Here is a 109,645-nt window from a genome sequence, read left to right as displayed (position 1 = left end):
CCATTTTAGCTGGTGTCTTTTTATGATAAAAATTCATTCGTACTTTACGTAAATCCGACATGAATTATGATTTAAAAGGGTTAGCAAATAAATTTGAGAAAGTTTAATTTACATTGTAATAGATTTAAAAATTTTGAAATCAAAAGATATCCAGCGTAATCTACATCTCTACTGCATAAGCACACACAATGTAAATATTATAATAACTACGTTTCATCTTCACTAATCTTAGACCTCTAAGGTGAACACAAACACACTTTTAAAGCAATCATAAAACAATAAGTTTTATAAATCTCCTCAAGAAAGGAATGAGTTAAAATTTTTTTCCACGATAACTCTGTAATAAAAAACATGTTCAAATCAGCTAAAATTACCTCTGTCCCATTCGTTCTGTCCCATTGTTTCTGCCGTGAAGTAGTTTTTTTGCATGGCTGTATTTTGGTTTTTGAAGGTCCACCCTTAATTCATTCCTATAATTTTATTATTATATCCCAATATGATAAGTTATGTCCATGGTACTTCTCATAATATAAGCAACAGTTACCACTTTTGCGTCAGGTGGGTCGTCAGCTTCTTTGGCATTGTAAGTTACATAAAAAAAAATCGTAACACACATGCAAACAACATTTTTTTGAAAATACAAATTTTATAATATCTATAGTCATATATTATCATCATATCAGCCTTTAACTGTCCACTGCTGGACATAAACCTCCTCTTGGGAAGTTTTGCCAATAGTTGCCACGCTTGGGAGATGGATTAGCAACCGCAGTTAGACTTTGGAGATGTTTTAGGGACGTATTCTACACCGGGATCACACAGCCTAGAGAATACTGTTATATACTATAATATTTTGGTATATTATATATAATGTACCTTGTGGCTGTCCACGCCAATACAGTTAATATTCTTTTAAGATTTATATCTTAGGGATGAGTAATATCGGTAACGCATCAATATCTATATATCCGGGTTCCTCTGAACTCTGATGGCGGTAAGGTCAAAACCTATTTCAATATCGCCCACACTCGTTGAATATATATATATATTGAATACTCGTTGAATATATTTGGATCAGATTCTTCATTTCAATATGATATGTATTGGATAACCGAGATTTAATATATTCGTTATTAGTCCAATATATAGTTATTGTACCTACAATATATAAACAATATATATACATTAGCCGTTCGAATGTAATTCAATAATAAATATTTCATTGGATAACATTTAATAATTTAATTCCATTTTTATGTTTATCAAACACAAAGCATGCCGTGGTTGCCTTTAAATGTAAGAACAGTTAGACCTAATCCACTAGTGTATTGTATTGAAATACTTTACTTTATCTTATATCAGTGATCCTATAAATAAATAAATAAATAAAAATATTTACAAAAGTTTCATAAAAATAGTTAATATTAATAGGATTATGTTAAGCACTCGAAACACTGTCAAAATAAATTACGCGTGCAAAATTAAATAGCTAGACTAGAGACTTATGCTGTATCAAATCGCAGCTTAAGTCAACTAAGACGCTTAAGCTTAATACTCATCTCCCAATCGCGAACCAAATAATATTGAAAAAAATAGGATTATGTCTTATAAATTACAAAACCCTAAAGACGACCTACGGTCAATATGAAATTACGCGCAACCGCAAATATAAGTTGTATAGTTCCGAAGGGCGCGGTAACACGACCCTCGGCCCGGTGGCACCCGCCGGCGCGGCGGTGTACGGTGACACTCACTTTAAAGCTTCACACCTCGTAATTGTCCGGATTACGTTACAACATTTCTGCGAAAACTGACTTCCTAATAGACGTCCAAGTTTGTAGTTTAACTACATTCCACTTTTTAAGTTTGCTTTGCCATGACCTTATAGCTTTGGCATATTCGATAATGGTCTTGATGATTGATTGACTTTAAAACATTATTATTAATATAATATGACGACGATACGTCTACCAGAGGGAGACTTTGTACAAAATTCGATTGGGTACCTCTGTCCCATTCCTGTTTCAACCGTGAAGCAGTTGTGTTTGCATGGCTATATTGGCTGAAGCGTGGGATATGGCGTGAATTTACATGGTACAGAGAAATAACATCTGAGTTCTCAGGAATGGCAAGGCATGGGGGGTATCATGGGCGAAACAGTATACTCTGTTATATCCATGTTACTGCTCATGTCTATAGACAACAGTTACCACTTTCCATCAGGTTGGTCGTCACCTTGTTTGCCATTCTAAGTTGTATAAAAAAAAAAACGATAATTTAAGATTGTATCCCACAAAAATCGCCGTGTGGTCCCAGCATAGATTAGTCCACCCCTTCTTTACCAGTGGGTATCATAAGAGCCGACTAAGCGAGGGTAAGGGATGGGCAGTAACGTCCCTCTTAAAACGTCTTCAAATCCTAACTGCGATTGCTAATCCGCCTGCCAAGCGTGACAACTACTGGCAAACCCCACCAAGGGGGAGGCTTATGTTCAGCAGTGGACAGTTAAAAGCTAAAATGATGATTCCATAAAAAGAAACCAAACTAAGTAAACCGATTTTGATAACATTTCTGTGGTAAAAAATTTTACAAATGGGTTTACAACTGGCGGAATTAAGATAGGGTAAAAACCCAAAAAATAAATAAAAATATACAACCAAATTAAGGATTTCCATCATTGTAAAGTCGATTGAAAAAGGAAAAAGTTCTTAAGTCGTATGATTTTTAATTTCTTTTTTTTATGTAATTTACTCGAAAATGTGTGGACCAATTCGGAAAAATCTTTTTTTTTAATTTTTAAAGATATACCTTCATAATCGTAACAGCCTTTAATTGTCCACAATCATAAATTATACTTACTTAAAAAAATCTTGTACAGTGTACAAACAATTATGAATTACATAATCAAATAGTTGTTGCTCGACGACAGACCGACAATCTGGACAAGCTAATGGTTGTAGGCAAGATAGAGGGGAAAAGACCACGCGGACGATCGCCTAGTCGATGGTCGGACCAAGTAACCGCCGTTACGGGACTGTCAATTGCAGCTGCCCTGCGAGAAGCTGAAGACCGTGCGAAATGGATAAACATCATAAGAGAGGCAACAGACACCTTTCAAGGACACGACCTTCAGTAATGAAGAGGACGAAGAGAGAGAGAGAGAGGGAATGAAATAGTTTTCTTTTAAATTGTTCCTTAGTCGCTTCACGACGTATTCCCGACAAAAAGGAAGGAAAACACGTTCGCTTTTAGGCAAAATTTTAAATTATATTTATTTATAGTATAGTAGAATTTAAAAAGAATCTGTGACAAACAAACTATAATAGATATTATATATACAAAATTATAATAACGCATATTTTAAGGCATACAGTAAGCGCTGGCGGTAAAATTCAGCGTCGCGTCAACCGGGTCGACTGGATCGCACATTAAAAATATCTGTTCGAGGTATAACGTAAAAAGGCTCAGGGCTGCGCCGTTTAATATAAAATTATAATAAGTGAAAGGGTGCAGACGGTGCGATTACCAAGCAAGGGTGGGTAGGGTTGTCACGCACTGCCTAGTCTATAATTCCTATAAATTTAACCAGAGGGAGACTGAGCTGACGGCCCACCTGATGGAAAGTGGTAACCGTCGCCTATAGACATGAGCAGTAGAGGAATAGCATCTGAGGACTCGGATGTTATTCCTCTGTACCCTGTAAATTCACGCCATATCCCACCTTTCAAACCGAAACACAGCCATGCAAACACAACTGCTTCACGGATTACCAAATGCCCGGACATAAGGTTTACTGTCTATAAAAAAAGAACGGTATTTTTCAAATTATTCATTTCAATCGAGTGTTGTACTATTATTTACTCTGGATAACTAGGATGAAACAATGTTTTATATTTTAGGCGTGTTAGTAAGATGTCCAATTTTTTTTTAATTTGCTAATGAACAGTAATAAAATTCGTGTGTGACAACCCTGAACGCGGATCGATCCCGCGGGAATCCCGCCGAGTGCGGAGGTGTCCGTGCGTTCTCCGGGCCCCGCGTTCACGCCGCCACCAGTACACTGTGCCGCCCCACCGCATACTGCTTCCTCGCACAAAGAGTCACGGGAATTCGACGTACTTTCTTTTTACCATTATATGATTGAAACGGCATAGAATATTTTAGCCGACTTCAAAATGGAAATGTTTATCAATTCATATTGATATTGTTAGAAAAATACTTGTGCTCCTCCATAAAACAGGTGTTATAATAGATGCCTTCAACAACGAAACCGGTCAAGTATCGGCAAAACATGGGGAACAATATCATATGGCGAAGCAGTATACTTGCTGTTATGTCCATGGTACTGGGCTCTCTGTTATGTCCATGGTACTGCTCATGTCTGTAGGCGACGGTTACCACTTTCCATCAGGTGGGCCGTCAGCTTGTTTGCCATTCTAGATTGTATAAAAAAAAATAAAAAAAAAACTCTGATATATGTTTTACCTTCAGACGCCACCTAGTAATAAATATTTCTCTATTTCTAGAATCCACGCGTAAGAAAAAGCGGACAAAAAGCAATCCTGAATAAATTTACAATTATATAACTGTATAGCGTTTTATTCAAGGGGTAACCTTCAGAGGATATTACCCTCAAGTAGATCTAGACAATAAAACTAGAATCGGTACGGAGGCGCCAGACACGCTCCATCGATTTATTGGGGGTTGCTACATTAAGTAATAACACTAAGAAAGTACAGCACTACGGGGTGAATGTACCACATTTTATGTCAGCCTCTAGCTAGCTTATAATAATTCATAACTATACTATTCTAATTGTAAGTGGCAGACAATCAATGCTTAAATCGATTTGACCTTTAAGCCACTTTTTTTATACAACTTAGAATGGCAAACAAGCTGACGGCCCACCTGATGGAAAGTGGTAACCGTCGCCTATAGATGTGAGCAGTACCATGAGCGGTGCTATTCCTGAGGACTCAGGTGTTATTTCTCTGTACTCTAAATTCACGCCCTTCAAACCGAAACACAGCCATGCAAACACAACTGCTTTACGGTTGAAACACGAATGGGACAGAGGTACCCAAGCAATCGACTTTTGTAAAGTCTCCCTCTGGTAAAATATAAGGTAAACAGGCATAACATAGTCCTCTGGAATTATAAAGCATAAAGTATCACACGTTGTGAGATCACAGAATAGACTGTTATACCCATGGTGTTTATCATGTCTATAGGCGATGATTGTTACTTTTTGTCAAGTTTTTTTATACAGCCCATCAGATAATAAATGGACATTTTAGCCTATGAATGCCTATAACGTTAACCTAAAAGAACCTTAATATCTTAATATCATGGGTGTCTTCATTGAAGACACCCATATATATATATATATATATATATATATATATATATATATATATATATATATATATATATATATATATATATATATATATATATATATATATATATATATATAATATATATATTTATATTTATATATATATTTGGTCAACATACGTCCGTCTAGGGCGGCCCCTACCGACATCTCCATTCATTCTTGCCCATCAAATCTCTTTCGTAATTCTTCTTTCATCCATCCTCTCCAAATAGCCAAACCAACGCAACATTCCTTTTCTATTTTTGTCACTACATCGTCTTCCAGTCCACACTTCTCTCTAATCACATTGTTTCTTACTCTATCTTTTAATGTAATACCACACATACTTCTCAAAGCTCTCATCTCTACAGCACTTTATAATTAATTATCTTTAAAAAACTTTAAAAAAAAGAATAGTAGAGCGAAATGTACTCAATTGTATGGACACGTTTTTAATTCCTACGACGACGTCATGCACGTGCATAAAAAGTTGAATCGTGCTGTAAATTATAAGTTACCTTATTATGGAGAAAATCTTTCAGCCATACGCCTTAATACAAAATTTTAATCACTAAATCCTACACATAAATTATTTGTCTTCAAATTCACAATACCAATACTTCATACTATAATCCACTTGTTAGAATATGCCGACAATTTATTTATTTATTTACAAGAAACATGGTAAGTGTATAGATGTTACAATAAGTATAAGGTATTATTATATTATTATATTATGTATTTACCAGAGGGAGACTTTGTACAAAAGTCGATTGCTTGGGCACCTCTGTCCCATTCGTGTTTCAACCGTGAAGCAGTTGTGTTTGCATGACTGTGTTTCGGTTTGAAGGGTGGGATATGGCGTGAATTTACAGGGTACAGAGGAATAACACCTGAGTCCTCAGGAATGGCAACCCATGGGGGGTATCATGGGTGAAACAGTATAGTCTGCTATGTCCATGGTACTGCTCATGTCTATAGGCGACGGTTACCACTTTCCATCAGGTGGGCCGTCAGCTTGTTTGTCATTCTAAGTTGCATAAAAAAAAAAAAAAAAAAAAAAAAAAAAGTCCTTATATTTCGCCATAATTAGGCATGCAAATATTAAAACTTAAAAAGTATAAATGTTAAATAAGTCATTAAAATTCGAAATGTTATATAAAAAAAATACATCAAAAATGTCAGACACTTGTCAACAATAAAAAAGAAAGAAATGTCACTGTCAAATCATGGATTATTGATAACGGCTGCATTGTCACACGATAGGTAATTCAAGTAGGTTGTTTACCTTTTTGTATAAAAAACTCTTGCACACTGTGAAAGGACTCCTCAACAAGCCAATGTTTTAAAGAATCTTTAAATTTTCTAAATGGGAGTTCTCGTATACTTTTTTGGTATTTTATTATAAATTTTAATTGTCATTGAATAACAATTTTTATGGTAAAGTGTGCTTCTACAGGATGGTACCTCCAATTTTGTTGGTTCTCTTGATACTAATTTATCATGATAAGCTAGTTTTGTTGTAAATAATTGCGGCTGTGTCTTTACGAATATTCCATATTCCGTTATATAAATAGAAGCTACTGTCAAAATTTTTAATTTTTTAAAATACAATATTAATGATCTTATGCACAACCACAAATTCATTGGTATAATCAATATGAAGCTGTCATCATTCAGGAGATGCGTGAGCCGTTTGGCATGAACGTGTACGTTTACTAGTATTTGGTGATGTAGTTCATGTTTAGGATGGCTGGGCTGTTTTTCTTATGTGGTGATAGTTTTGTGGTATAAATTTCATTTTATGTAAATTATATACTCAGTATTATTCGTAGAGTTCCATTTTCAAAATTTTAATCTTTTTTTTTATTATATTGCTTTCAAGTAGCCAGTACCAGAGGGAGACTGTACAAAAGTCGATTGCTTGGGTACCTCTGTCTCATTCGTGTTTCAACCGTGAAGCAGCTCTGTTTGCATGGCTGTGTTTCGGTTTGATGGGTGGGATATGGCGTGAATTTACTGGGTACAGAAGAATAACATCTGAGTCCTCAGGAATGGCAACGCATGGGCGGTATCATGGACGAAACAGTATACTCTGTTATGTCCACGGTACTGCTCATGTCTATAGGCGACGGTTACCAGTTTCCATCAGGTGGGCCGTCAGCTTGTTTGCCATTCTAAGTTGTATAAAAAAAATTCTAAAAATTTTCAGTGTAGCCCTCGTACAATATTTACTAATTATTATGTTTTCCACGTGTCGAAATTCAAACGTTATATCAAAATTTTAATCATGCTGTGTACACATGTTTTTTAATTGTAACCTAGTATAATAACCATTATTATCTATATATAAAACTAACATGGTTATAATTTGTTACGTGTGCCTCATTAAAATAAATAAATAAAATAAAATATTCAAATCTGAGGGCAAATTAGTGTAATCTTTCCCTAAATTGACCCCAAAGACAGATGTCGTTTACGCGAAACATCACCCAGCGGAGTCTTTGAGCGGTCGCTTTCATTTCAGGTAATTATACCGGTTGTGATCGCGACTCTGTCCGCGTAACAGGGAGAATTGAGTTCTTTTTTTGAAAAACAATTTGGACATAACCTTGTTTTTAAACGGTTACTGGTATAGTAGCTCAACAGTACAGAGTTCATTATAACATGTATGTGGTCAGCAGAACTGCGACAGTGTAAAACTCTATAAAAACCAGAGGAGACTTTGTACAAAAGTCGATTGCTCGGGTACCTCTGTCCCATTCGTGTTTCTACCGTGAAGCAGTTGTGTTTGCATGACTGTGTTTCGGTTTGAAGGGTGGGATATGGCGTGAATTTACTGGGTACAGAGGAATAACACCTGAGTCCTCAGGAATCATGTCTATAGGCGACGGTTACCACTTTCCATCAGGTGGGCCGTCAGCTTGTTTGCCATTCTAAGTTGTATAAAAAAAAAGGTGCCCAGATAGATACTTCTATGTCACTCGTAAATCTACTGTGAATCAGCCATGTTTGCATGACTATATTTTAGTAGGTTTTTTTTAACGGATGATAATAGAATGGTAACCCCACCCGCGCTATCAGTATACACTGGCGAGGCACCAGTGAGGGATAATAGGTGAAGATAAAGCAGGTCAGTTAGCCTATCGTGACAAATTCACTAATGAATCAATCACGATGGTTTCCAGGGAGATCCGCGAGGAGGTTGACCTGATAGGGTATATTGCTAATAATAGGATTGCTAATCCCCATTATCTTAATAGGTAAATAGATAATTTATTTGCATTAATTTGTGTGCTGTAAGTACTAAATTATCTATCTATCTATCTATTAATGATCTCTTTTCCACCTATATTTTGGTAGGTTAGTATATGAGAGTGACCTTACAGGGTACGGAGACATACCACCTTAGTGCTCAGAAATAGCAACGTATAAAAATTACCATGGAAATGTCAATGTACTCTGTAATATCTATGGTCCTGTTCATGTCTATAGACGACGGTTACCACTTTCCATCAGGTGGGCCGTCAGCTTGTTTGCCATTCCAAGTTTTATAAATTAATTCGCTAGAAATCATAATATTTTTTTGTTTCAAAATTGTCACATTATTGTACACCGCTTTACCCGCTGACATTGATGCTTCTATCCACTTTGGGTGTTGCTGGAAGGGAACTCTTTTAGAGTTAAGCTCGCCTTTGTTCATTTACTTGCCTATGTCATATTTTTATGTAGGTATTATCAGTGTCACTTCACTACATAGTATAAAACAAAGTCGCTGTCGCTGTCTGTCCGTCCCTATGTATGCTTAAATCTTTAAAACTACGCAACGGATTTTGAAGCGGGTTTTTTAATAGATAGAATGATACATGTCCTAATAACATTCAACTATATTTAGAACTAACAAAATTTTTCATCGTGCCTCCTACCAAATTGTTTATAATTACTCCTCTCCATCCAAAGGTTGCCTGGAAGAGATCGCTCTTAGCGATAAGGCCGCCCATTGTTTTCTCATTGTGATTATTTCTTGTAATTGTTTATATCTATAATAAGTTTACTATTGTAATCTTTTAGAGGAAACAATAAAGAATATCTATCTATCTATATCTATCTACACATCGAATACGAATAACTAACAATTATTTTACAACACTTCTATAATACAATACCACAAAACTATTACTGCGAGCAATAAAAATAACATCGGGACTCGGTCAACGTTACTGCCCGGTTAATCACAACAAGCGTTGTAAATCACGAGTGAACTGTGTTCACACCGAGGCCATAATACAATCACTATATACTCAGTAATAAAGCTATAAATTCACTGGGATAAAACTCACCCTGGCCCCGCTTTCCCCAACTACTGCCAACTGTGTACAATGGCAGCGTAACTTAATATTGCAACACGTGAAAGTTTTAAATTAATTTGACGGTATTGTATTGTTGAATATACTATAATATCTTCTTGAGACAACCATTTTTAATTACGACAAATTTTACAGTCAAATATTTGTTCAGAGTCATGAAATATCAGAATAGGTACGCGACACTAAATTTATAAACTTGGATTCAAAGTCTGCTTGTCGAAACATCTCGATGTCTTTACCTCGCCGTCTTTATCAGAGGGAGACTTTGTACAAAAGTCGTTTGCTTGGGCACCTCTGTCCCATTCTACCGTGAAGCAGTTGTTTGTATTGCTCTGTTTCGACTTGAAAGTTGGGATACGGCAGTGAATTTATAGGGTACAGAGGAATAACACCCGAGTCCTCAGGTCCTCAGGTCATGGTAACGCATGAGAGGTATCATGGGAGAAATAGTATACTCTATTATGCCCACGGTACTGCTTATGTCTATAGGCGACGGTTACCACTTTGTGCCATTAGCACGGTGGGCAATTAGCCCATTAGCTTGTTTGCCATTCTAAGTTGCATAAAAAAATGTTATTCGATTTTTTATTCGAAGATAGCAAAAGGTGAATTCATTTTTCATTTCATTCAAATTTCCATTTTCAAGATCAGTTAAATTAGTTAAGTGTACATTCATCGTCTTTCGGCTACTTGGGTTTACATCTATTTTGTTTATAAAAGATTGAATGACCGAAAATAGAATACCAGTGTTTTTTTTTTGATGGGTGAAAATGGTATGATAACCCCGCCTGTGCTAACGAGGTACGCGGGCGGAGCACCAGTGAAGGGCGATAGATGAGAATGAAAACAGGCCAGTTAGCCCATCATGATTAATTCATCAGGAATAAACCATGATAGTTTCCAGGGAGAACCGCGAGGAGGTCGATCTGGTTGGGTATGTTGCTAGTAATGGGATTTTTAGTCTCCATTACTAACAATCCCCCCAATGTTAATAGTTATATTAATAATATAAACACATCGCGGATATAATAGTGTAAAATATGTGAACCGAGGTTGAGATCTTTGAATTGTTCATTTTAAAGGCCCATAGTCTCAATTTCTCGTTAGTCAGTAATCATAGCTCAGGGTTCAAATCAAAGAATGGGGAGGAAAGGGATTGTTAGTAATGTATACTGAGAATCCTATTGCTAGCAATATATACCCAACCAGGTCGACCTCCTCGCGGTTCTCCCTGGAAACTGTCATGGTTTATTCCTGATGAATTCATCATGATGGGCTAACTGGCCTGTTTACATTCTCATCTATCACCCTTCACTGGTGCTCCGTCAGCGTATCCCGTTAGCGCAGGCGGGGTTACCATACCATTTTCATCCATCAAAAAAAATCAAAGAATGGTAACCTGCATGAACTTTTCTGTCTTATATCTCGCAAAGTTTTACATTATATATGTTGCTAATGATGACGAACTAAAGATTGAAAGTATATTTCGAGAAATTCGTTATTTAATTCAACATGACATGCAAACACTGATTTACTTTTTAATATTAGTAATAATACCTCCGTTATAGCATTATCCGGAGTCCTTTAATAAAGTACACAATATTTACCCATAAACCAATTTGAAATCTCTGAAAGCACCCCAAAACAAATTGTTGCAATCAGCCCCTTACAGGGACCGAAGGTTGGCGCACATGGCGACTGCCGCTGTTACCATGGCAACCGGGGTCAACGACCCACGCACTTCCGGTGCACTGCCAGTACCTTTTTCAGACAAAACCTCTAGAATTCTCGTGCAAACATAACGACAAACATATCGTTTTTATCATATTTTTAAACAGTATTAGATATATTTAAATAGTTTACCTTAGATAATCCGGTTTAGTTTATCCAGCGAATGAAAAGTTCAAAACACTTAATAACTACTTTTAACTACGTTAACTACTGTATTCTAACCTACAATTACACTTAAAGTTATGTTTCGAGAAACCTAACTAATTCGTATACAAGCAACAGGCCACTGGTTTAACTTTATCTTCACAACCGACAGAAAAACCTCACATCGAAAAATTACCGGAAGCCATTCACTCCATAAACAAACAATTCAAAAATCGAATCCCACATTACGAAAAAGCTATTATTTTTAAAAAAACTGAAAATGGAACAAAAACGTTCGCGTGCCGGTACATGTCAACGAATGCGGCTGCCGGCGTGTTTCGTACAGAAAGGCTGAAAATTTTACATTGGCAAAGTATTGCATCTAACCTATTTGCAACCTTATGCCTACCTCATAAAAGGCATTCTGATAGTCCCCTAACTGCAAGAACAGCGTGGACGCGATTCACATTCGAATTCCATTTTCGAATTTTGCTGTGGAAAACTGGCTTTTCTACTCTTGATGTAAATGCCAATTTCCTTTTTACAATTACAAAACAATTTATTTTCACTCTTAATACAATCGAGACAAGAGTTCAAAGTCCAACGTACATATGTAGCAGACAATGCGCCACGCAATGACGTTTGCAGAGAATAGTGTAAGGATATACGTTTTTGTAAGTGCAAGGGAGACAGACAATCCCGAGGGAAGTTAATACTAGGGGTGCATACGCGTCTGAACAAAACATCAGGCAATTCTTAAGGAATCGATCTTGAAACTGCAGGCATACATATTTTAATAAAGTACAGAAAAAAATAAACATACTACCAAAAGCTATAATATTTACGCAAAAGATATAGACAATAATTTTAAATAAAAAATAAAATTTATACTCATATCTCTTTTTTATTTTTATGCAACATGGAAACAAACAAACGACCAACCTGGTGGAGAGTAATAACCATCGTCTATAGACTGACGTCTTCTATTTTTAATAACCTAATTACAATCTATGAACAAGGAATTACATAAAAGGAATGATAAAATAAAAACTGTAAATCATATGATTGCCTTCTTTCTTCTTATGCAAATATAATAATTAAAAAGAGGACGAAAGGTACACCATCAGTTACTATTTTTGTCAATTCATAGCAAGCTAGTGTATAAGAAATGTGTATGTAAAATTTTTGTTCATTTAAATTACTAGATTATATATTCGACACAGTTCATGTAGAAACTATGCAAGCAGGTTGTATCTGAATTTGGTAGGGTTATACGGCCGTATAACATTTTCTATACACTAGCCGGCTATGATTTGACAATTTTATGACTCCTATGTAATTCCTTGTTCTTAGATTATAATACCCACGGAAGTAACACTTTATTCGTAAAAATTTAAAGAATCCAGAACTATTGTCTATGGAGCTTACAATGCTTTATTATATGCTGAACAAAATCATATTTTAAGAATTTTAAACGTACCGATATAAACCGATATGACCAATAAGAAATCCCGTAAGAAATATCTATCGTAAACGCATCATCGCCTGGTGAATATTTGTTAATGTATTTGTTAATAAAGTTAATTTATAAATTAAACAAATAAAATGACTATTTTTATTACATCTGGAATCAACAGCTTATATCTAGAATAATTAAAAATATTATATTTACACTGTACATTAGCCAAATATAGATTCCCAATTTGTATACTAAACAATATTATGTTTATTTTTGGAGGGTAGATTACATTAAATAAAAAAGAAATTCTATGGAGATACTTATTTGAAACGTCGCATGACTGGAATTTCAGCAATAATTAGTGTAAAAGTGTGTGTTAGTTGTGTGTAGTGTTGCTTGAATGTAGTGTACAAAGAAAGAGTGTAGACTGCTAAAACTTAAAACAGAAACTACTCTGTAAAATAAGATAATATTTTCACAAAACTATATATAAAAAAAAATACTCTTTAAATTAAAAACACAAAAAAATTAAAACAATATTTTTCATTTCAACGATTGTAGTCTATCATAGACAATTATTGGCCAACTTTCCCGCCATTGGCGTCTCAAAAACCCGTTCCGTTCCAAATTGAAAAGGAGATTTCAACCTTCAAGCATTAAGATTTCTTTTGAGAGGGCCGCATCGGTGGGAGACCGAGGGGGGCGCGGATCAGCAAAGGGAATCCCTGATGAGGCAGCGGCGCAGATCGCTGGGGCACGCCGCCTGTCTGTTTTTCCACTGCAAACTTTCTTTTGCTGAACCTCGAACTTTCGATGCGAATACGTGTTCGTGCCCTTTGAAAATTCAGGTAAACATGTTTTGATCTTGTTACGTTTTATACACGAATGGTTTTCGTCACGATGTTTAGTCATTCGTCTGGACGTTTTTTGAGCAATGTTTGTAGAATTATTCTGTTAAAGATTACGCAATCAACTGAGTATTTTTGTTACGATTTCATTGTAATTGTTCGAATAATTGTTTTTAATTATAAACAACATGAAATTATAATTATTGTCCAATTAATAGACTATAAATTCCATAAATTATTACATAACAGAGAATTATTAATGTAGATCTCATGCATTCACGTTTAAAGAAGATAGGTAAGTACTATAATTTTTCTTTTTCTGTAAGGATCAAAACGCAAGTTCTTATTCCAGAAAAAAGACTCGCTTTATAACCGTGATTTAATTTTCTTTAATTTACCTAATTATTTATTTATTTATACTTTTGCACACATTGGAAAATGTCTACAGGGCGGACTTAATGCCTGATGGCATTCTCTACCAGTCAACCGTTACGATAAACAGAGATTTATCTTACACTTATATAATTAAATTTTGTTAATATTATTCCTTTTTGTTTGTGCACATATTGTTAATCTTTATAACTAGTATAATTTGTAATTTATAAACTCAATAAACGAATATTATATTTATTATTAGTAAATGGCGATGTATAGAATTAAAAAATTGCAAATTAAATAAATTATGTTGGGCCTCTGCACGCCCAGCTGTGAGACATTAATGGACTCTGAAGGTAGTGTTTGTAATATGTGCTGGTTCTTAGTATTTAATTATATTATTTATATTATTTATTATATTAGTTGTAAAAATAAAATCACCGTCTGTTGACTTGAAGTATATTATGTATTTTTTGTCCTGTTTCAATTGTATTATGAATTTTCTTTTTATAAAAAACTATAATTGTCAAAGTATATAAAAAGGTTAATTTTGAACATATTCCACCTAGGAAAAGGTGTAAGAGAATTTAACAAATTATAAAAATACTTAAAATAAATTATTATCTTCTAGTAGAAATAAAAATAAACAATAATATTTGTATATATAAAATTAACTACCATGTGATGATGTCAGGTACATCAGCTTATTGATAGGCTTTAAAAAGGTACTCGTACCTCTAATGGTTTTTTCCCGAGGCTGGAGTAGTCGATAGTTGTGACGTCTTCTTAATATGAGAATGAGGCATCGTATTATGTGCATGAGTATTCTTATCTTTGAGATTTTCGAACGCAACTGATCTGTAGTTTGTCTGCTTAATTCCCATACCTTTCTCAGAGAACTCTCCATCTTGCGAGTAATTAAATATATCAATATTATCTCAATTGTATCAATTTGCATCGCATTCAATGAATCTACAGATTGTTGCAATTTGTTGAGAAAATCCTTGATATTATCTCTCGTAATCGTATTGTAATTTAAAATTTTTTGATAGTGATTGACATTTAACATTTTATTTTCATATCGTTTCTCGAGTGTCATCCAAGCGATTTCAGAATTATCCTCCTTAATTGGTAACGATGAAATTAAGCTCGCAGCTTCTCCCTTTAGATAAAGTTTCAAATAGTAGAATTTCTCTATTTTTGATACAGTCCTACTCTTGTCAATCACGGAGAGGGATACATTTTTGAAATCATTTTGCTCTTTTACCTCACAACTATAACTTGGGATGATTAGTTGTGGCATGGGTACTTGTCTTATTGTATTTATTGAAGGGATGTTGGTGTTCATGTCTGAAGTATTATTTGTCGTGATATTTGAAAATTCTAAATACATGGCTGATGTTTCGTAATATTTTCTTTCAAAATTATCTATTTCTGTTGTATCTGATTCCTCGCCTTGTAAAGTTTCTATGTCTATTTGAACTTCCATATAATCATCTAATAGTTTTTCTAAATTTTTATATCTAGATTTTATTTCATACAGCCTTTGTTGGTTGTTTATATCGCTGATGAATGTATAATGGCGCGTGAGAATGTCTTTTAGTGCTGTGCGTTTATTAAGTAATTTCTTTAAATCGGCCATATTTTTTTTTAATAATTGAGTGTTATCGTATTATAAATATCGTATAGTTGATATTTAGTATAATATAGGTTACTTACGATTGTGGTGATCTGTTGATCAGGGTTTGTTTTATTCTTCTGTTGATATATTTTTTTAATATTATTTATCCAGCTATCGAAGGACCACTTCTTTTGTTTGTAAAATGTGATGATCCTTATTATTATGTTATATATTTATATTATTTGTAAATAAAATCACCGTCTGTTGACTTGAAGTATATTATGTATTTTTTGTCCTATTTCAATTGTATTATAAATTTTCTTTTTATAAAAAACTATAATTGTCAAAGTATATAAAAAGGTTAATTTTGAACAGGTAGAAAGGAAATATATATTGTTTAGTTTGGTCCGCTTTTTAATAATGCGGTACTCGATTTCATGTAAATGAAATGAAATAATCCAATTAAAAAAAAACCATTACACCAAAAATCACCGTCAGGAATCCATCTACGTTTTTTTGAAAAATTATTATTAGTTCCTATTTAAGAATACAAAGAATGTATTATAAGTTTCAACAGGTATATTATAATACCGATACGTCTGAGTTGATATGTCACATTCAGATGGATTCACAAAGATTTGCTTTCACGGCAAAAATCGAAGATGAAAGAATAAAGGAGCCCGATTCATCCCTCTGACTGTTCACTCGGAAAGCTATCTTAGGACAATGCTCTATGAAGATTTGTGTCACTGAACATCACACAATGTGTACCCACACATGTTGTGTGTTCACATCAAAGTTTACCTTCCGTAAGTCGAGGCTCAAGGATGAAAACGTTACTGCGAACGGGCGAAAGTCGAACAAACGTACCGTGAAAATATTATAATCATGCCTTTGTTCCGTAAACTGAGAAATGTTTACCTTATTTTTTTTTTCTAATATTTTCTTTAGCGCGTCCAACCGTTACTTAAGTCCGTTGACGAAGAAATAGTACTTTTTCAAGTACTCTTTTAAACTAATGCTTAATGTAGAAGCAAAGGAAACGGAGGCACAGATAAGGGACAATCTTTGCAGTCTTTGATTACCGCTCAGAACTCTTAGCAGTGTGTAAGCAGAGATAGACAGAAAATTCGATTATTGAACTTGTTCCTTTACAGAGCGTATTCGAATTGAATTAGGACCACTTTTTAAATTATAAATATATGTATATATATTTATTAATACATTGGAAATAATAAAATCGATTCTAAAGCGCCATTCGCTAAATTTAAAATTCAATTTAATACAACACCAAAACATTCTACGGACTCATATGAAATAAATTTCTAATAGATGTACGTTACAATTATTATAAATTTAGTTTATAATAGTTCATAAAACAATAATTTCGCAAAAATATTAAAATAAAATACTTAGTTAAGAAATAGATTTAGAGGTATGACGTCTCGGAATCGACCCGAATTTTGGTCCCATGTCGGTTGCCGTGTGGTCCCGGCATAGAATAGGTCACCCCTTCCTTCCCGTGGGTGTCGTAAGAGCCGACTAATAGAGGGCGAGGGATGGGCAGCAGCGTCCTTCTTAAAACATCTCTAAAGCCTAACTGCGATTTCCAACCCGTCTGCCAAGCGCGGCAGCTACTAGTACTGGCAATACCCCTCAAGATAGAAGCTTATGTTCAGCAGTGGACAGTTAATAATATAATAATGATAATGATAAATTTCAATACGATCACTGTTCTTTACAAAGTTAAATTTACATGTTACATTTTGCACTAGTCCATATACAGGAAAGCTAAAAGTACCATATTGTTACTACCTATCTAAAGTTCTAAACTCCTAAAGTGTCACTTGAGATAATTAGAGTGCCTAGTTAATTAGAGGTCCCGCCGTTCCATACAGCGGTTAAAACCACACATGATTATACGAGCACATTTGTTCGCTTTTCAAATCCTCTCTCTCTCTACAAAGGGAATTCAAAGAGTATAAAGTAGGTCTCCACTAGTCGAGGACTAATTTTCACTTTGCTATACACAGCGACACTAGTTCAAAAGACTGGCATTTATTGATGAATGACAAAAATATTGTACAAGTTGTAATCAAAATCAATAGCGTTGTATTATCAGTAAAACTGGACAGTTTTCACAAAGTAAAGCTTGTTGTACTAAGTTGACAGCTATGCGTACTGTGTTAGTAAATTTTATTATGCAACTTAGAATGGCAAACAAGCTGACGGCCCACCTGATGGAAAGTGGTAACCGTCGTCTATAGACATGAGCAGTACCGTGGATACCATATACCCATGATATCCCCCATGCGTTGCCATTTGTGAAGACTCAGGTGTTATTCCTCTGTTCCCAGTAAATTCACTGCCATATCTCACCCTTCAAACCGAAATACAGCCATGCAAACACAACTGCTTCACGGTAGAAACACGAATGGAACAGAGGTGTCCAAGCAAACGACTTTTTTACAAAGTCTCCCTCTGGTAATTAATAGGATGGTTCCAAATAAGTCCTTTTTCGAAACGAGTTACTTCAGGAACATTGGGATTTGTTCGCCTAGTGCGGGGTTCAATGTACTTGCGTTGTAAATTTTTTGTATTTTTTTTTACAACGCAGGGGGCAAACGAGCATGCGGCTCACCTGATGGTCATTTTCATTTTCATTTAAGAGTTTCCTCTTGTCGGTGCAACCAATCCATGCATCTTCCTCCAGCCAGCTCTATCCCAGGCCATATCCTTTATCTCCCTATACGACATGACGCCTAGTGTTTCCTTTATCTGTCCCATGTAGTTAATCCTCGGTCTTCCTCTTCCTCTTTTACCCTCTATCTTTCCTTCTACTATGCTCTTAAAAAAATCGTCATGTCGTATAAGGTGGCCCAGCATTTTGCCTCTTCTACTCTTTATTATTTCAATCAACGCTCTCCTCTCGTTTACTTTACTCACCTGATGGTAAGTGACTAAAATTATTTAAGTACGTACGTAGTAAGTAAAATTAGTTAAGTGAATAAATTTATTTATTTATTTAATGTAGAAGCAAACATTTATAATTAATTAACAATAATTACATTCTCTTTCTCTCCCGTGAGTGTCATAAGAGGCGACTAAGGGAGCGCGAGGGATGGGCGGCAGCGTCCCTCTTAAAACATCTCCAAAGCCTAACTGCGGTTGCCAATCCGCTTGCCAAGCATATTAAGCAATTACAAATCATATTTAGGGAAGACTGTATTATTAGCAACCTATATATGATTACCTCTGTTCCATTCGTGTTTCTGCTGTGAATCTGTGTTTGCATGGCTGTATTTTAATTTGCATGGCAGTAAAATTACACGGTACAGAGGAATAACACCTGAGTGCTCAGGAATAGCAACGCTTGGGGGGTATCATGGGCGAAACAGTATACTCTGTTATGTCCATGGTACTGCTCATGTCTATAGACAACTTTCCATCTGGTAGGCCGTCAGCTTGTTTGCCATTCTAAGTTGCATAAAAAAAAAAACACAAAATACAGATGAGTTGAGTATCACCTCCTTTCGGTAGTCGCTTAAAAATATGCAAATTAGAAAGTAGGTGTTATATGCACTATACTGCATTATAAGACCATAGGCAATAGCTATAAGTGGGCAGTCGAAACGGTGCAATCAAAGCGCGGCGCAGATCAAAGGCGGGGTAATGGCTTTTTAGTGGGGGTGAGAAGGGGAGGACGATCCAACTTGAAGTAGTTAGGGCGAATTGTTGCGTACACTCGTTTTTGTCTCATAGCTTGTTTTGTTTTGAAAGTCACTTGTCTGCGCTTGGCATATTTCAAGTGGTCCCGATGACGTGGCGCAGTCGTAACGATCACAGTAGTGCAGTGCTGGCCACGTTGCTTTGCGTAAATGGGTTCGATTCCGATTTAGAAAGCAGACATTTTAGAGCAGTGGTGGATTAGGTTGCTTGCTCGAATGCGGTCCCTGGTTCAATTCCCGGACGGGCCAATTAAAAAAGCGGACTTATTGAGAGAAATCGACTTACATTATATACCATAAACGTTATTCATTCATTCATTTCAGCCATTATCTGTCCACTGCTGGACATAAGCCTCCCCCATAAACTGCCATAAAGAACGGTCCTGAGCCACCTGCATCCACTGACTTCCTGCAATGAATTTCAGGTCGTCATACCATTTAGTGGAAGGACGTCCTACACTGCGTTTACCCGTACTCAGTCGCCACTCAAGAACCTTTCTTCCCCATCGGTTATTGGTTCTTCGAGCTATGTGACCAGCCAATTGCCACTTAAGCTTGCTTATCCTTAAATAACCATAAACTTAACTTAATTTTCTACTTTCCTCATTATTGACTGGGTAGAGAACGCTGTTAGGTGTTAAGTCCGCCATATGTACACTTACTTATGTAATTGTGCATTAAAGTTTAAATAAATTAATTAATTAATTAATAAACAATTATTAAATATTTATTATAATATATATAGATCACTCCCGAATGACTGTACATTGTACATATATTATTTTTGTTTATTTATCTTTTTCAGATTTAGCCAGTATGATCCATATAATATATCCATTCCTAATGTTGCATGTATACCAAATTTGTGACAATTAGTTGAGCTTCTACGGCAACGAAGAGAAAAGAGAGGTAATAAACAAATTTATCTCAATTTCACATTTTCAACCGGTTTCGAAAATTGAGATTTCGGTTTTCAATTAGGTTGTATGTTTTTAAAAATGAAATAAAGAATTTTCTAAATCGGTTTATGAATAACTGAGTTCTGAAGTAACAAATATAAAAAAGGGAGGGCGAGGTATGGGCAGCATCCCTATTAAAACATCACCAAAAGCCTAACTGCGGTTGCCAACCCGCCTGCCAAGCGTGGCATCTACTGGCAAAACTCATAGAGAAGGCTTATGTCCAGCAGTGGACAGTTAACGGCTGAAATGGTGATGGTAGTAACATTAGTAAGGATTCCAGACTCCACACCAAATTCAATTAATTATCGACGCAGGTTCTAATTGTTTTTTTTATTGGCATTCCTCTATCGTAGCGAATTCCACCTACCTATATTAGAAGTGTGCAAGGTAAAGCGAGTGTTGCCAGATTGCGTATTTTCCCCCCTATTTTGGGTAAAATTTATTTAATTTTATTCCAATTTATATTTTATTATTTATGTAGTTTTCTTCAATGATTTCTTTGCCTTGATAATACTGCCATAAAAAGATGCTAATGAATTTTATTTCACTCAGTATTTAGACATAAATATAAAGGTAAAGTTGTCGTGTGATGTCGTAAAGGCGATTAAGGGAACTTTATGGTCGAGAGATGGGCAGCAGTGTCCCTTGTAGAACATCACCAAAAACATAATTGCGGTTGCCAACCCGCGTGGTTTTTTTTTAATGGATGATAATGGTATGGTAGCCCCGCCCGCGCTATCGATATACACTGGCGAGGCACCAGTGAGAGGTGATAAATAAAGATGAAGCAGGTCAGTTAGCCCATTGTGACGAATTCAACAAGAATTGTTCACGATGGTTTCCAGGGGGAACCACGTGGAGGTCGACCTGATAGGGTATATTGCTAGTAATGAGACTGTCAAACTCCATTGATAACAATCCCTTTCCAACCGTCAAGCGTGGTTATTACTGGCAAAATCCCCCTTATAAGGGACGCATATATTTAGCAGTGAACATTTTAAAGCCTGATATGATCATGATGATACCGAACTATAGAATATATTTACCACAGGGAGACTTTGTACAAAAGTCGATTGCTTGGGTACCTCTGTCCCATTCGTGTTTCAACCGTGAAGCAGTTGTATTTGCATGGCTGTTTTTCGGTTTGAAGGATGGAATATGGCAGTGAATTTACAGGGTACAGAGGAATAACACCTGAATCCTCAGGAATGGCAACGCATGGGGGTATCATGGGCGAAACAGTATACTCTGTTATGTCCATGGCACTGCTCATGTCTATAGGCGACGGTTACCACTTTCCATCAGGTGGGCCGTCAGCTTGTTTGCCATTCTAAGTTGTTTGTAAAAAAAATCTTATGTTTATTCAATGTAAAATAATTTACTCCAATAATAATCCACAAGTAAATAGAACATCTATTTACTTGTGGAAATGTTTCTGATTTGTATGCTGTTTATATGTATATACTAGATGTAATAAGAAATTATTTGTTGCCCAAATAAAATAAAATAAATATATATATATTACTAAAAATAGTAATATGACGTTAAAGTTTTACCGCAGAGAAGGGTTTGCCTTTTTTATCGCCCACTGATGGGCAAACCACCAGTAACGAACAAAAATATGAAGACGGACAAAATTTTTCGATTGAATAAAAAAAGAAGAGAATTATTATTTGTTTATCTATTTATTTTACACTTTATTGCACCAAGTGAAAAGAGAAATAACAAATACAGTAAATATTAATGAGAAGTGATACAAAAGGCGGCCTTATCGCTAAGCAATCTCTTCCAGACAACCTTTGGGTAGAGGACATTGAGAAAAAGACAACAGGGTAGGTGGCGCACTGTTATATAAATATTATCATATACAATTATGTCAATTGAGAGAAAAAAAAAATTGAAATTTGAGGATAAATAAAAAATTACCGCGGCCAAATATTATTTTTTGCATTTGTGAATTGAGAGAAAAATTAATATTTGAAATTTGGGGAAAAATCAAAAATTACCATGGCCAGCTGCTATTTTTTACTGAACGAAGGCGACGCGACGTACGCTTCACGTATTCGCGTATGCGCCTGTGACCGCAGAAGCTAATTGGCTCTTCTGCTTTCTGAAGCTACTCGATATACGCTCTTTGCATCGATCAAATCGCCAGTCGTCATTCCAATAATATGAAAAAATAAAAGCAAATCATGCATAGTTGGAGTACGTATTTTAATAATTCCTGAACTTCTAACTGTTGGGGGGAAAGGGATTATTAGTAATGGGTCTAACTGACCCATTGCCAGCAATACATCTTAGCAGGTCGACCTCCACGCGGTTCCCCCTGGAAACCATCGTGGTTAATTCTAGTGGAATTCGTCACGATGGGCTAACTGAGCCGCTTTCGTCGTCACCTATCATCGCTCTCTGGTGCCCCGCCAGGGTATAACAATAGCGCCGGCAGGGTTACTATTCCATTATCACCCATTAAAAAAAAACCTCTAACTGCAGTTAAAAGGTTTTCGCATTCATTAAAACCGTAATTTTGTCATTCTTCCCTTCAATTCATTTCAATTCTCTTTATTGTTTCCTCCAAAAGATTACAATAGTAAACTTATTATAAATAATAAAAAATTACAAGAAATAATCACAATGAGAAAACAATGGGCAACCTTATCTCTGTTCTGGTAAATACCGAAATTCTAAACATATGCGAAAAAAATTTTTGTTACAATATAAAAATTCATCATCTCGGCCATTATCAGTCCACTGCTGGACTTAGGCATCCCTATAGACTGCCAAAAGGAAAAGTCCCGAGCCACCTGCATCTACTGACTCCCTGCGATGCATTCGAGGTCGTTACTCCATCTAATGGGGGAGTTGTTCTACACTGCATTTGCCCACTCAAGAACCTTTTTTACCTATCGGTTATTGGTTCTTTTATATATAAAAATTCTTGATAAATTATGAATTAATAAATTTATTTTCAGTTCTTGGAATGACGAATAAGCCTCTCTCTTTTTAACTATTTCATTTAGATAAGTATGTACACTAATGTATGTATTTATTGTATGTATATATTTATGTATTTAATATACTATATGTATGTTTATATTATATGAATTTATCAAGTATTGCTTTGTTTTTCCTCTATTCAAAAATGCACCGCCTACGTATTTTTCGGTTTGCCCAATGGTCGACTGGGAGAGGGCACCGTCCGGTGTTTAGCTCGCCAAATGTACATAGCATTTTACTGTGCATTAAAGTTTAAATAAATAAATAAATATCAGCCGTTAACTATCCACTGGTTAACATAAGCTTTCAGGGGGGAAAGGGATTGTTAGTAATGGAGACTGAGAATCCCATTGCTAGCAATATACCCAACCAGGTCGACCTCCCCACGTTTCCCCCTGGAAAATATCATGGTTAATTCCTGATGAATTCACAATGATGGGCTAACTGGCCTGCTTACATTTTCATCTATCACCCTTCACTGGTGCTCCGCCAGCGTATCCCGTTAGCGCAGGCGGGGTTACCATACCATTTTCACCCATCAATAAAAACATACGCCTTCACCATATGGAAGGTTTTGCCAGTAGTTGCCAGACGGCTTACCTGATAGAAAGAAGTTCTTAACTTTTAAACAATATTATAAACATCACAGAATACACTGCAGCTGTTACAGCACCTTCATACGTTTCTAATCTTGAGAATTAATAGAGGAGTGTTATGTTTCAATTATTGTTAACACACGATGCAACTAAGACACAATTTAAACCGTTTACAAAATATTTGTTGAACATCAATCGCGAGTAAGCAGTGAATGGAAGCACACTAGATTCATATCTCTGGAGGATTGCGATGTCAAACAGAGATACTGTAAATACGCTGAAAGGATGTAGGTCGGGCCCGCGGCGGCCGCCTGCGACTGCCAAGACGGAGCTGTATTCTGGACAAACATTCCAGCATCATAACAGGACAAATATTTTCTCATTATTACAATTTTAGATCGGGTTCGACGTTACTCGCAAAACAGTTCAGCCTAGGCTCGACCTTTTTCAATCCCTTTTTTTAATTACGATCAAGCATATAGTATCCTGATGGAAAACAAGCACCATCACGAATGGAAGATTATAATATTAAAATTTTCTGACCTGCATCCTTCAACTTTGAAACACAAAATCGATTACACCTCTACGCTATTTTCTGTAACTTAATACAGTACAGAAAATAAAATATAAATAATTATATACATGGCTGCATTTTTTATGCAACTTAGAATAGCAAACAAGCTGACAGCCCACCTGATGGAAAATGGTAACCGTCGCCTATAGACATGAGCAGTACTAAGGGTATATAATAGAGTATACTTTTTCGCTCATAATACCCCCATGCGTTGCCATTCCTGAGGACTCAGGTGTTATTCCCCTGTTCACTGTAAATTCACTGTCATATTCCACTCTTTAAACTGAAACATAGTCATGCAAACACAACTGCTTCACGGTAGAAACACGAATGGGTCAGAGGTGCCCAAGCAAACGACTTTTGTACAAAGTCTTTTTCTGCATTAAAAATCTGTAAAAAGTTAATTTACTTAACGCCTATTTCCATTTTTTCATCATAAAGTAGTGAACGTCTTTGGAGCCGTTTGGGTTTAATCTTCTTTGCCTGTATGCATAATTATTAGGAATCCATGTGTACACCTCCATCCTTTTAGACATGCCAATAATTTCATGTGTGCGATGAACACTCAAGCACTTTTTTTATTTCTTACTGTTAAAAATTTTTGTTCTACTTTATCTTCTTCTTCGTCTCCTCTTAGCTGAGAGACGTGATTAAAATGTGCAGTCTATGCCACCGCCCCTTCCAAACCGCACGGTTTTGTACTTTGCAGATAGACTCTCGCAAGGTGGCTCCAGTCGCCTGAGTTGTATCCATCCATCTTCTTGGTGCTCGGCCGCGACTATTTCCCAAGAAAATTATGATGATTTCCATTCGGAATAAAGCTGAATTTCTCCAAAAAATATAGAAGAAAAAACGACAAAACATCTAGTGTTTGGTCACAGCAGATCTTTTGTTAAATATGCTAAATTTATCCACCTTTTTTGCTCATATTTCTTTGCACAAAATAAACAGTTCTTTTACATTTCACTAAAGAAACGCTGGCTTAAAAAATGTTAATAAATTTGATTTCATACAGTATTTAGACGTAAACATAGTTTTGTTTAAGGGATGGGGACAGGGGGAATGCCCCTAAATTGTTTAGCGCCCACCACCCAAGATCAGGAATAAAGCTTTTAACTGTGAGCAGAAACAAGTCTAGAATGTAAACTTTCTACTTTCTTTCTTGTATATAAACGTAATGCCTTGTACAAGTAGGATATTAGAAAACTTCACAGCTCGAGAGGTCACCGCAAAATATTTCAGAATATGTACGCACCGGCTATGAACGCTAAACGACATGCAACGCTAACTCCTGGCCGCAAACAATCCACAGACAGACGCCCTGAACACCACTGTACGGAATCCTAGACATATATATGTACATAGGTAGAGTAAATGAAAACTTTATATAAAGGCTATAAGAAATTTATTAGCGACCTTCGAGCCATGAAGATCCAATGATGTCGTAATGATTTTGCCTCCATCTTCACATTAATAAAATAGGAAAATAGTAACTTTTACTTTAACAAAACCAGGATACATAACGCAGTTTCGTACTGGGGTAATTAATCATCATCCTCATCATATCAGCCTTGCTGTCCACTGCTGAACATAAGCCTTACCTTGGGGGCTAGTAGTTGCCACACTTGGCAAGCGGATTAACAACCGCAGGTAGGCTTTTGGCATATTTTAAGAGAGACGCTGTTGCCCATCCCTCGCTCCTATTTTGTTGCCTCTTATGACACCTACGGGAAAGGAAGGGGTGGCTTATTCTATACCGGTACCACACGGACTGGGGTAATGTGTACGTATAAATCACTAACTTTTACCCATAACTTCGTCTGCATGATCGGTTAGTGGTCAGAAGAAAGCAGCCTATGTCCTTCTTCCATATAGTACGTGTTGGTTTTCATAATAACAGTGTCAAGAAGCAGAACAAACAAACTCACTTTCATATTTGAAATATTAGTACGAATGTATAAGACCCCTTCTACTTTGTTGTTAATTTTTATATATATTAACACTGTAAGACTCTTGCTAAAATTCAAACGTAAAGATTTTTTTATTATAGCAACAATAAATTAGAATTTGCGAATTTAAATCTTAAATAATAATGAAATAAGATTCATGTAAGAAAATTTTTTTCTTTACTATCAAACTCTATCTATAAAATATCTAAAACTTATAGATATTTTAATAGTAAAAAAATCTTTAGAAACTTTAAAAACAATTTAATTAATTAAATATTTCATTGACTTTTTCGTTTGATAGTTATATTTGCTTAGTGTTTTTTTTCCTTTTTTTTTAATACAACTGTGAATGGCAACCAAGCTGACGGCCCACCTGATGGAAAGTGGTAACCGTCGCTTATAAACATGAGCAGTACCATGGACATAACAGAGTATACTGTTTCGCCCATGATACCTCCCATGCGTTGCCTTTCCTGAGGACTCAGGTGTTATTCCTCTGTACCCTGTAAATACACGCCATATCTCACCCTTCAAACCGAAACACAGCCATGCAAACACAACTGCTTCACGGTAGAAACACGAATGGGACAAAAGTACCCAAGCAATCGACTTAATAAATAAATAACTAAATACACACACACACATATATATATATATATATATATATATATATATATATATATATATATATATATATATAACAGGATTCTGTATTAAACTACAGATTAGTCACAAAGTTATTTTATAGTAAAACCACTAAAAACAAAAACCTTGACTGTCACTTGCACAGTACCTTAACGCCCAAAATATAGAATATATTTCTTACACACACATACGACAATTTACAACGGATTCGCCTGTCGATATTCCGCGGGGGCGCAATCGCCCTTATATTGACAGTAGACACAATTTCCGTTCCAAGTAAACAGGGTTCGATTCCGCGCAATTTGCACCTAATTGCCACGTCTCCGCGGAAAATACACGGAATACGGACGCTTCTAGGCAGTTGACATAACTTTTCAAGAAAATAACTGACTAGAGAGAAAAATTTAGTACATAAAATTTTACTTTAATTAAATATTTTCGTGTTCGCGGAATGTTAAATATGTATTTGAAATGTTTTATTGTTTTCGCTAAATAGAATTTTGTACAGAAAAATAATAATTCGATGACGTAATTTTTTAGAAATAATACATTACTGCAGCGGCCAGCAACTGAGGCATTGATGGACGAACGTACAAATGTGGGCCGAGACATAGCCGAGGCACACATACGTGAGGCCATCGATGCCTAGTTATGGCCAAGGCTTGTATAGTACTTTTCTCAAACGATGCGCGGAAATCAAAAACACAATTTTACTTTTTTAGGTTAAAGGACGAATAACGGACAATAATAATTTTTCACGCGCCATAATGTTCCTTTGTTTTTTTTTTTTTTCAATTAATAGCTTTCTATATGCAAGCCAGTTCGAAATTTAAATAAAACTTTTTATTGTAGTTATCTCCTTGGTAGTCATGTTTTGAAGAAAAAGGTCATTCCATTTTTAAATTACAGGACAGATATGAGTTTACATAGTAATTTATCTGGCCGCAAAACACGACAGATATGGATTTTCATACAACTTTTGCCGGCCGCTGCACGCATGTATCTGGCCAGTACGGCAATTTTGATTTATCTTGAAGAAGATTGTCCAAATAATGTTCACATATCCAAGCATGTTTGAGAAAATAATATTTTTATTCGGGAGAAGTGAAAAATACTACGACACGTTGACATTGAGATTCGAAAACTAGTGAGGTGCAACATCTATTTACAAATACCTTTTCTTATAAGCGCCATCTATATTTACGATTATCAATTTCGATATTATACAACAGAAGAAATAAAAACTAATTTTTAATGATTTTTTTCTTACTACATCTAAAAATAAGATAAACGGCTCAAATCCGTCCTATTTTTCAATCAACTAGAAAAAGAAAAAAGGCCTCATAACTCCGTCAGTTCTAAACTATTTTGGATATTTTTTTTTATCTGAAACGATATACTTTCAAATCGACCTCGTGGAAATTTTATCTTAATCGGTTTGTTAGTTCTGAAATTAAAATAACTGGCATTGTCACAATTGAAGTAGAATTTTTTGTGAAACACAGTTTTCAATTATTGTAAATTTCATAAAATTTATCTTTCTCTTATCATTTAAGAGTTTTCTCTCGTCAGTACAACTAATTCATGCATTCTCTTCCAGCCCGCTCTATTCCAGGCCATATCTTTGACCTCCCTATACGACATGGCACCTAGTGTTTCCATTACCTGTGTAACTATTCCTCGGTCTTCCCCTTCTTAAAACGACCTTATATATTATTATTTAAAATAAAAAACAGTCAACAGAAAAAAATAAAATAAAAAAATATTATTTTCTCGACTTGACAATATTATTCATGAAAGATTGCATCCAATGCAACGAAAATTATGACATCATAAAACTATTATTGTATTTACTTATAAAAACGACGTTGGTAGGAGAGGAGGGCAGCGACAGTAATAAAATAATATTAAGAGAGAGGCTTACAAGTATATTTTCCTATAGACAATCACAATACAACAATAATACGTCAATCAAGAAGAAAAACAAAATTAGTATCAAAAGACATAATTAAAAATATAAAAATGTAAATCTAAAAAAGGTAAATAAAAGGGAGTCTGTCGCCAACAACTTATTTTTACAGTTTATTTTAATTTATCCTTATTTATTTTTTAATAATATTAATTGATATTTCATAATTAATTATATTCTAATTTTAAATATAGGTACATTTAGAATTACTATTTATTCCATGGATTAATTGGACGACTTCTAAAAATTTTTCTCTAAAAAAAATCTTGTTAGTAATAAAGAAAATATTTTACCAAACATATCCTTGCATTATTATTATTTTATTATATATATTTTATAATCTGCCAGAAAATACATACTGAACAAATTTAATATTTTTTAGGCAACAAGGCAGAAAAAAATAAGATTGGTAGACCTTGATAGTTAATACACTTAGCGCCATCTATCGGTCATGCTATGAGCTCATGTAAAATGAAAGATAGAATTTAAAAACAATAACATATACGTTGTACTACACTTTTTAAAATATCACGATTATTATTGTTTTCTAGATTACCAAAATATAAAAAAAAAATTAAAAACTAATTGAATAGACTGCAAAAAGAGTACAGCAAATTACAAATTTTATAAAAAATAATATGAAAAAATCAAATAATGATATAAAATGAAAATGAAATAAATGTAAAAACAAAAAGTGTGCGTTGGCCGGGAATCGAACCCGGATCAACTGCTTGGAAGGCAACTATGCTGACCATTACACCACCAACGCCACATGATTATCTTTCGAAAATACGATTCAGTTTGTTTGCCTAGTACATATTAATATTATATTTTACATTTTTAAATATTGTACATAAATATTACCTAAATAATAATTACTCAAAATAAAATCATATATCTATGTATTTAGAAATATATATATTTGTATAAATGCATTTTATGTATAAAATGAGACGATCGATCGACTTTAGAAACATTTCGGACTTTAGAATCAATCACAATAAGTTAGTACCTACTTACCTACCTATTCGAAAATCTGTTCACATAACATGATATATCTTGTTAATTTATATGATATATATATATTTGTCACGATGAACATTACTGCTTATTTATATATATTTTGTTATACAATATGGTTTGTTATACACGTATTCGCTGATATATAAACAGAATTACAGAATTACCTATCATCATCATCTTCATCATCTTCCTACCCTTATCGCAATTATTATTTGGGGTCGGCGTAATATGGTTTTATCCATATTACAAAAGATATGTATATTAGTAACAAATGAACATTCAAATTATTGACAAAACCCCTATTAGGTGAAGGCCTAGCAGAAGGTTCAGCAGCGGACAGTTAATAGCTGATATGATAATAATGATTGCATTGTAAAAATCTTTATTGTACACAATTTACATTTTTTTATACGACTTAGAATATCAAACAAGCTTACGGCCCACCTGATGGAAAGTGGTAACCGTCGCCTATAGACATGAGCAGTACCATGGACATAACAGAGTATACTGTTTCGCCCATGATACCCCCCATGCGTTGCTATTCCTGAGGGCTCAGGTGTTATTCCTCTGTACCCTGTAAGTTCACGCCATATCCCCTTACCCTTCAAACCGAAACACAGCCATGCAAACACAACTGCTTCACGGTTGAAACACGAATGGGACAGAGGTACCCAAGCAATCGACTATTGTACAAAATTTGGACATATTAAAAAATTTAATATACAATAGCGGCCTCATCCTATACACGGATCTCTTACAGTCAACCTTTGAGATGGTGAAAAATTATGATGCTGGACTGCTTCCAAGCGGTAAACTTAATTGTTGAATCAATTTCGTAAATATTCAATTATTATGGCAAGTACAACATAAATAAAACACATGCTTAATTTATTATAAGTACATTACCAAACAAAACTCAAGTGCTCGCGAGTCGCGAGCGTGGATGGATATTACTAGTTTGCTAACTAAGAAATATCAAAGTACACAGTGCACTATCAAAGCTAATTAAAATTGCAACGACTCTACAAAGCGTCTTAACCCGTAGGCGGCCGCGGGCGCGCAGAGACAATACGAGCTAGGCACGTTACGCCCGCGACAGCCCGCGCGAACGGGCGCGGCGCGGCGCGGCGCGGTGCGGTCGCGGGGCGTCGAGTGCGCCGCTGTAATCAGGGCTAATAGAAGCGCGTATGCTTTGATCTGCACCTCAAAGAGATGAGGGCCAAACTCGCGAGACGTGACAGCACTATGCGTGTACACGACACGACCGGGGAATTAAGAAATTTAACTATAAACAGACTAATTACTAGTGCCGCATTCGAGTATTCTGACACTTGTCTATGGTTGACTGGGAGAGAATGCTCTTAGCATTAAGTCCGCCATGTACACATATTTGTGCTGATGAATAAATAAATAAAATAATTTGCTCAAATATAGTTTAATTTGATATCTAAGACTAAGGGAACTGAATGGTCGAGGGATAGGCAGCAGCGTCCCTCTTAAAACATCTCCAATGTCTAACTACAGTTGCCAACCCGGTTGTTAAACGTGGCAAAAACTGGCAAAACTCTCTAATAAAGAGAGGCCTACGTTCAACAGTGGACAATTTACGACTGATATAGTATCGTATGGTAATCTTATCTAACATGGAGATAGAAGGGTCGAGAGATAATGAAATTTAGTGGCCCAATTGCTATCAATATATGTACCCTGTCAAGTTGACTTCCAAACGGTCCCTTCTAGAAATCGTCGTTGTGAAATCGTTGTCAAATGACACTGACTTCATCCTCAGTCTTCCTCATTGGTACTCAATTAGCATAAATTAATAAAACAAATTTCTATTAAATTACTTTTTATCCAACAAATTACATCACAAAATTATTTGTCTATGATTATATATAACAATGACTTTATCTTCTCATATCTGCAGAAATTTTCGTGCACATTTTTCATAAAATGGCGTATGAGAAAACGTCTGTGAATACCAAATGTTATACAATAAATAATATATTATTATATTCATATATAATATTAATATCATCTATAAGGTCCAGTTAATAATGTATTTTTTTTTTGTTGATGGGTGAAAATGGTATGGTAACCCCGCCTGCGCTAACGGGATACGCTGGCGGAGCACCAGTGAAGAGAGATAGATGAGAATGAAAACAGGCCAGTTAGCCCATCATGAGGAATTCATCAGGAATTAACCGTGATAGTTTCCAGGGGGAACCGCGAGGAGGTTGACTTGGTTGGGTATATTACTAGCAATAGGATTCTCTTTCTCCATTACTAACAATCTCTTTCCCCCCAGTTAATAATATATTATAGATTTACTCATGTTTCTCGAGTGCTACCTATCGAGTGGTGGCTCCACTGAAAATCAGCGATGCAGCACCACGCTGCAGGTTAAGCTAAGAAGACCATTTCAGCTGCTATCACAGAACTATTATTTTAATGTATAAATTTGTCATTAACATTATTATCTTTTGTTGCTGAATAAATGATTTTATTATTGTTATTAACACTAAACCCACCAAAGGCTGTCAAATGATCGTTTTTGAAATTTAGTTAAAAAAATTTCATGTATAACGTTACTGTATCACCATGTAACTTATTGACTTCTCCTATAATAAATATACAACCCATTTTGCAATATTTACAACTTACTATTATTTACTTGTTTACTATCTAGTTGGCTAAAATCTCTTTCTACTCGTATATTAAGATACATACTTTATAGTGGTCATTTGACCGCTCATGGTAGGATTTTTTTTTAATAGGTGATAATGGATTGGTAACCCCACCCGCGCTATCGGTATACACCGGCGGGGCACCAGTGAGGGATGATAGATGAGGATGAAGCAGGTCAGTTAGCCCATCGTGACGAATTCAACAAGAATTGTTCACGATGGTTTCCACGGGGAACCACGTGGAGGTCGACCTGATAGATATTGCTAGCCATGTCGAACTCCACTGCTAACAATCCCTTTCCCCCCCACATTGTAGGATTAGGTATATATGAAATATCGGTAGATTTAATGTTAAATTTGGGCGATACTTTGATTGATTATCATTACGAACGCCATGTTTTATTCCAGCAGCCCGGTCTATAAATTCTGAACGCCCCACATAGCAAGGTAAGGCACGGAAACGCTGAAGAGTCTAAGCGTTGTGGGCGCAATATTGTTTTCTTTCTGCTTTGCGGCGCCGCGGCGTGTAATTGATTCTTTTGTGGCGTAATTGCGGGCAGATCGCATCGGACCAAGTGCGTGGGTCGGACTCTCCCAGACCCAGCATTCATATTCAACAGTTAGATGACGTTTAGTGCGCGTTTTTAATTGGTTTCCTTATTCCCGGACAGTGAAGGGAGTCGAGTATTGTTCCTCGTTTTGTTTGCTGTATAATTTCTAAAATGGATTTTAATTTGGATGCTAATTCATGTTTATAATCTAAAACGGTCTGTGGGGTGTTTGTTGAAATGTGTTCAATGTTAGGTATTAAATTGTAAAAATCTAATTTGATCTTTATAGTAATAGTAGAAGTATTCTTATAATGTTATTTTGAAACAATCATACAATATACATACAATATACTACATTAAAAATTTGATTCAAATATATAAATACAATTACAAATAATACATGTATCCTTCCGCTATATCTTTACAGAGTAGAGAATCGAGTGCCAAAAATGACAATGCTTAATCCATGTCCTGATTCACAAACTCGTCTCTTTCATATCCATCAATTTCAAATTTTTTTTTTTTTTTTTATTGTTGATATTTAATTCCAGAAATTTTATATTGGCAATAATGTTGTTTGTTTTTTATGAGGCTCTTTCGAATCTTCATAAATTCTTTCTGTCTACCCTAATGGGAGATATGTAAATTTTATGATCACAAATACATTTATTGAATTACTGTTTTGCATCCGCCATTTGGCATGATCAGGACAGTAAACCAACAAAGATAAACGAGTAGCCATCACAAGTACAAAGCGAAAACGTTGAGAGATAACAGACAAAGAAATACAGATTTACAAATCAACCAAAGTTTAGTTTAAAAAATAATAATACGTTTTTATTTCTATGTAAATGTATACGGTCCGTCTGATGGTATAATGTTACAGCTTGTAACAACAAAATTGTCACATTAAAAACCTATTGAAAAACTAAAACCTGTAGGTCCTCTTTGTTTTGGCAAAGTCTTGGCAGAAACCAAGCTTTGCCTAGAGACGACAGTTTGTAGAATAACCTTTCTAGGTTATTTTACAACCTGAGTGATTGCTGGAGAAAGCTTCTCTAAAACCGCACTGTCCATGACCATTCTTCTAATGGGTGAGGATGGATTCCCTGCCAATAACAAACGGTGCGATGATACCACAAAGTCAGACGAACCGCTTAGTCCTCAAGCTAAGATATCCTGTTTACTAAGAGCCAGGCGTCATCTGAAAAATAACCCCAAAGCTACTACCGGTCTCTCTCTTATCACTTTTATCGATAAAATCTGCAAAAAAAAACTGTATACGAGTCGTTTATTCCAAAGCTTAAAAGGTTTAATTGTTGACCCTTTTTTGTTGACACATGCTTCTAGTGACTAGTTGTACACGTGTTGGCAAACACAGACCAAATATAACCGAAAAGGAAATAATCTAGTTATTGATTACATTATCAAGCACGATACTTTATGTCAACGGACGATCGACAGTGATTGATGTAATCCTGTACAATGTTTACTCATACAAAACGACCGATAGTGTATGTTTTGATTTTTATTACATGTAGCCATTTACACTTAGGGGACACGATTTCGATATTAACAATGTTGCACGTAATATAAATATTTTGTAAATAATTATTTATAGTATTTTTACTTTTTTATATAATTTACAATGGCAAACAAGCTGACGGCCCACCTGATTGAAAATGGTAATCGTCGCCTATAGACATGAGCAGTGCCATGGCCATAACAGAGTATACTGTTTCGCCCATGATACCTCCCATGCGTTGCCATTCCTGAGGACTCAGGTGTTATTCCTCTCTACCCAGTAAATTCACGCCATATCCCACCCTTCAAATCAAGTCGATTATTTCATTGCTTTTCCTACTTCTCAAATCCACACATTAAAAGTAGCAGGCGTAAGCTAGTATAAAATAAAGAGAAAAGTAGAAAAAAAAATGTTTAAAATGGGCATTAAGCGCTGAAGCTATCAACAAATGAAATTATTAACAAATTTCATTCGAAAAGAAGCAATTTGTAAATTGGCCTGAATTTTTTGTATGAAAGCCAACATCCTCTTTTCCAGGAGAAATCTCGGAATACCTCGATTAACTGTGTAGTGGTAGTGGTAACAGTGGTATAGTGAATTGTATTTAAGAATATTTGCATATGATAAAGTTATATTTTTACTATTTAAAATGTTTTTTTTTTTCTTTACAATTTACAGGATTTCCGTTACAAATACATAATTATCCCAGGCCAATTTTATTGATTTTCAATTCCCTTTCAAATAAGTAACAAATTAATAAACCAACTCCAACTTTAACAATATCCACTAGATAACTGAACAGTGTTACCACTCAACAATAACCTTGAAATGTATAAATACGAGGCAAATAAAAATACCGCAATTAAAGGAAACCATGAACGCGTCATCGGGGTAATTGGTGAGGCCATTCCGGCGTCTGGTGTGGACAAACGAAAACAAACTGAAGGAATTATTACCCGGGTTTTGCTTTATCAACTATTTTGTAAAACTTTAATGTATGGTGACGTTCACGAAAACCAGACTGGTGGAACAATATATCTTTCGAGTGAGCTGTGAATAATGGAGCATCTGTTCAAATAGGATATCGTTTATTTTTATCCATTGCAACGTCATTTGCTTGTTCAATCATTAATTTATCATTCTAAAACTGCGCAGTTTATGTAATTTTGAAAGAACGTAAAATTCAACTTTGTAAGATGTAGATTTATGTATCTCTATGTCATGAAAGGAGTCGAAGATTTTCGTAGAGTCCAAACACTATAAATGATGTTTCTAATACCGCAAAATAGGTAAGATGCTATTATTAATTGCATGTAATTTAAAAAGAAACTAGCATCACTACTTAATCTGAGAAAAATGAAAAAAAAATGTGGTGACATTTTTTTTTCTACACCACGAAAGCGGTAAAAAAGCATACAGCGCGTCTGAACGTACTAGATCACTGTAGCCTATGGACGCATGCAACACTAGGAGTGCTTGTAGCCGATCATAAAGAAACCTTAATACATTGTATTTATAGAATTGCAAATCCGGCACCATATGGAGTATTGCTATCGCTTATGGGCGGAAGCACCTAAATACCAGCTTGAACCCTTCGACTCAGTGCAACGACAAGCTATGAGAATTGTCGATGATCCCAGGCTTACAAGCGGTATCGAACCCTTAAGTCTTAGGAGAGGTTCTGTCTCACTCTGCGTGTTCTACCGCTTGTACAACAGATTGTGCTTAGAGGAATTATTCAATATGATACCCACGGCCACTTTCTATCATCGTACGGCTCGCCATCGACAGGGAGTTCACCATCATACTCTACAGCCTAAATGCTCTCACAACGCGGTTTCACAGATGTTTTCTCCCTCGAACACTCAGTTTATGTAATGAATTCCCGACCACATACTTTTTTTTTTGTTGCAGTATCTGGTAGTGCTCCTCAAATATTGCGTCTAAATTGCGTCCACCATGTATCCTCTTGTATAGGCATTCAATCACCCGTATCCAATAGCGAGGACGGGATGTCTTAAATGTTGCACCGAAAACCATAAAAAAAAAAATCTCTACCGAGGTTTTCCCAAGAGACTACAGTATGGAGTTCTTCAAAAGGGGGTTAAAGAGGTTTCTTCAGGGTCGGCAACGCGTGCATAATACCCGTATTGCAGGTCTATGAACGGCTACAGTAACCACTTACAATCAGGTGGGCCGTATGCTTGTTCGCCACCTCAGGGGTATAAAAAAACCCCATTCTGTAGTATCTAGGGAAAAAATATGGTCAAAGGTGAAACAACGACAACCCTTGCTGTTCCTTATTATTGTTACTGTGTTAAGCTCCTAGATATTTTGTGGCCTGGTTTCTCTTAAAACAGGATACCCTCGTTTGAGGACCAGGCAATTGGCATGATTGCGTGGTAGTAATTATTATTAATATTGCCGTATGATCCAGGCATAGGATGGGCCTCCACTTCATTTCACGTGGGTGTCGTAAGAAAAGATTAAGGAAACTTAATGATTGAGGGATGAGCAATAGCGTCCCTTTTAAAAATTACCAAAACCTAACTATTGTCGCCAACCAGCCTGTCAGGGGGAAAGGGATTGTTAGTAATGGAGACTGAGAATCTCATTGCTAGCAATATACCCAACCAGGTCGACCTCCTCGCGGTTCTCCCTAGAAACTATCACGGTTAATTCCTGATGAATTCATCATGATGAGCTAACTGGCCTGTATTCATTCTCATCTATCACCCCTCATTGGTGCTCCGCCAGCGTATCCCATCAGCGCAGGTGGGGTTACCACACTATTTTTACCCATAAAAAAAAACAGCCTGTCAAGTATGCTAATTGCTGGCAAACCCCCCCTTATGGGGGAAGTCTATGTTCACCAGTGAACAATTAACGGCTGATATGTTGATGATTAATTATTATTAATATTAGAAGTGTAAAAGAATATATTTAATAATAATAATAAAACCTCTGGTAATATTACGTTATCTGGCAGTTGTAAGGCCATGGCGGCAGCTGACAGGTTGCAATTTCCGAATTGTCAGATTGTTAGACATTTTGTGGTTCAGAGATCGGAAGCATAGTAACGTGCCTAACATCACGAATCTCGCGTATACTTTAAACGGGCCAAATTACAAAGTATGTTAGCGAGAATATAAAGGAATATTTTAAAGGGCATATACCTTACTTATCTAAAAACTAAAATGACATGTGATAATTGAACTTTAAATTATGAATAATTTGTATTTAAAATAGATATTTTATAATAACAATTCGAAATTCTTCAAAAAGTTTCGCCCCTGGGTGGGCTCGAACCACCAGCCTTCCGGTTAACAGCCGAACGCGCTAGCCAATTGCGCCACGGAGGCTGATGCTACCTCTTTTGAAAATGTCAATTACTACCATTTATAAATTTTACCATTGTAATAAACATGAAAGACAAAGACAAAGATATCGATATAACTGCTTTTACCTAAGAGCGAAATGTTTCATTGGAAACCTGTTTTGATCTGTTCCTTGAATGAATTCCAAAGTTTACTGTGAGATTTTTGTGTCGCACACACAACATAACAATAAAAGCATAGTCCAACACGCAGTGTACTGTTGGAAAACGGTTTAAGATTGAGGTGAAGCTAAGCATTTGAGGTTATGTTGACAAGTGTGTTGTAGCTTGTGAGCTTTCGTTTACCAATTAATTCTTATTTTATTTCGTTAAATATTCAATGTGGATGAAATTAGAGTGTTTCACTGACATACTTACTGAAATTAACTATGAATGTAACTTTAGCTTACTTAATTTGTGTTTAGTGAAATTATTATACCTGACTCGAATGTTATTGTGAACGGTTAAATTTGGCGTAATAGTGAAGTGATTCATTCAAAATTTTTCCCTCAAAAAAAGTTTTGGGTGTGCCTACTATGGCAAGCCGGGTGGCGGGCGCGTGCTGCGCCGCGTCTGTTGAGCGGGCCGGCTTGCCCGGGTTACTACGTGATTTGCAAAGATTATCCGAAGACCATGACTCGGCCGATATTGTTTTTATATTGGGCACAGCAGAGGAAAAAATCTACGCACATAAAATAATTATGGTTGCCAGGTAAATTGATGTCAATTAAATGCAAAAAACACTTCCCATACCGGGAATCGAACCCGAGCCTCCTGGGTGAAAGCCAGGTATCCTAGCCACTAGACCATATGGGAGACGAATAAAAGGCTTGTAAATAGAATTATACTCTTAAGTATCTTTTATACAAACCTAATATAAAATTACTTTTAACAACAATTTAACTAAATAATTTATAACAGATTAACTGCGAGAGAATGCTATTATATCAGATATTTTTTTTGTAATGTGATTAATAAAGAATAAATAAAACAAAAAATTTTTTGAACAAATTAATTAGTTTATATAACATAAATTAAATTTTATATACCATTTATTTTTTCACATCTAATCGAATACAATACAGGTAAATAAAATGTAACATCAACCACATATAGTGTACAGCCATTTTACCTACTACTAAAGGTAATGATCTCAAAATTTTAACTTGAATAAAAATAACTTTCAAACACCCTAATTTGTACAATTTCTAGAAACAGCGAGTTGCAAATTGCAACCTTTCATGATTGCAGTAAATTCAGTGTTTCAAATGCAAATGTATTTTAGCACCCGCTCTGTGAAGACGCAATTTGGCTCATTACTCGTACCGAGTTAACGTAACGCAATAAATATAGAAATATTAAAATGGATATTCATTCGAATTTAATATTATTGTCTTTTCTATTTACGTTCAAGTAGCAAAATCAGTTTATTTCATAAATAACAGTGTGAATAGCGCCATCTATTGTCGAGGAGTAAATAGTAGCTTCTTTTTCGTAGATGTCACTGCTATCGCGAAATTAAAAAATCTTCGTTCTTCATAATACCATTTATCCATCTAACATGACAAAGCTACCTGTATATAAGTATTTATTTTTATTTATATACCTATATTAAATAAATATATTCTTTATTACATTCAGAAATATAGTGATAATATCAATTATTACAAATAATGTAAGCAAAGGTGATAAAAGAGATCTCTCTTCCAATCAACTCATCAGAGTGGCATAGAAAGCCAAGGTTATAACAATTATATGTAATAGCTCTCTTGTTCATAATCATACTAACTATTACACTATTTTGGCCACTTTCTGTCAATTTAGGAATCTAGCACAAAAGAAAGAGACAAAACAGTTCAATGGCTAAAATAAGATTATGGGAGGTCTGACGTTTTTATGAATAATGAGATTAGACTAATTTTTTACCTGAAACAAGGTATTGAATAAAACTAAAATGGAAAATTTCAACTCGAGTCTTTTAATTTCTTATAAAGTGGTCGAAGAAATCGTGTGGATTAATTACATTATTATTTTTTGTTTAAACGACTGTTAGCTTAGCTGTATTTTTTACTACATAATGTAAGATTTTTTTATTTTTTTTTTTTTATTTAGCATCTAAAATGAACCGTTACTTAGTGATTTACCTACCAACATCAAACCACTGTTTATTTTAATAGATGTTAAAAAAAATATCAATTAATAAATCTAAAATACGTTATAAATATTATATTTTTGTATTTAATAAGTTTATATACAATTTTATAAATATTATCTTTTTATTTTTATTATAATTAATGAATTTAGAAAATAATTATTAGTCATTCAACGACTCGGTGGTAGTAATCAAGGAATATAAAAATGGCGATACACTTTTGGAGAGGCCAGTCGTGTTCGGAACGTCTAAGAGAATGGAATCGTAGATTATAATACTATCAAGACAAGCGGAGTGTTACTTTATACCGATCACTCTAAAAATAAGTAGATATTTATAGATAGATAATTTATTTGCATTACTTACTTACAACACCCAAATTACAATATAGATATACAAAAAAAGCGTGATGACATTAATGATAAAAAAATACATAAAGCTAAATACAATTTTCGTTTGTGAGTGTGTCATAGCAATACAAAATGGCCACAACTCAGTTTATTGCTTCGCCCTCAAAAGAGCAAAGCACTGATATTCTGTTGCGGCCAAAGGGAATAGGGTAACAATAAAATGATACTACCAGATTATCTATACACTAAACAGCAATATGATAGTTCATCTAGCAGATAAATGGTACATAGAGGTAACTTGCTGGAACATCCAACTTTTACCTCCCAATTAAGATTTTTTGTAAATTAATTTTGAAACTGGACTTAGTAGTTATATTAGTTTATAACTCTAGAACAACTCGGCTACCACTTTTTTTTTTTAATGGGTGATAATGGAATGGTGAACCCACCCGCGCTATTGGTATACACCGGCGGGGCACCAGTGAAGGATGATAGGTGAGAATGAAGCAGGTCAGTTAGCCTATCGTGATGAATTCAACAAGAATTGTTCACGATGGTTTCCAGGGGGAACCACGTGGAGGTCGACCTGATAGGGCATATTGCTAGCAATGTCAAACTCCATTGCTAACAATCCCTTCCCCCCCCCCCCCCCCCCATGGCTACCACTTGTTTCACATGATTAATTTAAAAGTTGCCGTGTCGCTCGAGCGCGATCAATCTCTCTCGATGACGCGGCTCGTCTTATTAAATTATAATTTGTTCCCCGTCCTCATTTACTTGTTAAGTACAAGTTGAAGTTAATATCTACAATAATTACTTACATAATTGATTTCCTACATTTGCACGTAATTACGGTGCCTAATCAATACATAGTATAAAACAAAGTCGCTGTCTCTGTCTGTCCGTCCCTATGTATGCTTAAATCTTTAAAACTACGCAACGGATTTTGAAGCGGTTTTTTTTTTTTTTAATAGATAGTGATTCAAGAGGAAGGTTTATATGTATAATACATGCAAAATATTGCAGAGAAACACTGATTAATTTAGAGGTTTCTAATGTGATGTCATAAATAAACACATTTTTTTCTTTTACAATGCAAACGCTGGCTGAACCCCACGAGATTAATCAAAATAATGTACTACAGTATTGTACACTTTAAAAAGGTCAACAAAAAAGTCCGCGATGGTATATGTCTATCTCTTAAGGATAACCCACGATAACCATTTTTTATCCTTTACATTTTACAGGAAAAAATGGCTTATTTACGAAGTGATTTTAGGCATTACAGCATTAATTTTTATCCAATTATGTACCTTAAATAAATTGTCCATTTAATATAGATCAATATGGCGGTTACGTCAGTACCAGCCGAGGGGGGGGGGGCTATTTAGTATCAACATTGCACCCGTGTGAAGCCGGGGCGGGTCACTAGTTATTAATAAATTGCCAAGGGTGGCAATTACTGGCGACACTTCCCACAGGAAGGCTTATGTTAAGCAGTGGACAGTTAACGGTTGAAAAAAAAATAAAAACAGTGCCTAATAATAATTTAAGATTTTCCTAAAAAATCGACTTCAATTGTGGCATAATCAGCTATTTAATTTAAAAACTATACCGATTTTGATAAAATGGTATCATATGTAGAGAATACGGTCCCGACTGGTTTTTTTAATTCCGGGATTTCGGGATTACTGAAAGATAATACCGGGATCCCGGGATCGATCCCGGGATCAATTTAAGAATGCAATAGCAATAAAAGGTCAGTAAATTATTTCCAATCATTCTATTTTTATTTTGGTAATAGGTAATAGTTTCATTTTAAGGCTATATTAAACAAAATTATGTTTCTAATTTCGTTGAAGACTAATATTTGTACTTTACAAATTGTAATACATACTTATTAAAAATTAAACTTTGAGAAAATCAACTTTGTTAGACTCACTTAGAGAAACCGGCCGCCTTTTGGTATCACTTCTCGTTAATATTTACTGTATTTGTTATTTTTCTTTTTACTTGGTGCAAATAAAGTGTAAAATAAATAAATAAATGTAATTTCTGCAAAATTGTTTCACATCAACGCATTCACACCGGAAACCATTCCGTAATCTCGTCTCGTGTGTTTACGCGAGCATCTGATTATCGGCGCGGAAAACCACATCAGCTGGTTTGTTAATCGTTCAAATAACTTGTAACCTTAACGTAGATAGGTACCCGAGCACCCAACATACGTAATTTGGGTACGAAATCTGTCTCCTAATCACCGTTACGGAATTACGGATTATTTCGGAACAAGCATAGACAATGTTTTGTCCTACCATAGACATACGTAGGTACAAACGATTTTCCTCTATGTATCATTGAAATTTTTATTTTTTTTTATTTTTGCTTCATGTATTAATATTTTTTTTCCTTTCAAATATTATACTTATTAAGGTATAGTAACATTACATAACGGTAAAATTATTTAATATTTTTGTAAAACCTGAACAATCAAGCACTGTTCCAAATGCTTCAGTGGCAAGATTTTGTCTTCGATCATTTAAAATATTTTTATTAGTGGTAATATTTGAACTTGGATACGATGTTAATACATATAGTTTCGGGCAAAAGTTCTGCCGTCCCATTTAAAAAAAAAAAAACTATCAATTCAATAGCAGTTGTGTTTGCATGGCTGTGTTTCGGTTTGAAGGGTGGGATATGGCGTGAATTTACAGGGTACAGAAGAATAACATCTGAGTCCTCAGGAATGGCAACGCATGGGGGGTATCATGGGTGAAACAGTATACTCTGTTATGTCCATGGTACCGCTCATGTCTATAGGCGACGGTTACCGCTTTCCATTAGGTGGGCCGTCAGCTTGTTTGCCATTCTAAGTTGTATAAAAAAAAAATAGCCCTTATATTTTGTGACTATTAAATTTGGTCGGAATCGCGTTATTGTCAATTTATCACTTTTATCGCATTTCGGAAAGCAGGGCGAGTGCACTCCACTCGGAGAGATAGTGTAAAGGTACCGATAAGATGCACCGTAACTAGATCTATGCTATTACCTCTGAAGATGGTTTAAATATACAAATGCATACGCAAATATGCAAACGCAATGTGCATTTGCATTCGGCCCTATTTATTAAAAATAAATAATGTAGTATGCTTACATTAAATTAATTTGCTGTATCTTATTTTTTAATTACCTTTTTTTTATACAACTTAGAATGGCAAACAGGCTGTCGGCCCACCTGATGGAAAGTGGTAACCGTCGCCTATAGACATGAGCAGTACCATGGACATAACAGAGTATAGTGATTCGCCCATGATACCCCCCATGCGTTGCCATTCCTGAGGACTCAGGTGTTATTCCTCTGTACCCTATAAATTCACGCCATATCCCACCCTTCAAACCGAAACTTATAATACAATCAAGCAATCAATTAAGTCAATTAATTATCGTAAAGTCCGTAATGAATGTTTATTAACAGTATTTATCTATGATATTTTACGCCATGTTAATACCATACCCCAATACGTACATACTAATACCCGAAGTTATATTTATGATACTGTTTGAACCAATGCCTACGCAGAGGGTTTAATTTATTTTCCGCTTTCGAATTCATTAGATTTACATAACAAAGTGTCGCTACTGTACCGCTGTGTGAAAGTGCCTTACACACCTGCTTGTTAATCACATAACTCATTCATTCCTCTCTCACAGCCCTCAATCATCCGTACTGGTTACGCTTCAAACTCTTTTCTCCTACATTCTTTACGACTCTGGAACGCGCTTCCTGATGCCATTAAGAGACTACCGACTAAACCGTCTTTCAAAAAAAGCGTTCACGCTCACTTTTTATCTTTATCCGAGCAGTAAGTGCTTATATATGTATAAGTATATTTGTTATTTATATATATTTATTCGTTTATATATGTAATTTTAGTATGTATGTATATCAATAATTAGTAGTACCGCATTCGAGAATTCTGCCACTTCCCTATGGTTGACAGGGAGAAAATGCTTTTAGCATTAAGTCCGCCATGTACACATATTTGTACTAATGAATAAATAAATAAATAAATCATCGTTCCCTCTCTTCCGTAAAACTAAAGGGGGAAAGAAAGGTAGATTCTTGTCGTAAATCGGCGGAGACTCTACGGAGCGCATCATGGTACGGGGTTTAGGATTATTGGAGACTTAATTACAGCGTCAGGAAAGGGTTGATTGATGATTCACTGACGTCGCTTGTTTGCGTACGTGTGCTGTTTACACAATAAGCTACAATCAATGTGCACGAAGCGTGGAAATCCTATTGCTTTTGCCAGAGTTTATAATGAATCTATATCGGGGTACTTAATAACTATTTTAGTAACTTAGGTTTTAATAACTTTCTTTTTTAGCATATTTTTAATGGAAAGTCTTGGCAGTTTTGTTGTGTATTGGTTTGGAGAAATTCGATGGTGAAATTAAAGGGTACAGAGTATAGATTTTGACATTGTATTATATATGATTATCGTTTTCCAATTTACTATAGTGGATTTACCATAAATCACAAAATTTACATTTTATATACAATAAAATTAGATATAATCGTATTCTGTTACAGTTAATTATTATAAATAACTTGGCATTTTTTTTTATTCAACTTAGAATGGCAAACAAGCTGACGGCCCACCTGATGTAAAGTGGTAACCGTCACCTATAGACATGAGCAGTATCATGGACATAACAGAGTATACTGTTTCGCGCATGATACCCCCCATGCGTTGCCATTCCTGAGGACTCAGGTGTTATTCCTCCGTACCCAGTAAATTCACGCATGTACGAAAATTCTAATAACCTTTTAATTTTAATAAGAAAATTTTAGTTCGTTGGAGTTAAATCATCAGTAAACTGCAGGAATATAATAATAAATAAATAAATTATAAAAATAATAGTAGAAAATCTTTATGACTTTATAATGAACGAACCGCAGCTAACAAAGTATGTAAATGAAGTTATTAAAAACGTCACAATAGAACAAATGCAAACTTGTAGCCACACTTGTTGGAATAAATGAGAAAAGTTTAAACCGCTCAGCGCAAAAAACAATCCAGCTGTCGTGTTGAGGAGCGCGCGCCACCTATCGGCAAAACAAACAAACCTGCGGATTGTAATTACAACTCGCGCGTGCCGCTCACGCGAACCGCTCGTTTTACGGTGACCATCCCGATTTGTAAATGGCGGATATTGGAATATGTTTTTTGTTTTATTAACCCTTAATTTGATATTATCCGCTACACCGAATACAAGCTGTAAAAAAATCCAAGTCTTTCAATATTTACAATATTGTTTTATAAACCTACTTTGGCAATGTCCGCCACGAAGGGCATGTATTTTTTCAAAAAGGGAAAGAACATGATTTTTTTATTATTTTTTTACAAAGCCCTACATCCTAAAACATATATTATTCACAAAATAAAAAAAAATAAGATATTTTTCTACCAAATTATGGATTAATATAATTAGATATTCTAAAAACATATAAAAATATATGGTAAACAGTAATGTAGCAATAAAACCTGTATATTAGTTTGCTACCTTTGTCTATTTTAAATATACAATCGGGACTTAGAAGAAGATGGGTATAGACTTTCATTAGCATGAGATCCAGTGTTTTTTTTTTAATGGATGATAATGGAATGGTAACCCCACCCGCGCTATCGGTATACACCGGCGGGGCACCAGTGAAGAACGATAGGTGAGGATGAAGTAGGTCAGTTAGCCCATCGTGACGAATTCAACTAGAATTGTTCACGATGGTTTCCAGGGGGAACCACGTGGAGGTCGACCTAATAGAGCATATTACTAGCAATGGGGCTGTCAAACTCCATTGCTACCAATCCCTTTCCCCCCGGATCCAGTGATTAATACACTAAAAATACGCGATAATTTGTTTAAACGTAATGTAGATACCGTAAGTGCGGTGTGTAGAGTCGCTCTAGATAATAATGGTGACAATGTGAGGGTACCTGAAGAGACTGCTCGAGCTGCCAGACGAAGACGCCGCTCACTTCAGTCCTGTCGAGACCACGTGGTGCAATCCACGTCGAAATGTCGGCAATAAAGAAGCAGCTATGTATGTACTATTTACGTGTAAAAGCTTTTACATCGCGTTAAGTCCCTATTGGGTATTTAAAATATGTCTAAACAACGTGAAATTATAATCCTTAAAAGCCTGATTTTTTAAATCAAATTAAAAAATATATAAGTGTATCCTTTACTATGTTTAGTAATGAGGAAAAATAGTAAAAAAAATCAAAACGATATTTTTATATATTTATTTTGAAAAAAACATTTGGTATCATTTTCAATACTTCAGGCACGGTAATCAAAATATTTAAATTTATTTAACAATGAAACAATGCAAACCCCGGTATTAAATTTAAAACTTCAGGCATCTGAGTCCTCAGGAATGGCAACGCATGGGGGGGGGGGGGGTATCATGGCCGAAACAGTATACTCAGTTATGTCCATGGTATTGCTCATGTCTATAGACGACGGTTATCACCTTCCATCAGGTGGGCCGTCAGCTTGTTTGCTATTCTAAGTTGTATAAAAAAAAATGTAAGGGTTAAAATTAACGACCTTTGTCCAATTCATAACTAGAACTCATCGCTAGCGTTTACCGTTACCGGCGATCTAATTTTCATACAATAAATATCACGACTATGTAAATTTATATTATGAATTTGTTTGTTTTTTTTTTCTCTAAGTAATGAATAATATCTAGAAGAATTGAACGGATTCTTTGCAAATCACAAGTAGCAACCTTAATAATATATAATATGTCCACTGCTCCTTATGGCAGTCTATAGGCCTACCCTATTGACTGCCATAAGGAACGGCCTTGACTGCACACTCATCCACTGACTCCCTGTAATGCATTTGAGGTCCTCACTTGATCTAGTGGGGGTTCGTCCTACACTGCGTTTGTCCATACGTACGCCACTCAAGAACCTTTCTTCCCCATCGGTTGTCGGTTCTTCACTTCAGCTTATCCTTCTGGCTTTGTCGGTTACTTTGTTTCTTTGCGAATATCCTCTCCATAGACCGCTGAATCTAAATAATATAGGATATATTTCATTTTTTAAACGAGAATGCAATATAACTATTTAATGTGGGCGAAGCCACAGTAAACAGTCAGTTACGTATAAAACTGATCCACCATAGCACCACAATATTACAGTTAATATCTTTCAACATTGTTTATGCATAACTTTTGTCTGTACTTACATACTAAAATTACTTTTTTATATATTACGTGCAATACATCATAGTGCTTATTTCTTACTCGACGTAACTCTCCTTATTTATGGTATCTGGGAAGTAAAGTCGTCAAAGTTGTGTGAACATAAAACTTAGTTCCCACGAGTGAAATAAAGTGTGACGGTATTGCAAAATAACGTAGTAGGCAAACACATCGCACGCGACATTATATTCAAAACATTTTTTATCTTGAACATAGGTAAAGCTTTTAGTTTATTAAAAAAAAACCTTAAACAAAAAAGTATTTGGTTAAATTTGATTCGAGCCGCGCTACTATCATTTCTGAATATCTGCTAGGCACTGGATATTTTTCTCTCTTTTTACCATGTCTACGACTGTTGAAACCTGCAACATTGCACACGTGATGTTCTACTAATTCCTATCCCCACTTCCTTCAATTTTAAGTTTTCAAAAATCCTTCCATAGTAGGTGATTACGTTATAAAATAAACCTATGTCTAAATTTCGTCTTTCTAAATATCAGTTTCGGATTGGTAGTCACTCAAAATATACGATTTTATGAGTACCTGTAAATAAACGGTAAAGCTGCAACCTATATATATATTTACCAGAGGGAGGCTTTGTACAGAAGTCGATTGCTTGGGTACCTCTGTGTTCCATTCGTGTTTCAACCGTGAAGCAGTTGTGTTTGCATGACTGTGTTTCGGTTTGAAGAGTGGAATATGGCGTGAATTTACTGGGTACAGAAGAATAACACCTGAGTCCTCAGGAATGGCAATACATGGGGGGTATCATGGGCGAAACAGTATACTCTGTTATATCCATGGTACTGCTCATCTCTATAGGCGACGGTTACCACTTTCCATCAGGTGGGCCGTCAGCTTGTTTGCCATTCTAAGTTGTATAAAAAAAATACATATAACTGTATTAATCAATCTTACTTCAATATTGACAAAATTCATATGATATCGTCGAAAAATATACTTAAGAATTTTGTTATATAATGTTTTCACATCAACAATATAGGTTTTGATAACAAAGACAATAAAATTATAATAATATATATTAAATAGATAATAATAATAATAAATACCATCACACCATTCCAGATTTTTGTCCAATTCTTTTACTGTCACTGCTATCAACTTCTGGAATAAAATCCCTGTACGCAGAGCACTCAATACGCATATTTTTAAAAGAAGACTTTTTAATTATTTGTTGGGTCAACAAAACCAGCTCTAGTTACATGTAATTCAATAGTTACTATATCACATGATGTCTATCGTAATTTTGATGTATATTTTCACCACATCTGCCAGCATCATACGCTTTCTGTTTTTATCTAATGGTCAGCTGGTAGAGAATGCCATATGGCATTAAGCTGACCACTTGTACAAAATTTTATTGTGCAATATAAAATAAATAAAATATAAAATAAAAATCCTACGTAATTAATGAAATGATGGTGAGCCGAGCGGTGCAAACAAAACGCGGATTCCAAACCGCGAGCGACGAACTCGCCGAAGGAAACGCAAAACAATGGCGACGAATACAAACAGCGCTCCAATTATTTTACTTAATATGCTCTCACACGCTACAATAAACAAAACGCCACATACATACCTGCACATAGTAACGACGCCGGTACAATATGTTACCTGCTCAAATTAAACTTCTAAAAGAATTACGTGATTACCAGATTTGTACCAAAGGTACACTTTGTACAAAAGTCGTTTGCTTGGCCACCTCTGTCCCATTCGTGTGTCTACCGTGAAGCAGTTGTGTTTGCATGATTGTGTTTCGGTTTGAAGGGTGGGATATGGCAGTGAATTTAAAGGCTACAGAGGAATAACACCTGAGTCCACAGGAATGGCAACGCGTGGGGGGTATCATGGGCGAAACAGTATACTCTGTTATATCCATGGTACCGCTCATGTCTATGAGCGACGGTTACCACTTTCCATCAGGTGGGCTGTCAGCTCATTTACCATTCTAAGTTGCATAGAAAAAAAAACTGTTACCAACACTCAACCGAGGGAGGAAGGGATTGTTAGTAAAGGGCTTTAACAGCCCATTTCTAGCAATATACCCTATCAGGTCGACCTCCATGTGGTTCTCCTTGGAAATCATTGTGATTAAATCTTGTTGAATTTGTCACAATGGGCCTACTGACCTGCTTTCATCCTCGCCTATCATCTCTCACTGGTGCCCTGCCAGTGTATATCGATAGCGCGGGCGGGGTTACCATGCCTATTTCACACATAAAAAAATCCACCGAAAGAAAAGAGGAAGTTACGTGATTACTATTAGGTACCAGTTTTGAACATGTGTAAAACACTATTCTACCAGAGAGTGAGACTTTGTACAGAAACTCTCTGCTTTTGTACCTCTAGCCTACTCATATTTCCACTGAAAAGCAGCTATATATGCATATATAGCTAAATTCTGGTTTTATTTAATGGGTGAAATTGGAATGATAACCCCGCCTGTGCCTGGGGGGGAAAGGGATTGTAAGTAATGGAGACTGAGAATCTCATTGCTAGCAATATACCCAAACAGGTCGATCTCCTTGCGGTTCTCCCTGGAAACTATCATTGTTAATTCCTGATGAATTCATCATGATGGGCTAACTGGCCTGTTTTCTTTCTCATCTATCACTCTTCACTGGTGCTCCGCCAGCGTATCCCATTAGCGCAGGCGGGGTTACCATACCATTTTCACCCATCAAAAAAAACCCCCGCCTGTGCTATTGGTTTACACTAGCGGGGCGTAAAGGTGGGTGAGGATGAAAACAGGCTAGTTATTCCATCCTGACGAATTCGACAAGAACTAACTACGATGGTTTCTACATTCCACTTTTTAAACCCGAATTGTGTTTAAAGATTTACGAAATTGGGATAGAGCAATGAAATTACACAGTTCATAGGCATAACACCGTCAGCTTGTTTGCTATACTGCGAAAAACAACCTGTCCGTCACACTGATCAGCCGTTTTGTTATGAGTAAAGTAGCTTCATAATTGATTCAACCAAGAATGGAACCCCAAACTCCTGCTTTATTCTACACTTCGGAAATAAAAGGACTGATTAAGCTTTCAACAAACGGTTACACAATAAAACCATTATTCTATTTATTTATAGATAAATTAATTCTGTACCGAGTTTCAGAATTGAATTTGCATCGTTAATTCCATAAAGTTAGCCATCGAAAAATACTTATGCAAAGTGTATGGAAATAGTTGCATGACTCCACCGACGACAATATAATGAGCTGAATTACTGAATGCATTTAATTGGGTTTTTGTTTAAGACATAAATCTTGAATGATTTCTAGCACTAAATCGTAATGCGCCGTAAATACGTAGAATAATTATAAAACTGTGACTACAATGTAAAGAAAAAAATACTTTTTTTTTCATACAATTTAGAATGGCAAACAACCTAACGGCCCACCTGATGTAAAGTGGTAACCGTCGCCTATAGACATGAACAGTACCATGGACATAACAGAGTATACTGTTTCGCCCATGATACCGCCATGCGTTGCCATTCCTGAGGACTCAGGTGTTATTCCTCTGTACCCAGTAAATTCACGCCATATCCCACCCTTCAAACCGAAACACAGCCATGCAAACACAACTGCTTCACGGTTGAAACACGAATGGGACAGAGGTACCCAAGCAATCGACTTTTGTACAAAGTCTCCCTCTGGTGTTTGTGTGAATACAAACTACTAAAAAATAATAGTATTATAAAGTCGATTTGAATTTTTTTTTTTTTTTGCATTTCATTAAATTATTCAACATCAATTATCAACGACATGATAACAGGCGAAGCCGCGCGGTATAGCTAGTAATCGATAAGAGTACAGAGATTGATTTACTATCGTGTGACAAGAAGGGATCATCAGCATCCTTTAGGAGCAGCTTTTTATCAGTGGATTGTAAATTTTCCTAAAGGTAACGTAGGTCGAAAAACGGCAAAAAATTTAGATCTACTCATGCTAACTTGACAGCTGGACTCTAGACAGAATCATATCAGCAGTAAACTGTCCACTGCTGAGCATAAGCCTTTCCCATAAAGGAAGTTTTACCAGTGGCAGGTGGGTTGGCAGTTAGGCTTTTAGTGATATTTTAAAAAGGACGCAGCTGCCCATCTAACTATCATTAAGCTCTCTTAGTCGTAATGTCTTTTATAAATAAATAGATATTTATTTATTTATAAAAGACACACCAACAATATGCTCACAACAATTAAGCAGACAATGTACAATGTTATAAGTATATATAATAATAAAAATTATTATTGAAAAATGCTTAAATAAGTTTACTTGAATAAAAACTACACATTTCCCTACCTAAGCTTTTATTATTATAATTTAGGCCATATGAACACATCAATTAAAGGTGTATACAGCTCTCACAGATAAGCGTCAATGTACACTAAGTAAATACAATTATACAATTAAACAAAAACTAACTACCAATCCATATTATAAATAAATGTCACACAATACAAATGAATTACACATTTACATAATTATTCTTGTCTATGAAATAACTAAAGATGTCGATTTTTTTCATCCCACATATGTCAATTGTTTACGGTTTCTTTTTATTTCAATAATCAATCAGTAGAACAAAAAGCTTATTTAAAAGATTTATTATTATATAGTTTCAGTCACATATAATAACAATGTTTTTGATAGACTGCTGTTTTTGGACATTTAAAACTAATCTATCCCCATTTTTGGAGAGTTTTGCCAGTAGTTTTGCCAAATACTGCTATTTCATATATGTACATACATGGTAAGGGAAGAAGGCGAAGTTTTTTGACAAAAGGCCGCAGTTAGGCCTTAGAGATGTTTTAAGTAGAACGCTGTTGCCCATCCCTCGCCCTCCTTTAGTCGCCTCTTACGACACCCACGGGAAAGGAAGGGGTGGCCTATTCTATGCCGGAACCATACGGCGATTTAAAAGATTAGCATCCTTAAATTGCGTTTCCTCGCGTATTGTTAAAATTTCGATAAAACCTACCAAGTTAAATAAAAATTAAGAAGACACAGTTCACCTAGAAAGTTTTACCATAATATTTTAAAAGAGAGTAATTTTAACGTTTTAACACCATACAAACAGGGGACTACTATGTAATAATGGAAATTGTTGAAGTGCACCCGATCTTAAGCGTAGTATGAAAGTTGAAATGACAACTGCAGCACAGTAGGTATGCACTTTGTTGCACCACCCTCCCCTGCCAACTATCCTGGCGTTCTCGGTTCCAATAAAAATCCCGTAAAACGTGGGATTTCATTTCTACGGCGCCCAAATAACGCAATCTCTACTGCAATATTGCAGTTTCCGTTACAAATAGAGGATTTGTCGCGACGGACCTCCGTACGAGTGTATATTTATGTAAATTCCACGCCGGCCTTATAAAATTTCAATTGGAAATAAGAATCATTTGTTATTTCAATATGAATTTATTATGAAATAGCTGCACAATGTGCTTTTGATTGCGTAAATTTATATATAAAATGCCCTATGTATAAACCTAGGATATGATCAATCTAGTATGTACTAGATTCTGTCCACAATATTGCATGTTTTTGTTTTTGTGTATATTTACAAAAATTATATATTTTACATTGTATATTTTATACACCGGCGGGGCACCCTCTGTGAAGGATGATACGAATGAAGTCGTTTGCAGTTAGCCCATCGTGTGAATTCAACAAGAATTGTTCACGATGGTTTGCATGGCTGTGTTTCGTGGAGGTCGACCTAATAGGGTGATATTGCTAGCAATGGAGCTGTCAAACTCATTGCTAACAATCCCTTCCCCCCCCCCTCCCAATATTGTATTATATTCAAACCGAAACACAATCATGCAAACACAACTGCTTCATGGTAGAAACGCGAATGGGACAGATGTACCCAAGCAATCAACCCATTTTCAACTCTGCATTTTAAAGCTTGTTATATAATTAGATGTCACCATACAAATGCTTAGAGAAATAACGGACCATTTTCATTAAACAATTTTTATAAATAGTTATGAGTGTTTCCTTTCTAACTTCTATATTTATTTTGTTTTATAATGATTGCATCTTCTATTGCGTAAAATAATCATTTTATTTATTAAATAATTAAATATATATAAGTACGTCAAGATATACTATGTACGTAAGTATATAGAACACTGAAAATAAAACGAGTGAGTTAATTTGACAATTTTTTTTTAATGGGTGAAGATAGAACGGTAACGCCACGACTCATAGGTATACACGGCCCAAGTGAAGGCTGACAAGGAAGATGAAAGCATTCATTGGTCCATAGTAACCAATTCAAACCGGGGACACAGATTTTGACACAACTGGGGAGGTAGAAACATTGCCATCAACAGAGGTATCAAGCAATCCACGCATTTTCAACTGGCAGCCATCGTGACTAGATTATATAGATAAATTTGTCACGATACAAATGCTGACCTGCCTTTTCATCTTTTATCATACAATTTTGCGTGATAAATAGTTATTAGTGTTCATACCTTTTTTTTATATTTATTTTGTTTTATAATTTTTGACATCTTCTGATGGAAAATAATCATTTTATTTATTAAATCCATTAAATATATAAAGTACAATATATACAAGAATATAGAACTACTATGGTTTCCAAATAAAACGAGTGGGAGTTAATTTGACAATTTTTTTTTAATGGGTGAAGATAGAACGGTAACGCGGCCTGCGCTATAGGTATACACCGGCGGGGCACCAGTGAAGAATGATAGGTGAGGATGAAGCAGGTCAGTTAGCCCATCGTGACGGATCCAGGGGGAACCACGTGGAGGTCGACCTAATAAGACATATTGCTAGCAATGGAGCTGTCAAACTCCATTGCTAACAATCCCTTTCCCCCGATAGGATGTATTGCTAGCAATGGGGCTGTTAGATTTCATTACTAACAATCCCTTACCGCTAATTTGACAATTAGCTAACAGAAAGTTGACCCGTTTTTGAAACTCGATGCTCTTTATAATCTAAGAGTAACAGCGACGTAATGTCGCAAAAAGGTATCTACTTTACACAAAATTCGCTTGTGAAAATATCAAACAACGTTTTGGTAAATTTTGCGGACAGAAACGAGCATCGTAAAATAAATAGTTGCATAAACAGCGCAGCCAGTTCAAAGATACAGTATTTCCCTCATTCATCCCGGTTATTATCAAGACAACAATGTAATAGAGTGTGGACAATGCAATACCTAGTACACTCCAATTGCATTGGCGACTGAATCAAAACTATTCCTTTTTCTCTTAAAGTACTCTTAAAATAAATTACCAGAGGGAGACTTTGTACAAAAGTCGTTTGCTTGTATACCTCTGTCCCATTCGTGTTTCAACCGTAAAGCAGTTGTATTTGCATGGCTGTGTTTCGGTTTGAAAGGTGGGATATGGCAGTGAATTTACAGGGTACACAGGAATAATACCTGAGTCTTCAGGAATGGCAACGCGTGGGGGGTATCATGGGCGAAACAGTATACTCTGTTATGTCCATGGTACTGCTCATGTCTATAGGTGACGGTTACTACTTTCCATCAGGTGGGCCGTCAGCTTGTTTGTCATTCTAAATTGTATAAAAAAAAATAGTATAATTTCTTTCTACAAAAATATATACCATACTATCATATTAGCCTTTAACTGTCTACTGCTTAACATAATCCTTACCCTTGGGGGGGTTTTACCAGTAGTTGCCACGTTTGGCAGGCGAATTAGCAACCGCAGTTAGGCTTTAGAGATGTTTTAAGAAGGACGCTGCTGCCCATCCCTAGCCCTCCCTTAGTCGATACCCACTCTTACGACACCCACGGGATAGGAAGTGGTGGCTTATTCTATGCCGAAACCACACGGTCCGGCCGAAACCACACGGTCCGGCCGAAGGCACACGGTATGTATCATACCACATCGCCGTTAATTCTCCACTTCCAAGTATAAGTTTCCCCCTGTTGGGGTGATTCTGCCAGTAGTTGCCACACTTGTCAACTACTTGGGTTGGCAACTGAAGTTAGGTTTTCGTGATGTTTTAAGACGGACACTGCTTCCCATCCGTCGACCATTACATTCCCTTATGTATGTATATAAGTATTATAAAGCAATCATTTATTGAATTTAAAAAACTGTACCTATGTTAAATACCTCAAGAGTTTGTTAAACCGTATTATTGTTTATTTGTTAATTAGCATGCTGTCTCCATTAAAATGATTGTACGCTAAGTATAAATAGACAGTAATCTTAATATTAAATCTTATCAGTGTAACAATTGCTAGGAGACCAAATAAATAAAATATAGAATCGAAATTAGCATCGTTCGTAATTAAACAGGCAAGATTCACGGACAAATATGTGTTGGAAAACAATAAAATAGTTTGTGCCTCGCATCATACTGGCAGCAACAAGCTTTTGTTGTTTTTCAACGCATATTTCTTCGGGTATAAAGTTCAATTTCACTGGTAAAACAAGCTCTCATTTCTATTTTACTGTTTATAAGTATATCCTAAAAAAAAATTACATCTTCCTCTTTTTTTAAGTCAGCTAAAAATTTTTTTTTATGGATGAAAATGGTATGGTAACCCCGCCTGCGCTAACGAGATACGCTGGCGGAGCACCAGTGAAGGGTGATAGATGAGAATGAAAACAGGCCAGTTAGCCCATCATGATGAATTCATCAGGAATTAACCATGATAGTTTCCAGGGAGAACCGCAAAGAGGTCGACCTGGTTGGGTATATTGCTAGCAATGAGATTCTCAGTCTCCTTTATTTTAGTTCCAAAGGTTAAAATTTTTAAAATAAATTAGTAACAACAGATTTTTTTAAATAAATAAACTGTCATGTCTCTAACTAAATCGACTTGATATTTACCTACACCTCGCCCCTATAAGCTCATCGTCCACCATACATTCCAAGATTGAATCGCAGCAATCACCATTACCGTTCGAATAGGCAAAAGAACATGAATAGCAGTAAATTCGTTAGTGAATTCCTTGCGTCCTACAATTTGCGCTGTGGACTTAGTATTTAGTCGCGTGCTCTGAATGACTCGAATTAGGTGAACTTCGCGTGTGAATTACACTCCTTACTAACGGCGCAGTTGGTAACACTATGGCGTCTAGGGTTGTAGAATTTTCTCTGGAGTCTTATTAGAGTTTTCACTAGGTTAATTTTTTTTTATACAACTTACAAACAGTTCTCAATTCTTGTTTCACGATTTGTTTCGGCGTTCTAAATTCAAATCAAGTTCATGTCACTTTGGACATAAAAAAGCTTATATGAAAGTATGCAACAATCTTTGTGTAACATAAAAAAATAATGTCGCATCATTATGGTCAAGGCCATCTTGAATTAACGCCATGTCAAACAATGTTATCGTGTCGATTGGATTCGCTATTTTCTTTACTGAGCAAAATATGTTTGTCTGCAACACAATAACCTAAATTTTTAGACAGAGAAACAAAAATATATTGAGGTCAGAGTCGATATCAAAGAAGTAGCTCAAATATGAGTAACTAAAGTACTACGAATAATAAATAAAAACAATCAGGTCGTAGAGTAATTTCTATATCACTTCACATACCCATGTTTAATAAAAAAGATTTTTGAATTTAGAGTATTTTTTTTTAAAATGGTTATTGTATTGTATTTTATTGTCTTTAACTCAAAATAAGGGAGCTCATCATCAACTGTTGCTCTTAACTCTGATTTAACAATCTTGAATCTTCCATTGATAATTCGGAAGGATATGAACTCTCTTGTGTCTATCTCTAACTCACTTCTCGTGAGGTCCCGGCATAGAATAGGCCACTCCGTTCTTTCCCGTTGCTGTTGTAAGAAGCGACTAAGGGAGGGCGAGGGATGATCAGCAGTATCCCTCTTAAAACATCTCTAAAGCCTAACTACAGTTGCCAACCCGCCTACCAAGCATGGCAACTATTGGCAAAACCCCCCAAGGAGGAGGCTTATGTAGTAAAATAGTAAGTTTTAATTAATCATTAACAAATTCTAACCAATGTATTACAATCCAACGGAACATCGCCATGCTACTTGCATGCACGCATCTTACAGTCATACAAGTGGTACATACTTGTACGTGTGTGTGTGACTTTTTAATATTTTAAAAAGTTGTAAAATGTCGAGTCTCAAATTTCACGAATCTCAGATAGAGGATAGACGCCTTAGTGCCGACCATAGTGCCAACTAAATTAACTAACGAGATAACGTCCAGAGAGTTATATAGCTGTGCGAATTTTTATCTCCAATCTTGTTTTATGTGAACTCTGCATTGGTCTGGTTATTTCACTACAAAATGTAGAAATACATAGAAACAGACTGGAAATAAAATGCAAAGCAGTTTAAAAAGGCTATTTTTCCTTATCACCGTCACCTCGGGTTTAAAATGTCTGCATAGAATTTGTATTCGTCTCTAAAATGTTTACTAAACCTTGTGTCGTGTTTGTATGTGACCATATTTATCCATCATTACAAGTTCCTCTATATATTTATTCTATTCTCGTAACTCGTCACTAACCTAATCTGTAAAAATATTATGATTCTAAATTTTTATATAAATAATAATTATATTTATTAATAAAAAATCGTTGAAACTGGCTACACAGTTATATGTATATAAATTTAAGATTAAGAAATATTGACTTGGCTCGTGCGAATCTTGAAAATTGCAGTATCACCTTATAATCTGACCTAAATAAAATACAAATCCAGCAAAAAACCGCTTTGCAGCACTTGATTAATTATAGTTGTATCAGCGTGCGTCAGCTTCAGCCGCGGTGTGCCCACTATTAATCGTGATAATGCAAATTGCGTGTCACTAGGTGTCAGCAGTGTCGCGCGGCGTTCCAGAAGTGTCGCGCGTTGCGGCCCAAGTGTCATCAATCATGACAGTACCCTGCCTCCGATACAAATTATGTTTAGAGTTTGCCGACACTGCATGAGTGATTACGCTTCTTAAAAAATTGAAAAGTTGCCAGGGGACTGTTTTGTTGATAAGCGTTTTGATGTTGGTGGCGAGGCAGTTTTGTTAGATTAACCAAATGAAATTTTAAAGTGTCCTTAAGACTATGATAAAGATTTGGGTAATCGGAGTCCTCTGCTAACTGTTGTTTTTTTTTTAATGAAATGTTAACCCCACCTGTTCTAATGGTATAAACTGACAAGACACCAATGATGAATGACAGGTTAGGAGAAACAGGTCAATTAGCCCATCACAACTGGAATACAACTGGAATTCAACACGATAGTGGATCTGGGAGGAGGTCGACTTGAATATACTCTATATTGCTTGCAATGGAGCTGGTAGTCCCCATTCATCGCTGACAACCCCCCCCCCCCCCCCCCTCGACTGTCTGTGTTATAAGGTAACAAACAAAAAAAAAAAAATTAATTAACTAATTTAGAACTTTGTTTCTTTTGAAAATAGAACAACTGCAAATACCACAGTAATATTTATCAAAAATGCGCAAAGATTTTCTGAATATTTCTCTGAATACAAGAAATTAGCCGGTCCCGCCGCCGGGGCGTGACTTGGTGGGCTCGTCAATTAGCCGTCGACATCTGCGCCGGACAGACGGACAAGTTAATCAGTGTATGTATTGTATTTACCAGTAGACATCGATAGCCGCGCCGGGAATGGGGAATGTGCAAGCTTCTGCTAATGAATTGAATGGGACATATGTAGGAACAAGTAGTGGTATTATTTGTTTTTTTAAATTTTACAAAAATTCTCATCTCCCCTCTCAAGGAGAGGAGATGGCAACTAGCCCCCGGCAGAAGCACAGTCGGCCCGGGTTCAGGGCCCCAGGGAGAGAAACCGGCGTACAATGCGGGCAGTATCTAAGAGCATCGCTTTCTGCATCTATCCCGGGAGTGAGCCGCCTCGGAATCCCAACCGTCTGAGATTTATTTTATTGTTATTTTAATACTACATCTAGAAACAAAAGTTGTCGAATATCTTTTGAAAAAGCTGTGAAAGCAGTTCATTTTCTTCGTCATCATCACTTTTGATCTCTATCGACGTTTTTATTGTGTTGTATATAGTTTATAAGTATGTATGTACATTTATATTTGTATGTATGTTTTTATGTAATATTTGTTTAATGTATTCATGTATGTATATTTATATAACCGTAATGTGCAGTAGTTCTCCATTGTATGTGTCGTGATTGCTAAGTCAATATCGATACGTACGTGTCAATAATTATTTGCTACAATTTTCAATTTTTTTTCTGTTTAGCCAAAGGTTGACTGCGAGAGAATGCTATAAAGTATTAAGTCCGCCTTTCGTACCAGACTTCTTTTTTGTAATGTGGTCAATAAAGAATAAATAAATTAAAAATAAAATCTAAAATAAAAATTAGAGATTCCAAATTTGTATACCAGACAATGTTAGATTTATTTTTGGAGGGTAGATTAAATTAAATAGAAAAAAAAATCTGTGAAGATACTTATTTGGAACGTCGCATCACTCACTGGAAGTTCAACAATAATTATTGTAAATGTATGTGTTATTTATGTATTATTTATTTGATGGATTTAATAAACATTTATCTAACAGTTACGTTAAATATAGCTCAATAAGATTTACAAAATACGATGGTTGTCTACGATAATATGGCACACCCCTCCAAAATACAAAGAATGAAAAATGTGTGAGTAAAAATATTAACAAGGTTTCGATCAAGGAATATAAAATCCTCTGACTAGAACCGTTACTGAACACGTTTCCTCACAAACGCAAACAGAGCTCTACGTCTGTATTTTATTAAACAAAACTGTTTCCCGTTGGGTCAGATTAAAAAATGATAGGTCCTGAACCATATGTTGCACTTGAATCAAGTGCTGTAACTCTACCCTTGAGGAGTATGTGAGGAAAAACAAATAAACAGCAAAAGGAATGGAAGACTTCAAAAGGTCTTAGGCATACTAAAAAGTTTTTAAACGACAATGCCGAGGGATGGGATAAACTCATCTATAGCGGTGACAGAGAAGAAGCAAGTCTTAACTAGACATATGCCAGGAAGGCATATACTATACGAGTCTATCTTCGGACACACTATGCAAACTGTGCGGTGATAAATCGAAATCCATGAAACGCCTTACTGTCCGACTTGACTCGCTGAAACTGCGCAGAGATGTTGCATCTCTGTGCATCTTCTACCGAATTTATCATCGGGAGTGTTCTGAGGAATTGTTCGGACTGATACCTGCTGCTGATTTTCACCACCGTACAACCCGCCACAAACTAAAGTTTCATCTGGACGAGTGGCGGTCTTCCACCGTGCGTTTTTCAAGGCACTTTCTTCCACGCACAACCATTCTTTGGAATCAACTTCCAGCAGCAGTATTTCCGAACCAATACGACAACATAACCTTCAAGAAAATTATATTCAAAGTTAAAGTATATTCCTTTTTAAAAGGCCGGCAGCACACCTGCAATGCCGCTGGTATTGTGGGTGATCATGGGCGGCGGTAGTCACTTATCATGTGAGCCACATGCACGTTTGCCCCCTGTGTTGTAAAAAAAAAAACACTTGATGTGCAAATGCGATTCGTTGGCAAGTATGCGTATGAGTCTACTGGGAACGGCTTACCTAGAGCCAGGGGACTACAGATATCTTAAACCGCGGGATATCGTTAGGGTAACACATAGGATCTATGAAATGATGGTATAAGGCAGGGGGAAGCACAAAAGATCTCAATGGGTCGACATGCAACGGCTCAGCTGACCCCATATGCGAATATAAGATAATATAACCGTTTCCCGCGGCTTTGTTGGCGCGTATTAATACATAAAGTATCGTATGTATTACATAACATATACCCTCATCGTAACCTTCAAGGGAAATGCATTCCTTTTTAAAAGGCCGACGACACATCAGTAATTTCTCCAGTATTGCAGATGCTCATAGTAGTCACTTAGATAGATAGATAGATAGATAGATGACCTTTATTACCATTATTAAGAAAATAAATATTAAAACAACAAAAAAAAAAAGAACAATTAATGTTGCTGGTAATAGGACTTACCATCAAATCAAATCAATTTAAATTTATTTTTATTCCCTACAATACTACATTGTGTTGAATACTTTTACAAGTGACAAGAACATATCATAAAATATAACAAAACAAAAAAATATGAAGCAGCAAAATAACCAATAATAATTGTCAAAAATAACATTACAATCAATTTACAGATGTCATCAGTAAGGCATAAAATATGAAAAGAGTCATCAGATGAGCCGCATGTTCGTTTGCTCCCTGTGTTATATAAAAAAAAACAAATATATTTTTTTTATTGAAATCCGTTCAGCCATTTAAGCATGATTAATAAACATTGAAACATCTTTACAAACTTTCTCATTTATAATTTAATAAAATTATAGTATTACGAGATTGACGTTCCAAGAATTAAGCGACCTTAACATTGTTAAAGAGCCGCCTCGTATTTTATAGATTTCCAATTAAAAATTATATATAGTATAACAAAATTGCAGCAGTGTAAGTGTTTGAAACATTCTAAACACAAAGCCTGTCACGATACGGCGAGCAACACTCGAGTTGATAATTAAAAACCGATAATCCCACTCGAAGCATTAATAAGCGTTTGAGAGCTTCAAGGAAAAACTTGGCGTGTCAAACGCGCATTCGGCTACAAGTTTTAGCCACAGCCAGTGGCGCCATCTGAGTGGCACTGTAATGACGTTGAAATATATTAAAATCGATAATATCGGCCAGTATCATAAATTACCAGAATTAGTTGAAGCTTTCGGTAAATTGAAAAGTTTGATATAGACGCGGCGACGTCACGCTCGGCGTAACCTTTGTGATGCTCATTTTTTTTATACAACTTAGAATGGCAAACAAGCTGACGGTCCACCTGATAGAAAGTGATAACCGTCGCCTATAGATATGAACAGTACCATGGACATAACAGAGTATACTGTTTCGCCCATGATACCCTCCATGCGTTGCCATTCCTGAGGACTCAGGTGTTATTCCTCTGTACCCAGTAAATTCACGCCATATCCCACCCTTCAAACCGAAACACAGCCATGCAAACAAAACTGCTTCACGGTAAAAACACGAATGGACAGAGGTACCTAAGCAATCGACTTTTGTACAATGTCTCCCTCTGGTATTTACGGGTACTTATGTCCAAAGTCTTTGGTTTTGTTAAAAATAATAATATTTATTTTATCATCATCATCATCATCATATCAGCCTTTGACTTTCCACTGCTAAACATAAGCCTCCCCCTTGGGGAGTTTTGCCAGTAGTAGCCACGCTTGACAGGCGGATTGGCAACCGCAGTTAGGCTTTGGAGATGCTTTAAGGACGCTGGTGCCCATCCCATGCCCACCTTTAGTCGCCTCTTAGGACACCCACGGAAAACGAAGGAGTTCACAATTCAAAAATAGCTCGCGGGGAATCAGTTGACATTTTAGATTTCTCAACGGTTTAGGAATTTAAATTCCTCTCAGTTTACTAAATGGTCTTATATAAACCTGATGTATAGAGGTAATACAAGTACTTGGTGAAACGTTACCTACATACCAGTGAGGCTTTGTCTTGAAATCTAACCAGAACAGAACTCATGTGCACGGCGCACACCACTGCGCCTCAACACGACAGTGGCGCCACCCAAACCTTGTACGCCAGCGATTGAATTTGTACACGCTCCGAATTCGATTTAATTTGCAATATATTTAGGCAATCAATTGTGATTTAGATAGAAATCAATTGGCCCACCTGTCTGCCACCACGGCAACAGTTCAATTAAGACGCCGACTAGAGATATTCAAATTAGTCGATACAGTCGACGTAGGAAGTTATTGCTCTACAAATAATCTCAAACTATAAATATATGTAGGTATACAAGTCAAATAACGTTTATCGATTGGCCGGTGCCAGATTTATAAATCGGCCACTAGTACTATTCGTTGATTCAAATTTTGCCGCCACTACCGCCCTCTATAATTCAGTAACCTTATTTTACTTATAAGAGACAGAAATTAAGGCTATCGTTTAGGTAGACTATGCTGACTTAATTAATACATTATTTATTTTAATTTAATTTATTAAAAAAATTAATACGTTACCTCCTAAAAACTTATTGAGCTATATTTAAGGTAAATGTTGGATAAATGTTTATAAAATCTATCAAATAAATAACACTCCACACTACTTTTTTTTATGGGTCAAAATGGAATGGTAACCGCGCCCACGCTATTGGTATACACTGGCGGGGCACCAGTGAGGGATGAAAAGGTTGAAAAGGCAAGTCAATTGGCCCACCATGATGAATTCGACAAAAATTAATTATTATGGTTTCCAGGGGGAACCGCGTGGAAGGCGACCTGAGAGGGTATATTGCTAGCAATGTGGTTATTAGACCTCATTACTAACGATCCCTTTCCCCCCACTCCACAGTACTAGGCCTACACCGCCTGCTGGTAAATCCATTACTACCAATGGCCTAATAATATCTATTGAAACTGAAACCATTAGATAGATAGATACTCTTTATTGTTACCTCCTAAAGATTACAATAGTAAACTTATTATAAATATAAACAATTACAAGAAATAATCACAATGAGAAAACAATGGGCGACCTTATCGCTAAGATATATATATATATATATATATATATATATATATATATATATATATATATATATATATATATATATATATATATATATATATATATATATATATATATATATATATATATATATATATATATATATATATATAGCCGTCAAATTAGCATGAGAATTATATGTTATATGTATTTACTTTAATGAAATGATAATTTAGTACTGGGACCAATACAGAGATTTTTTTTTGATGGGTCAAAATGGTATGGTAACCCCACCTACGCTAACGGGATACGCCGGCGGAGCACCAGTGAAGGGTGATAGATGAGAATGAAAACAGGCCAGTTAGCCCATCATGATGAATTCATCAGAAATTAAACATGATAGTTTCAGGGGAAACCGCGGGGAGGTCGACCTGTTTGGGTATATTGCTAGCAATGGGATTCTTAGTCTCTATTACTAACAATCCCTTTCCCCCCAATACAGAGATATTAATAATAATAAACGTATTAAGGTTTCATCAGGGTTGTCATCACCGCGCGTGTCATACCTGATATTGTAGACGTACATAGGCTAAATCAGATGAGCCCGATGCTTGTTTGTAAGTATAAAAATAAAAAAAAATCCGTTTCCGATGTAAAAATACCGCGTACATAAACATTTTGAGGCAAATACAAAAATGTATTGAGAATTCAGAGTAAAAAATTTCGTTAAAACTGAATCAATTCTTGTCCACATTCCACAAATAGCAATGAAGTTATAGAAACACCGCAGCTACTTCTCCTTAATTTAAGAATGAAGTGCACTATAAATCACTATTTAAACCTGAGATTTGGAAGTTCCCCTTGAGTTAAGGTCACCCTCTCATTAATCTCGGTTAGCCGCGAATCGTGGTCTTAGAAGAAAATTGTACTTGACTATATTAATTATCTAAGTGGATTATTAAATAAACTTCAGAGGCCAGTATAAGTTGTACAAAGATATATATATAGATGCGGTTTGGAAATTGAAGTTTCAATAACCATTTGTCGTTCTACAGGTGCAAGAGTTTTCAAAACACAAAACGTGGGGAAGTTTGCCGCATTCCCGGGTGTACAGTTACGCCATCTGTTGGAGTACAACCTACACCAATACGTATGCCACACGTCCAGCCAGAGACATTTCGATTATTTATACAGTACGTTTATACCGGAAAGGTATGGTATTAATTTTGTCATTTACTTTAATATATTTCATAACTTCTATGTCTGTATTATTCGTATTACTTCATTATCTTTTAAATCTATATTATCTATATAATAGTACCATCTATGATCGAATAGCAGGAAACATCAATATTACTTTTTGTACTTAATAGGTAATGCGTCAACACATTTCATAAGATTACCAAAATATATTTATTCTTGCTAATATATTTTTACAAATATACCTAATCTATTAATTATGTTTTAAAGATAAACTACTAATCATTTTGCATGAAAGCCAACTTCGGCGTGCTACTGCAAAAGGATGTGTTGAATTATTAATGTACTAGATGGCGCTATTTAGATATTCAATCATTTTAACAAAATTATATTATTTTTAATGTAAATTATATTTACAAAAATAATTAAATTTATAAAAATGAATATTAATAAAAAAAATAATATATCTTAAACTCAGTCCAGTTAACACAACATAGTGATGCTTAAGTTACACATAAAATTATACAGACAAATGAAGAACGTCGGTTTTAAACGTCTTTTAAAAAATGAAAATGGCTTGTTTAACAGTTACTGCTACAAGACTCAGGAGTATTTGAGATGATGACATTAGCGGCTGATTTAGGAGTTGAAGATTTGCGTGCTGCTTGTGAAGACCATGTTACTTCAACATTGAGCGTAGAAAGCGCGTGTACCTTACTAGCCGCTGCTATGGAAATTCAAGATCGTCCAGGTAAAATTGAAATAATTATTTAATATTATTTTATAAATAAAATAAATTGTAAATTCAAAAGAATTTAATAATTTCGATTAAGTCTAACAGATGCGATGGTGGTGTAATGGTCAGCATAGTTGCCTTCCAAGCAGTTGATCCGGGTTCGATTCCCGGCCATCGCACACTTTTTGTTTATTTTAATATTTTGTATTATTATTTATTTTATTTATTCATTAGTGCACCTTGTACACGTATTTGCACAAAGTGAACTTAACACTAAAAACACTCTCCCAACCAATTTTAGGATAATTATCGGTATTTATTTTACATTATATTTTTCATAATTTATAATCTAAACACAGATTTTGTAAATAGTCACTTACGCTTCTTCTATTGAACTAGATCACAGATAAATATATTAAAATTAAATAAAATGTTTCTAAATAAATAACAGGTAATGTAATGGCATAGTAATACGCATTAACTGTAATTTTCTTTCCCTAACATTTTTTTCTACTAGTACCATGGTACTCATTGCCATAGACAAAGGAAAACGGACGTGTTCTTTTTATTAAAATTTCATTTGTTAGGCAGCCAATGTTGCCAACTTTTAAGACGTCAAATCTAGCTCAGTTTCTCTTCAAGTGAATTTGTTTTCATTTAACGTATGATTTATTGTCACAATGGGAAATCATTTTTATTTGCAAAAGTTAATGCAAATATTTTAAATGCGCTGCTTTCCTAGAACTGTTGATAATAAAATCAATATCTTTCTAAGGTAACAAAAACTATTTTCTATTTTATTACTGTTTGGATATCTTTATTAATTGAGCTAATTAATGAGCAATATAATTATAATTGAAATAATTAATTGATACTATTTAATGAGCAGATTCAAATAATTAAGTAGTACTTATTTACTATACATTGTTTTTAATTCGCTTTAGCCTTAAAACTTGACACCAAATTGGCAACATTGCTAGCAGCCATATTGATTGTCTATGAAATTGGCGTTGTTCTCGTTTTTCTGACGTAAAGAAGACGCCGGCTTTGGCGGTTTATAATTTTTGCAATTATAACTTTATTACTCCTAAGAATACAATATAAAAATGGCTTACAAGGGCCCACCAAAAGTCCAGAAGGTGATGGTACAACCCATCAACCTTATCTTCAGATATTTGCAAAACAGAAGTCGAGTACAAATTTGGTTGTACGAGAATGTTAATTTGAGGATTGAGGGACACATCGTGGGTTTCGATGAATACATGAACATTGTACTGGATGATGCTGAAGAAGTTCACATGAAAACGAAGAATAGAAAACAAATTGGAAGAATAATGATGAAGGGGGACAATATAACGCTCATCCAAAATGTGAATCCTAATGCCACAGTGTGATTTGTTAGGTTATAATAAACAATAGTGAATATAAGAATTAATTGTGAAAATTGTGACACACGATTTCTATTCTGGTAATTTTCATTAAATTTTAAGGTCCATATTGACTTTTATTCCACAACCTTAAATATCAAACAGTCCAATTTATTACTACTTACCAGTCAAATACAGAAAATTCATGAAGCGTTAAAACATAAAAATATGAATACAATTTATAGTATATTAGTCCTTATCATATAACTATCAGGACAAAAAGCTATGATATATCAGTACTTATTTAATTAAATGTAACAAATTGGATACATGTAAATTAAAATTAATTAATTACTTTTATAATGGAAACAAATGTACAAAGTTTTATATACTACTAAATGCCGAGATATACTTTTACAGCTACTAGATATTACATTATACTATGTTATATGCATTGTAGCATGGTATGAATGATGGTTAATATTTTGGCAGTATTTTATAGGAAATATGTATTCCGATTTTATTTTCTGTTACTATCACCACATATTGCCATGAGTATACATAGTTTATATATTTTACTGATTCATTTACAGTAAAGTCATGTTCACTTCTTTCAGACTCATATAAGTAATTTGCTTGCAATAGGTATCTGTTTCTACTCCATTTCTATGTGGAACTGATCAGCCAATTGGAACTCTTATGTCTATGTCTATTGTAAATAACATGGTATAATTTCAGTGTGAGTGATTGGCTTTATTGTCCCATCCACTCCAGTCCATAAAATTATGTAAGACTTTATTCAAATAATACATAAAGAGAAAGCCTATTGCTTTTTCTACCTCTAAATAGTTAATTAACTAACACAAAAACTAGTCAAATCACACATAAGCTAGTACATTATCCTTGCTAGTATTACAAATGTTGATAATAAGAGATAACAAACAAACTCGATGAACTGTCATGGAATTCAATATATACATACTACATGAGATGGAAAAAGATATAAGACTACTATATATTATGGTTGATTGCCATACAATGACATCCCAGTCAGGTGGACCGTGTTACTGGTAAAAGCTAGTAATGAACATGACTTTGTTACCATCTAAATTGATTTCAAGATATAATATGTAATAAATAGAACTGTACGCCCACCAATATGAATATTTCTTATACAATATATAGTACTAGTAACCCAGCCCGGCTTTGCATGGGCAGATGAAATTTTCGACAATAATATATAGCCTATGTTTAGATCATTTTGTTATATATGAATAATTCAATGTGTCAGAGTTTTTCTAGAACCACCCTCACTGTTATAACTTTTTATGGAAACTATTATTATGTAGGGTACTAACACATAGCCTATCATCAGTTGTAATACGCCATGCACAATAAAAAACCATGATTAATTTGTGTTGTTCCTTATTTGATATATAATACATTTAAAGAGGAATAATTCTTTCATACATATTTTATGGGTAACTTGAACTGTTTACGCACCATGCGTGCGTGTGGTTTTGCAATATTTTTCACTGATGCTTCACTCCTATTGGTTGTAGCATGATGTTATATAGCCTAAAATCTTTCTCAATAAATGGACTATCCAACACAAAAAGAACCAGTAGTTCCTGAGATTTGGCGTATTCAAACAAACAAACTCTTCAACTTTATAATATTAAGTATAGATATTATACTACATCTACAGTTCACACCAAACATGTTTGGTGTAGACAGGGCATTATTTATATTTTCATTACTTACCAGGTAAATATTAAAATCTATTATTGTAATATATAAGAACTTTTAAAAAAATATTGCCTTCAGGCTAGACAGGGATCGTAGAATGCTCCTTCTTCCTCTAATTCTTCTTTTCTTTATAACTTCTTTTTGTAATGTAAAAACAAACATTTGGCTTAATAACTTAAAAATGTGGATTGAATTTGAAATGGAATGAATTCCAGAATAATTACATATATAAACATTACATATGTAAACATTAAAATACATAATTTAAAACAAATGCTTCTGGTTCTAAAACACACATGTGTTCAAGTGCTAAAACCTGTCATTACCTATCAAAATTAGATACCAATTGAAAATAAATATTTAGAGTATTGTCTAGTTAAATAATTTAAATTTATATATATATTTTTTGTATGTTTTTTAAGTATTTATATATTTACATTAAACTATAAAACTACTTTTTATCTAATTTTCATACAAGTTTAAATATTAGGAAAATAATGATTCCTCTGATAGAAAGTGGTCTGATGCATGTTAAAGATGATCTTTATCACCTGTAGATAAGAAAAGCACCAAGGATATCACAGAATCCACTGTGCTATTGTACCTTGTGTATTACTATTTCTAAGGACTGAATTATTACTTACTATTAATACTATTTATTTATTTATTTATAGCAAGGCAACAGATTACAAATTAATACATTTATAAAATAAATATTACATAAAACAGCATTAAATTTGCACTCCAACAACTGCTCTGCATAACATTCGATATTATATACATTAAAAGAATGACGGCTATAAATTTAAAGTAACAAATTGGCAGCCTTAATGTAACATTGCAAGGATTGTTGGAAGATATCAAGGTCCTTGCATACATATATACTACCCTTCATATTCTATTAGTGGAAATCGCGTACGGGCAAACGTAGCGTAGGACGATCCCCCCACAAGATGGAGTGACGACTTGAAATGCATTGCAGGGAATCAGTGGATGCAGGTGGCCTAGAACCGTTCTTTATGGCAGTCTATGGGGGAGGCCTATGTCCAGCAGTGGACGGATAATGGCTAAAATGTTGATATGGATTCTTCGTACTCAACAGCTATGCAAACTGGCTGATGGCTTTATTAGCACACAACATTTCATTTTCTTAATAAATTTTTTTTTATGACATAAAAGAGTGAGTTACACAAATGCTTTTACTAAATTATCAGTTATTTTGAGAGAAGTCAATATCAATGGTTAGTTGATTGAAATTATTTTGTTTAATGATGCGTCATTAAAATAAGAAACACGGGTCATAACATGTAGGAGGTATCTATTTACTATATCTATAATATAACTTGATCTTCTCAAATTGTTTGTAGTCGCACGCATGCTAATGGCGACCACGAACAATTTGAAATCATATTTTTTTTAAATGGATGATAATGGAATGGTAACCCCACCCGCGCTATCGATATACACCGGCGGGGCACCAGTGAAGAATGATAGGTGATGAAGCAGGTCAGTTAGCCCATCGTGACGAATTCAACAAGAATTGTTTACGATGGTTTCCAGGGGGAACCACGTGGAGGTCGACCTAATAAGGTATATTGCTAGCAATGGGGCTGTCAAACTCCATTGCTTCCCCCTCCCCTGTTTTGAAATCATATTGTTGTAGCACTTAAAGTTCAAAAGTGTTTCTGCTTGATCTGTTTTAGAAAATCAAATGGCACGTCTTCTTACTACATTATTTTATTGCGAAGTGAAGTAACAATCCCTTTTTACTAATACTTATATTATAAAACATTAGGTGACTGCGTGTAGTGTGTTTGTGTGCATTAAGTATTGGTGTATGTATGGTATACCTGTATGGATTGGCGTGTGGAGAGTATGTTAAGATTACATAATTATATTCCTTTATTTATCTATAATTAGCTACAGTACATATAAAGAATTATAGTAATTTATTTATTTAAGGAACACCAACAGCATATTGCATTATAACATATAGGTATAACAAACATTAAATATAATACAATATTAATGCACATGCCTATTATAGGTATTCACAGCATTCACTTTAACATAGTTATACAGTGCGAGAAAATGAAGTAAATAATAAAAATAAACATGTAACCTAATTTGTGAGCAATATCAGAAAGTAAGATTATGAGTGAATTGAATTAAAAAATATTTAAAAAAAATATATCAACTAACCTGTTAAACAAATATTTTTAATTACTACCCTATAGTAATCAGACGCTTATAGTTGTCTCTTACCGGTGTGCTGAACGCGACAATGACGTGACGTTGACCTTTGAATTTAACATGGCAGGAGGCGAACCTAAGTGAATGATGTTAATAGTCAACTTGGGAGGAGGGAGAACGGATTATTAGTAATGGGGATCAGTAACCCCATTGCTAGCAATATACCCTGTCTGGACGACATCCTAGTTGTTGCCCCTGCAAACTATCGTGATTCATTTATTGTTAGATTCGTCACGGTGGGCTAACTGACCCGCTTCATCTTCACTTATCATCCCTCACTGGTGCCCCGGCAGTGTATACCGATAGCGCAGGCGAGGTTATCATTCCATTATCATGCTTTAAAAAAAAATAATCATCTCGGATTTATTTTTAGAGTTATTTTTACGAAATGTTACAGGTGGCAAAAGCGCGTCATCATTCATGGAGAGATGTATCGCCTTCATCGGGGACAACGCTGCTGACTGCGTTAAAACGAACGCCTTCCTGAACCTGCCCAAGGAGGCGCTCATTAAACTTATATCATCAGATTTTGTTAGTATTTGCCTGTTTATTTCGATGTGGGGTTTCGGTTAGAACCATGAGTGTCCATTTATTGTATTTACTAATACAATTAATGGACACTCATGCTTCTAATGCCTGATGGGACAGTCGGACATTTGTCGTATATTATTATTGTGGTAGTAGTGTACCGTGTAATAGAATAGGCCATCCCCTTCTTTCTTTTCCTTAAGCGAGGACGAGGGATGGGCAGCAGCGTTACTTTTAAAATATCTCCAAAGCCTAACTGCGGTTGCCAATTCGCCTGCCAAGCGTGGCAATTCTCATTCACTCGGCTTAATTTAGTTTGTTAACAGCGTTTTGATATCGTTTACTATCAGATGGGCTATCTGTTTGTTTGCCACCTTTGTGGTATAAAAAAAAGTTGGCCAGCGCTTTGGCTCTTAAGTCGTTTCTTAGTAATAGCTAGTTTGCTATATTCACACATAACTTTAGTAAAAACGAACTGCTTCTAATGGTATGTAGTAAAGTACATTCCCAACCTTTTTTTTTTGGCCATGTCCCACTTGAACATTTCTAAAATGTTTATGCCCCCATACATAATTTTTTCCATCAAAGTTTACTTGACGACTAATCGCCCAGTTGATATTTTGGTAACGTCAAACGAAATTTTACTTAATAAATATATACAGCATTTTTTATTTACGTTTTTCTTGTTAAATTTGTCACCGATATCTACTCGTAGCATTGCATTTAATTGGCCCGGAGCAAGAGGGTTAAAATTGCTTCGTGTCTATTTTTTAATTGCTCCCCTGTGGGGCTTGGGCCCCACGTCGTTGCGGAGGGCAGCTGTGCCTGGAGGAGGAGGAGGTGTGGCGCTGCACGCTGGCGTGGGCCAAGCAGCGCGCGGGCGTGACGCAGCCCACGGCGCACTGGGCCGAGGAGGAGCGCGCGCGCGTGCTGCAGCACCTGGCGCCGCTCATGGCGCACGTGCGCCTGCTGCTCATCGGTGAGCCGCCGCCCTCCATGATTTGTAACAGGCTCCATTGCAAAAATATCCACTTCATAACATAAAAATGTTACGTAAAATATAATTTAAAACATTGTTAATGTTTATAATCTTTGATAGATAGATAGATAAATTTTATATCTTACTCGTGGCACAGCAAGCATATATCGATAAATTGCGCAGGCGAAAAAAGATATAAAAAAAAATATATCCATTTAGTAACAATTTTTTCTCATTAAAAAAAAAATAACTCCAGCTTATTGCATAACGTAAAAACTTACGTGATTTTTTAAAGCATATATATATATATATATATATATATATATATATATATATATATATATATATATATATATATATATATATATATATATATAATTTAAGCAATTGTTCGTGTGGGCAGATAGTGCAGTGTTCGCGGAGGAGGTGGAGCCGACAGGCGCGGTGCCGATGGAGCTGTCGCTGGAGCGCTACCGCCGCGCCGCGCTGCTGGCCGCGCCGCGCCCCGCGCCCGACCGCCGCGACCGACCGCGGTATGGACACAGCCGCCGATACCACACTACACTACTACTACACCACCAGTAGCGCCACACTACACTACTACCACCGCGACCAGCCGCGATATGAACATTACCTCGCGCCACACTATACTACTGCCACCGTGATCGACCACGCTACTGACACTACCTCGCGCCACACTATACTACTGCCACCGTGATGGACCACGCTACTGACACTACCTCGCGCCACACTATACTACTACCTTCGTAACCTACCGCAGTACTGACACTACTCGGCGTCACACATTACATTATTAACAATGTTTATTAACATCGTGATCGACCGCGGTACGCACACTACCTCGCGCCACACTACAATACTACCACCGCGACCCACTACGGTACAGTCACCACGTCCCGTTACACACTACACTACAACCGTCGCGACCAGCCGCGACCGACTGCGGTATGGACAATGTATTATGTATACATATATATATATATATATATATATATATATATATATATATATATATATATATATATATATATATATATATATATATATATATATATATATATATATATATATATATATATATATATATATATATATATATATATATATATATATATATATATATATATATATATATATATATATATATATATATATATATATATATATATATACTTTTTAACAATTACAGATTGGCGGTGAACATGTTTTCTGGAAGTCTGATTTTGCAACAAGACAAAAGCGCATTTCAAGCTGTCATTAACAACTGGTACGATATTTAATCTATACATATAATAAATCTGTACAGAAGTCAATTCTGTACATGAAATATATTTCCAAAATAACTATTAGCGGGTGATTAGTGATCGATACTGATGCCAAAAATGCAATCAGTAAAATTTTTGTCTGTTTGTCTGTATGTTCGTTATAGAAACAAAAACTACTCAACGGATTTTAACGAAACCTGGTACAATTATTCTTCATACTCCTGGGCAGGTTATAGTATTATTTTCATTACGCTACGATCAATAGGAGCAGAGCAGCGAAAGAAAATGTTGGGAAAACGGGAGAAGTTACTCCATTTTTACGCTTCCGTCGCGTGTGCAGCCTTATTGGCCACTTTTTAAAATCTAATAATGTCCACCCGTGCGAAGCCGGGACGGGGCGCTAGTTTATAATAAATTCTTGTATTCTCTAATGAGAAATCTTATCGGGAACATTGTAAATGAGTAAATTTCAAAGAGAAGAAGAGTCTGTTTCAATCAAGTTTAAACAGTTATTATTGCATAGTTGTATCTCGGTCTGGAGGGTGGAATATGCCAGTGAAACTTAACTGAGATAGGATATACATATATAGGCATAATATTTTTGTGCTAATGTAGGAAATCCATTACAATACCATCAACGTCGTCACAGATAATGACGTCGTAGTGTACTGTTTGATAATCTATTCCGAATCTACCAAATAAAAAAAATACGATTTTAAACGAATTCGTTATGAAGTTTATTTGAATAACATCAACAAGGAGTTCACCCTTATACTTTACAGTCTAGCTAGACGACGGGAGCACCTAAATACCATCTTGAACTCTTCGACTCAGTGCAACGAGCTATAAGAATTGTCGATGATCCCAGGCTTACAAGCGGTATCGAACCCTTAAGTCTTAGGAGAGATTTTGTCTCACTCTGCGTGTTATACCGTTTGTACAATGTATTGTGCTCGGTGGAATTATTCAATATGATGCCCACGGCCACTTTCTACCATCGTTCAGCTCGCCAGCGACAGGGAGTTCATCCCCATATCCTACAGCCTAAATGGTCGCACAACGCGGTTTGAGAGATGTCTTCTCCCACGAACACTCAGGTTATGTAAATACAAAAAAATGGCATATCTAATAGGTACGTAGCGGAAATATTTATTGCCTGAATACCTGAATGTGACAGAAAGTGATCTCTGACTACCCCTCATCTAATGGTATCTGTTATTTATTTAGAACATAATATCAAATGGAGGCGAGTGTAATGTACACACACAATGCAGTTTATTTATATTTCTTTTTATTGTTATTTTTAATGAGGAGTTTCGCGACTGACTCTTGGCCACAACAGAATATCAGTGTTTTGCTCTTTTAAGGGCAAAGCAATAAACTGAGCTGTGACCATTTTGTGTTACTATGGCACACGCATGAAGGAAGGGAAAGAAAGGAGATTGTTAGTGTATATATGTTGTTTTTTTTTTTTTGTTTTGTGATTTTTTATTTTCATTCTTTTATCTCTTTTACTGTGTATTATGTGTATGTTTTTTTGTATTGTAATTTGTGTGCTGTAAGTAATGTAAATAAATTATCTATCTATCTATCTGACGTGGTGTGGTGGTGATGCAGGTGCGGCGGGCCGCCGCCGGCGTGGCGGCTGCTGTTCCGGGCGTCGTCGCACGGCTACTCGGCGCAGGCCTTCCACGCGCACTGCGACGGACACGCGCCCGTGCTGCTGCTCGCCCAGGTCAAATGCACTCGTAGTTCACTATTTTAACAGGCTCTGAACAGCGGGTCTACCATGAAATGAAATTCTCAAGTTTCGGACTCAATTTCGTGTTTTTGTTCACACCTAAATCGGGCCAGTAAATGGATACTCCATTTCGTTCGTTATACATCCTACCATAAAAGTCCCAAGGAATAATATTTTCATATTTTTAATGTTTTTAAACGGTAAGTATTATGTAATTTTAACATCAAATTTGTGTTTCGTTCGGCTCCGAAATTTCGGAAAACATTTCATGGTAGGCCCACAGGTCACTAGGAAGAAAAACAGTAATAATAATATAATAATAACTTTATTTAAACAAAAATGCGGGCACACAATTTACTAAACAGTGATTACTACACTAGGCTCGCAGGCCTGTCTCGTAGTAGCCAGTGAGTGGGTAATTAAGTTGGTACATATTTATTGCCATTAACATTCCGGTTCTTGTACAATATTATATTTTTTTTTATACAACTTAGAATGGCAAACAAGCTGACGGTCCACCTGATGGAAAGTGGTAACCGTCGCCTATAGACATGAGCAGTACGATGGACATAACAGAGTATACTGTTTCGCCCATGATACCCCCCATGCGTTGCCATGGACATAACAGAGTATACTATTTCGCCCATGATACCTCTGATCTCTCTGATTGTGCGTTCGTGAACGTGTTCAATTCCAGGTGTACTCATCACGATGGGCCATGATTATCATCCTTACCTCATCCTTCACTGGTGCCTCGTTAGCGTATATCTATAGCAGGCGGGGTTACCATTCCATTGTCATCCATTAAAAAAAATCATTCTATCATTATCATTATTGATTTGTTATATTTCCTTGTGTATATTATTATATATATTTTGTATAGCAATATATATATAATATGTTTTAGTATGTAAGTAGTTTAGTAAATTATATATATGTGATATTTTTGTGCATTATAGGTTTTTGTATTTTATGCATGAAAAATTATTAATTCACTCACGCGCCACCTACCAATTTCTATTTGTTCTTTAACCAAAGGTTGTCTGTAAGAGATTGCCTTAGCGATAAGACCGCCTTTTGTACCTCTATGTGTATATTTCAATCTGTATTTCACTTGAATTGTTCAATTGTCATTGTATATTTTTATTTATAGTGCAATGAAGAGTTGAGTTAAAATAAAATTATCATAATAATGCGTGCAGCTGGCGCGTGGCGAGGTGATCGGCGGGTTCAGCGAGGTGGCGTGGGCGGCGGGCGGCGCCGGCGGCTACGTGCCCGCCGAGCGCGCCTTCCTGTTCGCGCTGCCCGCGCCGACCGCGCCGACCGCGCCGACTACGCCGACTACGCCGACCGCCGCCGCCGCCGCGCCGCAGCGGTTCCCGCTCGTCAAGAAGGCGTTCGCGCTCTGCTACCATCCAGAGTTAGTGGCCTTTTAAATATAAAACTAACAAATATTTTACAAATCTCATACATGCTTCAAATCAAAATGCATGGATCCTTGACTATCACCACTATTTCATTATAAACTGGAAAACAAGAATGGCAAACAAGCTGACGGCCCACCTGATGGAAAGTGATAACCGTCGCCTATAGACATGAGCAGTACCATAGACATAACAAAGTATACTGTTTCGGCCCATGATACCCTCCATGCGTTGCCATTCTTGAGGACTCAGTAAATTCTTTGTACCCTGTAAATTCACACCATATCCCACCCCTCAAACCGAAACACAGCCATGCAAACACAACTGCTTTACGGTTGAAACACGAATAGGACAGAGGTACCCAAGCAAACGACTTTTGTACAAAGTCTCCCTCTGGTGAGGTGCGGTCAAAAAGTCGTACTATGGGGTACGATTAGCTCGGTCATCCCTCCTATTCTTCTGACGTGGCACCCTCACACTTCTATCTATTCCCAAACTTGAAGAAATGTTTCTGGAAGCGGTTCACGTCCGTTGAGAGAGCCGTAAGTGAATATTTTGACAACCTTTCCGGAAAGATTTACTGATGTTAGAGTAGTTAGTTTTTTGACAGAGCAAACATGTTTTTTTTTTTTATACAACTTAGAATGGCAAACAAGCTGACGGCCCACCTGATGTAAAGTGGTAACCGTCGCCTGTAGACATGAGCAGCACCATGGACATAACAGAGCACACCGTTTCGCTCATGATACCCCCCCTGCGTTGCCATTCCTGAGGACTCAGATGTTATTCCTCTGTACCCTGTAAATTCACGCCATATCCCACGCTTCAGCCAACATAGCCATGCAAACACAACTGCTTCACGGTTGAAACACGAATGGGACAGAGGTACCCAAGCAATCGACTTTTGTACAAAGTCTCCCTCTGGTAGACGTATCGTCGTCATATTATATTAATAATAATGTTTTAAAGTCAATCAATCATCAAGACCATTATCGAATATGCCAAAGCTATAAGGTCATGGCAAAGCAAACTCAAAAGCGGAATGTAGTTAAACTACAAACTTGGACGTCTATTAGGAAGTCAGTTTTCGCAGAAATGTTGTAACGTAATCCGGACAATTACGAGGTGTGAAGCTTTAAAGTGAGTGTCACCGTACACCGCCGCGCCGGCAGGTGTCGCCACCGGGCCGAGGGTCGTATTACCGCGCCCTTCGGAATTATACAACTTATATTTGCGGTTGCGCGTAATTTCATATTGACCGTAGGTCGTCTTTAGGGTTTTGTAATTACATAAAACATAATCCTATTAATATTAACTATTTTTATGAAACTTTTGTAAATATTTTTATTTATTTATTTATTTATAGGATTACTGATATAAGATAAAGTATTTCAATACAATACACTAGTGGATTAGGTCTAACTTCCTCCTTCCTTCCCCGTGGGTGTCGCGAGGTAACTAAGGGAGGGTAAGGGATGGGCAGCAGCGTCCCTCTTAAAACATCTCCAAAGTCTAACTGCGTTTGCCAATCCGCCTGCCAAGCGTAGCAACTACTGGCAAAACCCCCCCAGACATGATGATGATGAATCATTTTTGATTTGCAGAACAAAACTATTTTTTTTAACCGACTTCTGTGTATGGTTATGTTATAGTTGTGGTCCGATCTTCGGCGCGGGCGCAGACCTGCTGATAGCGAGCAACTGCAACACGAACACCGAGAGCTACAGCAACCTGCACTCGTACGGCGACCCGGCGTTGCCCGCGCCCGCCGCCTCCCCCACGCTCGTCGCCGACTACAACTTCACCGTCAGGGACTACGAGATATTTACATACAAACACAATTAATTATATATATATATATATATATATATATATATATATATATATATATATATATATATATATATATATATATGTGTGTGTGTGTGTGTGTGTGTGTGTGTGTATACAGTATCATTATTATGGGAGAAAATTATAAAAAAAAATGCACCAACGTAAATGGCTGGGCATAAGTTCAAACAATACAATATTCTAAAACTGTTCTAATTAAAAACTCTTTAAGCATAACCTGAAATTAAAATCAATAAAGTCATAATTAGATTTTTCTGTATTAAAAAGATCGCAATTTGAAAATAATTTGCAAAGAATAAACCATTTTTAGTAACAGTTTTTTTTTTAATTTCACTTCGTTGTTGTTTTGTTTTGTTTTTTTTTTATACCACTGTGGTGGCAAACAAGCATACGGCCCACCTGATGGTAAGCGGTTACCGTAGCCTATGAACGCCTGCAATACCAGAGGTATTACGCGCGCGTTGCCGACCCTGAAGAAACCTCTTTACCCCCTTTTGAAGAACCCCATGCTGTAGTCTCTCGGGAAAACCTCGGCAGGGAGCTCATTCCATAACCTGAGTGTTCGTGGGAGAAAGCATCTCTGAACCGCGTTGTACGCGACCATTTAGGCTGTAAGGTATGAGGGTGAACTCCCTGTCGATGGCGAGCCGTACGATGATAGAAAGTGGCCGTAGGCATCATATCGAACAGTTCCTCTGAGCACAATCCGTTGTATAAGCGGTACAACACGCAGAGTGAGGCAAAATCTCTCCTAAGACTTAAGGGTTCAATACCGCTTGCAAGCATGGGATCATCGACAATTCTCATAGCTCGTCGTTGCACTGAGTCGAAGGGTTCAAGCTGGTATCTAGGTGCTCCCGCCCATAAGTGACAGCAATACTCCATATGGGGCCGGATTTGCGATTTGTAAAGCATTAATCGTTGATCCGGCGTGAAGTAATGCTTCGCTCTATTGAGCACACCGAGTTTTTTAGATGCCAGCTTCACCTTATCTTCGAGGTGGCTACGGAACTGTACGTCACTAGAGATGTCGACACCAAGGATCCCAATGCTTTTAGAGATGTTAAGAGACGTGCCCTGGAACTGTGGGGCCACAGCAAATGGGGTTTTCTTAATTGTTTAATAATAGCGATTTGAAATTTACAGATAGAGAATAATTTTAACAATAAACTGTATCATCTTATACCATATATTTTTTTAAATGGATGATAGTGGTGTGGTAACCCCGCCTGCGCTATCGGTATACGCTGGCGGGGCACCAGTAAGGAATGATAGGTGACGATGAAAAGGCAGATCGGTTAGCCCATCGTGACGAATTCCACCAGAATTAATCACGATGGTTTCCAGGGTCTCCACGTGGAGTTCGACCTGATAGGGTGTATTGCTGGCAATGGGCCAATTAGACCCCATTACTAACAGTCCCTTTCCCCCAATTCTTCGAGTTGGTGACCGCAGTTAGATCTTAGAGACATTTTAAGAAGAACACCGATGCCTATATCTCGACCATTAAGTTCCCATAATCAGCTCTTACGACACACATGAGAAAGCAAGGGGTGGCCTATTCTATGCCAGAACCACTCTGCAATATCATTAAAATGTGGGGAAAGGGATTGTTAGTAATGGAGACTGAGAATCCCATTGCTAGCAATATACCCAACCAGGTCGACCTCCTCGCGGTTCCCCCTGGAAACTATCATGGTTAATTCCTGATGAATTCATCATGATGGGTTAACTGGCCTGTTTTCATTCTCATCTATCACCCTTCACTGGTGCTCCGCCAGAGTATTCCGTTAGCGCAAGCGGGGTTACCATACCATTTTCATACAATAAAAAAATATCATTAAAATAGGAACACCGATTATTTATTAACATTCTCAAAGATGCGTTATAGCGCTCTCTATAGGAAATGCTATAAAACAGTAAAAGACAACGGCAAGTTTGAAATAGAATATTTTTAGTATTACACATGACTTACAGATGGCGCTGACATAAGAAAAAATATTTTTAAAGAGCGATTTAATACGATCCAAATGGTGATCAAAGCAAATTGATAGAAAGTAGTATCCTAAAAATAACTGCAACACCGTAGCTCTAAACCGAATCTAGTGATTCTTTTTATACAGTTTTCAATTTGGAAAAAAATATGTGGGAGGTTTCTGAAACATTTTCATTTTACAGGCCTGTAGTAAACGAAGTCTAAGCTAGAACATCACATTTCCAAGAGGAGCTCTTCATGGCCGATTCTTTTTGCGATTGATTACGGTTTACTTTTGTCAGATACTATTATATTTCTGTTCCTTATATTAATGTTGTGAACGGCATCTAGAAGTTTTTTTTTATACAACTTAGAATGGCAAACAAGCTGACGGCCCACCTGCTGGAAAGTGGTAACCGTCGCCTATAGACATGAGCAGTACCATGGACATAACAGAGTATACTGTTTCGTCCATGATACCCCCTTGCGTTGCCATTCCTGAGGACTCAGGTGTTATTCCTCCGTACCCAGTAAATTCACGCCATATCCCACCCTTCAAACCGAAACACAGCCATTCAAACACAACTGCTTCACGGTAGAAACACGAATGGACAGAGGTACCCAAGCAATCGACTTTTGTACAAAGTCTCCCTGTGGTAATTCATTTCATTAGTTCTCTTATTGCTGAAATAGGTTTATTAATAATGGGATCTAACATCAGGATCTATAAAGGTGGAGGTTGACCTCCACGAGGTTTCCACTGGAAACCATCTTGGTTATTTTTTTTTTTATAAATTTGTTACAATGGTCCGAAATATAATGGGCCACAGGTTAACATAATTTTTTTTTTTTTTTTATACAACTTAGAATGGCAAACAAGCTGACGGCCCACCTGATGGAAAGTGGTAACCGTCGCCTATAGACATGAGCAGTACCATGGACATAACAGAGTATACTGTTTCGCCCGTGATACCCCCCAAGCGTTGCCATTCCTGAGGACTCAGATGTTATTCCTCTGCACCCAGTAAATTCATGCCATATCCCACCCTTCAAACCGAAACACAGCCATGCAAACACAACTGCTTTGAAACACGAATGGGACAGAGATACCCAAGCAATCAACTTATCACTTATTAAAAAGAATCTAGTACATAAATTTTTTGTATAATCTCTTAGTAAATAAATAACAAACACTGTCTTAAACCACCAGTATGACGAATGAGCGGAACAGGCGTAGCGCCGCCGCCACCGCCGCCACCGCCGCCGCCTCCGCTGCCTCCGCCGCTGTTTACACCCCATTTCCTGTAGAAAACAGTAACATTATTGATAAAAAGCAAACAAATGTCGACGTTCCCAACTGTATTCGAATCAACTACTTTATTTACCGATCATTTTGCTTTCGTTTCACTTATAAATCGCTCGATTTGTCTTAGCGTCCGAATCGTTCAGGCGTTGTAGGTTTTCCCAGTGTATCTGTTACATTTGAATAAAAAACAACAATCGTATTTCGGTGTTTAATTTTTAAACGACTCCAAAATTGAGCAGGTTTTTTTTTAGATATATTGTTCTCGATAACTGTATATCTAAACTTATACTGTAAAGGGGGAACATTTGATTTATTTTTGTGTTTGTTTATAAGGGATAAACTTGAAAAAATACTTTATCGATTTTAAAAATTCTTTCACCTATAGAAAGATGCATTATCGGGGAATAACATGAGTTTTCTTTTGTACTCAAAAATTCGTGCAAAGCCAGGACGGATCGTTAGTCGCAAATATGTCGGTACATTCTTTTTCCTTTTGTTCTAAATCTTTTATTGTGCAGGCAGCTCGCCCGTGGAACTCACTACCTGCCTCTATTCGGTGCGCTCAAACTCACGCCAGCTTCAAATCCTCTGTTAAATCCTACTACCTCACCCTTTAGTACTATTTTCCTGTGTTCTCTCTTTATTTTCCTTTGTCATTCTCTTCTGTTGTATGTGTGCTATTAAATATGTGTATATGTATATACATACATACATACATACATTCATTTACCAGTGGGAGATTGTACAAAAGTCGTTTGCTTGGATACATGGATTTACATGGATGTGTTGTTAAAATCGCTTGAGAAGTTTTTTAAAATATTCATTATAAACAAAAAACCAAATCTTTTCTCTATAAATATTCATCATTCATCATCATCATTATTTCATCCACTATCCGTCCACTGCTGGACATAGGTCTCCCCCATAGACTGCCATAAGGAACGGTCTGCATCCACTGACTCCCTGCAATGCATTTCACGTCGTCACTCCATCTAGTGGGGGGTCGTCCTACACTGCGTTTACCCGTACGCGGTCACCACTCAAGAACCTTCCCCATCGGTTGTCGGTTCTATGTGACCAGCCCATTGCCACTGGGGGGAAAGAAATTGTTAGTAATAGGGTCTAATTTGCCCATTGCTAGCAATACACCTTATCAGGTCGACCTCCACACGGTTCCCCCTGGAAACTATCGTGGTTAATTCTAGTGGAATTCGTCACGATGGGCTAACGGACCTGCTTTCATTTTCACCTATCATCCCTTACTGGTGCCCCGCCAGTGTATATACCATTAGCGCAGGCGGCGTTACCATTCCATTATTATACATTAAAAAAAAAACCCATTGCCACTTCAGCTTGCTTATCCCTCGGGCTATGGCGATTATTTTGGTTCTTTTGCGGATATCCTCGTTTCGGATTCTGTTACGCAAAGAGACTCAGAGCAGGGCTACCTCTCCATAGCGCGCTGAGTAACTTGTAGATTTTACATACGGACAATCGTGTAGGACCACGTTTCGGTTCCATAAGTCAACACTGGTAACACGCACTGGTTAAATACCTTCATCTTCAAATTGTGAAGGGTTTTGGATGAAAAGATATGGCGTAGTTTCTTGATAGTAAATATTACTACAGATATATAATGTTTACCATAGTTTTTATGTATGTATGTATGTGTATGTATGTATATATATGTATGTGTGTATATATGTATATCTATGCATGTGTATATTTCATATATATTAGTATAACTACTTAATTTATTATGAATATATGTAGTATTTATGTGTTATATGTGTATTTCTTATGTATTACTATGTATAATTATTTCAGTATGTTCCTATAATTATGTCACATATTTTTCACTACATCTGCCCTTCATACGCTTGTTTTTACCTAATGGTTAGCTGGTAGAGAATGCCATATGGCATTAAGCTCGCCACTTGTAAAAATTTTTATTGTGCAATAAAAAATAAATAAATACTTGTAAATATATTATAGTAATTGCTTAAGACTAGTCTGTAAGCATAGCTTACCTTTAACTCCAGCGTTAACGAATAATTGAAAAGGTGAACTCACCCTTCAATGCATACTATACATGTGCATGCATGCACGCATAGGTAATATAACAACTATTTTATATGCCGACTACGTACATTTACATGCAGACAGCTTGGCGGCACAAAGAACCGTGACAAATGTATTGACTCATACAGCTATCCCTCTATTTAATGTAAGTATAATTAAAAATATGAGATTATAAACAATAATAAATAATAATTGTCACCAAATTATACAACCTTGATCCTCAATCTAGAATATTCTATAAAAAACCAGGCAAGGAACTTTTCGGCACAACTCAGAACACCCAAACTCAGACAATTCAAAAAGTCAGTTTCCTAAATTGACCCGACTGAGAATCGAACTTTTTTTTTTTACAACACAAGGGGCAAACGAGCATGCGGCTCACCTGATGGTAAGTGACCACCGCAGCCCATGATCACCCACAACACCAGCGGCATTGCAGGTGTGCTGCCGGCCTTTTCCCTTAGCATTGTATAAAGCAATTAGATAAAGATATACACATTTATGTCATTATAATCTCAGATTACCTTTCAGCCATTTAAACTTGGTCGAAAGTTCAAGAAAACTTTCAATAAAAGAGCATATTCCTTTTAAAATGCCGCCTCTGGTGTTGCGGGTGATCATGGGCGACGGTAGCCACTTACCATCAGGAGAGCTGCACGTTTGTTTGCTCCGTGTTGTAAAAAAAAAATTAATAAATGCTTGAAAGGATTTGTTTGCAATTTGATAGCAGATGCACCTAGATTAAATGGAATGCCGTGGGTTTTTAGCGGGTAGGTGTCCGGTATAACCCATCCGTTCTCTCTAATGAATAGGTATCCATGACGGATTTCCCCATGTAAAAAAAAGGTTAAGTAATATATTAATTTTACCCTATTCACGCGGGTAATGTCGCGGATTATAGCTAGCTCATATAAGTATGAGCTAGCTACATCTACAATATAATCCAATACAATACATATATTTGGGGGGAAGAGATTGTAAGCAATAGAGTTTGACAGCCCCATTGCTAGCAATATGCACTATCAGGTCAACCTCCGCGTGGTTCCCCCTGGAAACCATCGTGAACAATTCTTGTTGAATTCGTCACGATAGGCTAACTGACCTGTTTCATCCTCGTCTATCGTCCTTCACTGGTGCACCGCCGGTGTATACCGATAGCGCGGGAGGGGTTACTATTTCATTATCACCTATAAAAAAAGCTTTACGGCGGAAACATGACACAAAGGAATACATATATCTACAAATATAAGGGGATGATAAGGTCATTGGCTCACTAACAAAATGTCCTATCAGGTCGACCTCTACGTGGTCTTCTGTTGTAACCATTGTGGTTAATACCTAGCGAATACAACAAACATTCAAGATCCAAGAGGTTAATTTAACTACTCACATAATTGCCTCCTCAGGGAGAGAAGGGATTAGTAATGGGTCAAGCCGCCTCATTGCTTGCAATGTATTCGGTCGATCTCCACGTGGTTAGCCTGGCAGCCATCGTGGTCTATTCTGTACATATTCATCATGGTAGTGAACTGACCTGCTCCTCGACATCCTCATTTATCATCTCGCATCTACCATCTCTCACTGGTACTCTGTCAGCATCTAATATTAACGCAGGCGGGGTTACCATTCTATTATCACTCTTTAAAAAAATACATTCTCATCTGTGATCAGTCGCTGGTGCCCTGCCAGTAAGTACTAATAGCATAGCCAGGATTCCATTCCATTTTCATCTCATCATCAGAGAAGTAGACAAACCCAAAATTGGTTTGTATTTTAAAACAGTTTAATGCGTAAACCTACATTTGGGAATTTTAAACCCAAAAAAAGCTTCAAAAGGTTGTTATATTTTCGGATTTTTTCAACTTACTAGTAATTTAATTTTATTTGGATATTAAAAGGTCACTAGTTACGCTGCCTCAGGCGGCGTGGGGCGGACACAACACCCTGCATTGCCTAAACCTAAACAAATGCAATCAACTAACTGCGGTTTTCCCAGGGCAGTGTCATCGACCCGCAGGTGCGATATCGCAAATTGCTCGGAAACTATGGCTCGAACTTATGCAAGACTGTTTTAATACCAGTCATTGTTTTATCGTATAAATACAAGTTTTTATACAAAAAGCTGAAATCAGAATCCTTTATTCCTCTTCCTATTAAGTTTTTACCAGTTTTTCCCAAAGGTAAAAAAGCTATCGAAAATGTTGAACCTCGCTACTAATTTTAATGAACGACTAAATATACTCTTGTTTGCACTACATAGGTAATCATCGTCATATCAGCCTTTAACTGTCCACTGCTAAGTTTTGGAGAGTCTTGCCAGGAGTTGCCACACTTGGCAGGCGGATTGGCAACCGCAGTTAGGCTTTGGAGATATTTTAAAAGGGACGCTGCTGCTCATCCCTCGCCTTCCTTTTGTTGCCTCCTACGACATTCACAGGAAAGGAAGGGATGGCCAATTCTATATAGGTAATATAAGGAATAAAATAATAAGCAATAGATACAGCAGATACTCTTGTGTAATTATGTTAAGGCGGGGAGTAAGAAATTGTTAGTAATGGAGTCTAACTGACCCATTGCCAGTAATACACTCTATCAGGTTATCCTCCATGCGGTTCCCCCTGGAAACCATCGTGGTTAATTCTAGTGGAATTCATCACGATGGGCTAACGGACCTGCTTTCATCGTCACCTGTCATTCCCTCACTTATGCCCCGCTAACGTATACCGTTAGCGCAGGCGGGGTTACCACTCCAATATCACCCATTAAAAAAGAAAAGTATGATAAGGCACTTTTATTCTATAGTTGGACGCATAGTTTCAAGAAGTAAATTCAAATCATCAAAATAGATTTGTTTACAAACTCTTTTAAACAAAAGTATACTTTAAAATTTTCGCCATGTGGTTCCTGCGTAGAATGGGTCACCCCTTTCCTATCCCATAGGTGTCGTAAAAGACATCTAAGGGATCTTAGTGGTCAAAGGACGAGTAGTAGCGTCCCCTGCTGCATTCGGTCTTCGATGATGTTATAAAATAACATCATCGAAGACCGAATGCAGTTGCTAACCCGCCTGCCAAGCGTGGCGACTACTTGCAAAACCCCTCAATAGGAAGATGCCTATGTTCAGCAGTGGACAGTTCGTCGTCTCATAATATAATGATGCTGATACTTTTAAAAATAAAAGCATGGAAGGACCAATATATTTTTACCAGAGGGAGATTTTGTACAAAAGTCGATTGCTTGGGTACTTCTGTCCCATTCGTGTTTCTACCGTAAAGCAGTTGTATTTGCATGGCTGTGTTTCGGTTTGAAGGGTGGGATACGGCGTGAATTTACAGGGTACAGAGGAATAACACCTGAGTCCTCAGGAATGGTAACGCATGGGGGGTATCATGGGCGAAACAGTATACTCAGTTATGTCCATGGTACTGCTCATGTCTATAGGCGACGGTTACCACTTTCCATCAGGTGGGCCGTCAGCTTGTTTGCCATTCTAAGTTGTATAAAAAAAATCAATGTACTTTATAATAATATAATAATAATAATTTTTATTTCGGACTTTTTTGGTCCATTAAATATTTATTAGTAATAATATTCTTAAAACTAATGTTAGTTAATTTACACACACACATACATACACATATATAATACAATAATATGTTTTTTTATACCACTGAGGTGGAAAACAAGCATACGGCCCACCTGATGGTAAGTGATTACCGTAGCCTATGAACACCTGCAATACCAGAGGTATTTCGCGTGCGTTGCCGACCCTGATGAAACCTCTTTACCCCCCTTTTGAAGAACCCCATGCTGTAGTATCTTGGGAAAACCTCGGCAGGGAGCTCATTCCACAACCTGAGTGGTTTTTTTTTTTTGGAAAAATATTCAGTTTCAATAATTAGTCAGTCATAATAAAAGAATGTATACGATATTATTTATCATATCTTCGTATTAAGTACAGGACTCTTAAGAAGTAAACTGGAAGAACTGAGCACCAAAGATTCGATTAAGGATTGAGCCGTAAGACACATGCATCATCTAATTTCTTTATTTCATCTTTGCAATGTTGGTGGCATGATGGAAGCTAGTTATGCAGTAAAAAAATTTTGGATTAAAAAAAAAGTTGGTTCTATATTTGTATGCGAAATAAGTTGATACAACGAGTGCCCAGCAACATCGATTGTTTTGAAGTAACCGCTGATCATTAAACCCGGCAAAACCAGTTGTATTGGTTTTTCCTCGGAAATTGTGCGGATCAGCGGAATCCCCTTATCGATGCTGCACTTTCCCTCTGTCAGCTGTCACCGCAATAAGCGGCGCGTGCGCATGTTGATAAATAAACACTTACTAACAGTAGAACTTGAAAAATATAATGTAAATAGCTGTGATTGCATGGCTGTGTTTCGGTTTGAAGGATGGGATATGGCGTGAATTTACTGGGTACAAAGGAATAACACCTGAGTCCTCAGGAATGGCAACGCATAAGGGGGTATCATGGACGAAACAGTATACTCTATTATGTCCATGGTACGGCTCATGTCTATAGGTGACGGTTACCACTTTCCATCAGGTAGATCGTCAGCTTGTTTGCCATTCTAAGTTGTATAAAAAAAAGAAAGGTGGAATGCCTATGCTGACAGTACACAATGGCGAAGCACCAGTGGCAGCAACCAATAAAGATGAGGACAGGCCAGTTTGCGGGGAATTAATACAAATTAACTACAATGGTTTTCGGGGTGCTTCTTGAAAGTCGGTCGAGATAATATTACTAGTAATGAGACCAACATTCCCTGATCCTCCGGCAGAAGTTTTTTTTAACGGGTAACCCCGCCTGCGCTATCGGTATACGCTGGCGGGGCACCAGTATGAGATGATAGGTAACGATGAAAGCAGGTCAAATTCCAGGGAGAACTGGGTAGAGGTCGAACTAATAGGGTATATTAATGGCAGTTTAGATCCCATTACTAACAATCCCTTTTCCCCCGGCAAAAGAAGTTTAGACACGGGAATAGTTAATACGACACAAGAATTCATTGCCCTTACACATAGTAAGAGATACGACGCATGTTTAAAAGGGAATGGGTAAACTAAGGCACAGTTATATCAGATAGATTAATAACCTTTTGGGAATTGAATAACGAACAAGCGCAACAAGGTTACACGTTGTACTGGTCATGAACGTGCCAATGACCCGTGTTATGACTAACAGCAAGGTGCCTACGACACGTAACGTGTCGACGACATATTTTAATTGATCGGATTAGAACAGACAGCGTTTGAGAGGGCTAGTTAGTATATGCAGATATGTCATCGAAATAAAAATTTACAAACGAAAGTTTTAATAATCCTACAATTATTGTAAATGTGATTTGTTTGTAAGGATGAATGTTTGTTACTTTTTCACGCAGCAACTACTGAACGGAATTTAATGAAATTAGGTAGATTTTATCCTAATTTAAGACTTTATGTGTTTCAACCGTGAAGCAGTTGTGTTTGCATGGCTGTGTTTCGGTTTGAAGGGTGGGATATGGCGTGAATTTACTGGGTACAGAGATATAATACCTGAGTACTCAGGAATGGCAACGCATGGGGCGTATCATGGGCGAAAGAGTATACTCTGTTATGTCTATGGTACTGCTCATGTCTATAGGCGACGGTTACCACTTTCCATCAGGTGGGCCATCAGCTTGTTTGTCATTCTAAGTTGTATAAAAAAAAATTATACTACGATTCTTTATATAATGATTCACGCACGTGAAGTCGCAGGATTTAACAAGCAAATTTAATTAGGTGAAATTTAAGAAAGAATCCGACTTTATATCTGTCCCTCCAGACACGTGGCTCCAAGCAGCGTACTATTAAAATGCTTTCAGATTCCTCGTTTAGTCGTGGAACGAATAGCACAATACATACGAGGACTTAATAGCGGTCGAAGATTGATGCCAGGTTGATAATATAAAAAGTTACAGAACTTCTTATAATAATAATAGTAGTAAATCTTCAAATAGTGCCACTATTTGAACTATTGTCACCTGCATTCTAATAGTAACGGAATTAAACAATATAATTCTAATCAACTAACTAGCTGTGTAGGTCTCAGGCATAGAATACGCCTTCCCTTCCTTTCCCGTGGATGTATTTTAAGAGGTGACTAAAGGAACTTATAGTCAAGGGATGGGCAGCATCGTTCCTTTTAAAACATCAACAAAAGCCAAACTGCGGTTGCCAACTCCTGCTAAGCTTGCCAAGTTTGGCAACTACTAGCAAAACTCCCTTATAGGGGACGCTATGTTTAACAATGGACAATTTACGGTTGATACAACAAAAAACTAGTGAAAAGCAAATGAGTCTTCAGATAAAAAAAAAAACAAATTTGTTAAAGCATTTTAAATCTTATATTAATTCTACTAAACACGGCTCTACCCATCACCGTTTAAGTTTTAAATATTTTACACGCCACATCATCAAGCTCTCAATCGTTTTTAATTAATAATACCTAAATAATATTATTCACATAATGCTATGTATGACACATCGGAAGGACGGCACGCGTCACTTTATCGCCATACTGCGAAGGAAACGCACGTGTCACTCGCGTGCCGGTAAACAAAATAATGTTATGCAACTAAGAGCAACATACAGCTTACGTATAGACCCATGGACAACAGTAAACTGTGACGTAGCCGCATAAAAATCTTATGAATAACCCATTACATTAATTTCTTGCGTTATTTATTTACCCGAGCTTAAAACCCAACAGGAAATTAAATGATTTATGTATACGTATTGTATAATTAATGTATTTTATTGTACAATTATACTATTATTTATTATTTAACATTTCCTTACCTAATAATAGATTATATTTTATTTTAACTAGTTTAATAAACGATTTATTGTTTTATAAATACCACAATATAATCCTCTCTTATCCTAAGACTTATAAATGCGAAGGTTTATGAAACGTTTATACGGTTGTTTGTTACTATAAAAAGTAAAAATTTCGGTACTATTTTGAAATTAATCCGATTATTATAGGTATAGCAGGTATGCAGCCGGCCTTTTATAAAGGAATATGCTCTTTTCTTGAAAGTTATGATGTCGTATATGTTCGGAAATACTGCTGCTGGAAGTTATATAATGAATTTGTCGTAATTAGTACTTGAAACATTAGATAGTGTCGATTATTTCATAGAATTTATGTTATTAAATCTTGAACATTTTTTTATTATCAAAAAGTCTCATTATGCATTTAAAAATGTTTCACAACTTGTTTAAATAAATAATTCCTTCGCGAAGTACAAACTTTCAAAACTTTCTGTCTTGCTAACTTCTTGCAAATGAAAAATCAGTATAATACTTTTCAAGATGATGTAAGCTGAGATTGAAAAATTATTTTAAACTGAGTTCAACTTGTTATATAAAAAAATTATGTGAACAACTTTTTGATATTTTTGGCTTTTGGCCACAACAGAATCCCATTGTTTTGCTCTTTTGAGGGCGAATCAATAAACTGAGTTGTGACCATTTTGTCTTACTATAGCACACTCACGAAAAATTATGATCTCTTTTATGTATTTTCCTTTTTTTTTGTATATATATTTTTTATTTCTTTTTTAGTATGTTCCAGTATCTATTGTTATTTCTGTGCTGGAATTAATGCAAATAAATTATATACCTATCTATCAACTCGCGAATAATCGTCCGATAAACTAAAAAATCCAGTCAAGAAGCTGGATTTTTTAGTTTTATAATTAATTACCTAATACTGTCTAAAAAACGAAACAAAGAAAACCCTATGCGTAAAAAGGAATGTTATTTCCCGTTGAAACCTTCATAAAAAAAAAATAAGTGTCAACGGCTTTTTGCGATGACATGTGCCCGCAGTTTTCCCGCGCGCGCGTCTTATTTACTCGCCGCGCCTCCACGAGTCACGGCCACACGTCACTCGGCCATAATTTATTTTCCCAGCGACCAGTTCATCGACGCAGCGCAAAGTTGCGTAAGGTCGAGCCTTCCTGGCTTAGTTCATTTGCATATTTTTTTTACATTTATATATCTAGTTTTAATCAGTAAGTCTTTAATTATTCAACAAACTTATTTAATACTATTGATTTTTATTATTAATAAGTTAGTAGATAGCAGAAACTTTTCTTGCATTAGCAATTCTGATCAATAAAAAAACGCTTTATTTTTTTTAATTGTACTTTTCTAAACTTGTATTAATTTTGTATCTGGTGTTTTTTATCACATAGAAGTCGTAATTCTTTGTACGGGTATTAGACGCTGACAAAAGATTTAACATATAAACTTTGACTGACAGTTTTTTTATTTAAAATTTAAGTGTTTTAAATTTTGCAGACTTTATCCCTTAAAAGAAACTCTTTCCATCCTTATCCACCCGCACTACATTCGACTGCTATATATACGTACATATATCAAGATAATTTTTTGCCAAAACTATGTATTACTAGAAATGTAACTGTAAATAAAATTTTCAAGACTTAGTAAATAACTTAATTAAAAATTTACCACCACTTTAGACTACTTTAGACTACTGCTGGATATAGCCGTTGCCGATAATATGAAGTACTCTTATAAATTATATTCCGTGCAAAGGCCAGTCTTTTCATGAAGTCGCCAAAATCATAAATCCGTATTCGTTACTGTAATATAAAAAGATATAAGGAGGGTACTCCAAGGTAAGGTATTACCTTGTATGTTAAATATCTAATATGTTATCACGGAGGAAAATAAATTGTTAAAATAAGTCGACATGAGCAGTACCATGAACATAACAGAGTATATCCTGTTTGGTCATGATACCCCCCATGTGTTGCCATTCCTGAGGACTCAGGTGTTATTCCTCTGTACCCTGTAAACTCACGCCATATCCCACCCTTCAAACCGAAACACAGCCATGCAAACACAACTGCTTTACATTTGAAACTCGAATGAGACAGAGGTACCCAAGCAAACGACTTTTGTACAAAGTCTCCCTCTGGTAAAAACCTGTTACTTGCTTAAAACATCACGCCATCGACAACTATTGTCGCAGTTGCTGTTGACTTTCCTTACTACTTTTTCCTCTATTTTAAAATTTCGTAAATTTTTTTCATACATGTACATCGAGGTACCGACATAGATAAATACCTCCATGTTTGACCATAGAATGTTATTTACATGTAGCCGTGGCTATTGTAGAAACAAACAAATATTTAAAAACAATAAAAACCCAAACAAGAGCGTACTTCCCAATCATTTCACGGTTGAATGGCGGCCGCTAGGCAGCTGAACTCTCTAGCGTACGTTGATAATAAGTTACAATTGCACTAATCGAATTCTACATTATTTTATTGTAGTACCATTGTTTTACCAGAGGGAGACTGTACAAAAGTCGATTGCTTGGGCACCTCTGTCCCATTCGTGTTTCAACCGTGAAGCAGTTGTGTTTGCACGGCTGTGTTTCGGTTTGAAGGGTGGGATATGGCGTGAATTTACAGGGTACAGAGGAATAACATCTGAGTCCTCAGGAATGGCAACGCATGGGGGGTATCATGGGCGAAACAGTATACTCTGTTATGTCCATGGTACTGCTCATGTCTATAGGCGACCGTTACCACTTTCCATCAAGTGGGCCGTCAGCTTGTATGCCAATCTAAGTTGTATAAAAAAAAATTGTAGTAGCTTTTTTATTATTTTATTCTTAAACACTTCACGGCTCTGGAGCGCGCTTCCTGATTCCATCCAGAAACTCCCGATTAAACCGTCTTTAAAAAAAAAGTTTATACTAAATTTTATTTTTCATCATATATTTTATTTAGATAAGTATATTTGTTATTTGTATATAGGTGTTTGTTGTTTATATATGCACATTTTAGTATGTATGTATGTATATCAATCATTACTAGTACCGTATTTGAGTATTCTGACACTTCCTACGGTTGATTGGGAGAGAATGCTTTTAGCATTAAATCCGCCATGTACGCATATATGTACTAATGAATAAATAAATAAAATAAATACATATTTTTCAACCATTTTTTTTTTATTATTATATATTTGTTATGTCCATGGTACTGTTCAGGTCTATTGGTGACGGTACCACTTTCCATCAAGTAAACCGTCAGCTTGTTTGATGTTCTAAGATATATATAAAAAAAAAACTATAATTTTAGAATTAATTTATATTTAAGGACTGCATATGTTAGTTAACCATGATGAGCCTACGTTTATTTATACAACTTAGAATGGCAAACAAACTGACGGCCCACCTGATGGAAACTAGTAACCGTCGCCTATAGACATGAGCAGTACCATAGACATAACAGAGTATACTGTTTCACTCATGATACATCCCATGATACTATCCTCGTGTAAAATATATTCTCATCCTCGCTCCCTTAACTAGCGCAGTACATTTATTAATTAATATATATATCATTGATGTTTTTAGTAGTAGCCTGCCAAAGATAATAGAAGCGGCTCAGAAATATCTGCAATCGGGATAAATACTATTAATATAATTTTGTATGTAATCATTAGAGTTGACTCGACACACATTGACTTAGTTTTTACTGTCATAATGTTATAATTGTTTTTAATGATGAATAAATAAAAATAAATAAATGATTTGCATCTCTAGCAGTTCCAGCGCACACATAACAACGAACAAATTACAAATATTAAAAAAATAACTGTGTAATGTTTTTTCCCACGAGGATACATGCTCAGTTAATGCTCAGAATAATTTGAGTTTAATATATTAATAGTTATTTGAACACGTATTTTACAGTTTATAATAATTTCATACAAATTGCAATATAGCAATTTTTATGCGGTTTGTATATATTGTATTTATTTATAGGTCTCGGCATGGAATAGGCCACCCTTTCCCATGGAAGTGCTAAGAGGCGACTAAAGAAAGGCGAGAGATAGCTAGCGGCGTCCTTTGTAAAACATCTCCAACGTTTACCTGCAGTTGCCAATCTGCCTGCCGGGCGTGGCAACTACTGGCAACCCCCCCAAAGGGTAAACTTTTGTTCAGCAGTGGACAGTTAAAGGCTGATATGATAATATGTATTTATTGGAAATGCCATAAAAGCTGTCCGAACATGTGATGGAAAATGATAACCATCAGACTTGAACAGCATCTATATACATACTATAGCTGTTACGTTAGCTAGACCATGACAACCCTGACGTTACCGTTCCCAAAGAATTAAGTATATTCAAATTTTATTTTATTTAATATCCGATAACAAGATCCATTTTTTTAGTAACAAACTAAAAATTATGTTAGTAAAGAAGGTTATAATTTAGTAAACTATGTATTTGAGAGACATGTAACTCACTGTCAGTACGCACCTGTTTTGTTTTAATAGAATGGTAGGGTTACCATTCCGTTAGTTATGGTTTATGTTCTCGTATATAGATATGTTACACTCGTATATTGAGGATGAAGCCTGACTGGCGAATTCACAGTCTCGGATGGACCACGTGGAGATTGACTTGACCGTAATTATCCTAGTAGGCCTGCCCCTCTTTTCGTTTACCCTGCAGATCAAAACACAAGTATTACTACTTCTCAACAGAAATATAGCTGCCGGTTGTTACATTCTTATAATTAAGTTTTTTTTGTCAACATATTTTTATGTAATTATAACTGTATTTGAACAAAAAAGAGTATTAATTCTTACATTTATTTTAATATACTTCTGGGAACTCACATTTCACTCACATACCACATTGTTTTAAACATATAGGATATAGTTAGTTAATTTTAAACAAAAAAAAATTTTTTTTCTAAAATTAAACTGCATTTAGAGATAAAAAGAAAACGCGCTAATAGGTACGTACTGACTTTTATCGCCCATTGTTTTCTCATTGTGATTATTTCTTGTAATTATTTATATTTATAATAAGTTTACTATTGTAATCTTTTGGAGGAAACAATAAAGAGTATCTATCTATCTATCTATCTATTGTACCAATCTATATAAATTCAATATATAATATACTTTCCCTCCATTTATCCACCCTGGCATCAATTGCGTAAAGCATTCGGGGAAATATTAACTATTTCAAGTTATTATTACTTTATTAATGAAACGTCAGAAGTAGCCCCGCCTCGAAACAATCCCTTGATACCTGAACTTAATTCTTCGAAAGTTATAAATATTTAATCGTTTACTGTGAAAATATTCGAATCTACACCTTGCGGCTGTCACTCACATTGAAATAAAACGTTTACCATTAGACGGGCTGTATGCTTATTCGCCACATTCGTGGTATAAAAAAAAAACACATCTTGTAACAGAAAGCGCTACCGGTAAAAAATATTTTCAACTGCATTTTCAGCGATTGGAATTCTATCCCTAAAACGTAATCTCTCAGGCCGCCAGTGCCCATTTGACTCAAACATTCTGGCTCTCCGATTTACTGCGACTGATCTAAAGAGATAAATGTTAAAAAAAAATCGTTTTGTGTAACCGTCGGTCGTAAATCAGCGTTGCTTTCTTAAAACAACCGCCCATTGATCGGTTCCAGGGAATTGAGGGTCTGGTGCGACGGATGTGCATAAACGGGGTGGTCGCCGATATTCGGGGAAGTTTTTCCTTTGGCTTTCGTCTCGCCGAATTTAATTGGACTAAATAAATCATCCTTTCTAAGTATTTATCTACACGGCAGAAGGAAAATGAGATAAACTACCACGGTTTGTCCCATTATTCTGCATAAGAGGGAATGTGTTCAGATCTGTCTTAAGATAATTGTACATATCATACAAAACAAAATCTATGTGTAAACACATAATGTTTAAAACGTAGAACAGGGGTGGCCATCCGATCGATCGCGACTATTAGTCCAGTCGATTGTGGCAAGCCAAAAAATATAATATTTCGCTAATCTAGCGGAAGATACTCAGACGCAATGCTCACACTAATATAAATAAGTAGTTAATGAGAATCGTTTACAGTTTAGTATTTTCCCTTTTAAATAGTAATATATGTAATAGTAATAAAGTTATATATGTATATGTGTGTATGTGTGTGTATTTATGTGTTATATGTGTATTTCTTATGTATTACTATGTATAATTATTTCAGTATGTTGCTATAATTATGTCACATATTTTTCACTACATCTGCCCTTCATACGCTTTCTGTTTTTACATAATGGTTAGCTGGTAGAGAATTCCATATGGCATTAAGCTCGCCACTTGTACAAAGTTTTATTGTGCAATAAAGTATAAATAAATAAATAAACTATATCGTTTGAGACTTCAAGTACATATTTAGTAGATCACACAGGGTTTCGTCAGTAAACAGTAGATCTTAGATCTAGTCAAGTCACCCCTGATGTAAAATATCTATGAAACATATTGTTGTAAGAAATCTACAAGACATATCGTAGTTTCTTAGTACGTTCACAATTGAAGTCGATTTTTTGTGGAGCAATACCTCTAAAGGTAGGTATTTGTTATTAATCTAATGACCAGATCAGGAGACGACCATACGCGCAGTGATCACGCGCAGACGCAGTGCGTGCGGGAATCTGCGAGATGCATTCCTCCTGTTTCGCGGAACCCTTGACTCATCCATTCATACCGATGCCTGATTTACATACTGAGTCAATGGCAGAAGCTTACGCTATTAATTAAAGGCAATTATGAGCACGCGCCAATCATCGGTGACGATATAGATTTTTCTGTACGTCTCGTCATAACGATTTTACTCCAAAAAGAATACCGTGATCGATTATTTTCTTTTAAATTCAATTTATCTTCATTTAAATAGACTTATTTACAAGCACTTTTAAATCGTCATTTTTCTTTTTTAATTCTTTTATCGATACGGACTTTGTGATAGTCATTTTATTCGTTCATAGTTTTTGTTTTAAACTTAACTTTTATTTGAAAAAAAGCAACAGCTATTTTTCCGTCCCATTCTTCTCAGCTGAAATTGCATTCCGAACTGGGCGGTAGATTTATAAAAAAAGTGACTATTCGAATATACTTATTATTAAGTTTACTTGAATAAAAAATATTTATTAATGTTATTATTATTAAAAAAAAAAAACAAATAAACTACATCCATTAGTAACTTCAGTTCTAGTAAAATAAATATTAACAATTAAACTCATAAATAATTTTTCTGCCCCTCAGAATTACAAACAAGCTGACGGCCCGCCTGATGGAAAGTGGTCCTCGAGGCCTATAGACAAGAATAGGGCGTGAACATTACAGAATAGATTACTTTAAACATATATACGATAAACGAATATATGGTTAATGATTTAAAAAAAAAATAACAAACAATTAATGACTGCGTTGTATCATAGAAATGAGACAAAATTAATTTACCAGAGGGAGACTTTGTACAAAAGTCGATTGCTTGGGTATCTGTGTCCCATTCGTGTTTCAACCGTGAAGCAGTTGTGTTTGCATGGCTGTGTTTCGCTTTGAAGGGTGGGATATGGCGTGAATTTACTGGGTACGGAGGAATAACACCTGAGTCCTCAGGAATGGCAACGCATGGGGAGTATCATGGGCGAAACAGTATACTCTGTTATGTCCATGGTACTGCTTATGTCTATAGGCGACGGTTATCACTTTTCATCAGGTGGGCCGTCAGCTTGTTTGCCATTCTAAGTTGTATAAAAAAAAAAAAAAATTAAAATTTTATGTAATATTTTTTTTTGTTTTTTTTTTTTTTATAACACAGAAAACAAACGAGCATGCGGTACATCTCATCAGATCATTAGATTACCATCGTAAGTGACTACCGCCGCCCATGATCACCCACAACACCAACGGCATTGCAGGTGTGCTGCCGGCCTTTTAAATAGGAATATGTAATGTAATCATTTGTAATGTCTCTATTAATAATAGAATTATACTAATATTTGTATGAAAAATAGATTTGCACACCATGTATGGTAAAATACATATACATGTCTTGTGTATGGAGGAGTAATTTACTTAATATATATCATATTAGATAATTACGGACGTTAAAATATAGGTTTTGTTAAGTAAAACCAGGGCCGGAGGCGCTGTTTAGTATCAGCATTGCACTCGTGCAAAACCGGAGTGTATCGCTAGTATATGTATAAATATGAGTATTATTATAAATATGTATGTTATAATAATAAATATACCCTAATTAGGACATAATATGTAACGTATCACCATCTTCCTTCCCTCGTTCCACATGTAGGTACATTACGGTGTCCATTATTACATTTAGTAGTAATTATATAATCAAGAAATTGTGGTTTGGCCTTACCACATTCCCGATTTGTATTTTATACATATTTCAAATAAATTAATATAATTTTACTCATGAATGTCGCGGAAACCGGTTTACCGTTGAATTTCCTGTTCGTACAAGAAACAAACTAACATAATTCCAAAATGATGTAACTTTTTGATAGAAGTATAAATACCATCATCAAATGACACGTTTTTTCCTTCACAACCGTTTTCAATAATTGCTAATATTGTATTAAAGGGGCATATTTTTTATAGCTAGAAGTGTTTATTTATAGTTTTTGTAATCTCTTGCTACTTAAACAAAGTCCAATGACAATTTTTTTTTAAATGTTTTTTATAATTCATTAGAATCATTAAAGTATAAAAAATAAAAAGTTTTCTAAATTCAAATAATAAAACTTTAAGTAGAGGAAAAATTCAAATTAATAGTTGTCATTATCATTTATCAGTTATCATTTATCATCATATCATATCAGCTTTTAACTATTCACTGCTGAACATAAGTCTCCCCCTTGGGGGGGATTGACAATAGTTGCCACGCTTGGCAGGCGGATTGGCAACCGCAATTGGGCTGTAGATATATTTTAGAGGGGACGCTGCTGCCCATCTCTCTTCTTCCCTTAATCGACACTCATGAGAAAGGAAGAGGTGGCCTAATCTATGTCAGGACCACACGAGTTTAATCTTTTATAGTTATAATAAAAAAATAAACTTGGCAAAGTGATATTGTCTTATTAAATCTGTGAAGATGTTGCTAAGACATCAACAAAATGCCTTCATCGAAAGACATCAAAAAAAAAAATGAAAAACAAATGTCAATCTATCCTCACAAGCTTTCACGTTAATAAGAGAAATTCATTCTATTTTAAAATAGAGGCAACACAATTAATTTTAAACCGCTTTTGTTAATTATTTTTATAAATGAACAGTTTTTACCTGTGTTGAATCACTTTTCCGATATTTAAATATTTTTTTAATAATTAAATAAAAACAGCACATGCCCTTTAATACGGTTTGAAAGGTTTTTTAATAAGTAAAATGTTAGAATGATAGAGCAGTGAAAAAATTCGCCCCGGCGAAAACAGAGGTCAGTGTTTGACCACAAAGCCTGCGCCGTCCATTGTCCGCGTGGGAACGTCGTAGATCAATACGGCGGGGGAAATCCAATATCTTCGGCTCGCACCAGAAGAAACCCAGTGCTTCTTCATCCATCGTGCTGTGTAATTGTTTACTCTTAGACTAGTTTTTCGCCATTTGCCCACCCTGATACATTCAAATCTTATGGGATTTCCATATTAGGGGATGCTCTATAGAGACAGATCTTAGCCAAGCCAAGTTTAAAATTAACCTTTTTAGCTCTTTACCGAAAGTCTTTAAAATCTAGTGAGAAAATCAATTTTTTATTGCATTATTTATTTCGATTCTACGTTATATGAGTCAATTATGTCAAGACTTAATCAAATTTTAGAATTATCAGTAACTGAATTTATAACAATCCCATAACACGTTAATCTATGAAACTGCTTAACAGATTTTTATAACATTTTGTAAATATGTGTAACCAATTCGAGAGAATAGTTTTTTCTCAATAAGAAAAAAGTTACTGGTAGTTGGTTGTAAGGAATAAAATAACTTATAATTTAATCTGACTAGATCTTATTGAATCAGCTAACAGTAATTTTTATTAAGTTAAATTCATATTTATTTATGCATGTCAACAATATAAATTCACAGACAAATAATAATAATGGAATAATACAATAACACAAAAAAGGGTTTATAGATATAAAAAATTACATATAAAAATTTAAGGGATTCAGATCAATATTTTTATAAATTCAAAAATGCCGAAATTTCGAGTGTTTTCGATTCGACAGATTGAAACACGAAATTTAAAGATCGATCCTTGATTTCTAGAATCGATATTTTTAATCAGTGAAATAAATTTATTTCATTTTGTAAATAAAATAAGTTCATTCAGCAAACATTATTATACTTACAAATAAGGTTTATTTAAATTAATATAACATGTATAACTACACATGTTATTCACACACGTATGACTTAAATTTGTTTAAATTATTATATAGGTATTACTACATATATAATGACACGGCATGACCTGTTTACTATTATTGAGGTATAATCACAACTCACAGAACACACAGAATAGATATGTGCACATATAAGATAGATCGAACCAAACCCGTATCACAACGTATCGTAACCCTTCTTTTTTGTCTATACTTTGATTACATGTGAATTGAAATAAATAAAAATCTGGTACTGTATACGATGATGACATTTGTATCGAGGATGAGCTGTCTTTAGAACATATTCCCAATTGGATATCCGGTAGGTCCTCGGTTCCCGATTCTATGACTCACCACTAGGGTCGCCAATCTAAAAAAATATTGGAAAATTTTACTCTACACGAGGTTTGTTAGATGTAAGATGTTAGAAAATGCCATATAGCATTAAATCCGCCTTTTGTACCACTATTTTTTTGTAATGTAGTCAATAAAGAATAAATAAATAAATACATTTATTTGCCAGAACATTGTTTTTCAGATCTTGATTTATTGCAAAGTATCTAGAAATGTTCACCTTATAGTATATATTAATATGTAGGTACAAGTTAATATAGTTAACTATTTCAACATTACGTTAATAATTCATTCGGTTAACGGTAATAAAACCATAATAAAACCATAATAGTATGTTAAAATAACAATCATTTAAAATAAATCAGATAGATTTCAATGTCAGTGCTATACATTTTTATTATGTATAAATTAGATCATTGTGTAAATAATATAATAAACTTTGGGTCCGTGGGGCGCCGAGGCCATGAATCTTTTCAAAGAGATTTCACGCCGGCTGGTGGAAACCTCAGGTGACCAGAAGCCTGGCCTTTACTTTGGTCAACGCATTTCCATTGCTATTCAGCGTGGAAATACACCAAGTATCCTAGGTACCCTAATAGCTGGCAGTGATCTCAAAGAAAATTTTTATCTTTAAATATATATTTTTTTATTTTTTAATTACTTATCTCTAATTATATATTTAGGTTATTTATACATCAATGTACGAGTAATTAACTTTACTAAATAAATATAATAATTATGTGAGTGTCACTGAGTATTTTTGAGTTCTCCCAAAGATTAATTAAACATTATCGACCAGCCACTTCCATAACTCATTTTTAAGGCTAAGGAGTGTTTTTTTTTTTTTTACAACACAGGGGGCAAACGAGCATGCGGCTCACCTGATGGTAAGTGACTACCGCCGCCCATGATCACCCACAACACCAGCGGCATTGCAGGTGTGCTGCCGGCCTTTTAAAAAGGAATATACTCTTTTCTTGAAGGTTATGTTATCGTATCGGTTCGGAAATACTGCTGCTGGAAGTTGATTCCAAAGAATGGTTGTGCGTGGAAGAAAGTGCCTTGAAAAACGCACGGTGGAAGACCGCCACTCGTCCAGATGATTGGGATGAAACTTTAGTTTGTGGCGGGTTGTACGGTGGTGAAAATCAGCAGCAGGTATCAATCCGAACAATTCCTCAGAACACTCCCCATGATAAATTCGGTAGAAGATGCACAGAGATGCAACATCTCTGCGCAGTCTCAATGGGTCAAGCCGGACAGTAAGGCGTTGACTATCGATAATTCGAGCCGCCCGACTTTGAATGCGGTCTAACGGAAGGAGTTGGTACTGTGGCGCTCCTGCCCACAGGTGAGAACAGTATTCCATATGCGGCCTGACTTGGGCTTTATATAATTTCAGGCGGTGTTCTGGCATGAAATATCGTCTCACCCTATTGAGCACTCCTAACTTTTTGGAAGCTATCTTAGCCTTCTCCTCCAGATGACCGCAAAACTGGACGTCGCAAGATATATCAACGCCCAGAATTCCTAGACTTGACTTTTTATCAAGGGAAGTGCCCTGAAAGTGAGGAGATACGACAAACGGCGTCTTTTTTGCGGTAAACGCGCAGACTTGTGTCTTTTTGGGGTTAAATTGAACAAGATTTTGTTCACCCCAGATCGAAACTTGATGGAGTGAAGTTTCGATTTCAGACACAAGTCTATTCCGGCACTCATCGGTATGTGCCCGCGAGATCTTTGCATGACCGGTATATAATGTATCTCCTGTACTGTCGTCCGCATAGCAATGAATATTACTTATCTGTAACATATCATTGATATGCAGAAGAAACAGAGTCGGAGATAGTACACAGCCTTGCGGGACACCAGCATTCAAAGGTTTTAAATCAGAGCATGCACCGTCGACTACGACCTTAATGCTACGTTCCTTGAGAAAACTGGCGACCCAAATGCACAGTCTCGCAGGCAACCCAAATGAAGGTAGCTTTGAAAGCAGCGCTCTATGCCACACCCGATCAAAGGCCTTCGCAATATCCAGACTAACTGCTAAGGCCTCTCCCTTACTCTCGATTGCCACTGCCTATCGGTGTGTTAAGTAAGCTAAAAGATCACCGGCCGAACGTCCCTGTCGAAAGCCGTACTGGCGATCACAGATCAGCTGGTGCTCTTCTAGGTACCGGAGCAGTTGACGGTTAATGATGGATTCCATAACCTTCGAGAATAAGGAAGTGATAGCTATGGGCCTATAGTTAGCTGGATCTGAGCGATCTCCCTTTTAGGGATCGGATGCACCAGAGCAGTCTTCCAAAACTTTGGGACTATGCCCGATGAGTAGCTAAGCCGAAAAAGACGCGTAAGAACCGGAGCTAACTCTGGTGCGCACGTCCTAAGCACAATTGGAGGAATACCATCAGGCCCACTCGACTTATGGATTTCGAGGGAGAAAAGTGCTCTACGCACTGAGCTATGCGTGAATTTAATGTCAGGCATAGAGCTCCTACAACACGTGATGGTCGGTGGTGGTTTCTCCCCGTCACCCAATGTCGAGTTTGACGCAAAGATGGATCCAAAAAGATCGGCCTTTTCTTTAGCGTTCAGGGCCAACGAGTCATCCTCCCTGCGTAATGGTGGAAAAGATGACTTACAGAAATTCCCTTGTGCAGCTTTGGCAAGAGACCAGAAAGCTCGAGTCCCAGAGGGCAAACTAGCCAATCTCTTGCCAATTCTACTAATATGCTCTGACTTCGCTGTGGCTATAACTCTTTTGAAAGACCTAGAGGCAGAGTTATACTTCTTTTTAAGAGCACTGGTGTTAGGATCTCGCGACGCCACACCTTTAGCCCAGGTTAGGAAGCACTCCTGTTTCAGACGAGATGCTGTTCTACAGGAGGCTCCATACCAGGGCTGGGATTTCCCGCCGACGGGCACCACAGAGTTAGGAATAAATAATTCCATTCCCTGAAGCACCACATCAGCAATGGAATCGGCAATGGCGTCGGGATCATCCAGTGTGAAGCAAACCTGCTTCCATGGGTAAGATGCGAAAAAAAATCCGCATCTCATCCCAATCTGCCGACCTGTAGTGCCAAATGCGACGTCTACCCGTAGAACGAGGTGGAGTCGGACTCGTAAGAGGCACTTCGCTCCGCACCAAACAGTGATCCGACGATCCAAGCGGGGCTTCGACGGAGATCACATAGTTGTCTGGGTGGGTGGTCAGCAGAAGGTCCAGCAGTGAAGGTGAATGGTCCAACACATCAGGGATTCGCGTAGGCGAGGAAACAAGCTGTGTCAGACCATAAGCCAAAGCAAAGTCATGAACAGATCTTCCCGCATAGTCGGTTGTACGCGAACCAAGCCATTCGGCATGGTGGGCATTAAAGTCGCCAACAATCACGACTTCAGCGGAAGGAATCTGCTCAAGCAGGGAATCTATAGCCATTTGGACGTGCTCAATGAGTTGGTCGGTTCCAGTGTTACCGCTGTGGGACCTGTATAGGCACGCATAGATGCGGGGATGGTCATTGCAATCTACGCGCAGCCATAGAATGGACAGGTCCGTACCTTCAAGAGTCCCAAGGCGTCGACAGCAGATATCCTCTCTGACATACGCACATACACCGGCACGCGAAACAAAACAATGTTCAAGCTTATACCCCGGGTAGGTCAGGTATGATGTTTCGTGTGATACTAAGGTTAATTTCAACCCTAAGCTGACTATACCATATATCTTGGAATTTTAAATTTTGTAAAGGCGTCACGTACCATTCACGTATCTAATGAAAACAGACAAGGGAAGGGTTTGTTAGCAACGGGGACTACTTCTAGGTGGAGCTCGGCGATCTCTCTTGGGAACCATCGTAGTTGATTTCTGATGAATTAATCTCGATGAGCCAACTGACCTGCCTTCATCGTCATCTTTTATCAAATCTAGTGATAGATAAAATGTAATGTGTAATACGGTACGGATACCGATAGCGCTTGTAATGTTACTATTACAATTATCATCCGTTACAAAAAAAGTTGGCTTGGGACAGTTCCTTATGGCGGTCTGTGGGGGAGGCCTATGTCCAGCCGTGGACAGATAATGGCTGATACGATGATAATGATAAAAAACTAAGTTAAAGAAAAATACGAATGGGACATTCGTGTTTCTCTTGTCGCCTTTAGGTTTTATGTCCGCCGTGTATATTTTTGTTTTGTTATATACTTGTGTTTATATACATGAAGTTAAATGAATACATATGGATAGAACAATGAGCTCCAAATGTTTTGTTGTGTTATGATCTATCTCCGCACAGCACAGGACGTGCCAGTTTAGACGCTAGGCGGCAGTAGGTAATTGGTACATGTAGTTAGTCATCGTATCAGCAGTTACTCTACTAGTTTGGTAACAGCGTTATACAGAATTATCTGTGCATTCTAAATCGTTTATCTAACTTTATTACATTTGAATTTTGCGAATATGTATTACATACTACAATTAAGCGTTCTGAACTATTTGTGTATAAAATTTCTAAACATCATACAAAAGAATTTATTATTATTATATCAGACCATGACAAAGAAGTGTCCACTGCAAAACACAAGCTTCCCCATACAAGGGGTTTTGCCAGTAGTTGCCATGCTTAGCAAGCGGACTGACAACCGCAGTTTTTTTCTAATGTATAATAATGGAATGCTAACCCCGCCTACGCTAACGGTATACATTGGCGAGACACCAGTGAGGTATGATAGGTAAGAATGAAAAAGCAGGTTCCAGGGGAGATCACGAAGTGGTCGACCTGATTGGGCATATAGCAATGGGACTGGTAGTCCACATTACTAACAATCTCCACCCTTGGTGATGTTTTAAGAGGTACCCTACTGCCCGTCCCTTTCTCACGGGAAAGGAAGGGGTGGTCCATCATATGTAGGGACCACACAGCGATATATATATACATTTTGTATATTTGTAAATGGATCCCTTTATTTAAATGTTACTGCTATATTTCATAGCAAATTATAGTAATAAAATCTAAATAAACAATACTAATGGATTAAGAAGTGTTAGTATAAACGAAAATCTACGTAAAACAATAAATTATAAAAACTAAAAGTTTGTAAGCCATACAAAGATCCATAGATTTCGAGCGTCATTACTTCTACTGGTATACAGGCCTCGAAAATCGTGGATTCAATTAATTTAGTAGACCATTCAAAATTGTAATAAAATAGTAATAATAATTATTAATTTATAAGTAATCTCACATTTTTCTCATAAATTTTGACGTGGATTTTTGTCTTATAAACAACTATTTTTATTTATTTCTATTGTTTATTGTTTGTAATCTATAATGAATGAATGAATAAATGAATGGTTTATTTTCTCTTCACAAAAGGTGGAATAAAGTAACAACATGAGGTACAATTTGAAATGAAGACCAGTTTTGTGAGAGACTGGTGCTTGCGGTAGGTTTAGAAGAACCTGTAATAAGTTTAAGTATAATAAGTTTACTATTGTAATCTTTTGAAGGAAACAATAAAGAGTATCCTATCTATCTAAATATGTATATATTTTAATTTTTACATAGTCACTCTGAAGATACAAAAACGTGAAGACGATTCGTATAGTTATACATTTACCGTCTCAGTCACTGGGAATTACATGTGTTTGGAAGTTTCCTTCGCTGCTCTATAAAGGACGCGCGTTTGTAACTATGTGACATCAAGATTGATGCGCTATGCTTAGATCGTATATGTACTTATATGGTCTAATTGTAGTAACATCTTATTTACGTTGACGTATTCGTAGGAAGAAATATTTTTTTTATTTCTTTTTATTTTATTTTTAGGCATTCGCTGGCCAGTTTCCAATGAAGGATGATATATATATATATATTTTTTATATACAACTTAGAATAGAATCCATCGTATTAAGTATACCTAGAATTAAATATGATAGTCTTCAGGGGGAACCGCAAAGAGGTCCACCTGTTAGAGGATATTGCTAGCAATGTGGTTGCTATTTCCAATTACTAACAATCTCTTCCCCCCTAAGAAGTAATTTTATCTAGGTATTATTGAATAGGAAAAAAATTTAAAAAGGTTTTTTTTTTAATTTTAACGTGCGTAAAAAATATCACATTTATCTTAAACATCCTTACAATTGCGTTTAGCACTGTAACTAATTACATGTAGAATCAATGGTACTGCTCATGTCTATAGGCGACAGTTACCACTTTCCATCAGGTAGGCCGTCAGCTTGTAGCATAAATAAACAAAAAAAAAAAATTACAACTGCTGTCATTGGAAAAAACATAGCTACGTGAACATACACATATATATAAGTGGTAATTATTAATACAATCTATTTACGTCAACTTTGCCTATGCTATGATTAATTCCGGGGCATTTACATTTACCGAAAGTTCGTATCTACCTAAGTAATGTATTTGTACAATCCCACAAATGTATGAACAACACAATACAATACCTAATACAAAAATACATTATTACTATTTCAATCACACATTTAGTAATCATTGTTCTGTACTGCTCTAGAAACACTAGGTGTCAGGTCGTATAGGGAGGTTAAGGATAT

At 36.1% G+C, this 109,645-nt stretch overlaps 2 protein-coding genes and 4 non-coding genes across 6 annotated transcripts; 3 read left to right on the top strand and 3 right to left on the bottom strand.

Moving 5' to 3' along the window:
- Positions 1–30,039: 30,039 nt before the first annotated feature.
- On the bottom strand, positions 30,040–30,111 carry Trnag-ucc (transfer RNA glycine (anticodon UCC)). Its single transcript has one exon. It is a non-coding gene; the product is annotated as a tRNA-Gly (tRNA).
- Positions 30,112–38,416: 8,305 nt separating this feature from the next.
- On the bottom strand, positions 38,417–38,490 carry Trnan-guu (transfer RNA asparagine (anticodon GUU)). The gene has a single exon. It is a non-coding gene; the product is annotated as a tRNA-Asn (tRNA).
- Positions 38,491–38,651: 161 nt separating this feature from the next.
- On the top strand, positions 38,652–80,366 carry LOC113520959 (BTB/POZ domain-containing protein 19). The gene is made up of 10 exons (XM_052898622.1): positions 38,652–39,216; positions 65,977–66,133; positions 66,710–66,872; positions 72,624–72,757; positions 73,574–73,733; positions 74,137–74,266; positions 74,944–75,021; positions 76,637–76,754; positions 77,963–78,180; positions 79,837–80,366. The coding sequence occupies exons 1-10, from the start codon at positions 39,041–39,043 to the stop codon at positions 80,027–80,029; spliced, it is 1,527 nt and encodes a 508-aa protein (XP_052754582.1). The 5' UTR covers positions 38,652–39,040; the 3' UTR covers positions 80,030–80,366.
- Trnae-uuc (transfer RNA glutamic acid (anticodon UUC)) lies at positions 39,249–39,320 on the bottom strand. Its single transcript has one exon. It is a non-coding gene; the product is annotated as a tRNA-Glu (tRNA).
- Positions 66,965–67,036, top strand: Trnag-ucc (transfer RNA glycine (anticodon UCC)). Its single transcript has one exon. It is a non-coding gene; the product is annotated as a tRNA-Gly (tRNA).
- LOC113513373 (probable small nuclear ribonucleoprotein E) lies at positions 67,843–68,352 on the top strand. Its single transcript, XM_026897366.3, has one exon. It carries the CDS (start codon positions 67,964–67,966, stop codon positions 68,249–68,251), a length of 288 nt encoding a protein of 95 aa, XP_026753167.1. The 5' UTR covers positions 67,843–67,963; the 3' UTR covers positions 68,252–68,352.
- Positions 80,367–109,645: the final 29,279 nt, after the last annotated feature.

This window comes from Galleria mellonella, unplaced genomic scaffold, assembly GCF_026898425.1.
Source record: "Galleria mellonella isolate WM207_F2 unplaced genomic scaffold, CSIRO_AGI_GalMel_v1 utg463, whole genome shotgun sequence".
Classification (NCBI taxonomy): Eukaryota; Metazoa; Arthropoda; class Insecta; order Lepidoptera; family Pyralidae; genus Galleria; species Galleria mellonella.
Note: the sequence above shows the minus strand (reverse complement) of the source record. Positions and strands in the feature narration are given on the sequence as shown.

What these genes read in the sequence shown, in the direction of transcription:
- LOC113520959 (XM_052898622.1), top strand. Translation starts at nt 39,041, where the DNA reads ATGGCAAGCCGGGTGGCGGGCGCGTGCTGCGCCGCGTCTGTTGAGCGG. An exon ending in AAAATAATTATGGTTGCCAG is followed by an intron (nt 39,217 to 65,976) that starts GTAAATTGATGT and finishes GTCGTTCTACAG; the next exon opens with GTGCAAGAGTTTTCAAAACA. An exon ending in AGTACGTTTATACCGGAAAG is followed by an intron (nt 66,134 to 66,709) that starts GTATGGTATTAA and finishes CTTGTTTAACAG; the next exon opens with TTACTGCTACAAGACTCAGG.
- LOC113513373 (XM_026897366.3), top strand. Translation starts at nt 67,964, where the DNA reads ATGGCTTACAAGGGCCCACCAAAAGTCCAGAAGGTGATGGTACAACCC.